The following is a 135,593-nucleotide window of genomic DNA, read 5'->3' on the forward strand; positions in this document are numbered from 1 at the left end:
GATGTTCTTGGCGTGCTCGGAGTGCGAGCCGAACTCGACGACGGACAGTCGGCCGCCATCTTTCTTCAGCACCCGCCGGACGTCGGCCAGTATGGTGTCCGGGCGAGGTGTGTCGTGCAGGACGTTGAAAGTGAACACGTAGTCGAACTTGTCGGTCCAATCCGCCGACATGCCGGTGGCGTCGCACGTCACATACTCCACGTTCTTCAGTCCCATTGCCTCGGCAGCTTCAGTGGCCTCCTTAACGTTTTCCTCTCGGATGTCTAGCCCTGTAAAGTGACTGTTGGGGAACTGCTTGGCCAGAGTGCGAGTCGCAACCCCACGTCCGCACCCCAAGTCCAGCATTTGAATTCCGCGTTCTGCACGACATTTACAGCATAATCACATTATAAAACAATATAACTATACAAAATTGCTTTTTGGAATACACGGTATATGGATACAAAAATACACAGAGGCACGACCACGTACAGACCTATCATAATTTGTATTGCCACATTCTACGTAATTTTATGGATAAAATTTGCCACTCTGCTACTTACTACCAAAGGTAAGTAGAAAGTTAAAAAGGGTAAAGAACAGTGTTAGTCGAACGAAGTCATTAAACAGGACTTAGTCAATGTAGACACAGCAGCATGAGATGGAAAGAAAGGTTTGGGTGAAAACTGATTTGAGTAACCCGATCGTAAAGGTTTAGTGATGCGTTGAAAATAATACATGTACTGGCTGTCTGCACCACACCCGTCTCTCGCCCCCCCCCCCCCCCCCCTCTCTCTCTCTCTATATATATATATATAGCTCTCTCTTTCCCTCTCTTTCTGAATGTAGTACTGTGTTATTTCCTTTATCTATAATTATGTTCCTGTAAAAACACATTTTGATACGTGTATTTGAAATGCAAATTATGGAGCAGTGGATAATACGACAAGTCTCGGGTAAAGCTTCTGGATTGCCAGGAGCTGCTTTTGACATTAAAGGACAAGTTCACCTTCATAAACATAAGGATTGAGAGAATGTAGCAATATTAGTAGAACACATCATTGAAATTTTGAGGAAAATCAAACAATCCGTTCAAAAGTTATGAATTTTTGAAGTTTTTGTGCAGTACCCGCTGGATGAGAAGACTACTGCAGTGTATGAATAACTTAGATGTCACATGCGTACAACAATATAAGGAAAATATAAAGAGAATTTCACGAAATTCCATCTTTTGAAAAAAGTACACATTCCCCTGCCTCGTTACCGACAAATGTTATGGGTAATATTATTCCCCCTGCCTTTAGAAAGAGGCAAGTCAAGTGCTCTTTTATTATGCGAAAAAAAGTGAAAATATGTTGAATTTTCTTTTACATTTTCTTTATACTGTTGTACGCATATGACTCACAAGCTGTAGTAGTCTCCTCATCCAGCGGTTCCAACACAAAAATTTAAAAAATTCATAACTTTTGCATCGATTGTCCAATTTTCCTCAAACTTTCACTGATGTGCTCTACTAATATTGTTGCATTTTCTCAATCCTTATGTTTATGAAGGTGAACTTGTCCTTTAAAAAAATACATAATACATACACATGGAAAATAATGGAACAGTTTATCAAATGATGAGGCTGTCCTTACCTAACATCCCCTGGATCTCTGGGTAGGAGGGGATGAACTGTTGGCAGAGGCAGTCCTGGTACCACTTCACCGAAAATTTTTCGTCGACTTCGTTGAACGATTTGGAGGCTTCGAACGTCAAACCTGTCACAAGCGTGCGTTTTGAGCAGGGACACACACATCAGTTCCAGTTTTTAGTCTTAGTTTGTTATCACAGGTTATACAGTATTTGTTAATGAAATTATTATGTCAAATTGAAAAATTTTCGCATCAAAATTACAAACAAGTGTACTCGATAAAAAGAAATAGACAATTTACTCCACGTGCAACGATGACGTGCATAACATCAAATTCATTGTATCTTATTATACAAACAATGACAAAGGTGGAGGATATCGTGATCGACATCGTGAAGAAAAATCTTCCTCATCTTTCACCAGCTCTATACTCACTTTGTCTTCTTGTCCTTTCATCGATGAGTTTGTCTGGCAGACAATGTTTGTTTCCCTCTGTCATGGGGTGTTTTATGCGCATCAGTTTGCTAGTCTCTCCGAAGAGGTATGTACCCCCTTAGTCTCTCACTGTGCAAGTCTCGTCGTGTGTCTTTCTACTAACTCCATGGTTTGCCCGTCAAAATGAATGTTTGTTTGCTTGTTTGTTTGTGTGTGTGTGTGTGTGTGTGTGTGTTTCATTTCCATCTGAAAAGATGGCTGGATAGCCCATATTCAGGTGCAATAGCTGGTCTTCCATGGGGTCCAGTTGGATGTAAGGCGGGACCACTCCACCTGGTCAAACGCCCTGCTCTTTGCGATGATAATGTGCATTAGTTGTGACTCTCTCACACAAGGCGTGGGGGAGGGGCTCCATTTTATGTCCTATCAGAGGGACAGAATGTTTTGCATTTTACTAGAGGGGACAGTCAAATTATACACAACACTGCTCAGTGGGACTCGGGAATAGAACCGGGGTCCTTTTGGATCGTGAGGCAGACGCGCTATGTATACCGACTGATCAAACTCACCGCCATCATGTATGACAGTATGGCAGGTTGTGGCCTGTCTGTCAAACTGTTCCTACTTAAGTCAGTCTTCGATGAATCTATCTGAAGTTTGCTTCTGTCAGCAAGTTTATATTTCAAACACTTCCCAGGTAAACCCTTCTTTCTTTCTTTCTGTCTGTCTGTCTGTCTGTCTGCCTATCTGCCTGACTCTCAGTCAGTCTGTATGTTTGTCGATCAGTCTGTCTGTCAAGTCTGTCTGAACACTACTCCGGAAGTTTGCCTGTCAATCAGTATATCAATCTATGTCACGTCTGCCTGTCTGTCTGTCTGTCTTTCAGTATAGTCCGCCTGTTTGCTTGTCAGTCAGTAAGTCTGTCTATATCAGTCTGTCTGTCCCATTAGCCATCTCACCTCGTGGGCCGTCAGCCTTGATTGATTCAGACATGTTGTTGAAGACCTCGCTCAAGATCGGGACGCTCAGGGAGAACTGAGTGGTGCCGTAAGCTGGGTTCCCATCCTCGAAACATCCGGCTCGACGGGCCGGCAGGTGGTAACGTCGCCCCGTCGCGTCCAGATCGACGATGTGGGAACACGTCATGGCGCCTAACCACTCGCGGACGTACCTTAGCAGAATCACGACATCAACGACCAGGGAAGGAAGATGATTGTGGAACGACAAAGTTAGATTTTTCACCTCGACTCACTGTATTATGCACAATTCAAAGTTTGTTTACTACAAAGGAGCCAGATTTCCATAGTGCAATATCTCGTGGAAGGATTATAGCGTGTCCTGTATTATCACGTCATTGTGAATGACATATAATTTCTTGAACTATGATAATGATATGAAAATGGGTCTTATATGTTAGAGACAATCATAATCAGGTCAGTATCACCAAGTAACACCAGAAACGTATTTTAACAAAGACCTGGAAAGATGATTTTATTATATGGCTTTTTTGTATCCAACAGTGAGCGACACCCAGACTCCCCCCCCCCCCCGGGGGGGGGGGGGACATCAAAGTCAATCTGATACCGTAACAAAAATGGAATATTCAAACAGAAACTTTGATAATATAAATTCAACAATTCTAAAGCAGAAGCATGAAGCGAATCAAATGAATCCCTTCGTATCTTAACGTTGAGAAAAGCAGGCACTGTGGTAGTGAGGTATATCCGCCGATCCACAGTCTGTAAAGAATTTCTTCTGCTTTTCGTCTCCTACATTTTCATCTTCACGATTTGGATTCGATGTACATCGACGTAAATAAGCACTGAATTGATCAGTGTTTTAGTAGTAGCCATGATAAAAAAAAAATCATGGGCGTACATACGCGAGCAGGATTCGAACCTACGACCTCCTGATCTCCGGTGACCAGGAGGTGATCAGAAGGTCGTAGGTTCGAATCCTGCTTGAGTATGTACGCCCATGATTATTTTATCATGGCTACTACTAAAACACTGATCAATTCAGTGCTTATTTACGTCGATGTAGGGAAATTTGTCAATCAGTTGCAATGAAAACATCTCGACGGAAGAATTTCATGAATTTGAATAACAAAGCAGTACCCGCTGCATGCTATAGGGATTTGAACCAACACTTGCTGTCGGGCGAAAGCTCGGTGGTCTAGTGGAGATGACGCCTGTCCGGTGATCAGGAGGTCGTAGGTTCGAATCCGGCTTGAGTATAGTACGCCCATGACTTTTTATCATGGCTACTACTAAAACACTGATCAATTCAGTGCTTATTTACGTCGATGTATAGGGCAATTTGTCAATCAGAAATCCCCAGGGAGGTGAGAACCCTGACATTTCGCAGTATGATATAGGCCTACCTCTCTTTCAAGCCTGCGGCCTTGGCCAATTCTTCCGAAGTCATGGGGTTTCCCTGATGTTTGACCAACACGTCGAAGAGACCACTCCTCACGCCGAGTGCTATGCACAGAGACAGGTGACCGTCGGAGATAATACCTCCCAAGCGGCCGCAGAACTCCTCGAAAGTTTCGTTGGCGTACTTTCCAGACATTTTCCTTTGCTTGGTAGGTCAGAGCGCCTAGTAACGCAAGCCCACGTGAATGAAAAAAAAATAGTATATGATTATGCACCATCACACTATCTTATCGTGATGAAAATTCAAGCACGCATGGGCAGTGCATTCGCTCACATAATAATAATTATAAATAACGCTTATACATAGCTCTACAAAGGATAGTATAGTTTTGATTGAGATGAGGCTTCAGATTTCCAACTTTTTTAGACATTGAGATACCTCTGACAAAACATGAACAAGCGTACAGTTCTAGGAGAAATTCAAGTTTATTTGATGAAAGTCTGTTTTAAAATGACTTAAATATCAAGAAACAAACAGGTCTTTCATAAAAAGTTCGACCATGTTTTTTTGGAACCACTTTGTGTAACTTGTTTGTTTGTTTGTTTGTTTGTTTGTTTGTTTGTTTGTTTTGATATCTCCACGATCTCAGCCATTTCAAGACCGATTTCGAAATGTACGTGTTCAAATTATTCCATAAGTATTTATCTCGCAGAATTAAAATCAGCTGAATACCCCATCTCAAAGAATATCTATGTACCATCCCTTCAAAGGAGCAATGTGGATTGAGTGATATCAGCAACATTAGTAGAACACATCAGTGAAAGTTTAAGAGGAAGATCGGTGCAAAAGTTAGTGAATTTGTAAAGGTTTGGTGTTGTAATGGCTGGATAAGGAGACTACTAGAGTTTATGAAGTAATATGTGGACAACAATACAAAGAAAATTAAAGAAGAATTCCACACACACACACACGCACACACACAGAAAATCATTTTCTCGACAAAGGTTGAGGGTAATATCATTCCTCCTGCTTTCTGGAAAGGGTTAGTCAAGTGCTCTTTCATTTAGCTAAAAAAAGCGAAAATATGTTGAATTTCTTTTCTTTATATTGTTGTCAGGACTCACATGATGTCATACTAGTTAGTAAACTGAAGTAAGTCTCCTTATCCAGTCATTACAACACAAAAACTAAAAAAAAAATTCATACCTTTCACAAACATATTATGTTTCCTTAAATAGGTTAGTTACCGGAGGGTAAGCAATGCTTTAAACTTGTCTGCACTTTCAGCGTTTTCAAGGCCTACATACATACTCATTATCAGAATACCGTCATATCAGGATAATGTATGGATGCTTTCATTCATGTCTCTATATCTACTCGTTACCTTGTATAATATTTTCATAATTATCCATGAATTAGGCACACACACAAACACTTACCAAATCATTGTTATATATATATATCTATATATATATATATATATATATATATATATATATATATATACCTGTGTTTTGGTGCCTTATCTGCTACCGGCGGTTTCACGCTGTCGCGATCTTCAGGCAGACTGACAAAGTGGTGTGTTTCTGTGCCAAAACACAGGTACGCCTAATATGCTCTGCTTTACAGCATTGAGCACATTTCAATTCTCAACAAACTATTTTCTCGACGGATATAACTGTCCCAATGGATATACAAATTTGAACATTGATTATGCTAATTCTCAGAATAAAATCGGTTAGCTCTTCAGACTGGACGTTACTTTCCTCTGGTCTAAGCAAGCTTCCATCAGGTAAATTACACGTCTTGTAAGGCTTGTAAGGCTCATTCTGTTACATTTTGTGACTTTTGATTCAATGACCAAGATGCTGTGCAAGTCATTTTTTCTTTGTAATAAAGATAATCACTTGCTATTGGGTGTGTGATTACTAATGGATATTGCAGCATACATGTAAAAAAAATGTTTATTTTTAGGTGGTGAATTTTTGTGTGCAGCCTTTGACAGAAGTGGGTACTTTCTTTTGCTGTCCAGTGTATGTATGTATATATGAATATACAAATAAATTAATACATACATATAAAGAGATAGAGAGAGAGTTAGAGATAGATTATGATATAAAATACATACTGTACAACGAACCTATAATGTCTATAACAAGAGAAGCACTCCGAGAGCGGAGACCTCCGCCAAGCAATTAATTTCCATCCATACATGCTGAAAATCGTCCATTTTCCCAACACTAGTACATACATAGAAACCTTTTCGTTTCGTCGTCATCTTCCCAGCACTGCAGCTGCGCGCCGTCTCGCCCGAGCAGAGCATGCGCTTTCTTATAGAGTATAAACTTATGCAAACCTCAAATACGCGCAGCTTGAACTCCCAAGTTTATTGACCGCATCTGTAAAACAAATAAATAAATAAATAAATAATCAAATAAATAAATACATTAATAAGAAATAAATAAATACAAAATAAATGATAATGACAATTATAATAACATCAATAAATATTTTTGTAATCCTTCAAAATTCCATAAATATTCCCGAATTACTACCAAAATATGTAATTCTGTTCCTCTTGTCATTATCAACTTTTCATGCAAATCCGTCCACAACTTTTTGAGTTATTTACACAAACAAACAACACAGACGCCAGTGAAATGATAACCTCCTTCCTCTCCGGACGTAATAAAAATGTCTCACAGAGCTAAGAAATATATATATATATATATATATATATATATATACATATATATATATATATTATATATATATATATATATAATTATTATTCAGGAGAAACCAAAAAGCTATAGGAGTGCTATACTTACATTAGAATTTCAATAATTCAGCACAAGAACTGATCACCAGTCGCTCGCAAGTCGTTCGTAACGTTACGAACAGCTTTATGAAACACCCCCAGCCTGATGAAGGGCGAGGAGCCCGATAATTTGTGTGTCAAAAATAAACTGCTGGTATTGACAAGAACGTACTATAGACGAGCTTGCCTATAAAGTACCTGCCTTGGTGTTGACAGCATGCATGACCTTGAGTTATGTTATAATATATAGGCCCTAATTATATACATACATAACGTATGGGCCTTTAAATATATATATATATATATATATATATATGCCTATATATATTGTGCGATGATGCTGATACTCGTACCGTACGCCTCTGTCATCTTAGGAAGATAGTCGAGACAATGTAATGATGACAAAAACAATAGATGTCGCATGAAGCCGGCTGTTACGAAGCTTTTGACCTTGGCTTCCTCATATTATCTGCTAAGCAGACGTGTGAGTTACTTGGGTGTCTTGTGGCTGTCTTGTGGCGGGAAATCATTGTCTCGACTATGTATATATATATATATATATATATATATATATATATATATATACATACATATATATATACATGTATATAAAACATATCTATATGTATGTGTGTGTGTGTGTGTTTGTATAGTCTATTCATATTCATATTACTTAGTATTCATTATATATAGAGAGAGGACACAGTGGAAGGAGAGGGAGAGAGGAGAAAATCTATAGACTATAGTCGATTTAACAAGTGGGAAGGATACAGTTTCGTACACGATACATTTAGCATGTAATTACACCTGGCGCTGTAATTATTTTGTCTCGCGCAGTCTTCTGGGCTGCTCTGTTAAAGCTGCAAAAATAATGTCTCGATCAATCTATACTGTCGCTATGATAGCTGTGGCGAGTCACAGTGGGAGTGTCCTCGTAGAACATTGCTGTCATCTTGCCTCGTTGTCATCTCCATACAAAAAGAGTGCTCGTATATTAAGGACACATAACAAAGAGCTATTACGTAACTAGTGTACATTGACTGTCTTGCACGGAGCAAAACAAAAAACTCCCGAAAGTGTGTTCATGAACACGGGTTGAAGAGAAATACAGGCCTAATACAATATTGTACATGGAGTTGTAACTGCGTACAGAACAGTTGGACAATCGCGGCCCAAATAAAAAAAGCGCAAGTACCGATTTCTACTTCCACGCAGCTATTTATAACGAAATGCTGTTATACTATAGTTGTTGTGACGACGTATTTGTGGCCTTTCATTCTGGCTGCAAACAAGGCCAATTTTCCTAGTGCAGACTAGGGAAGTAGAGATTTTTATACTTCCATACCAGACAATGGACATTCCCAGGGCAATGATAGAACTACTGACCTGAAAAGCTGGAAAAAAAAATCAGAGCGACGCGTGGTAGTGTGTGCGGTACATAAAATACAGAAATCACACGTTTTGAAAGTGCTCACAAAAGCAGGAAAAATCTTAATTCTCTTCAGAACTCTGTTTCTTTCATTCAAACGAAGGTGCTAGTGTGTATGTTTGTGTGTGCGTGCGTGTGTGTGTATGTTATTGTTAAAAGAATAATAGGGAGAAGAATAAAGCTCCTTAATTTTGTTCATATTAATTACATCGTAAACATGGACCTTATAATCGATGAAATTCAAATAAAGAATATCATAAAACCAAAAAATGTGTGTGTGTACAGGTTTGTTGTGTAAGGGTGGTGTTTTGTGGTATGTTCGCGGGTGTGTGGAGTGTGTGTTTGTGGTTGAGGAACAAGAATAGGACCAGACTATTATAGTTCAAAGGAGTAATATTGTAGGAGGTAAACGGATGGAGGAAAAAGGGGTGCACGGGGGTTCGGGAGGAGGGCCAATTATTATAGTGGGTAAAAAAAAAAGCAATTATACATAAAGGGAATTAATATAGGGAAAGATTATTGTTTGTTTCATACCATTGATTCTTATTCAATGTGCGTAATGCATATCGATTGAGTATATATAGGAATGTTTCATTCATATCCTTATTAGTATCGACGCAATCACACATTATCGTTAATTGGAAAATGATCTAAAAGCATTTGAATAATAACTAGGCCTATACCTAAAGTTGGGCGGGGCAGGGTGGCAGTTTCATTTTTTTTTAAATATCTTCATTTTGATGATAGCACTCTTTGATACAATGTCATGAAGTGTCACGTTTCGTATAGTATTTGTTTTGTAAACAATTAACACATTCAGGTAGAATGCATATCAATAATGAATACCGAGGGGAAAAAAAAGGACATGGCTGCAAATGGAGCCTCTGTCAAAAGATGCATAATGGTCATACCATGGAGCTAACTAACAGAGAATATTAGTAGCTCCATGGTCATATTGTACGCTGCCTCAACATTGGGCACAATGTAACAGGGGACTTGGCCTTCCACCTCCTTGATGTAACCGTTCCTACATCTAGTATGTACAATGTATCGCTATCTATGTGTTTACAATGTTTGTCTCTGTCTTCAGCAACAGAACAATGGGCTGCCAAAGTACCATTCTTCAATTCGTTCTCCATTAACATAGATCTTTAGAATCAATTAACTATGTTGTCGCTGTTGATTAGACAGACAAGCAAGACACTTGGGATAACCCATAGTCTATACTGTACCTAGATATACGCTTGTTGTATCTTCGGTGGGTTTGATATAAATTCATCATTATTTCAATTTCTTAAAAATTACCTTTGGAACTGTGTGTCGAATTTTTTTAAGTAAAAAAGGAATAATGGTATATAAAAGACAGAACGCTACTTCCTTAACAGTTCCTGCCAGCGGGTGATACAGTCAAGGTGCTCTACTAAAAATAGAGAAAGATTTGGAGATATCCGCTGTTCGAAAGGGGAAGGGAAGTACCAACCTAACACTGAACAGACTGCGTTTGGAAGAATGTTTTTAGAACTAAATTATAATGTAATGCAAATGCCCATTGATTTGTATTGACTCATAGTACCCTGATCATTACTCATGATGTGACCCCCCAAAAAATATCTCAATATTACATGCCATTATAATTCTACGATATTTTTTTCTAATACTTGGATACACAGAAAACCTTCCAGACCAACATTCTGTCGACGACATCATACTCTGCTCTGTCTACTGGCAAAGTACCTAAAGATATATAATTATGACTGAAAAAATGAACAGGAATGCACCTTCCCCTAGCAGTGCCTATATCTATTGAACATGCAACTTGCACGTTTTCTTGTAATGTCCTTTGTTAATCATAACAACATGGAAGCGTGAAAGTTTTCATCAGTCTAAGGGGAAGGTGCCTTTGTTAATCGTAAATCAGTATACTTCAGTAATGATTGACCGAGTACGTCATTTACTGAATCTTGATCAGAATGTTTTTGTGGGTGTCTTCAAGTAATCTGAAGAGAAATACATTAGACAAATTATTATAAACTTTATATATGACACCCGTATTCAAGATTGTCATGCGGCCACGCATAGCGATGTTGAGAATGCCATGAATGAACAAAATGTATTAAAGCGTGCCTTTGCACTGCACAGTTCAAATAAAAACTTTGCCCTTTGTATACGTACTATGAGGCACATGGAACATACTACAATACAGGATGCCTATTATGTATATGACATGCACACATACTCGCACCACTGCCATAATCAGCGCGGGCACTCACATGTATTACACACGCATATATACACACGCGGAGAAAAGTGAAAAGAATGAAACATTGATTTGATAATTACTTTGATTCAAATCAAATACATGTAGGAAAAAGACAGGTTAAACGAATAGCGATAGCCTGCATGCATTTATAGCGAAGTGCGACACAGTATGGGAAAAGTAGTAACGGTGGATATTTACTACGCCGGGAAGAAAAGATAATTATAAATCTATGGGACAGATCAAGTATACTGCACATGAATTTTACTATCTACAAATTGGTGTAGTCTTGAAATTCGCCACTTGGAGAAATTAGAAATTTAGTATAATGGTGGGGCTGAGGGGATATTGATATCATCATTAATTTTGATTGGACATCGGACAATAAGACTATACAGACTAATTATTCCATCATCAATGTGTCATTGCCGTCCAAACATGTTTACATTAATTTTTATGTGTTTCTCTCTGTTCACTTTTTTTTTCGCAAAGTTCATTGGGCTATCCATGACTCGTGGTGACGGAGAGACTGCAAACAGTATCTCCATGCATGGTAAGGCCCTATGCCACTGTTTCTTAGTGGGCTGCTAAACTTTTTATGCCAAACTTTTCGTGCTGCTTTGTTGCTATATTCAGTCAAATTTTGCATCGAGTTTTTAATACAAGAGGGGCCCACAATCTACAAGCATTAATTGTCTTTTTAGTGAGTGTCTCCGTTTTTTCACACAGTGCATATTGACAATTCTTTCACTTTCGTTATACCTCGGCAACAATTGCAATGTATTGATACTGTTAGTTTTTCCTATTATTGTTGTTTTCTTTGTGCAAATTAACATGCATCATTTCTGTCACTCAAGAAAGTGAGATTTATGTTTATATTACTTTATAGTGGAAAAAACGAAAAATTCGAACTTAAACTTGAACTTGAACTATTAATGATAATCGATATCTCTCGCTTCGTGTGGCGACAGTCCCAGTGTTCAATAAAACGCCACGATGCTTTCTCTCTGGAAATAAAAGTCAAATTAACAGCTAAACTATACCAAAAAAAAAAAAAAAAAACAGGAGACAGATTGAGAGAAAAGGGGATCAAAGGAACAGGGTGTATGGCGTATCGTTTATACATTCCCGTTATTTATACAATGTATCAGTTGTGTCAGGTGGACAAAATAAATTTTCGGCATCGTTCGTAAGAAAGTTACAAAATCTCACAATTTCGAGGCTTTTCATGAAAGAGACACTTTGGATGTAAAAACTTGGTTAGCTTAATGCTAATATCTCTATACTGTAGGGCCCCCTTCCTTTGCGTTTGAAAAAAAAAGCACTATATACACACATTAGCTCCACGGTATACAATTTTTTTGTGTGTATTTAAATTGTCGTCAGGAGTGAGTCTCACCTCCCGATCAACGCTTCAAGCTACCTCTCTGCTCCCAGGGACCAACCTTAGCGTAAAAATGATCAAGCACCACATGTGATAAAAGCATAATGTACTGTTCGCCGCGCCGCGAGCTGTTGCGGCCGACGCGACGGCGATAGCAACTTGTCAAAATAATGAAATGCGATTCATTCAACGCAGTTTTGTCGTGGAGGCTCACAATCGTCTCAGCGAAAAGAACTACCTTGCATTTAATGATATGTTTTATCAGAACGAGTAGTAGAAGGGCAAATACAAGTCGAGGGCTCGAAGCTTACCTCTCACCTTTGTTCTGCAGCGGAATTATTGGAACTATGCCTTGGATCTGTCGGAAGGTGCACGTGAGAGCAGGAGACTGCAAATTCTGCAAGCGGGAACTATCGGGAGTCTGCTCTGCATCGCATAACAGCAGGGAGGTGGTCAAACCAGGTGGTCAAACACACAGCACAGCTGCACATCTTCCTGCTATCATGGCCCTTTCTTGAATCGTCGTTGAAAATACCTTGCTGTCTACCTGGCCTGGTTTCCAGTCTTATCTCGTCGTTCTTCCAATAACTATATGACATCACAACGAATATTCGCACACGAAAGAGGGAGCTGTTTTGATTTTCGTATCCCGTCTCGGACAAAAATTAGGTGTGAACAGTTCAACAAGGCGAGGCCGATGGGACTAAGTGAGTGCCTAGATTTTATGCCATATGGAAATGGTTAGAGTAGGAAGATATACTGCTCCCTTGCACTTCCCTCGTCCGAGGTCAAGGATGCACGGCGAACCCCATAGCATGCGACACTCTTGTAAGTAGTATTCTTCATCAATGAGATTTGTGTACCACCAATGATGCTTCGGAATAATAATTGTCTTCACAAAGTACAAAAGACAAAGTACAGTTGTTGTACTGCTGGCCATAAGTTTAGAAGGTTAAAATACCAGACTCAAGCCCTATCGATCGTTGATATTTATTATGCAGGCCCTTGTATATCGACTGAAAAGTTTGGTGGACTTTGGTACGTGAGAAAGCAAACAATGATAACAGAATGTAAACTACAACCTGGTCCAAATTACACAAGCTCCAAAAGAAGTCAAGCAACCGCTTAAAATGACAGTCATTTTGTCATGTTCGTATATATATATATATATATATATATTTTTTTTTTTTTTGGGGGGGGGGGTGAATTTTAAATTGCTTTTTTTTTTTTTTGTTAGAACAATATTCATTTAATTCGTAAATGACGTTATACGTATGTATTTTCTTTTTCGATTCATGTACACGTTATACATTGTAATCCAGATGTTGTTACGGAGTTTAAATTGGACTATAGATTTAAGACCGTGCACCACCAATTACCCAGATTCTTAATAGGGTGTATGATCGGTTCAAAATTGAATCGATTTTGTTGAACTTCCCTTTATTTCAATCTTCCATGAAGTGCCAATACAATATACATAACAATATATTCTTTGATGTTATTGAAAAGATGTTTTGTGCAAGAAAATATGAATTTTGTGTCATTAATTGTTTATAATGTTGAACCATTGATCACTGCTATTGATGCGGACCATGTGAAGACATTGTGAACACACTATTGTTGTTGTTGTTGTTGTTGTTGTTGTTGTTGTCGCTGTTGTTGTTGTTATTTTTCTTCCAGCAGAGTTTGATCATCGATATAGGACCTTATTTTTCTGATCTGCAAACAAACCCCCTTTGGTATTCTCTATGCAACTATACTTCAAAGAGATAAAACGTTGATCATCGTATTTAACTTTTTCGGGTTGCTATCTTCCAAAATGAAGTAAACAGGCAAACTTCTCAATAGGTTAGCCGAATGAATTATTTTGGTCTGAAAAGTCTAATGATCACAGGTTACATTCTTGAATCCTACAATATTTCGACATGATACTTGAAGGGGAAACTGCGGCATATAACGATCGTCTTCAAGTTGATACTTGAGGATGATTGTATATTCATAGATTTCACGTCAACAATATCATAATCTTATACAAATTTTTTACATATAGGTCACCTGTGTAATAACCTTTATCTAGGAACGAACTATATACGATTGTCAAGTTGCCTATATGAAATAAGTTTGTTATCCTCCCCCCCCCCCCAAAAAAAAAAAACAGAGTGCAGTGCTACTTAATAATATTCTTTGAATCAAATGGTGAGAACAAGTTACACGCGTTTTCTCAGTTAAGAGGTGAATATGTACATATTTGTCAGTCTGGGCGTAATAAAATGATGATGTTCATTGAATACCCCGATTATCTCACTGCGCGGGAATTTTGTGAACGTAGGATATTCTGGGTTTCTCCGGGGTTTGTAACAGTTGCAAAGTAATTTAATTTGAACACTTGAAAAAAAAAATGTTAACGACAACGAAAACTGTTTGCGAACTTGATTGCAACTATTTACGAATGTTACAAACCGCCCCGACGAAACCACTTCGTTTGCACACATTTTTGCTGCTTAGTGAGATGACAAGTTTTCGATTCGATTGTAAGAAATTTTGACAATTTTTTGTATTTTAAATCCTTCCTTTTGTCGAAGTTGGTATACCTCCATTCCACACAAGACAAAAACATGTGACACGAGCAAAAAAAAAAAAAAAAAAATATCCGTATGATAATATTATTGTGAAAAGCATGGCCAACAATAAGTATTTGTGATAGCATCCCCGCATCCATGCCATATAAACAAATAGGCAAAAACTACATTTTGAAACTGCCTGTGTCACTGAGTTGCACGGGAGTTATCCCTCCCTTGCTCTCTCTCTCTCTCTCTCTCACATATCATCTCTCACTCCATCCCCTCCCCCTCCCCCCCCCCCCCTCAAGTATCCGGTTTATTTTATCTTTGTGATCTACTTATGTTATATTTGCACTATAATGTTTGATTTGCAGAAGATAATCGCGTTATTTGAAGTCTAGCTGATTAACTTTGTGCAGAAAATTATGTAATCGATTTTTTCCACATTTCGATTACCGTGCATAGCACGTGTGTATAGGCCTCATATTATGATAGTGAATAGCTTGCTTCCAAAAGGTGCACAATTCATCATTTTCGATGGATTTAGCGTCTTTTTGTTAAAAGCTTCATATCATATGATTCTTTCACAGAGCCAGACACGACAGTGATTTAGGGACATAAGAGAGAGCGATAAAGATTTTTTTCCTTTGGTTTTGTTGTGTATGTTTCTGTTTGTGTGTTTTAGTTTTAGTTTTTATTTTGTTTTATTTTGTAAGATACCTGTAACACCTGTATATGTAATGGAGTAACCGTGCACCGCTTCACAAAGTCGTACTAAAGTTGCTAAATTATATATGAAGAAAAAATAGTTAAAAATCAGATATGCGTTTGGGGTAATACTGAATAGCTGCAGATATTAAGTTTGAATTCCTTTATAGACTGCAGTTTGGTTGGAAGATAGAAGCTTTCCTCACTGAATTAAGGAACAGTTACTATATCATTTTGTTTGGGTTCCGGATGTACAGAAAATAAATGTGATTTTTTTTTTTTTTTTTCAGTCAAAAGAACCCGTAGTCTGGCTTTGCGAACCTTAGACAGAGTTTGAGCAGAGCAACCCCCTCGAAAATTTGATGAATGAAAGGGTAGACCTATATCTCATTTTTTTTTTTCCAGGTTACCGAAGATGAAACACCTCATTTCTCCCAGTTTATGATACTACTAACTACCCGTATGAGCTCAGCAGCAGCTGCCCACCGGCGTGAGCCCACAGAACTCTTTGAGTTCTGTGCGTGAGCCCTGCATACACACAATCGCCAATTGAGACTGTTGTGGACGTGGAGTCCCGGTAAATAAACCGCACATCCACAATGAGTAGTTACCTCTTTCCGTGGTATTGTCCTTCCTCTGTCTTGTATAAAGTTGAGTTGGCACTGGTTATAATCTTATCCGTATCAATGTATATCACTAGTCTTTCTGAAATCCTGAGCACCAACTGGCGATGCTAGAAAATGTGCCCCCTTATATATGGGTAGGCTCCCATAAGGGGTATATGGGAAGCCATAGCGGGTTTGCGATGTGCCCCCGCTAGCGTTTTTTTTTAAGACGGCACAGATTGGGGCATGGCGCGTGTTAAACCTATGGGAAAAACGTTGGGTTAGGGTTTTTGGTTATGGTTATGGTTAGGGTTAGGGTTAGGGTTAGGGTTGGGGTTAGGGTTAGGGTTAGGGTTAGGGTTTGATGGTTAGGGTTAGGATTAGGATTAGGGTTAGGTTTAGGGATAGGGTCCCCGATAGATTTTTAGTTTCCCCAATCTGTGCCGTCTAAAAAAACACGCGCCCCTCCCCGCTATAGCCATAGCCACAGAACTCTTTCTGTGGCCATAGCGGGTGTATGGTACGCCCCGCTATTCCCCACAGGGGTGCTCCTACTATAAGACAAAGAGGGCGTAAGACCTATTTGCTGCACGGCCGTTCCACCTTGGCACTGGTAAAAGTCAAAGATATTTCTACTCTCTTTACTAATTTATGTTATAAAATGATCTTTAGATGTCCATCATTAGTAAAGGCAATGAATGCGTTGCGGCATTATGTCTAGACTATTTAGTTTGTATTTCAGACAGTTGTTTTCTTTTCGTTAGGGAATTTCGATCAAAGGACGAGTGGATCCTCAGTCCCACATGTAGTCTTTCGTGCACAGTTGTACTAAATTTCGTGGAGTTGTGTCAGGGCCATGCAAGCAAAAAGTATTGATTGCCAGGCATGGGCACAGTTGATCATAGCTGAGTAGGGTATTCCTATTCTTCGAATAGTTTGCGAATTGAGATCCGTCAAGATTTCAACCTTCTAATCCAACTTCTAAGTAAGAACTCTTCAACAAACACCTTCCTGTCCGGTTGGCCCCCACGGTGTTGGACAGTAATTTAATAGTACATACGAAGAAGAAGAAGTTCAACCTCTTTCTTTCAGAGGCGCTCTCAAAAAGAATTGTCGAATGTATCATTCATACTCTTAACATCCTAAACTCATATACATTTATAATGGTATTGATCCAAATTACGTTGTATGTTCAATAGCAGTCAGGAAAAAAAAAGTGCAGTTTCATCTGTGTCAAATTTCGAGACTTTTCGTTTTTGGATTGATTTTAGTGTTGTGTAGCGGATGTTTAGCTACTTGGGATCGGTTGATAATTTTGAGAGGTACACACAGTAGAAATGAGTGGCGACACAGTTCAGTTAAGTTTCCATGTGCACTTTATTTGAGAGGCGTTTCAGAGCGATCCTCTCTCTTAGAGCGTCAGAATCCAAGTCCTCTTCTCTGCTTGTTATTCAACTTGTAATTCACTTCATACATTCAGTCACGAGGATTACACATTGGTCACTGGTTACACTGTTGTAACCATTAGAGCTGTGGGTTGTAACACACTATGAATGGGTGAATGGGGGTGGAGTCTTAATGTTAAAGAGGGGTTTTAATTGGGCAAAACTTTGGTTGTTATAGGAACAAAGGCGGGACTAGTTTTATAAAGGAGGTAGTATTCTTGGATTTGGATTTAACAACAATTCTAAGTAATCAATGGGGAACGGCAGGATGTTTAGGTTTGGCGTAGCCTGGTCGTAAATTAGATGGGGCTAGAAGTACTCAAGGGATGATAAATGTCGATGACTCACTGGATGAGGTGGAGAGTATTGGTAGGGGTCATTGACTGGCGGAGGTGAACTGGTAGTGTATATCCAGTCATCAATGTAGAATGGGAGGGGGTAGTGATTACTTTGTGTATCATTACACAACATTAGGCTTAAATAACGCTTCAAACATCTTTTGAAATCATAATCAGTTAAAACAAACCTCGTTCATCTTACAAGTCCATTCTTCATCCTGTGCAGCCATCCTTGAATAAGGCTCGGGGGGGGGGGGGGGAATAATGTTATTATACTGTACAGTTGTTGTAAGGATGTGAGATAGTAAACATAGGTAAACAGAAAAACTAGCCAGAAATGAATATTATTTACAGTGTATTATTAGCACTTGGAAAATTGAGCAAAGAAAATGGTATTCCATCGGGATAGTAGTAACTTGTGATGATTATGACTTCATCGGAGTGTATATGATGATATTGCTATTCCCGGCTTTCTTTTCTTTTAATGATCATTCTCTTCAGCTGCAGGAATAAGTCACTAGAAAAAAAAAAAAGAATAAAATCAAGATGGCATTTGCCCAGCTAGTAATAGGTCCACCTGGCTCGGGCAAGACCACTTACTGCACGGGGATGAAGGAGTTTCTGTCGCAGACGGGACGGAAGGTGGCAATAGTGAACCTGGACCCGGCCAACGACTTCCTCCCGTACCAGGCCAGTGTCGATATCTCGGACCTCGTCACTCTAGCGGACGTCATGGAGAAGCTGAGACTGGGACCAAACGGGGGCCTGGTCTACTGCATGGAGTACCTGGAGAAGAACCTGGACTGGCTCAAGAGCCAGCTGGATGCCCTCAAAGACCACTACCTCCTGTTTGACTGCCCAGGCCAGGTGGAGCTGTATACGCACCACAACTCAGTCAGGAACATTGTAACACAACTCCAGAAGTGGCAATTCAAGGTAAAGGGCGCTCTTGTTATAACAAACACAGTTATAATGAAATTTTGTGAGTACAATTTCGCATCCCCAAATTATCTTTATACCTTTATATACATTTAACAGTTAGATGTTAGCCCATAACAAAATTTTGTCATATATAACAAAAGAAAACTGCTGGTCCTGAGGACTTCGACTTATTATAAGTATATAACAGGAGTCGCCTGTGACTATGATATCAATTTCATCTTTCTTCATTGATTTTTGTCTAATGGCGTGTTGGTAATGAACATTTAAAAAAAACAGAACAGAACAGAGTGTGTAATTGGACATATCCTCTTTTTTGTTTGAACTTTTTCTCACTCAGCTGGTCTCAGTCCATCTCGTGGACTCACACTACTGCAGCGACCCAGCCAAGTTCATCAGTGTCCTCTTCACCTCCCTCTCAACCATGCTGCAGTTGGAGCTTCCTCACGTCAACGTCCTGTCCAAGATAGACCTGGTCGAGCAATATGGCAGACTAGGTGAGACACATGTTGGAATGCATTGTTGTTGGGTCCTTCACTGCTGCCACATAAGAAAATATCCTGTTCCTATCTGTCAATTCCACATGAGAAATACAAAATTAATTTATTGATTTGATTATAAATATGAATGAATAAGTCATGAATGAATTTCAGTTGATCTCGCATTTAATATCTGAGACCAGAATTCATCTGGCAAATTATCTCTACTCTACCACTTGCAGGTTGCCGATCCATTGTTAGTGATATCTATCGTTTGTTTTGCTTCATTTCATTCCTGTTGTGGCAGCTTTCAACTTGGACTTTTACACAGAGGTCCTGGACCTGGGCTACCTGCTGTCCCACCTGGAGGCGGACCCGTTCCTGAAGCGGTTCAAGAAACTGAATGAAGCCCTCATAGGTGTGGTGGAGGACTACAGTCTGGTCTCCTTCCTAACTCTCAACATACAGGTTGGTTTTACAGAGGGACATGCTGTCTTGGTTAGCTTGGTGTGTGTGTGTTGGAAGTGTAGATGGAAGGATGGGTAGATTGTTGCCAAGGTGAGTGCATTTTTTTAAGTATTTGAGGATGATGATGATTATTATTATTAATATCAATATCATTATAATCATCATTGTATTGTTATTATTATTGTTATCATTATTATTATCTTTATTATTATTATTATTATTATTATAACTGCTACTACTACTACTACTACTACTACTATTACTATTATTATTATTATTATCATAATCATTAGTTTTCGTAATTGTAACATAGCAGATAGCTTCAACTTTGTGTAGTTTACCAATTAGATTCCATTACAGCTGTATGCCAAATCATAAGAAAGGAACTCATCTTGCTATTGGGTGTGCATGAATGATGAAAGTGTACTGTACACCATTCCATCAATGTGTTATGATAGTGGAGATACGCACGATTGCAATTTCCAGCTCAGTTAATCCTGCTGTTTCTTCATAATTTTGTTTTTACGTTTGTACACGTGTATTTGTTATTTTTGTCTCCCAAACAGGACAAGGAGAGTGTCCTGCACGTTGTGAAGACCATCGACAAGGCCAATGGGTATGTCTTTGGGGATCTGGAGGAGCGTAACTTGCAGACGCTGATGTCGTGTGCAGTGGGAGCCGACTTTGAGTTCTTCAAGTATCCTTTGTATGAAGCGGCTTGTTGCATGTGTGTTGCTGTAGATATCTGGAATCTCTCCTCTTTTCCTCATCTCCAGAGTAATGAATTCTGTTTCCAGTGGTCACGAAAACCAGAACCAAAACGGGCCAGGTATCCAGGAGAGCTTAGAACCCTTGCACCCCCTTTTGTGATATTCATTAAAGGTCAGACTCAGTGCAAGATTTTCTGCAGAACAAAATTTTGGAAAACCTGGAGACTCGGAGCGGATAGGTATTAATTCTGCTATTTTATTATATTTTTAGAGCTGTTATTGGTAGTGATACTGAAAGTTTCATTGTCTGTTACCAGATTTGGCATTTATTATTCTAGTTCATTTTACGGCCACCTCACACAGCACAACTTTTCCATGATATATGCAGGTTGTAAGACTTAGGAACCAGAAGTGTGATGTCACCAGCCTTGCCATTTTCCAGTCCTGCTGCTGGGTTGCAATGCCAGTCTTGAAGATTTCAAATTTCAAATTTTCAAGATCGGTGTGGGAACTTTCAGCCAATCACACACAAGAGGAAAAGTACTGACATCTTGCTATGATACAAGTAAAGTGTGCATGTTATGTGGTCTGATCACATAGTGTGTGGTGTTGTTGAGTCGCGCAACTGGTGGTGCAGGTGGTCAGATTGTGTAGTGTGTGTTGGACTTTAGTCACTGGTATTCCAGTCACGTACAACAGTTTAGGTATAATAGCTATAATCTGGGGGAGGGAAGATGTATTGTGTACACCTACACATAAGTTGCAGGGGTTTTCAGCATTTTCAATTACAGTCAACCTTGCTTAAGTTGACCTCGCATAAGTCGAAGGTCTTTTCAAGTCCCCAAGCTTTTTATGCTATTGAATTTAATCCCTCATAAGTCAAATTTTCTCTAAGTCAAAGCTATTTCTTCAGTCCAAATAGATTCGACTTATGTGAGGTTGACTGTATTTTCATATTGTATCATTACCAGATTACTCAAATTTCACCTTTCAAACAGTGTGGAGAAGGGTGTCAAAAGGTGACATTATGATGCATTGACCCATTTTTAAAGTCAATGTTGTGATTTTTACAGAAACATAAATCTATCAAATTGAGAGAAAAAAAAAAAAATTGGCATGTACCAGACTTGATAAGTGACATGATCTTGAGACAACAAATATTAAATCTCTTTTTGCTGTGTCAATTTGTATTTCTTGTTCAATTGTGTATGCAAGTTTGTAGTACATTTAATCTGAATCCCAGAGTGAAGAGAATTTTCCTTAACAGGTATGATACAACAGGACTGCCAGTGTTCAGGAGAAGTACATGGAGAAACCTGCAGCAAGCGCAGCCCCAAGAACAAGTCAAGATCAGATGGATACGTGACAGCATATTGAGCGGATGTACTTGTTCAGAATTGTGCATGCGCTTGTTTGGAACTGTGCTGCAATCGAGAGCAACTTGACTGAAATGCAAAGAACCATAATGTGACGTCGGCAGTAATGTCTCAACGGAATTAAAATGTCCATTGATACTTTATACTGTGCATCGAACTGCAGCAAGTGGCAAATATTCTGAGCATATTTGCTTTCTTGTGCTCCAAGGGCATTCCAGGAATGCTTGAGAGGATTGCATTGTGATGGATTCTTCATGATGATGACAGAGAGGGTGGACAGGAGTATTCCTTCCAATATTTGAATCCAAACGATGTCTGGTATTAGTAGATCTTAATGCATTTGTGCCTGGAGATTTTTTTCCATGTCAACCTCTCCTCACAGAAAGGAAGCCATCAGTTTCACACAATTTTTATGGAGATAAGACTTGCAGAGAAGGGTGTTAGCCCGTTGAGGATGAGTCCCGAGTGTACTCGCTAAGTGTCTATGGGAAATGTGTTTTATAGCAAAATCAGTCAGTCCTCAATGGGTTAATAGGATGATTCACGCCAGGTGTAGAAACGCATTCTTATCTTGACACTCCTATCAAGAGGAACAGTGCGCACAATGCATACGTACATCAACTCATTATAAATACACACATGATATCCACACCTCTGTGTACCTACACCCTTTAGTGGAGAAATATCTGTAGAATTTAATACATTGGTAAGCCAGTGTATTGTGGCAGTAAGGCAGACCGGCTCCTTAGGGAAGCTCAACAGGGAAAGCCCGACACTTTGTTTTCTTGTGTTATGTTTGTTTATTTTGTTTCTCTGTTATCACTTGTATTGTTTTGCAAATGCCGAATAAATAATAATAATAATAATAATAATGATAATAAGCATCTGTCTGATGGTAGGCCTTATTGATGTTCATGACAGGTGAATGATGAGAGCAATGCAAACTTAGGAGCCAACTAGCAAACCACAGGAAAGTATAGGTGCCTGTTCATAATTGTCTGTTGTGCATCAGTGAATGTGTCATTCTACAATCTTGCCAAGTTTTTCCATAGATGTGTATATTGAAAGACTGCAGATTTGATGCCGTCATTTGTTTTTCTGTTGCACTTCTTCGCTTTGATCCCATTGCCAATGTAAAAAAACAGAACAAAAACAAAAACAAAACCAAAACCAAAGCAAAAAAGAATAATTTTTCGTCTCTTTATTATTGTTTGGCAGACACTTCACAGGAATTATGACCTCAATCATCTTCAAAAGAGAAAGAAGACTTAGATTGAATTTGCACAAAGTGCAAATTATCAGTGTTTGCAGCTGGTATTGGGGAGAAGGAGAGTAAAGGATTTTCTTGTGCCTGCAAATATCTTGATAATCCTTGTGTTTCATGCATTCTTAGGAAAAGATACATGGGTCTACTTTGAGGTTTCAGTAGTTCAGCAGAAGCACATTTTCATTGTTGCTCTTGATGTGTTCTAGCTTTGTTCACACACATGCATAATCATCACTTTCTTTAAAGGAGACATCCGGATGATTTTCAGATTTTTACATTTGAACAACAATGAATTAGATATACTTGGTACAGAGTTTCAGATTTTATAGTGATTAGGATAAGGAATAAAAGTGTTTTCAAAATTTATAACAAATTGCAATGAACAAGGATGATGACATGGCAGCCTCATCATAAGAATGCATGACTTGCGGCTCAAGGAAGCAGAACAAAAGAAGGCATGCATACAGATTCTACACAGGTGAACCTAGCAAGCAGTATTGTAATGGAATTACACTACTACATTTCTGAAATATGTGACGCTCCTATGTCATCAACACTGATCAGTGTAATTTGTTTTAGATCTTTAGAGTATTGGTTTCTCTGCTCAAGGACCACAATAAATTCCACAAATCTATACATGGAGCTGGCGATTTATGTACTACATGATGTGAAATTATGAAAATCGTGTGGAATGCCCCTTTTAGAGTGTGGCTGGACCTGGAGGATAACCATAAGTTTATAATACCTCTTTTTACCTGTATGATTCAGGTGAAATGTGGATTGGACTACTGAGTATGTGTAAAAGGATTTGAAAAAATAAAAACAGTGAAATATGTTATGAAAAGTGCATGGAAGAATTGTACTTTGTGTAAGTGTCTGTGTGAAAAGTTGTCTATTGAACTTGATGTCACATGTAGTGTACCTAGCAAGCATACCAATTAGAAGAATTTTTGATTTTTAAATGGATGACATGGATATGAATCAACATACACATACACTCTGATTAATCCAATTGGACAGATTGAACTCAAAACACAAATGTATTACAATGTATGTACAAATCACAACTGTTGATATCAGTACAAGAAACTGAATACAATGTACCGGTAGCCCATACCTAGCTGATAGACCACATACCAATGCACATCATAGCTCAACATCTGCTTCAATACATTTACATATGCAATGATTCCATTTGGGCAGGGCAATCGATAATTATGTCAAACATACACCGGTACCTGTGTCTGATTGTGCAGTCTTTGTCTTCAATGTCTGTTTTTCCTCTGGTCTCCCTGAATCATGTTTATATAATGATTTAATTTTACTGCTTGTATGAAAATGTGTATTTACAGTATGCTGAATCTGCCTCTAGCTGTTTCTGTACACTTCCATTATTGTTCTTGTATTGTTTGTCATGCCATAAATGATACAATAATGGAAGTTATTTTTAAGACGAGAATCAGCACCCCTCATTCACACATGCAGCCAGGTGGTTAAACATTACTTGATGGGGAAAGATACATTTTCATATTTGAACATTTCAATACTCCCACTATCATGTCGTCTTACCATTTAGTCACTTGAGAGACCATGTGTAAGTGGAAATAGTTCAGCCATTACACATGACTAATATAATATATATCAGTAAGTAAGCAAAAGTTGTAATGCAAAGTACAGAAAATGTATTCTTCTGTTAGCCCTAGATATGATAGGCCTATGTATCATCCCGAAGAGAAAAAAAAGTAAAGTATATTTTTGCATTCTTACTCTGTATCTATCATTTCTTTAACCAATGCATGGCACATGGAAATACAATATGATAGACATATGAAGAGTTTGTTCGCAAAAACCGATAAGTCCATTTTTGCAGTTTTTGAAGTACAGTCTCTGTCGTAAAGTACAAAATAATACCTTTTAAATGACATATTTACATATAAAGGCACATTTTTTAAGTTATGGTCAAAAGAAGCGAAATTGTCTTATTATTCTCTCTATTTTTCTTGACCTTTAATCGCAAGTATCTCCATTTGGCAAATATGAACTTCATATTCTTCAAACTCTTCATACATGGGCGTAAATCCCGGGGGGGATGGGGGGGATATATCCCCCCTGAAATGGAGGAGGGGGGGATGGCCTGTACAATCATCCCCCCTGAATTTTGAGGAAAAAAATTGAGGAAGCAGAAATGTGATTGTATCAATTTTGGCATATTGCATGACGTTTGTATGCCGGCCTTCAGACAGGTAACAGAGCTGAACAGTATTCTATCTTGTAGGAAAATGTATAATTTTCTCAAGCGCTCGCTCGCTTCGCTCGCTCGCGAAGAAAGTAAAATCGACATACACTGTAAGGTATGGCTCAGACGTTGACAACGTCAAATAGTATAGGCCTACATGTAAACATGCTATGACGCGAGTAACTGGGGACCATCTGCAAAATATGTACGAAAAGAAACAAAAAAAAAAAAACAATAACAAAAACTATATCGCCATAATTGAACCCCCTCCATTTCGTGAATCATTCCTGAGAAACGACAGTGACTGATGACTCAGTCAGGATACATCTATGGGCATACCCAGGAAAGATCATTGGCGTCGAATCTATGGGGGGGGGGGGGGGGGGCAAAGGGGCATTTGCCCCACCCCTACGGAAGTGTTTAGGCAGACAAATCATTTATCCCCCAAGCAATTCCCGAGATGAGGACAAATCTCGAACTTTCTAAATGGAAAATTGTCCAAGTATCGCCAGAACTATGCACCAGATCGTTGCATTGCAATCATAAACATGCAAAAGCTCCGCTATACAGGATCCCTTTCGATAAACTTTGCACACTTTTGACATTGACGTATATTTCCCTAATTTATCAAAGGGTGTGTAGCAGATCTTTCGCTTAACAAAAGCACCCTCATATGCAGAGGCGTCGATGGGGGGGAGGGGGGATGGTTCCCCCATAAAAGTGGGACAAACGAAAGCGAAAAATATAGCTACAAACGGCAGTTTTTTGAGTGTAAAATGTCAAAATTTTAAAGCTCGCTCGCTCCGCTTGCTCGCATTTAACCGCTATGCCGTTCTCCTAATGTTGCTGCCACTGACTGACAGCAGGTGCGCCCGGTGCGCCCCCTTAATTTCCAAAGCGAAAAAAAAAAAAAAAACAGCCACAAACGACAGTTTTGGGACTGTAAAATGTCAAAATTTTTAAGCTCACTCGCTTCGCTCCCTCGCATTTAATCATTATGCCATTCTCCTGATGTTGCTGCCAGTAATTGCCAGCAGTTTTCGCCCGATGCGCCCCCCTTAATTTCCAAAGCAAATATATATATATATATATATATATACAGCCACAAAGGACAGTTTTTGGGACTGTAAAATATCAAAATTTTCAAGCTCACTCGCTTCGCTCGCTCGCATTTAATCATTATGCCATTCTCCTGATGTTGCTGCCAGTAATTGCCGGCAGTTGCGCCCGGTGTGCCCCCCTTAATTTCCAAAGCGAAAAAAAAAATACAGCGACAAACGGCAGTCTTTGGACTGTAAAATGTCAAAATTTTGAAGCTCGCTCGCTTCGCTCGCTCGCATTTGATCATTATTCCATTCTATTGATTTTGCTGCCAGTAATTGCCAGCAGTTTTCACCCGGTGCGCCCCCCTTAATTTCCAAAGCGAAAATATGCCTACAAACGGCAGTTTTTGGGACTGTAAAATGTCAACATTTTGAAGCTCGCTCGCTTCGCTCGCTTGCAATTAATCATTATTCCATTCTCCTGATCTTGTTGCCAGTAATTGCCAGCAGTTTTCGCCCGGTGCGTCCCCCTTAGTTTCCAAAGCGAAAAATATAGCTACAAACGGCAGTTTTTGGACTGTAAAATGTCAAAATTTTGAAGCTCGCTCGCTTCGCTCGCTCGCATTCAATTATTATGCCATCTCCTGATGCTGCTGCCAGTAATTGCCACCAGTTTGCGCCCGGTGCGTCCCCCTTAATTTCCAAGGCGAAAAAAAAAAAAAAATACAGCGACAAACGGCAGTCTTTGGACTGTAAAATGTCAAAATTTTGAAGCTCGCTCGCTTCGCTCGCTCGCATTCATTTATTATGCCATCTCCTGATGCTGCTGCGAGTAATTGCCAGTAGTTTTCGCCCTGTGCGCCCCCTTAATTTCCAAAGCAAAAAAAAAAAAAACAGCCACAAACGACAGTTTGAGGGACTGTAAAATGTCAAAAATTTTAAGCTCACTCGCTTCGCTCGCTCGCATTTACTCATTATGCCATTCTCCTGATGTTGCTGCCAGTAATTGCCAGTAATTTTCGCCCCTTGCGCCCTCCTTAATTTCCAAAGCGAAAAAATACAGCCACAAAGGACAGTTTTGGGGACTGTAAAATATCAAAATTTTCAAGCTCACTCGCTTCGCTCGCTCGCATTTAATCATTATGCCATTCTCCTGATGTTGCTGCCAGTAATTGCCGGCAGTTGCGCCCGGTGTGCCCCCCTTAATTTCCAAAGCGAAAAAAAAAAAATACAGCGACAAACGGCAGTCTTTGGACTGTAAAATGTCAAAATTTTGAAGCTCGCTCGCTTCGCTCGCTCGCATTTGATCATTATTCCATTCTATTGATTTTGCTGCCAGTAATTGCCAGCAGTTTTCACCCGGTGCGCCCCCCTTAATTTCCAAAGCGAAAATATGCCTACAAACGGCAGTTTTGGGACTGTAAAATGTCAACATTTTGAAGCTCGCTCGCTTCGCTCGCTTGCAATTAATCATTATTCCATTCTCCTGATCTTGTTGCCAGTAATTGCCAGCAGTTTTCGCCCGGTGCGTCCCCCTTAGTTTCCAAAGCGAAAAATATAGCTACAAACGGCAGTTTTTGGACTGTAAAATGTCAAAATTTTGAAGCTCGCTCGCTTCGCTCGCTCGCATTCAATTATTATGCCATCTCCTGATGCTGCTGCCAGTAATTGCCACCAGTTTGCGCCCGGTGCGTCCCCCTTAATTTCCAAGGCGAAAAAAAAAAAAATACAGCGACAAACGGCAGTCTTTGGACTGTAAAATGTCAAAATTTTGAAGCTCGCTCGCTTCGCTCGCTCGCATTCATTTATTATGCCATCTCCTGATGCTGCTGCGAGTAATTGCCAGTAGTTTTCGCCCTGTGCGCCCCCTTAATTTCCAAAGCAAAAAAAAAAAAAAAAAAAACAGCCACAAACGACAGTTTGAGGGACTGTAAAATGTCAAAAATTTTAAGCTCACTCGCTTCGCTCGCTCGCATTTACTCATTATGCCATTCTCCTGATGTTGCTGCCAGTAATTGCCAGTAATTTTCGCCCCTTGCGCCCTCCTTAATTTCCAAAGCGAAAAAATACAGCCACAAAGGACAGTTTTGGGGACTGTAAAATATCAAAATTTTCAAGCTCACTCGCTTCGCTCGCTCGCATTTAATCGTTATGCCATTCTCCTGATGTTGCTGCCAGAAATTGCCGGCAGCTGCGCCCGGTGTGTCCCCCTTAATTACCAAAGCGAAAAAAATACAGCGACAAACGGCAGTCTTTGGACTGTAAAATGTCAAAATTTCACAGTGATGTCGCACATGCGGAGCAAGAGCTGAAATACCACGATTTAGTCATTCAATAATATATTGTGAATATTTCATTTTCTTATTGTTTTTTTAAAGAAAAGAAAACAAAATTTTCACCAAAAGTGTGCACCAGATCGCTGAATTTCAGGGCTGAAAATGCAAAATCTTCCTCGTGTAGGAGAAGGCTACCACCCCCATACACACCCTCTCCCCGTTCGGTCGTTCCGCTCCCTCTCACATATATTTAAAAAAAAAAATGTTTTCATACTTTTAAGGTCTGATTTTCCACCGAAAGTCATCTGATAAGCAAAAAAAAAAAAAAAAAGGCAACAAGAACAAAAAGTCTTCATATTTTTGCTGCCACTTTCCTCCCACATTATATTTCATGTAAAAGAGTGGGACATCCGATCCCTGTATAAAGTGTGTGTGTGTGGGGGGGGGGGGGGGGGGCACCAAGCTTCTCCCCCCCCCCCCCCCCCCCCCCCCCCCCCCCCCCAAGGCTGCGCCGGTCCAGTGGGCTTGTAATCGTGGTGATGGTTACCATCCCCCCCACTCCTCAGGACGGATTTACGCCGTTGTCTTCATATATTCATTGAAATCTACATTGAATCATAACTTCGTGACAGACACACGCAACACCAAAAAACATAACAAAATTGAAAACAAGAACTAAACTCAATTACTCAGAAGTAGAATCTTCCTTGTGACGAGGACAATGTATCATTATGAGCTATCCATAGACGTAGAGCATTCAGCCACAAGAAATTTGTGAGCCCGGGGTTGTTGTTGTTGTTGTTGTTGTTGAGTTTATTGGCGTTTTTCAGTCAGACTTGACTATTTACGCCACTCTGTACGGTGCGTTTGCAGCTGTACTTGTACAGTGGCTAACTGACTGGGCTGAGGCTGGGGGTGGTGGGTGTATGGGTTGGCTTGTCGAGTCCTGGTTCGTGTGTGTCACGTCGTCACTGCTGGTTGAAGTCGTTTGATGGCGCTCTTTATTCTGTGTCCTTGCTGCGCAACAGCTCCCGGCAAATATTTTATTTCTTTGTATTAGCATAAATAACTTTATTTTTGTGGTTAATTAAAACAAATTGCTGTCAACCTGAAACAGATTTTGGTTTTGAGGCATACACACCGGGCACTTTTATCATTATGTATGCTATTCCATAATCAACTAGTGTTAACATATCAATACAAACTATAATATCCAATATTTACCAGTGCATCTAACAAAACATATGATATATTTTTGTTGAGGATGATTCAATATATTACCTATAGTAAGATTACTTACTCCTAGATAACTTTGCAACTGATTTCTGTATTCTTTATAACCCGGACATTCTAAGAGGAAATGTTGCACCGTTTCTAATGTACCGCACTGAGAACATTTACCATCAATATGTTTTCCTAATTTAAACAATGTTTCATTCAGTAAACAGCTTCCTACTCTTAATCTGTGAAGAATGTTCTCATCACGTCTGCAGTACAGATTGCTTTTACATGTTTGCGTTATGCAAACGCCCGGGGGGGCGCAGGGAATGTTTATAATGGTGGGCGAGGTTTCTTATGCCGAGATTACTCCGTCTTTACACCTTGTTTACGTACAGCGACGGACGCGTAGCGCGTGTGTCGCGTGTTGTTGTAATTGTTGCGCTATTTCGTAAATATCTTTTGCCATGCGCGCGCCATCATTGCATGTCGCGTGCGAAAGGCATCAAAGACGAATGTATGTCTTCTGAATTTACCAGAAATTAGTAATAGCCATGTCATCTTACCGGAAAGCACAAAAATCGGCTCAGAAGAGCCATCGGGAGAGATCGCAGGTGAGTTACGTTATTTTGTTTGAGCAGCAAGCAAATGCAGACGTTTTATTCGTGATTGGAAAACTATTCTGCTAATCGTAGTCCCACACGTTTAATTTACCGTTTTGTACCAACCTTGCACTGGTACAGTGGTGCATGATGGTGGTCATATCAGGTCACATACATGTATGGTGTAGACTAACCGCAGCAGCGACCCCATACTATGTTACATACAGCGCCCCGCGCCGGGGTTAGTAGTTCTAGGGGTAGATCTAGTAGAAATTTACTTCTTCCTCCTCAGCTTGCCATAATCATAATGTCAACATGGTCAATGTAATTTACCGGTACGTAGCCGGTATATTCTTGATAATAAATACTTCAACTCGAGTAACGTTAAACCTGTGCACGTGGGCAGCGTGGCTGTGCTTTTTTTATGATTAACCGTTACAATGATGATAAGACCATTCATTTATTGAAATTTTCATTTTTGAAATATTATGTCAAGCTGCGAAGAGAGTTTGATAGTTTAATTTAAATGATCAGTGCTGATACTGAGAGCCTAAATCTAGTAGAAGGTCTAGAAATCTACTAATTATTATGATATGTTGGTATAGCATTTAATCATCTCATCTGGAATTGAGAGGTCTAGCTACACTGCCAATGATGGCACCACCACACCACCTGTTCTGTGCTGTAGCCTGTACCTTCCTCATTGAATTATATATTTTGTGTCACTTGTGTCACGTTGTGAAGTTGTGTAAGAAACATGTGAAAGTATGGGAATTAGTTTTATCTGTGCTTTAATTATGCATCACTGGGTATCAAACCACACTGCACATGTGCATAGTGGTTGGTCTTTCTGCTTTTGTTGTTGAAAAATGCCTTACGAATGAGTTAAAGTCTTCAACTGGCATAAAAAGTCAAAAGATGACATAAAACTCCTCTGGACAGATGGATTTTTCAGTTTATGTTCAGACTTGATGCTGCATGTGGTAGGATAGGCTCATCATGACAGAAATATTCATGGCATGAAATTTTGGCAAATTTGCCACTGGCATTATTTAATGCATGAATTCTAGAGTAAACAACCCAGCCCTGATATGTTGGCGGCAGGTTTGTACAGAGTGCCGATTTGTGGCAGGGCCCATTTTATTCATTGATGAAAAGGCCTAATCAGATGTCACTTCACATAACAGGATTAACTCCTGCTTGTGTTCTAAAGTGGGACTAATAAACACACATGATATACATTAGTTGTTTTATTGCTAAAATGAAAGTGCCCCTGCCAGAAATAGGCACCCTGCTGCAAACAGGGTTAGTTCCTCTATATTGTAAAATGTAAAATGTTCATGTACATTTTAATTCTGCAAGAGCCAAGATTAGCATAATTAAAATGCACACAAAAGTTCTTGTCTACACTACATACGTTGAGTGCCAAGTGACATTTTGCGAAAATTTCATGCCACTAAACAGGCCATTGGCTCCTATTCACAAAAATTCCATGTCAGGAAAATATCTTACTTTAACAGTAGTGTACAAGAACTTCCACATGCATTTTGATTTTGCAAATCTTGGCTCCTTCAATATTCGCAAAATTGAAATGTTCATGAAAATTTTTTGTTTTCCAGTACTCCGTTTCACAGTTAAATTAGCCATAAATCCATTCTTTTAATTTAACCTTGTTTTTGCAATGTCCCTGTCAGTCAAATGCAGCCTTCACTAAATTATGTTCTCTCCTTGTAGCCAGCAAGTCGTGCAAGACTTGGATTGCTTGAGAAGAGGAAGGACTACAGACTTCGTGCAAAGTAAGATGGGATATGATTGATATGTTTGCTTTTTGTTTGGTGCTAATATTGCTTGTTTTGTCGAGACCCTTATTTTTTTTTTTTCATTAGTTGTTAATACTTCTACCATTATGTTGTTTTGAAGAAATTAAATGTTGTTTACAAATGATTCTGTGTACTGGTAACAAGTATTTTCTGCCATCATCACTCATATGGCAGTGGAGAAACAAAAATGACTGATAATCTCAGTTACCCCTGTACACGTTTTCATGGAGTTCTTTATGGATGCAATCATGCAAAGAGTTGATTTTGGTATATAGTGCTACATTGTGTGTCTGTCAATTTTTCATACTAGTTCTATGTGTGCCAAACAATTACTAGTACCATGTGCAGTTATAGTGCAGTGAAGTTAAGCAACAAAAGCAATGTTGTTTCATGTCACGTAGGTATGCCTGTGCCTCAAGATAAAATTTCACATTGGAAGTCCTGCCATGTAAGATGATTCAAGATTTTTCCTGGCATTATAACATACCTTGGATAACATACCTTGGATGTGGGCGTTAAGTTATACTGAACTTATTTGCCCCTCGGTGTCGTCATTACATGACATTAATAACTTTTGGTTAGGCGCTGTGCAGTGTAACATGGACAAAAAAATATCCCATCGGGGTTGTATTTGTTCTTGTCTTGACTCCAAAACCTCTCTAGGTTAGACTTGAAACTATTCACGGATGGGCTGTCGATTACAAATGATGGCAACTTATTCCACTCACTAATAACTCTTTGAGAAAAGAGCACTGTCTCACTTTGGACTTTACATGTTTCTTCATCATCTTAAACTTATGACCACGCGTCCTTCCTCCAACTGAAAACTCAAAAAAATCTGAGGACTTCATATCATCAATCCCATTCACAATCTTAAAAATCTGTATCATATCGACTCTATGCCGTCTGTATGCCAATGAAGGCAATTTCAAATGTTCAAGTCTTGCTTCATAACTCAAAGGTCTAATTGACCACCACACGTTGTGATCTTTCACTTAAAAAAGACTTAATCCACTTCAAGAGATTCCCAGTGATCCCATACGTTTCTACTTTCCTAATCAGTCGTTCGTGAGGTACACTGTCAAACGCCTTACTATAATCTAAATATATGCAATCAACGTTTCCACCATTGTCTAATACTTTAGTCCATGTTTCTGATACAGATAATAACTGTGCACCACAGCTTCTTCCTTTCCTAAAACCATATTGCTCCTCTGTAAATAACAGATTTGAGTCCATGTGTTGTACAATCTTATCTCTGACAATGGTTTCCATTAACTTACAAATATTACTAGTCAAACTCACCGGCCGATAATTATTTGGTTTCTTCTTATCTCCTTGCTTGTAAATTGGAGAAACATTAGCATTCTTCCATGCCTTTGGAAGTTCACCTTTTGACATTGACATAGTAAATAAGTCTGCAAGTGGTTTCGAGACGCAATCTACAATTTCTTTCAATATACGATTCTGCACATTATCTGGACCGGGGGATTTAGTTTGATCCAGTTTCAATATAACATCTTTCACAACTTGTTCTGTAAAAATGACTGTATCTAACTGTACATCATGAATTCTAGTATCCAGAACTGGAACATTTGATAAGTCTTCATGTGTAAAAACAGAGGCAAAAAAGTTGTTCAGTGTTTCTGCCTTTTCTGCATCACTTACTGCTATACCTCCATCTGGTTTCTCCAGAGAACTTAAACAGGGCTTGAATTTGGTTTTGCTTTGCACATACCTCCAAAAACTTTTGGGGTTACAACTCAATTCAGATATCAGTTTGCATTCAAAATCCCTTTTTGCTCCAGATACCACTCTAGTTACTTCATTTCTAGCTTTTCTGTAGCAATCTCTGTCTTTCTGACTTCTTGTCTTTTGATAACGATTCCAAGCTTTATGTTTTTTAACAATTGCTTGCTTAACAGAACTATTCAACCATAGAGGTTTCTCCTTCACTCTTGGTTTGACTTTCGGTACGAACTTATCAGTAAGCATTCCAAGTACATTCACAAAAACATCATTTGCAGAGTTAATATCTCCTTCTGTATCCAACACATCAAAAGGTTCATTGACACACACATATTTCCTCATACCATCATAATTTCCTCTGAAAAATGCATAACGTTCAGGTTTCTCAGTAGATAAGTAGCAACCTGGCAAATAGAGTTCAAATTCAAGAACTAAATGATCGCTCTTGCCCACTGGGGAAGATGTGTGTAAAGATTCCACCATATCTTCTTGGTTAGTAAAAACAAGATCCAAGATGTTTGACCTCTGCCCATCTCTTAATCGAGTAGGCTCATTTACTAACTGCAACAGAAATAGATCCTGAATAACTTGAACAAATGCATTTGCAAAGTCATTAGCACCTGTTCCCTGTACAGCAGGGATCTCCCAATCGATATTTGGCAGGTTAAAATCACCCACGATAAGCAAATTCTTGTACTGAGAATTCTCAACTTCTCGAAAGAGTTGTAACAACGCTATATTATTCGTTTCAAGGCTATTTGGACTTCTGTAAATGCAACCAAACAATAACTCTTCATTGTTGTCCTTCACGGAGCACCAGACACTTTCTTCAAAATCAGTTGCTGTGTTGCTGTTTAATATGAACATGTGCTATGACTTCATTCATACAATTCATCTCTCCAACTGTGAACTACTGATTGTACCAAGTCAAAAGACAAAAACAAAGAAAAGGATTCCTCCAAAGTATAAAGTAAACTGTACTGAATTTCTCGGAATTAAAATGGCTGTAATAGTTTACAGTTAAAAAGCAAACTCCGCTCATATTCCAGGGACTATCACCGCAAGCAGGATGCTCTGAAAGTGCTGAAACGGAAGGCTCTGAACAAAAATCCAGATGAATTCTACTACAAGATGATCAGCTCACAAATGGTGGTAGGTACACTTGTATCTAAGACAGTAGTTTATTATTTTTTTCATCTCTTAAACATTAATTGTATTGATCTGTTCATGAATGGATGTACAATGTGTATTTTGTGCACATATATCATAAAAGAAATAACCGAAACAAGTATCGAACCAATTTATACAGGGATGCTAGTGTTTAGGCGAAAGCCTGAATTCGAGTCCTGACAGTCTCAAAGTTCAGGCTTTTTCATGTACAAAGTATTTTTATGTCGTGGTATTTCAGGCCCTCTCTTTAATTCTAACTGGCATCTCTGAATTTAGAGTCATACCGTGAAGTTTTGTCTGTTGTGTTTGGCAACCTGCATTAGCATGCTGCTTTGACATTTGTGTAGGAGTAAGGCACAATTTGTTGATCCAGCAACCAGCAATGTGTAAAGGTGTAATTGTAATCAGTGTAATTGATCACTTGCCACCGTTAAGTTTCAATATCATGATGTACAGGGCATAATTTCTTTGGTCACAAAAGTTTGTGGGAAAGGGAATTATTGTATTGGCAATACTACAATTTTCTTTTTGGGTCATTACATTTGTGTGCTTGTCATCCCTCTGTCTTTGTTGGATGACAGAGGCATAAAATTTATACTTTCTGAATTTTTATTCCCCTTAACCCTAAAAAGGCCGGGGGGGGGGGGGGGGGGGGGGGGGTTGAATCACCCCCCCCTCGACATTTTTCGCGACTACGGCACCGCGCGAAATTTTTTGACCGCGCCGTTCACTGACTTTTTACTTTCAAGTCTCGCGCATCTTTTGACACCATTTTCGCCAAAATCGCGCATACCGTTACGACGCTGCATTACCTTTTATACATGCCTGTCAGACCGAAAATGGCTCAAAAACGTGATTTTGTGTATAAAGTCTATGCAAATGGAGTTTTCTCTTCTTATTCATAAAGATATGATTATTTTCACTTTCATAGGCTGAAACTAATTGATTTTAGCATAATTATGCTTGAAATAGGTTTTGTCATAAGTTTTGCGAAAAAAAATGATAAAACAAAAGTCGAAAAACAATGAAATACATAAGAAATTAATAAAACAATGAAATATATAAGAAATTGATTTTGATACCAGATTTTTTTTCAAGCACATTGTTAGGAATGCTACAAAGAATGTTATCACCAAAAATTAGGATTCTAGGAGCTTTAATTTCTGATTTAGAGCAAAAAGTATGATTTTACGCATATTAGCATAATTAATCATTATGACAAAAATTTCCATTTCTTTTTGTATAGTTTGGTAGATTACGCCACAGGTAATGTATGTGCCAATTTTCATGGTGATTGCGCTAGTGACGGCCGAGATCTCGGGGGGGGGGGGGGGGGGGGGGGGGGTTGAATCAACCCCTCTGCGGCCACAGAACACCCAAAAAAGCTCGGCCTGGTTAGGGTTAAGCCATAGATGTCACCAAACAGTTATCACTGCAAATGATTCATTGAACTAAATCATTATTTTTGTCAATCACAATACATTACATGTCATAGAGATGCCAACTGCTACTTTTGCTGACTACTGCAGTAATTGATCTGTCCCCCCCCCCCCAAAAAAAAAAAGCAAAACAAAACAAAACAAAACAAAAAACGAACTTTGCTGGTTTCACAGAAAATACCATACTCTGTCTCTTTCCAAAATTGTATTACAACACAGGAAAGGTATATACACAATGTTTTTTCACCAAAAATATGCCTTTTCAGCCCTTAGAATGCTGCAATGCTTTTTATAAGGTTGACATCACTGATGCAGGTATGAAAAGCAGTTCAAACTAGGTTGCATTTATAAACTAACTCTGTGCATGTGTTCCCTCTGAAAGATGTGTTTGATATTTCTGTAAGTGTGACATGAAGGTGACTGAACTTTACTCTCCTTGTGTGTTTCCAAGGATGGTGTTCACACAAAGCGGAGGAAAGCATCAGCAGTGACAGAGGAGCAGATGAAGATGATGGAAACGCAAGACCTGAGATATGTCAACCATAAGCTTAACATCGAGTCAAAGGTAAGAAGGCAGTACTTTGTGATGCGGGAAGGTTCACTCACTTCTTACTATGGTGTCACAGACTTAGCTCATTTATAAGTTTGAATATGAGCACCTTCTATTGTAGTATATGTTTGTTGAATTTGAACTTAAATGTAATTATGTCAGATGTATTGGCAACTCTGACCCTTTATGTACGTGAAGAAATTGTTATTTTAGAGTAGGGCCTAATATATTGTATTTGGTAAATTGTAATTTTTGTTATGTTTTGTATTATGGTATGATTTGTTTGTAAAGCACACTGAAATTCTTTTCAAGTCTGAAATGTGCTATATATGAGAATTTGCTATTATTATTATTATTATTATTATTATTATTATTATTATTGTTATTATTATCATCATCATTAGATGCCTTCTTGGTGAAAATATGATTTCTGATGATCCTGATCTCCTTGTATGTCAAGTTGTTACAGATATTTGAAAGTGGATGACAACCTTCATTTCTTTCTTATTCTGTGAGTTGACTATCAAACACGTTGTCTTCATTAGCAGAGAAGGACCAAACAGATGTGAAAGTTGCTCTGTATCATAAATTGAATGAGGATCATCCAATGCTTCTGCTGTGCCCAACAACCTATTTTCCTCCTGACAGTACGTCTGTTTGATATTTTTAATCTCATTCTTATTTTTTCCTCAGAAAATCGAGAAGTTGAAATCCGGTCTACATATGTTGGGAGGAGAAGCTGAAGCCAAGCCACGCAACAAGCACATATTTTTTCTGGACTCTGGAAAAGAAGGTAGGCAGTTTAGCCAATATATGTGAACATTTCCTCCTTTTCGGATTTTCATACCAAGACGTACAGTTTGGACACTCATCATTCAATCAATCTTTTAGTGGAAGAGAAAAATGCATGCAATGACTTTGAATGTCAACTCTGGTCAATCATAATTGTTTAAAGCTATTGAGATGTTTAAGGTAATTTCATTATCCATGATGCTGAAGTTCCTTTTTTAGACGCAAGCCTCTTTCAGAATAGAGTCAATGTTTTTGTTATTGGTTTTTTATTTATTTTATTGGGAGGGGGGATGGGGATAGCCCTTTGAAAGATTGAAAGCAATTCTTTCTCATTCCTCCCATCCAAGTTGTTATTATATTCCCTTCATAATGTCATATTAAAAGCATGTTCAAGGAAAAGGCTGAATTTTGTACTACAATCTTTGTTTTTCTCTCTCTGTTTACTCGTGATAGCATCTCAGCCATTTCATAGTCATTTATGAATGTACATGTATGTCATCTCCTTTGCCTCCAACTGGCAGCTACAGACATCGACCTCGCCAAACGCCTGGACACCCATCCAGCCCTCCTGCACCGCACCCACAATCGCCCCACCACCAGCATGCTGTCCGACCCTGCCATGATAGCGGCCATGGCGGGCAGCACGGGGGAGGGGCCGAGCTCATCAGGCAGTTTCCAGGTAATTTTCTGGCCAGAAGATGCCCTAGTGCCAGCAGTAAAGAGCGTTGCAGCACCTCATCTTTTTCATGAGGATATGTGTAGGAATACTTACAGCAATTATGATTGCCTATTCACATAGGGCCTTTGGTTTTGTCAGAGAAATAAAAAAAAAATAACCAAGATTGGTAGTGTTCCTTTGTGTAGTAGTAAAATTTACAGATGGTTACAAGAAACCTCTCTAGTTTTCTATATGATATCTGAAAATAGAATATTTGGTTATGTGATTTTTTATAAAAATGCAAACGATATCTCAGTTGTAAAAGACAAAGAAAGAGAAGAAGCTATTGAATGGAAATTCTAAATGGGGAATCTTTTTGTCTCAGTGCATTAGAGTCTTCTTTACATCAATGATGGGATGGGATATGGTGCAATGAGGAGGACTGTACAAGTAAAACCACAAACTTTTTGCAAATTGTCTGGCATTGAATTAACTTTTTATGTGCAATTTACGTGGGTGATTCTTGGCTCCCAGCAAAATTCACGAAAATTTCATGCACACAAAGATTTGTGGTTTTACAGTACCAGGTATATACTGTCTGATAGATGGGTGTGTGGAGGTCAGTATTTAATCTGTTCATAGAAGCATTGCCTATTGCCTGTCTGTATACCATGCTCACTGTCGACTTGATCTGGCTTTGTTGTTTCAGGTCCTTGGCCGAGAGAAGAGTAAGCAGTACCAGGAGTTGGGCCAGAGGATCGAGAGGGAGAAGCAACTCAGAATCATCGCCGACAAGATGGCTGCCAAGAAACACAGCAAGGTGAGCTAGTTTTGTATGATTGTCCTTAAAACTGGAGCTGCACTTACTGGGAAACCTAGTATCGGTAATGGCAAAATTCTGCATAAGGTAGTTTCTTTACTTATTTTTTTGAGTCAGGAGATTAGTGTTTCACTGTGGATTATATAATATCTGGTGCTGAGTGGTCAATTGCGTGTTGTCTATGACAACGTCATGCAAGGAGGAGGGAAAAACACAAACAAATTGAATATGAAGAAATATAACCAAGAGATCAGGAGAATCAGAAATATGAGTAATGATGACTGTGTTTATCGAGTAGCATCCTTTGAATGTTGCAGCTCATTGTTTAAATTTTTACATGGAATAAAGTCTACTGCACATATGGCGGTGTGATTGATGCAATGTTCAGTTAACCTCCTTACTTCACACACTATGAAAATTGTTCATACTTTACTTTTGCAGGAGCTTGTTCAAAATCATACTGTAAATGTTCAGAGAAGTGTAGAGCGTTATAAGCCACATAAACCTGATATTAAATGTCAGAACAGAGTGAAAATTCTGTCTACTTATCACAAAGTAGAAATTCTCTCTACTTATCACTCTCACGCAGCTGTGTTAAGTTTGCATGTTGTGTATAACCATTATTGATTTCTTTTTAAAAGCCATTCGGAGAGTATATGGTATTCGATATTGATTTTTTTGTTTTCCTTCGCAGGAAAAAGCTCGCAAGGAACTTATCAAAGAGGAGACACCAGAATCAGCACCTGTCTACAAATTCCACTCCCAGCGGAAGAGATGACACAGCTCAGAGGGATTTTTTGTTTTTCCTTTTGATGAACATTTAGACATCATAGTCATATGGACACTTGCTTGAATTCAGCAGGAAGGACTTGTTGACAGCATTGCTAGGATGACTACTTATATGCTGTGGGAAAATGTTTTACAGTATGAAAGCTTGGAGATACAAATATCAGTAAAGATTTCAGGAATATGTCATGCAGCATTATTCCCTAATGCAAATTCAAGGCAAATCATTTCTGAAAATCTTTTGTTCCACATGCTACTGTTAAAGTATATTGCACAAGTGTGACCAGGATGGCTACTTCAAGCCCACCCCCATGTCCCATAAGATCCTCTTTTTTCTCTTTCCTTTCAAATGTCTTCACTTTCTATACACTAAAACTTCGCAGCGGTTATATTTCAAGAATTTCACAAGTCCAGCTGATAGTTACAACATTAAAAACATAGTAATATACTGTATACTGCAAATATTTTGTGAGGTTTTTATTTTCTCATATTTCATGAGTCAGATGCTTTTCACAAATTTAAAGTCATGCGAAAATATTGACTCTGATCCAGACATGAATGCGATGTGTTTGCATGCATGCATTCATTACCTCCGCCAAGGGAGGAGGTTATGTTTTCGTTACCGTTGGTTTGTTCGTTCGTTCGTTCGTTGTTTGTCCGTGTGCAAAGTGACTCAAAAAGTATTTAACAGATTGGGATGAAAATTGCAGGAAAGGTTGAGAATGACACAAGTAACAAACAAACAACTTTTGGTAATGATCTGAGAATTTTGGGGGAATTTATGAAGGATTTTTTATATTTTGCCAGGTGGGGTCAATAAACTTGGGAGTTCAGGCTGCGCGTATTTATATCTCTATGGAAGAACAAGATCAGTGGCGGAAATAAGCTGCATGCTTGGCGGAGGTCTGCACTCTCAGAGTGCTTTTCTAGTTTAGTACTGTACTCCATGATCGCGAATTAACCATGCACCAAATCGTCGGAAAGTCCCAATTTGTGAAAAATCAGACTCACAATAAATACATGGTATATGCAGTAATCATTGCCTCCCATATCACAGGTGTATTGTGTTATTCTCTCAAAGTAGGCGATTGCTTACCTTATTCTTGAAATGATAGAATACTAACTTCTCATTCTGTCTGTGTATCGTGGACACAGTTCCTTTTGGAAAGTTTGCTTGTGCTTGCTAGTTATCTGTGCTTGATACAATTATCCCTATTCCTTATTAAAATGTAATCCCCATACTGTCATACATGTAATCCTTCTCGTATCTCCGTTGGTTTCTTACAATAGAAATTTCAATTTTCCAACAGAACGGAGTGAATGTTGTGCTCTTCCTTGCTCTTTTGGTTTTGGTATAGAGAAAAAAAAATTGTGTGTTTATGGAGATTAAATTGGTGGGGAAGGGGAAGGGAAGCAAGGATGATATCATACATCCCATTCATATTAAAAAAAAAAATACACAATGCACCTCACACTGGTCTTAAACACACACACTCACACACACACACACCCACACATATAGAAACAAAGGTAGTTGCATTCAGTTTGGTGGTTTTGTAGAGAGGTCGTTGCAGATGATTTGGGCTGCAGGGTTGAAGGTGGTTGTATTAATTGACAGAGAGAGATAGAATGACATTCTTAGTTGGTGGTGTGTGTTGAAGGTGACTTTGTCCTCTCCTATGGTTTGCTGTGAAGTGTTAAGGGCCGTTCACACTGGAGCGGTTTTGCGGCAGCGGCAGCGGCGGCGGTTTGCCGCTAAACTCTGCCGCAGCGGCACGCTGTGCACACTGGAGCGGTTTGCCGCGCGCAATATGCAAATTAGATTGTTGCCCTTGGGCACCTGCAGTTTACTAGTAATCAATTACATAATGATCATGCACATATACCGTGAATACATTCCCCATGGATCTGAGAATTTACAAAATCACTTTTCCAAAACGAAACAAACAATCAAGGAAATCAAGGATGCGTAACATGCTAGAAGACTATTGGACAATCAGTACTGGAATCTCAGCTTTTCAACTTTTTGCTTAAAAAAAAAAGAACACTTTCAACACAGACTGTTTAATGAAACTGCAAAATATTCCTTGTGTTACTGATATTGGTATGCACGCAGAAATTATTGCATCGGACCACTGCCATATATACCGAGAAGGCGGTACATAAAATGTGTACATCCAACACCTCAATATCTCAAATATGATCTGCGAATGTCACATTTTCCTTGTTCTTGTTTTATTGTTTCTTCTGTTTTGTTTTTGTTTTTTCTTTTTACAAAGTTAGTCAGCATCCAAAGTAATGATATCTTATCTTGTTTCATGTTAACGAGAAAATGACTAGTATTTCTTTTTTCTGGTGTCGGTAAAGTAGTCAACTGTATGAAAGATGAGCTCTTTAAAAAAATGAAAAACCAGCAACATACTTCTTTACTTGTCATTCCAATCTTTTACCATAGAATAGTATGCCGGTATTATGATATATATATATATATATATATATATATATATATATATATATATATATTAGATCATCATGGTTGTCATTCATTTTCATGTGCATGTGTAATGATTTTTGTACTTCATAACTCACTTTTCCTACTGCGCCTTGAGCACGTTAGTCCTGTGGAATTGGCACATTAAATGTATACTGCATTATTATTATCATTATTACCGATGAACTCTATATGGATGAAATGTTAAAGGACAAGTTCACCTTCATAAACATAAGGACTGAGAAAATGCAACAATATTAGTAGAACACATCAGTGGAAGTTTGAGGAAAATTGGACAATCGATGCAAAAGTTATGAATTTTTTAAATTTTTGTGTTGGAACCGCTGGATGAGGAGACTACTACAGCTTGTGAGTCATATGCGTACAACAGTATAAAGAAAATATAAAAGAAAATTCAACATATTTTCACTTTTTTTCGCATAATAAAAGAGCAATTGACTTGCCTCTGTCTAAGGGCAGGGGGAATAATATTACCCATAACATGTAGCGGTAACGAGTCAGGGGAATGTGTACTTTTTTCAAAAGATGGAATTTTGTGAAATTCTCTTTATATTTTCCTTATATTGTTGTACGCATGTGACATCTAAGTTATTCATACACTGCAGTAGTCTTCTCATCCAGCGGGTACTGCACAAAAACTTCAAAAAATCATAACTTTTGAACGGATTGTCTGATTTTCCTCAAACTTTCAATGATGTGTTCTACTAATATTGCTACATTCTCTCAATCCTTATGTTTATGAAGGTGAACTTGTCCTTTAATGTTTGATTTGATTTATGTCAGTTCATGCTCTTTTTGGAAGTGTAGTTACAAAGGTGAGGGGATGTTTTAGAGAATATGCCTACCATTCACTCTCCTACTCAAACCTACTAGATCTATAGGTATGTAGAGTATAATGTAATCCACAAACGGCCCATAATAAACTCACCCACATACTGTACTCCCAGCTATGGAAAAACAAGAGTAGCATTTTCACTCTCCACAACATGTGTTTTATATCATGCATGGGGAAGAAATTAATGGCAGTTTTGCATCCTCTTAGAAAAAACAAACAAACAAACAAAAACAAAAACTACACACACACACACACACACACACACGATGTCAGTTTGGATGTCAAATTCATACATCTGCATTACACCATCAAATCTACGCTTTCGGAAATCTGGATAGCATTTAAACAGACAGTCGATTTCCAAGTGAACCACACAACTGTTGGGTAAAGTGATTACCAAAAGCCAACTGAGGTCGGTTTTATCTTTTCAAAAGCAAGTTTGGTGGAATTGCACTAAATCTTTTCTTCGAAATTTAACCACCGAATGAAAACATTAGTTAACAGGAATTTTAACCAATTTATGTCGGTAAATTACAAACATCACTCGAAATACACATCAAACAATGTACATACACTAATACAAACCACACATGTCAAATTTAGCACTTGAGACACTAATTCAGGACAATTGTTGCAACATACAATCTCATTTGATGTGATCTAATATGGCAGTCTGTTGCAGAAATAAAGTACAGTGTATACATATACTGTTAACATTTGCGAAGGGAAGTAATATAACACATTCACATGTAAAATGAAAATTTTACAAGATCTGACACTGTATGAGCAACTTAGTAAATCTGAATGGACAGACATGAGTTGTCAAAACAATACAGTAATGGTAGTATGGTACTGGATTTTATGAATGATTGAAGTACATGTATGATAATCAACACCAATGTCATTTGTATCTTGGACCAATTTTCTATAAGCATATTATTCTCATCTCCTACATCTGAAAAAAAGAAGAATTAATTCAGTGCAAATTCCTAGCAGAAATGCATACTTCACAACATAAAACAAATCAGTTGTTTACATTTCACTTTCAAACCTCATAAGGACCAATCTTTCTAAGTAATAAGAAACAAAAAGTACTTGTATTACATGTACATGGGTCTAGGGCAATTACCCCCTGGGCAATTACCCCGGACCCTTCCCCTGGTTCTAATCCTAATCCTGAACCTAATCCTAACCCTAACCCAAACTCCTAACCCTTGACCTAATCCTAACCCTAATCTTTACTCTAACCTTACCACTAACCAGTATTTAGCCAGGGGGTAATTGCCCTCTGGGGCAATTGCTCGGATACGCATGTACATACATGTAGGACAGGAAAAATATAGGAGAGAATAGGATTGAGAGAAAAGAGCAGTACTGTGTACAGAGTTCATCAAATGAAGTGAGCAAGAAAGAGCGGATACATAGGGGTGGATGAGGCTTGAGATTTACAATGATATGGACATGTATCGAAGTTACAAACACAAACACAAGAAAATCAGGATAAGCAAAGGAATACAACAAAAATGGGCACCTAGGTGCTTACATGGTTCAATTTAGCTAGTCAGATAACAAAATCAAGTAGCAAACAGAATAGCAACATATTACGCATATCCAATGCAATGACCTGTTATGAGTTGTCTGACATCAAATACTAATTTAATGCAAGGAAGGTACAAACTGAGTATTCAAGATTATACATGTAATGAAAATAATATTCGATGCCATGTCAACATTCATAGATTTGGGTTTCAAGATAAACTTGAAGCTTTCAAAAATCTGTAGTAACATGCTTCAGGTACACTATAAAGTGCTTGGTCTACTGCTAATCATTTTACTCATTGCCATGCAGCATAATACAATATTGCATCCATACTCCAAAGTCAAATACACACATGTGACAGGTACTATGTAGGTACATAGTGAAAAGGTGGAATTTCATCACATTTTTGAATAGTATGTTGGCTACTGACCTACCTGGGAGCAATGCAAAGAATTCTTGTGTTGTGGACCTGTACATGTATTATGCTATCACATTTCTCCTGAGTCGAGTTCTAACTGCGAAGTAATACACAATAGCCTACCTTGCATGATAATCATGAAGAATAGTAATCAATAATATAGTATAATTAGTAATAATAGTACCAATATAAAGGTACCTTATCATTCATTCATGGTACAGGTGTATAGTCAAAATACAGCAATATCCAAATGGCAAATGGCTTAATTGTGAAATAACATGGTCACTGTTATGAGGAGATCACAATTAATGGGTCAGTGCCTATTTCCCTATAACATTGTATGTACTTCTCAAGCAAATGCTGTTTTGTTATGCAGACTTGATACGGGAAGGATGGAGATGATAAATAAATGGTTGCATTATGGTTGACTCGGCAAATTTAGAAAATAAGGGATGGATGCCAAAGTTTCAAATCCTCCTTGTTTGTACAGGAGTCCCTTTTAAAATGGTCTCACCGCCATGCAATGTGGCCAGTAGTTGCGATTTAGAACGAAGATCAACTTGAAGACAAGATCAGCTGCACCCACAATGCCTTGAGGACTGTGCCCTGTGCTCCACAACTGCAGATACATGTACCTGAAGAGGGTATAATTTGCTTTCTCCAATAAGAAGGATGAAGGGCTGTGACTGTGGATGTTCTGTGTCGACCACATATGAGTAGTTAAAACAGTCCTTCCTGGAAGAACGAAAAAGGCAGGCATATATGGAAACAGTGTAAAAAATTTTAAGACATATTGATGTGCACTATTTTCTTATGCCTTTATACACATGATATTTCCAGTAATTTTGTATCATATATTTACTAGCAACTCCAGCAAACTAGGAGCAAGAGTGACCAAGATCAGAAGGTCATTCTTTAAAACTGAAGATCTATGCACATGCAGGAGTGAGTCAAACATGATATCTGGAAACAGGGGACAAAATTGTTTCAGAAGGGAATGGGGAGGTAGTACAGGCCTGTAAGAAAGCTACAGATCACAACAGAACAATTCACACAATTCTGGCCTTCATGGTGCTATTTGTTTGTTTGTTTGTTTGTTTTTTCCCATGTCTAGCTTAATTACAAACCAGAACTGTCTTTGCAAAGAAGTGTCACTTTGTCTTAAGTCAATTTTTTTTTTGGCCAACCCCCCCCCCCCCCCCCCAAAAAAAAATAAAAAATAAATAAATAAAATAAGATAAAATAAAAGTGACAGACAATTTTACATTCAAAGTTATATTTGACATGCATTTTCATGTCCTCCGAAACTGATTAAATTGGTATGGGCCAATTACTAGACCTAGGCACCTATGGTACACTATAACATACACTATTAAAATGATTGATTGGTCCATGCTGCATATTGTCATACCTGTCAAATGTATGGGATGTTGCCATATACATTGTAAAGAAAGAGAAGAATCTACATACATGTACATTTCCTTGAATGAAGGGGCAGGGTAAAGATTAAAAGATGTGCCTTCACAGAAATTTCACTCTTTATTTAAGTTCACTCTTTAGTTCTAGGTGACATACAAAATAATGTACCTGTGTTGTCATTAGAATTATCAGGTACGGTACAATACATGTACCATCACTTCCAAAATAAAGTTGTTGTTTTTTCCTCCCACAGGAGTAAGGTCAAGTTCTGAACAATGGTTATGGTATAAATGTACCTAGAATGTCAATCTTTTGAATAATGCACTTTCAGTAAATCCTGAAAGCTGAAACTCACAGCTTTCCAGTCAATGAGTGAGCTTGCATCAAAGCCTGGTCAGGGATGCAGCCTCCTTTGCATGGTCTTTCTGCATTCGCTGAATAGGAGGGAAGCAGATTCAATCACTGTTTACCTGAGGGTAAATAATATTCATACAAGTGAGGTGTTATACAAATGACATGTACAATGCATTACAACGTTATTTCCTTACATGAATGGGGGAATTTTTACTCAGCACAAAGAAAATGTAATATAAACAGGTCTCTTTTAAAAAGCACCTTAGCCCTTCACTCCCATAACCAACACCACATGCAGGAATTGATTGCCTGAACTTTTGATATCTGTTTTTTGCTCTTAAATTGCTCATTTTGCAGTACAGTGTAAGTGCTACTAAAATGCCAAGTGCTTCATGAAACTATTCATGAAAATATACATTTGGTATTGCTACCAACATGAATTAACGCACTGAATTACCTGCAGAACACAATACAGAGGGTCATCTTTCCTACCGAGGAACACAAAGGACTGGCACAGCCTCCCAGAATAAGTAATGGCTGCTTCAACCCTTGATACAATATGTCAAGGGTCAGCAATTAACCAACCACTGCATCACTGGCATTTAAATTGTATGAATGAGGGTACCACCTATCGGCACCCTATGAATTTGCAGCTCATTTATTCCAAAAGTATAACACAAATTCACCAAAGTTTTTCCTCAAATAAGCTGTAAATACTGCAGTTTCAAATCTTGTGACCGCTCTGTTGATTCCAAATCTGTGTTGTAAAATTATGCAATTTTAGTACGTGCGATGCATTTTCTTCGCGTGGCTGAAAAAGGGTACCTCACGATCTGCACACCTTCCCTCCATAGGTAATACATGTGAATTTCATAGTCATGCGTTGTTACTGTGTGGATGTGTAATTGAAACGTGTTTAGTTTGTTTTGTTGGCTTGATTTTCGTTTCTTTGTTACTGTTTTCATAGCTATAAAATGGCACTTAATCCCACGCATACCTTTTTGTTCTATACGCAAACAGCCATGATACGCAGGGTGTCGATGTACCCTGCCGATAGCTGGTACCCTTACCATACATTGAAGAAAGTCTATTGATTGTGGGAAATGTGGGCATCTTTGGAAAGGCAAGACAAGATAATGCACACGTATGCTTACCAGCTACAGTACAGTTACAGTTAAAGTGATTTTAAAACATTACCCTTAACTTGGTCAGACTCAGCCTGAAACTCATGAGAGGATTTGATTCACTTTCTAACAAGACAAATCAGTCCTACTTCACTGCCTGTCTGATGATGCGAGACTGAACGCAAGTAAATTCAAGTAGATTGTCTTTGTCATGCCAATTGCCAATGGACAAAGTTGTGGTTATGTGTATGCATTTATACCAGTGCGGTTGCAGTATGGCAGCACAAAAACACCTACGTAGTACATGACCTAGATCTAGGCCTGTATAGAGGCAGAGTCAATACCCAGAACATACCTAAAGGGCCTAATGCACATTAGGTCTAGAAACTTTAGACTAAAGTCTAGAAGTATGTCTAATGTTAACAATAACAGTATCAGGCCTAAAGGCTAGGTGTTTCTGTTGTTGTTTTTATTTGAATTTATTTGCTGTTTATTGACCATTTTTCCCCCGTATTAGCGCTAATTAACGCCAAATTTTTATTTATGAATTACATGTACTTTCTAATTCAAAAAAATTTTCCCTCTAGCCTAGGCAGGGCCTACATCATTTTAATTTCATTAGAAATAATTCAAAAATACTCTATGATATCAAATATATCTCACGTTAGAGTGTCTAGTCTACTAAGAAGCATATTGTAACGTTGAATATGTTGTATACGCCTGCCTACGTAACTTTTTTTTTTTAATGAGGATGTTAGGGCCAGGCCCTACCGCCTGCCTACCGGTATACAATTACAATCGACCATATTGTGGTCCATTTATCATATGAGAAGCCCTTCCCATCTATGGACCCCATACATTACTGGTCATTAGTAGGTGTGGGACTAGTCGGATAGTAGGAGTGCTCCTATTGGACCTAGTAGTTCTAGATCTACTCTAGACTTCAAGGCTTCAGTACCACGTTGGCAGAATACTCTAGACATAGATACGCGTATATGGGACTGTGATATTGATAGACTGCTTTCTTTCGCTGGCGAGTCTGCGTCTATGGCAAAATACGTGGAAAGTTACAATCTGCAATGTAGCCTCTGCAAGAGAGTGACCGCTGTCAAGGGTCGAAACAAATGGCAAAACCTTGAGAAAACCAAATGAGCAACTTACCATTTAGCCCGATTTCATCACCAATGGTCTCCAATTCGATATTCTCCTTGGGAGTGTTTTTGTGAACATAATTGAGTTTATTGTACAAAAGTTGTCTTTTCTGGACGTCTTCGTTCCGCTCTTCGACCGACGTGCTGCACCTTCGCGAGACTCTTTTTCAAGCTAAAGTTTATGACCCCACCCACATTATAACGTCACAAACTATAATCTAGTGTGATTGGTCAACAGCAACCTCGCCGCAGCGGCAGACTAGAAAAATCGCTCAGCAGAGCGATTCGAGAAAACCGCTTGCGGTTGCCGCTCTGAAAAGTCGCCGCTACCGCTCCAGTGTGAACGGTTGTACATGAACAACACGCGAGGGATTTTTGCGGCACGCCGCTGCCGCTGCCGCTGCCGCAAAACCGCTCCAGTGTGAACGGCCCTTTAGGCTGTGACACCAAAGAGTGAAGATCTGTGCAAATTTTTCAAGTACCCATCATGTCAAGCACACCAAGAGCACATGTTAAATACAATGTATGTGTGTGTGTGTGCTTGCATGCGTGCGTGTGTGTGTGCGTGCGTGCGTGCGTGTGTGTGTGCATGCATGTGTATGTGTGCATGTTTGATTCAGATTTCGTAGCTTGGGTTTATTAATCCTTTATGTGCTCAAGCTCTTACAAGACAGTTTAATTGTCACACTCTTTTATCAGCATTAAGCAATAAAGTGTGTGTACTTTGAACCTGACCTAATTTTCACTTCTCCAGGGTGAATATTTTCAGCCCTGGTTTATAAACCATGCTTTCACAAATATTGATAGTTGCAATAACACCTTACGGCCACTTGTGCATTTTGTTCATAGTGGCTTGAAGTTCTGGCGAACAGGTTAAATCCGAGTTCCACAATTTACCAATGTACAGCCAACCTTGCTTAGGTCGCCTCACATAAGTCCAATAATCGAAGGTCTTTTACACAACAAGTCCTCTCTTCTTTATATTCTATTGAGTTTAATCCCTCATAAGTTGAATTTTCTCTAAGTCAATCTACTTCATCAGTCTTAATAGATTTGACAGGTAAGGTTGACTGTATTGATAGTTGGATGTAGAGTACCAGTAAATGTACAGTACTGTAACTCTTTAGCTCTTTGAAAGATTTTTTCTTTGATTCACAGAAGAACAGAAGGTAAAACATATATCTACAATTGTAGCTCTTTGTATGGAGAGGAAGCATATCCCATACAAAGTGGAAGTTCCCCAGGCACACTCGGATTCCTTAAATGCACAAAGATAACTCAAACATTAAGGCCCGAATTCACATTTCGTCCACGAAATGATAATTTCATTAACGAAACGGTCATTTTGTCGACGAAATGACCAATTTCGTAACGGTTTTTGTCCATGGTTTAAACCATGATTTCATTTGTACCACCTTCGTGAATTCGGGCCTAAGTGGGAATTTGTGGACAATTGGCTCAATCTTCAAGTAATCAATTTCAAAAGTCTTTGGGTAATTCTGTGTGCTGCCTTTCCTGCATAGAAAGGGCATGAAGATTATTATATGCTGTAACAGAATTTTTATTGGGTAGAGGCTGTATACTTTTCATAAGAATACATGTACACTGTATAAGACTTGTGTGAAATGTGCAGGGAAACTTCCCCTACACTCTGTGATTCCCTCATAAATATATTTGCTATCATTCAACTTTACATAAAGTCTCATTCCCTATAGGACTGGACAAAAAGGCTTAAATTGTGGCAAAATTCATCTTGAAACTACTTCCACTTCACCTCCCACACACACACAATGTGTACTTGCTATACATACAGTACATCTTGCTCTCCATAATACATGTAATGCCTGTTCCACAGAATATAAGAAACAATTATGCATTGTATTGTATACTCTTCTGATATTCTTTTCTTTTTTTATTTACACATGCAAAATGATGAAAACAACTTCAAAACCTCTAGATCTGTGTATCCTGGGATACAACAAAAGGCAAATTCACAGTACAATTACACATTTGCTTTAAGAAATTTACATGAAAACTCAAACCAAGCCATTAATATTGTCCATCTCGCACATTGAGAACAATCCATGTGAACCAGGTTAGTCATGAATACATGCCCAGAAATGTGCAATAAATAGGAAATTTTACAACCTTAGACAAGAACCCTATTGCATATTGTATGTAGATAAAAGAACCTTTATTCTTCTTGTTGGTTAATGAATGGGTTGGAAGTTTGTATATGTTTCCATTCCTATGTTATTTTTTTTTTGGTAAACATTTCACTTGCTTTTTTTTTCTTTTGGTATGTTTATCACTCCATGCAAATCAAAACTTCACAGTGAGAAAGAATCACTGCAACAACAAATAAGGCTGATACCGGTACACATTTCATTACAGCAGCCACTAAAACAAATTGTTCACATGCTACAGTAGCTTCAGTCACGATACAAAAAAAAACAAAAACAAAGAAAGAGATGAAATATTTCACATAACATACTTGCTATAATCCTTTTCACCTGTTACACGTTTTGTGCGTTCGACCTCCATCAGTATACAATACCTAATAATATCTATACAGTTGTTTGACCAAAAGATCGGTCTGTATCTGGTCTTCGGGGATATGTTCCGCGGAGACTGTGTCTTGCTTCACGGATCCCCTCCTATACAGTGTCTCCAGAGGAGAGCGATAATGTCAACAAAAAAAAATACAAGAGTCCTCCAGACAGACAGATCTTTCTGTCTATACAGTTGTCTTACGAAAAAACGTTAGTGTAGAATTTTGGGAAGTATCCATTAACAGAAGTTTGGTAACCTTGGTTACAGACACTTCTCCCACTCCACCTGTGATACAGAATGCTCTGAAAACAGAACTCCACAACTGTATGATTGGATACAACTTGAAGGAAAAAAAAATTCTTGTTAACCAGACAAGAATGGTTTCCCATTAATACATACACATATATCCATACTCCTTAGTGTTTTGTTTGTTTGTTTGTTTGTGTTTTTTTTTTTTTTGTTTTTTTTTTTTTTTGGGGGGGGGGAAGGGGTTGGGGTGGGGAGGGAAAGCATTCCTAGGATAAGTTGGCCAATGTGGATTACTGGATATCATGGCATGTCAGCACTGTTATGCTCACCACCCCCAGTCCTTGGGCAGCTATCCCTGCACTCTCCCTGTCCCTTGGGCTGGGTTAAGATTGGCAAAGGCCCTGCCTTTCAACTCAATAGCCCACTGAGACCCTTCCACTTTCAGCATACTCTATGGTCCACCCCATCACAACCTTGTTAACTATCCCCCCACTAAACAGTTCAGAGGAAAGCAGCTTACATGTAAGATGTTGCTACATTATAAGATATGCTCGATAATGACACAATAATTCTACAAGTGTATATACATGTATATGATCTGTGAATTAAATATCAGTTTCAACTTTTTTTACCTTCAAATTTTCATCCTTGAAACTAGGAGGGTAGTTTTATTCTTGATATGCCCAAAAATGATGCACCTGAAAGTGTGTCTTTTGCTTAAAACCCAAGTCACACATGAACTCAAATCAATTCCTGTTCATCAGCTGACATCATATACCTCAATCATGGCTTACCTGATGATTTACAGTGGACTCTTATTACAAACAATACTGGTATCATGAACCCCCGATAATAACAAATGAATATTCCTTGACAAACTGAAGTTTCTTTGTATTTGATTCTTCAACTATAATACAACAGTTTGATGTGACGAGGCGATTTCAAAGACCTCAAAGAAATAACAAGAGTCCACTGTGCTTATCAACCAATATCATTCTATGCTGGAGTATCTGCTATCGTTGATGATATCTGAATCAATCAAGTGAAAGCAGACACGCCAACATTTTCTATCCAATAGTTTGTCCTACATTTTGTCCTTCATGCATAACGTACAGCACTTGCATTCATTTAAAACTTAATTTTCTTACCATTGTGAAGCTTACATGAGGTTTGCATTGCTTGTTATGCATTACAAGGTGTTATACTACATGACAGCAGACCAGGGAAGAATCACATGATATGGCATACTGACAATGATGTACCAGCTACTGTTGCAATGCACTTGCCCATCAAACTTTCATCACCTTCAGTCACATTAAGTCACATGTGACAACGCCCAAGGACATTAACCATATTCAAAATCTGTATACTTGCAGTTACAATGCATCCCTCTATATGGATGTTACACTAAATGCTTTCAGGCAAAGAAAAAAAAAAGAGATGACCCTGTTTTCTTGCAGTATTAAAATGCAAGGCTTGATTATTGAAACATCGACATCAATTGGTACGCATTCCTCTACTGGACCAATTAACTGCCATTATTGCTCATCAAAGATGGGATAAATAATATGAAAAGTTTAAACTGGCTACCTGTCTGTCCACATCAAGGATGCAGCAAAAAGAAGTGAAATAAGTAGCTTAAAACCAAAAGAACGAAACAAAATCAGGGAACAGCTTGAGTAAAAGTAATCAATGCTGCATGCAAAACAGAAGAATGAAATGTGAATCAAATGAATCACAAAACATGTAAATGCGGGTATAGCCAGCAAAGTTGGATGAGCCCTGCGTGAGATCACACTGCGACAAGCATGAATTGTAAATTGATATTAAATAGAGATACAGTCCAGGGCTCCAAAAGTTCAATGTGTATATGTCTACGGTAGTTTATATCCCCTGCAAAAGCCACGATTACTGTCCACTCTTTTCTCCAGCACTTTTCTAGCTTGACCTTCTCCGTCACACCATGGTGGAGGCAAGCGTTTGATGACTAGAAGCAAAAAAACAAAACAGTCTTGCACATTGTGTATATAAATAAGAAGGCTGCCTTGTACTGTGAAACAATTAGAGCAACGGTCTCTTGAATTGGCAGACTCGAGGGGCAGGGGTGTGGCGCTATGGAAGCCTAGTTGTTGGCAGCCGCCTCGGTTTCCTGCGATTCTTGCTTCACCCTGTAGTCCTGGAGCGCGGCCCTGATTGCATCCTCGGCCAACACTAGATGGAGACAGACAAGGAAACAAAAGAGATATGACATTAGCAAGAGTTACTCGCATATGTTCCATTCCCTAATATGTTTATTGACCACTAAGCCTTTCTTCAAGAGGCCCAAGTTCACAAAGAGCAAATCGTTGCTGAAGTGACAAGACCTAGTATCTGAAATTTTGGTGAAAATGACTTTTTTGGGATTAATGGTCAAACAATGGGTTAAGTGATGTCCTGTCCAAATCCCAACTGTCTTACTCCAAAAATGAAGCCACCACGACATGTCAAAGGAAAGGCTATCCCATTCACTATAGTGCTTTGGCCACCATGTTTTTTGGCTCTCCTGAACATTCTGACATTTCGTAGTGTATACGAGGTCTTGTCGCCCCAGCAACGAAATACAACTGCACCTCACAGAAATATTACAGGATTTTACAGGGTTATGAGTGCAGTGGACAGTATGATGCTAGCTCAAATTGCTTTATTTTATATCATGAGCAAGCAGTGCAACAAATACACATATGCACACATGCATGTACAAATGTGTACACACACACAATGGAGGTGGAATGCATGCATACTTTCACATGAACACAAAATCCAACACACAAACTTGAGATATCCCAGCCCATGACTTTGGTACCTGCGTTCTTTCAATACCGTACCAAGGACTTAAAAGGGGATGGCTACAATAGTAACTGATCAGTGGGAATGCTGGGGGATGATTGTTCCGATCCTTGTGGGATTCATTTAAGAGTACATTATACATTGTATATCTATTGTTGTGTGAAAATTATTTGCTTCAAAATGGTCTCATATTCAAGTAATGTGCAGTTTAATGTTTCCAGGTTAGCATGCCTGTACAGTGACGGGGCAATCAGATTAAACTGCACATTACTTGAATATGAGACCATTCTGAAGCAAATAATTTTCACACAACAATAGATATTATGTACTCTTAAATGAATCTCACAAGGAATGGAACAATCCTCCCCCAGCAATCCCACTGATTCCCACTGATCAGTTACTAGCCATCCCCTTAACAACTATAGTCAAAGAAAAAAACATAATGAGGAAGTGGAAAAACATATTGTGCTATTGAGGATTTGTTGCTCCAAATGAAGCTGGTGACTGGTTATAGTACGGCTGTACTTGCGGTTTACTGAAGTGAGACATAATGCACATTAGTGAATAGAAACTGAAAGCTGCAGAGGAAATTTCCCAGGGCCAAGCCCCAGACCATGTGACTAGTGCTTGCCTTCACATGATTAATCATGCAACAATCCTCAGGAAACCGTCTTTTGTGACTTTCTCACTGTATTCTTGGTAACAATCAGGCTTTACAGGGATGGTATAGTATAGCTTGAGATGGGAGTTACTAAGGTTTTAATTTTGTGTCAGATAATAAACCATTCACATCAAATATTAATGAGCATACAATCTTAAAAGGAATCATAAGTTTAATTGATGAAAATTGGCTTTGAAATGGCTGAAATATACCTAAGCAAGAAGTGGTCCTAATAAAACCTTTACACCTTTTATTAGGACAATTTTGTTTTGTTACTTTGGAATATCTCAGCCATTTCAAAACTAATTTTCATCAAATAAACTTTTCATTCCTCTAGAACTGCATGGCTCTTTAAGATGCCGTATCCGTGGTTTCTAATTACAGTGTATCTCGCAAAAAAGTTAAAATCTGAACCCTTTTCTCTATCAAAACTTTGACATCTTCTGAAATGTTACCCCCACATTCTTTTGTATTATCAGTAAGATTCCTACAAAGGTGCCCTAATTCCAAAGAAAGCGGAGACCTAAAGGTAAGAAAAAATTAGGGATGGTGCTGGTGCTCTGGTAGCCAGTGAACTTCAAATTGTCTTCAACATTCGTAACACGAAGTGGGTCTTGTGCTTTGTAGGTCGTGAATAGCTGAGGAGGGTGTACCCTAGGTTACATAAGGCTAGTTAACAGACCGATGTGCACACAGAGTTTGTGATCACGTTTGACCACCGAGAGCTGTGGTCACTGCATGCTGCACACTAGGCGTCCAGATTAATAAGGTGCAGCTTCTTCATAACTACGTATGAGTCGTATCATTGATAATACACCCTTTGTGAATGTAGGTCCGTATTAAAAAGAGCAGAAATTTTCACAGAGTGGTAATATTCATGCAAAGCCCATAGCAGCTGTGGCAGTGGCGCCCACTCAATTGTCGCGAATGTCCACAAAATCAGAACCAAGCGAAATTCCCCTTAACCCTGCCAAATGGGAAAAAAAAAATTCCTGCAAAGAAAATTTCAACTTTTCCAGAAAGTTCTAAGCAATTTTCACCTGTAATCCCTGACATAACTACACAGTATCATCCATGATGAGGTGACAGTGTAAACATAGCCAATGGAAATATATACAGTATTTCCTGGAAGCAAGCCGTTACCTGAGGAAAAAAAAAACAAATTCCACTTACTTGAGCAGTGTAGCTTGACAGGTGGCAGAGACAGCTCCTTAGCGATGTCCGTGTTCCTGATGTTCTTTGCTTCCTCAAGCTGGAAGGGAGAATGAGGAACAGAGTACTAGTCAGTATCTTATGCATGATGAAACATTGAAAGAGATGCATCTCAGGAAAATACTCTATTATACATATTTTCACGTACAGATATATTTGCGAAAGAGGAGGTCATAATTTCACAAATTTACACCAACGCCAATGTAAAAGAATATGCATTATTATCAAGGCGCATGGAGACATTTTCGAGCGCATTCGCAAAAATTAAAGCCTCACGGAAATAACAACTTCCCTACAGTAACAGCAAGCAGATTGATAAAGTCTGCAAGACGCGGATGAGACTAATTTTTATAGATTCAAAGGCTCTCTTTTGCAATGTTTATAGTTCCAGGAAAAAGAAAAAAACTGTGAGCTGCATGGTTCCACATGCCATCATTGTCACTGACAATGATAGAGTGCAAAAATGAACGTATTAGAACAAAAGTTAGGAATGATAATCAAAATGCTAAATGTATACTGTACAATTATATGAAAGAGGGAAATCTCTGACAGCCCACATCTATCACTTTAACGTGCTGTATATGCCATACATATGCGAGGATATATTTTGCGAGTCTAATTTTCGCGCATCGGGAATTCCCCATGATTTCGCGAGTGGTTAAATTCGCGATCATGCAGTCCTGTACTGAACAAAGAAATATAATACACATGTACATCACATTCACATCAGGATCAGGGTCAATATTTACAAGTGTCTTTAATTTCGGGAATAGCAACCGAGTCGCGAAATTCGCAAAAATAAAAACCTCGCAAAATATTCGGCGTATAAAGTACTCAATAACCCAGTATTCACATAAACAGTAGTTGAAGAATAACCTGTGAGTGTGAAGTATTAAAGGGATCACATAGTTTTGGTTGAGACCTAATTTCAGGTTTATAACATTTTTTGGTGAGATAATGAGAAACCTCTCCTGAAATATGAAAGAGCATGTAAATCTATGAGGAATTCAACGTTTATTTGATGAAAATTGGTTTTGAAATGGCTGAGATATCCAATAAAGAGCGATTCTATTTAAGTGTGGGACCCATACTTTATTACGATTGCTTTGTTTTACTTTGTTTTTGGATGTTTCAGTCATTCCAAACCCGATTTTCATCAAATGAACTTTGAATTCCTCCTAAAATGGTATGCTCTGTACTATACACATAAGAGTTTTCTTGGTTGTACATGTGTATCTTGCAAAAAGTTAAAAGCCTAATTCTCATCTCCACCAATAATGTACCATCCCTTTAAGCTTACAATCACACCAAAACAAAAAAAAAATAGTATCTATGATAAAATATTTACATTAAAAAGTATTGACCAGTAGACCACATCATAACAGAAATCCTTCTTGGATGTGTTGTCCATCAAAGAACATGTCATATCAAATACAGGAAATGAAAGCCTCCAGGAAAACTCTACAAATGAAAGAATAGTTCCGGTTACAAAATACAAATCACAAACAATGTTGTATCAACAGCACAGAGCTCTTTTTTTCCCCCTACATGGTATGAAACACTAGCTCTACAGATAACATAAAAAAATACAGCATTTATATAACCACAGGAATGTGGTTTCTGGGACATGACAGTTTCAAAGCAGCTTTTCTCTCCCAACATGTAAATAGACTTTTGATCAGATTTAGACCCTGACTGGCCTTGCAGCATGACTGCCACTGTACAAGGAGATTACTGAAGCCAGACACAAATTTATGGGAGGATTGATATGCGTCTCGGTAGTGGCATTGACATACATGTATTACGTACTATGTACTGCGGTAGTGCCAATCAAGTCTTGTGCAACACTTTACTGCACTACCAGCAAAACAATACTTGGTACTAAAGTAGCATGGTACACCTTTGTGAAATCTACAGCATTTAATGAACTTTCATAATGAAAAACAATCATTCTCCTCAATCTCAAGCACTGAATGTGTATCTTCGCACACACATGACGCATACATGTACATTGTACTCATACATGTTGTATCACTAACAGAGGAAAGTGAACACCGGGCAGCACAACCCACAACCCAATGATGCATGTGACGGTGGGATTAACTACATCGTAAATACTGCCATCACTTACAAAATGATGATACGGAGAGAGAAAGAGAGTGAAGCAAGAGAAGCTACAGAGCCAGCTGTAACCTATGCAACTGCCAGCACATTGTACAAGTAGGTACAATGTAGCTGGAATGGTCAATATGATGAAAATAATATTTTACACATGTATGTGATAAAATGCTATAGATGCTTCAACTTTGAACAATTCTCTCTTCTATTTGTCAAGGGGCCTATCAGACATCAACCAAACAAGCATTCTATTTACACATTTCGGAGACTGTAGAGAGCATGATGCAGGCCAGTACACATGTTCTTATGTGGCCCCCGGACTACGCGGTGTGTGTTGGAAAATACCAGGGATAACTACATGTTGTCCTGCTGATAGGCAAGTACGTGTGTACAAAAATTATGAAAAACAAAACAATCAAGCTGTCTCTATTCTGACCACTGGCACTATACTGTACATTGTACACTTGTTCTTCTCAACTTGTGCTCATGTATTGTGCACACTAACAGATCCCCACAGAAAAACAGTCAACATCAAAACACACATGACACAGGACTTCCTGAGAATCTTGAGCCTGTTGATGCTGCATAAAGATACAGTACCAAACTTCTATTCTTACATGCAACTTTACTTCGAAAAGAAAACCAGTATTTTCTAAGAACACATGATTTGATCAACTATCTGTCTTTTCCCTCCCCCCTCCCCCCCCCCACCCCACACACACACACACACACACACACACACACACACACACACACACACACACATAATGCTGGCTGCTGGAGCACTGTATTTACGCAAGATGAAAGTCCAGTGTTACACTGATTGCTTTAAGCCTCTTCTTTTTCTCTGCTGATTTATAAACAAACAGACATGGTGCCCATATCTACAAGTATTTCATCACCCTAGTGAGATAGTACACGTACTTGCAAAATTTTGATGGCATATTTGACCAAACACTTTAAAGAAGATGAAAACAAGTAAACTAGCGATAATACCTGCCAAGATTCACAAAAATTTCACTATGTGTTTTCTCGAAGCAGATGAAAATGAGAAAATTGGCCCGAGGGCTGCATGGTAATCATTTGAACAATGGAGATCCTATCACCCTACCGACATCAGCTGCCCCATTTAGCGAAAATCCATCATGGGGTTTAAAGAAGAAGCTGAAAACATCCATAACTTTCAATGCACAACACAGGCTGGATGAAGCATGACTGTCAATTTGCATGAGGAATGATGAATGACAAATGATCACAATGTCATCTCACTTGAGCTTTTGGCTCAGGTGAGCTTTTTATTGTAAAAAAAAAAAAAAAAAATGGGACTGTATGAAGGATCGCATATAAACACATGAACACATCTATTGCTCATTGGAGAATAAAGCAGCCAATTAAGACAACATAAAATCTTGGGTGCTCTTGAGATGGCTTTCACGGAAGTGTAACTGTTATCATATAATGGAAAACAGGAATAAACAGAGCACACTTCTGGCTTGATGTTACATTAAGTGCAAAAAGGTCACTTCTGAGATAAAGCCAGTAAACAGAACTACAGCAAGAAACAATAATATGCCGCAGACCTCTGACACTTGCTATCAATGAACACGGGGGCAAGGACTTGAGTATCAACCAATTTGTTTTAAGTTGCCGTTTGGAAATAATGCATACAGGTGTAGAACAAACAATGTATCACAACTTGACCTTTGTGAGTAAACTGTCTGCAGGATGAAAATTTGATGTCATTAAACTTTATGGCTGCTGTACATTGTACACATCCTGTGAAAAAAACACAGTCATGGCCAATGAACTGCCTGAAAAGCACATTCACGTCTGAAACGTGCACATGACTGGAAATATACCACACATACATGTGTACAAATCATGAGAATTGAACCACTTCAGGCTATCACATTCTGGAGGAAATTTATGGCAGAAAATCTTGAATCACCGAATTTTTACCACTTATGTACTTGGCATCTCTGAATTTTGCTTGACATCTTACAATTAAAAAAAAGAAAGATTCAAAGGAAGAACTACATGGTGTAGTTGATTCTATCAAGTCTGCAGGAGTTCAGTTGAAAATTCCCTCCCTGTCCCCCCCCCCCCCAAAAAAAAATGCAAATGTAATGGAGAAACATGAACTTTGGTGTTCTGAACAGTATCACTCATTTCAATGTGACAAAGTCTACTAATATAGTGAAGAGATTTTGAAAATTCTGTTAGTGAAAAAATACACTAATTATGTTCACCACAAAAGGCAGCAAAGGCAGATTTGTTTTTTCCACCCCACGAAACACAGACAATGATCAGCAAAACTGCAGAAAAGTCATTTTGCAGGCTTGAAGAGTTTAGTAGGCTTCTTTTTGTTTGTTTTTTGAAGTGGCCTGGGACACAAATGTTTCACTATGAACTGGCTCCAAATGGGGAAAAATGCAAGCATAGACTGCCACACTGAAAAGGTAGCCAACAGATTTCACCCAATATAGAAAGTCTAAATTGACATAGTATATTTGACACTAGGCAAGTTGATATACCAGGTAGTATCACTAGAAACTTTAATATCATGCAACTACTACGTGTCCTCTGTATGCCATGGAACTAATCACACCAATCTCTCCAGTTTAAAATTGACATTCCATGAGCTGACATAATTTACAAAAAAAGTCGATCAAAGAGAGTACAGGACCACTCGAATTCTGCACAAAACATACAGACTAAAGTCTGTGTATCTAAAACCCACACCATATGGCTAGAATGGTCTGATGGAAATAAGTGTAGTTTGCTTTCCTGAGACAAAAGAAAAAGGACTAAATTGTTCATTTTATTTTTATAAAATCTTTTTTCTTCTTTCTCTTTTCTTCCTTCTCTTTGTTCTGGGCCAGGAGCTGGACAAAAAAAAGAAAGAAAAAAGGACTTGATGAGATAGGCAGCTATTAGCTAATAAAATTGGTAGTGTTGTGCTGTGTTGTTGTTGTTTTGTTTTTTTTTCAAACTTTGAGAAGTTTTTGATCCACAGTATTAATTCTCTAAATTTGATATCATGGACACATTTTTAAGCTCAATGTAACTTCAGCCTGAAGACTGTAAAACTAAAAATTACTGAGTGCAAAAAAAGTTTTGTGAATTTTGCAAGGAGCAAGATTCGCGATAGTTCAACCATGTTCTGTATTATTGAAAGTACTATGCTTCTAGAGACTTCTTTAATCGTCAATGCCCTCGGCTCCACTTCACACAAGTTTCATGCCTCCGATGTTTCTGGAATTACAGCAACAGCCAAGAACCATTTACAGGCTCTGAAGGCGCCTGCCCTTTAACTACTTGTACTGCATTTTAAGCTGTTGTTTTTGCAAGCACACTCTCACAAAAATAACCTTATATTTTCATCATGCACCACAAAAGATTAACAAGGGAACTGTGTAATTCCTTCATCTAGTGACAAGATACTCCAACGGGAAATTCATAAGGCATTTCTGGAGTCTATACAGAAATACATGCACCAACTTTATACTCCATACAGTAAGAGCAACTCAAACTCTTGTTCACTTGAAAATGTAATTCATTTCAGTCATTACAAGTGTATAAATACTAACCGATCTGCCCTTGATCCATTCAGTGGCCAGTGAACTTGACGCGATGGCTGATCCACATCCGAAGGTCTTGAACTTGGCATCGACTATCTTTCCACTCTCATCCACTTTGATCTGTGATGAAGAAATATAAACCCTCAGAAGGTTGAGATAGAGAAAGATACAATGCTATAATAATTCCAGGCAAACCCAGGTCTGCCAACATTCCCAAATCCAAATCGGGGAGATTCCACACTGCAGAGAGGGAGATATCTGTGTGTTACATGCATTTCAATGGGTGAAAATATTTCCCAAATTAGGGAGATCTTAATATTCACTTATATTGAGATATGAACAGATTTTGACATTTTCAGGGAGACTCCTGCAGAATCAGGGAGACTTGGCAGCTCTGCAAACCCTGTCACCAAGCAGAGGTTTTTACTAGCTGACTCGAGTGTACAGCACTGAATCAGAGAATGAGATTGACACGTTATGAAATGACAGTTCATTGAATGCATGGTTACAAGACAGTTAGTAAGTACATGTAGTATTGGCAACAAAAAGGAACAGATCAATATAAACTACATACAGTACTGTATGATACATTGTATATTTTATGGACAGAGCCATATTGCCATTTCCACTGCAAGCCTCATAAATGAAATTTACAAATGTATTGTACGGGTAGGTAAAAGGGCCATTCTCAGATTAAGTGTTCAATTCCATGTGAGTAAAACCGAAAAATCAACCACAAAGTAATACATTCAAAGATGTGTTTTCGGAAACTTCAAAACCGGTCAAATACGAAACAAAAAGTGGAACATTCTAAATGATGGCCATTCATTGAGTAAAAATGAATTGAAATAGAGCATCATATATGATTTTTTATCACCAATCAGATACGTTACCGCAAATTTACATGTTGTAATGGACTCCTAACTCTTAATTAGATCTATTGTTTTGATCCAATTTCTGTTCAGGAAAAGACATCTGTCCCCCCTAAAGATATTGGGGTTTTTCAAGAGGTAAAGATGTTGTCATCCCTTGCTAATTGGTAGACATTATTTCTGTGAGGTAGGTTGAAATATGCTTTTTGCTGAAATGAAATATAACCTTAAGATTCACTTTGTATTTTTAGCAAATTTCGCTTACAAATAAAGTTTCGAATCCCACAAATCATGCAAAGGGAACGATTCGATCTGGAATTCCCACAGGGAACAAATATGAATTGCTTTCCTGGGGAAATAACTATTGAAAAACATCGAATCGCCTTTGGTAACGTATCTGGTAAAATATAAGTAATAATTTTAGTTGTGTATGAATTAATAAATATCACCTGTTTAATTATTTACCTCATGAATTGATGTAAAAATGAACGATGTAAGCCCAAATTAACCATTTTAAACATTATACGTAATATTTAAACTATGAAATGTAGTGGAAAAGAGCCCTAAATGTGAAAGCTAAGTTCTTCATTCACAGAATATTCTCATCTTACGTCTGAATGTATTTATCCATCTGACTATAAATATTCATTAAGTTTTGATGGATAATGCAAACAAAGTTTAAAAAATTTATTTTTACAGGCACTTAGAAGGAAGTAGGTACAGTTTCTATGAACTCGATAAGCTAAACAGTTGTTTTATCTATGGTAACGTATTTGGCTCACCCCTTTTAATGAAAATGAATAAATAATTGTTCAACTTATCAATGAATCTTGAGTAGTTCTTCATATGTTGAAAAACACTAGAATAAATATGCAACAGAACACTGAAACTTTTCTGAGAAGCGTTTCATAAACTACTTTTTACTCTTTCAAAGTTTGGTAACGTATCTGGCGTACCGTAAATGAATCTGTCGGTGAAGTTACAGAGCAATTTCTACTGAATATTCTTCATTTGAACATAACTTTAATTTTTTATGGAAGCGTCATTCTATGCAGAATTGTTTTATGAACACTTTGTTTTACATAACATTATTTGTCACCGTGGGTGCCCTGAATTATACGTAACGTATCTGCTAAATCTGAAAAGCAAAAAACTGATATGCTGAATCTTAGCTTCGTCTTGTAAAATAAACGTTCAAAGTTGTTGCATAGAATATGAAAGTGGCTGGGTTTTATAGAATAGAACTTTGGAGTTTATAAGCACACAACGATTTGTTTGTAAAAACATTTACAATTTCTTTTCAGTATTTTGATTATGTGGTAACGTATCTGTCGGAAAACTTGGTATTAAGTTGTGAGACACTGACGCAGAAAGAAAAACCATGTTGAAGTGTTGCTCTTTTTCACCTCTCTGTCCTTTTGGTGTAAGAATATAATCCTGAGGTCCAACAAAACGAAGCATGTAATTTGTAGGGATGAATTTTGACCAGATTTGATCCCCAGAAAGCACAAGACCAATGCGCAAAATTCGGTCACGTATCTGGGGTAACGTATCTGTGGTAACGTATATGGTCGATCATATTATTATGAGAGCGATATCTACCAAATATTTCTCACTTGTACTAAACTTTAATGTTGAATCGATGCGTCATTCCGAGGAGTAATGTATAATATACAATTTGTCTGACATTGCAATATCAGTCGCAGTGGGTGGCGTGAAAAGTATGTAACGTATCTGTCCAAATAAATGTGTAGAAAACTGATATTTCAAACATTGTACCGTATTCTCAATAAAGAGCTGTTGCACAAAAAATCTAAGTACTTGCAATGTATGAAGTATATCCTCAGGGTTTCATATACACAGGGTCATTGGATAGTCTTGTTATTTTCGCAATGCTGTAACACTAAAGAAACTGGTAACGTATCTGGCGGTGAACTTGGCGACAGGTTTCAAAAGGCTATAAAAAAAGAAGTCAATAAAAATTTTGGAACTTTTTGAGTATTGTGATTAGCACATATGATATGCTCATCGTCCATGAAAATGATATTTGGAAAGTGTGTTTGTGGACGGAGAGAAGCAATAAAACATAATTCTGAAATAGCCGGCGACACTGCGTTTTGGGGGTCTTAACGAAGTTTAACAGCAAAATTTTATAAAAAAAGGCAGACAACCGCATTTGATCGTGTTTATTTTTAACAAATAAAGTCCTCGTGATATATTATAAACATTTAAATAGTATCTAATAGGTTTCAGGGAACCGTAAACTCTCATGGAATGTCGGCGACACCAAAATTCCGTATTTGAACGCTTTTACTGAGAATGGGCCAAAAGAATCCTAATCTAACTACACTGACACAAGGATGCTAACCAATTTTTTTTTTTTTTTTTTTTTTGAGGGGGGGGGGGAGAGGGAGGGGGGTAAGGAGTCAAATAGATTAGTAGTCCACATTGTCAAGGTTTCAAGATTCATTGGAGTACGTACAAGTACACTATGCATACGTCCATGGTATTTCCATCTACACAGTCGCTCTTTTGAATGTTTACACTGTCACCCTGCTGCCTACATATATGCACAAAGAACAATCCACTATAACATGCACACTTTTCTTGAGCAATGTCCTTTACTTCGCAATGAGTACCGTAACTACACTAACAGCTGTACCTAGTTTGTGAGGCGGCAAATGGAGTCAGAATAATCCACTTTCTAAACAAATCCTTCACAATTTCTAACACATGACATGAGAACTCATGTACACTGGAACATTGATCGCATGAAAGCAATTCAATGCTACATGTATCAGTGAGACCCCTAACAAGAAAACATCTGTTTTGTGGTGTTGTTGTTGTTTTAGCCATTACAATGGTCCCTCATCACATGCTACAAATAAATCTATGCTAATCATAGCAGTTTAACACTCTGTCAAACACTAGAACAGTGAAAAAAAAAAAAAAATAGAAAAACACTCAAAGAGTGAAGACGTCCGCCAAGTACTGTAAAAGTGGATATTTTCGCACGACTTAGTTTTTTGCGCTTGGCCGGGTAAGAAGAGTTTCGCATGTTTTTAATTCCGCGGAATCAAGACATCAGCTACTGGAACATATGATAATTATGGCATGCAAAAATTTCAACACCGCGAAAATTTTCACTTTTACAGTAACTCATTTCCACCCATACACACATGCTGAAAATTGCCCATTTTCCTCATGATAAAGCTAAAGAAGCCTTGTGTTTACCTCATCAGCTTCCAGCTGCCCTGCACCTCCAGCAGTGCACGCGCTGTAGTGCACGCATGCAAACCTCAAATACGCGCAGTTTGAACTTGTAAATTTATTGACCCTATTTGCCAATAGATAGAAACATCCTTCAAAATTCATATAAATTCCTGGCTCACCACAAAATTTGATAATCTACCTCTGTGTCATTATCAACTTTTCCCTCCATTTGCAACTTTGTGAGTTATTTTGCAAACAGACCAACAAACAAACCAATGCAGACAAAACAATAACTTCCTTGGCAGAGGTAATATTAGGGAGCTTTAGATTTTGACGCCCGGACGTTTGAGACGAGGAGTGCGCTGGACGTTCTCCTCTACCCTGCTTCATGCTGAAAAGTAGCTTTAGATTACGCTGGGACGCAACATATAAAAAATAAAATCGCACCCCCATATAATCAGTGCATCAAGTAGCTCTCTACGTCGCAAACTGTGCAGACGTAAAAATAGCCCAGTACGCGTAGTGAAAAACTCAGGCGATGCAAGCTAAAAATAGATCGACTTGACGCGTGCTACTGTGCACGCTTATTGTAGAACATGTTTTTTTCCTCTGAACGTCCGCGCGTCTAAAATCTAAAGCTCCCTAATAGGGTGCTACAAGCCAACTGGCACTGGCCTGTTTTTACAATGAAAATAAATGCTCCTTGCCTGACTGCCTCTTCGGGTGTTTTTCCTCTTGATGATTACAATTATAAGTTCTATAACAATGATAACGTTATTGTGAATTATGAAAACAATCATCATAATCATACTGATAGTAAGAAGAAGCAGAAGATCAGATAACTTCATCACTTCTCAGAATTCTTCTATGCTTCACATTTAATATAACCAAGGTATTCTGCCAACCATCACAGAGGCCTGTGCCCCATTTCATAAAACTTGTTATCAATAACAAGTTATGATAGTTGTTACAGTTGTTATAAGCTACTGAAGTCCCTGCACCAGGGCCCCATTTCATAAAGAGTTGATATGATAGCAACTCTTGCTGGAATGACAATTGTCATGGTAAAGACAAGAATCCAGCTTCCTGATTGGCTGTTGCTGTTGGAAGTTGCCATTCCAGCAAGAGTTGCTATCATAATATCTTTTATGAAATGGGGCCCTGATTGGCTGAGAGCAAATTTGTCATCTATAGAAATGTGGCAGTTGTTCCTGATAACAAGCCTTGTGAAAAGGGACCCTGTTCTAGCTTGTGAATTGTTGTGGGTTACAAGGTACAGAGTAAGTAAGACTGACTAATAAACAAACCTGGAGCTTCATCACGTCACCACACGCTGGGGCTCCAACCAGGCCTGTGCCAACGCTCTTGTCGTTCTTGTCCATCGCACCAACATTCCTTGGGTTCTCATAATGGTCGATCACCTGCAATCAGCAGACAAAAAAAAAAAAAAAAACAAGACAAAAAAAAATCTGTTATTAAGATAAACTATTATTTGGTATCAAGCCCTCAAAAGGGTTTAATGTCTATCTATTAACAAATCTATTTTCTACTTTATCTACTTAATATACTCTTTTTAAACATCTGACATGCATAATTGCCATACTTTAAACCCAGAACAAGAGCATGTGAATACAGGGATTAATTTTCTAACTCAAATTTGATCAACCCTACTGTTAGCTGTTTCAGCTGATGAACAATATTTCAAATGTTTGAATGGTATCCTGTACACTTTTAGGGGAGAGAACAACCCCGGGGTATTGGTGCTGTAACCAGTATACAGCTGCTAACGACTAGCGTGCAGTTTGAACACATGCTATCAAACCTGTGGCTGTACCACGGAGGTGATAGGTACTCAAAAGGCACTGCTCAAACCTGTACATCATAGTTTGGTAATTTCTTGGACTGATAACATAGCCAATAGTAATGCCCTATGACCATGAGTAATAATGAGTCCCTACAAATACAAACAATGTATCACATGTTATAGCGATCGTATAGTTTTGGTTGAGACTTAATTTCAAGTTTCTTACATTTTATGGCGATATCATGAGAAACCTCTTATGAAATATGAAAGAGTTGCTCATGTAAATTCTACGAGGAATTCAATGTTTATTTGGTGAAAATTTGTTTTGAAATGGCTGAGATAGGCCTATCCAAAAAAAGAGCGATTCCAATAAAGTGTGGGACCCACACTTTATCAAATGTTTATTACGATTGCTTTGTTTTACTTTGTTTTTGGATGTTTCAGTCATTCCAAACCCTATTTTCATCAAAGAAACTTTGAATTCCTCTTAAAATGGTATGTTCTGTAGGCCTACTAGGCCTATATCATAAGTGTTTTCTTGGTATCTCGCAAAAAGATTAAAGCCCAATTCTCATCTCCACCAATAAATTTTACTGTATGACCAAACGTTGTGGGACCGAACGCGTACATGGAGTCGCTTTGAAGGGGAAATCCAACGATTTAACAGGTTAATTCTCACGCCGTTTTCAGAGTATGTTGTCTAGTATATGAGGAGTCTACAGTATATCAAGTAAAGGGTGCATATTCTATGTAAGGTAAGTTTTCATGCGCGAACTTAAGTGTCCGGAAACCCAACCCCCCCATCATACCATCCCCAGGTAAATGTTGCTCCTGAACTGTAAGCTGATGCAGATGCAGAAGTTCTAAATTTACAGCCTTTTTATTCATCTTTATTAGGCAGATGCCAACTTAGTTCAAACTAAGTAATATTAAGATACACACTGTCACGGCTATAAACTGTGAGTGACTAGCCCAAACGTAAACCACAGATTCCATAAGTTAATTTACTGACTGGGTTAAGTGATGTCTGACACTGATGCAGATGGTGATGAAGAAGGAGCACGTACGACGTAGTACAGTAGCACGTAGCACTGCACCCCGGGGTTTGTCACTGCCAGTTTCATTTCTGTGTAAAATTACACTTAGGGCCTACTACAACTTAGTTAGATTTAACGATACTAGAAATCTTAAATTATCTACTTGACTGGGCGCCAGTACTGTAGTGTAGGCATAGACATGATAGAACCCTAACGTTAGTGGAAAAATTGAAGTGCCAGTATTAGTAAATCAATGCCGTGTTTCCATTCGATTAACGTTATTATACAGGCCTACAGCATAGCCCGACAGTCACAGCGTTTGTAAATAGTGACTACACAGCTCAGTTACATTGTAACGCTAGCTACGTATCTACTCACATTTTTGTGGTATGAGGACGATGTTAACACTTGAGTTGTTCTCGACGCCAGAAGAGGCCGAAGAGATTGTCCTAACTGCCGAGCAACCGACATTTTCACGGTAAAGAGAAAGTCCGGACGAATTGTTCGTAGATTCTAGAAGTTGTGTTGGCTTCAATTCTCTGACGAGTTCTTCAGCTTGTGATGTAATAGTCACGTTGTGCAATGTAGCTAACACCGTACACATTCGTACACATGACATACCACCCACGGCTGGCCCTGTTGTGATGCACGGTCCTTCGGTCGATCATGGTGCAGAGCCTTGTCAGGTCGACATCTAAAAACTCGTCCTGACACATCTCGACACCGTGTTTGCCAAATCTGTAACCATCTTCGAACTGTCCGTTCAAAGCACGGCACTGAAAAGTAAATGAGCATCAAAGAGGTTCACAACCTCTTTGATGAGCCCCACTGGTTTGCAGACTGTACGTGACGCAGAAATTTGTCCCCCTTGCAAAAATATTTTCTCTGAAAAGTCTGTACACCCACACAGAACAGAGAAAAAATAGCAATTATCTTGACACGATAAAATGCCAACAGAACACAAGATTTCTAGAAGATTACTGCGCACATTATCCCCCTGCATTTTGGCTGGTCAGCTTCATCCGAGGGAACATTCATTCAATTCATTTAATATGTTATTTTGAAAAAAAGAAAAAATGACTCCAGTCCTCCCTCGACTCTTCTCATTAGTCGAACAACGTAAGATGTAAATAACTTGAGACATACATGTTTGTTGCCATGTTCGTTTGTTTTCATTTTCGGTTTAGATAGACCGAGAATAGATACCGAAATCTACGCATTTCCATGACTCTCCCTTCGTTCCTTAATTTCACTCAGTTTGAACAGTTATTATGACCATTACATCAGGCAAATTTTAGACACATCATCTACAATACCAGTATATATATATATATATATACACTCAGCAAAAAAAGTAAGTTCCCCCCTAACATTTTTGGATATATCTCAAAAAGTATTTTACGGATGTTCATAATTCGAACGGGAATGGATAGGGAATTTCATTACTCATAACATGAATGGCATATCATTGCCACCAGATATCATTATTGGTGTAAAAAATCGCATTTTATGTCAAAATGCATGGGAAAAAAAGTTGCACTTTAGGCCATAGGAAGCATATTGTATATATACATTTCCTATGTAAGTTATCAAATGATCTTTTTAGATTGTGTAATTCTCAGGAATTTCTTCATTATACAATGTGCTTCCCTATTAAACAGATGTTATGCATACTTTTTTAAACAATAGGCCTTCTCAATATGAAAATATTGGTAGAAGCCATGTGATTTGTAATTCCAATTTAGGTTGATCACATTAATGTGCCTGTGGGCATTTTGCATCATGCCCTAAAGTTGTAGATCAGTTTGCTGAGGGAAATGACATCGAACGTATGGAGTGGCCTGCAAGATCCCCTGACTGTAATCCAGTAGAGAATCTTTGGGATATCATTAAGTGGAAAGCGAGCAAGAAGTTGAAAGATGACACTTCACTGCAAGAATTTCAGCGCATCTTGCAGAGAGCATGGGCCAACATTGAGCAGCGCCAAGTACAAACTTTAGTTAACAGTATGAGAAGGAGATGGCGGTTGGTCATTGCGGGTGGTGGACATATCAATTATCAAATACTTCACTATATGCTCATGAAAAGAAAGAGATAGAGAAATATGCAATAACCCATGTTTAAATGTTCAGAATCATGAGTGATTGTTTGATTAATGTGTGTAAAAGTCATTGCAAATCACTAAAGTGCAACTTTTGTTTCCATGCATTTTGACATAAAATGCATTTTTCACACCAATAATGATATCTGGTGGCAATGATTTGCCACTCATGTTATGAGTAATAAAATTCTTTATCCATTTCCGTTTGAATTATGAAAATCGGTTGAATACTTTTTGAGATATATCCACAAATGCTAGGGGGGAACTTACTTTTTTTGCTGAGTATATATATATATATATATATATATATATATATATATATATGTGTGTGTGTGTGTGTGTGTGTGTGTAATATATATTCAGGCTATCGGGCTGTAACCGCTGAAATTGAACCAGGGCTCTAAGGCTACATACCGCAACAATTTATTTGTCACAGAGACATTTATTTTTTGTCTAACATTATATTATGCTCGTGGAATAAGGGTTAGGGAGGGAGGGGGATAACACCTCCGATACTATACTTGCATGCTGCACATGGCCATTTTCTTACTTTAGGAAAGGTAGACACCTATTCTGCGCTGGTAGCTTTCAAATTTTTTAGAGTCCATCTGGTCCTTATCCAGGCTGGCAGTCGGTGGTGATGATGAGATCAAAGTATACAAAAGCACGTCAAAAGTGTTATTGTAACTTTATTTCGGACAGAAACAGGTGCATGAATTAGGAGTGATGTCTACATCCCTAATCAAAATTAATCAATAAGAGATACATTTCAGACAACAAAAGAAAAATACACTGAGAATATACATTGTATTTTGCAACAATCTTCGAGAATAAGGGAAGGATATGGATCCGAAGATGACGAAAGCAGCATACTAATGAAGAAACTCCATCGTCAAGCTCAGATATTTGCCATCAAAGCTGCTAAAGACAAAGATAATAATCATAACTTCAAGAACGTACCTTGTTTTATTACAACTGAGGTATCACTGGATAGGGTTTATTTTGCTCTATCTGATGATGGACTTATACACTTCAGGAAGAGTGGCTCTTAGCCCATTTTCCGATATGACCCCCTGCTCTTCATAGTTATCATATAGATTTAAAAACAGCGACAGAGCAGCATATACGGTATTATCATCTACACGACGTTTTAGCGGCGCATTAAAAACGCGTATTGTAGTGCGCTCAATTTTTACCGTTCAATATCAGAGCATATTGAACGAAACGCATAGGCCAACGTATTAATTCCCCATAGGCTACCGTGGTTACTTGCCGTTCAAGATCACACTTTATAAAATGGGTTCAAGAATGTAGCCAATTGGAAGCGCTGAAATGAGTCACGTGTGCCTGCATTAATTTCTCACTAACATCCACGGCCTGACGTCACAATGTTTACACTAGAAGTGCGCACTCAATCAGTTGTTACAAGTGCGTCGCGCGCTACTATACGCGCTGTCAATCCTGTAAGCAACTTCTAGTTCGGGCTGCCGGCGGCCTTTCTTGTGTGCATAACATGTGTGGCGTATACGTATACTCTTATACGTACGTACAGTACTTATATGTGCGGGATTTCCGAGTGCGACGTGCGTAAATGTTTGGGACGAACATCTTCGGACATCTTACAAAGGTACGTGAAAAATGCTGTTAGTTTTCGACCCATTTTATAAAACAAATGATGCACAGGATTATTTCGTGGCGTTATGTTTCGCAATTGTAAATACCCTCGAGTGTGCTACATCTCCACTAACGCACTCTATCCTGTGCATCATTTGTATCAATTCTGTCTCGTGTACAGTGCGCGAGCGCGAGCGCTTCTTGAATGGGCAAACGCTTGCTTCTAGTGCGTGTCATTTTTTTACAATTCACAAGCGCGCAAACATCTTGCTAGTTGTTTGTTCCCATACGCAGTTTTAGGGGCTTCCCCTTTTCAGCGCTGGGACGTGACTGCCGCTAGTCAACTTCAAAGACGAGAAGAAGCCCGGTAATTTTGAGCAGTTTATGCTTGCTCTACTTGATAGTATAGATGATAATGATTACATTGGATGGCCTTGATTCATGGGATACCAGGGGATATTGCACTCGTTAGGGTCAATATTGCACTCATCTTCGATTCGTGCAATATTCCCTGGTATCCCATTCATAGCCATCCAATATAATATAACTATCAATAATAATAATAATAATAATAATAATGATAATAATGATAATAATAATAACAATAATAATGATAATAATAATAATACAATACATTTATAAGGCGCTTAATGCGGATGTTTCTAAGCGCACAGTTTACCGGAAAAAAATGAATATTTAGTCCAAAATAATACAAAATATTAAGTTAAATATTAAGTTTACAGTATAACAATTGAGAAAAAACACAATTTTTTGGTGGTGTCTGTGAGTTATTGTTGGTGATAACGGTGGTGTTGGTGTTGTCGTTTTTGTTGTTAGGCGGTAGAGTGTGAACTCCTGGCCACACAATGAACACTTCTCCTGATGGGCCCCATTTCCTAGGAAAGGTTAAAGAAGAGTTATGATTGATAGTTGATTTCAATCATAAGTGTGTTGAGAAAATATTCTCAGTGTATTTTTCTTTTGATGTCTTAAATCTATCAAAACTCTTACTGATTTGATTAGGGATGTAGACATCGCTCCTAATTCATGCACCTGTTTCTGTCCTATATGAATTAAGTTACAATACATTTTTGACGTGCTTTTATGCTTTAATCTCATCATCACCAATGGATTATATCTTTTGATAACTAAACAGGGCACTGGAATAGCAATTGTCATAGTAACGACAAGAATGACTTCCTGGATTGGCTGACATTGTTATTGGAAGTTGTCATTCATGCAAGAGTTGCTATCCTAACATCTTTTATGAAATGTGACCCTGTTTATGTTTCGTCAATACCATAAGGGCCCCTGAGCCCCATTTCATAAAAGTTGAAATGATACAACTCTTGCTGGAATGCCAACTTGTAGAAATGTCAGCTAATCCAGGAAGCGTTATTCTTGTCGTTACCATGACATTTGCCATTCCAGCAAAGAGTTGCTATCTACATTGTATCAACTTTTTAAAAGAAATGGGACCCAGACCCCCATTTCATTTAAGAAAAAAATTGAAAAAAAAAATGAAGGGATAGCAACGTCTGCTGGAATGGCAGCTTAAATATTCCTACTAGCAACAGCCAATCAGGAAGCGGGATTCTTGTCGTTACCATGACATTTGTCATCACTGATGCTATCATGCGCGCTCTGGGGCACATGTCCCATGTTCTTCAAGCCAAATTACATGATTACCCTCGATGTCAGTACACTCTCACCGTTGGGAGTGCACTTCATTGCCGTAACGCTGTATTCGGCACTGCCGTGACGCAGTGCCGAAAAACGGCATTGTTGTCATTGGTTGTGATGGAAGCAGTTATCTGGAGTTGGCGATCGTCTCAGACTGGAGATTGAAGTTCTACCCAAATTATGATTTTAATAACATTTGTGTGTGTGTGTGTGTGTGTGTGTGTGTGTGTGTGTGTGTGTGTGTATGTGTGTGTGTGTGGGTGTGTGTGCTTGTGTGTGTAAACGCCAAAAAGAGAGTCGTGAGGTGACGCAACAATGACGTCCGTGTAATCGCCTCTTCCAATTTATAAACAGTGAAAAAAAGTTTAATTAAAAAGAAAAAAGAAAATATCGGTAACTTCTTTATTTCGTGTCGGATTTACTACTTACCGCCTAATATTCTGCTCGTCCGTTCTATCCTTTACAGCCGACTTGAATAGGCCGATAGTGTGCAGAATTAATTCTCTGTAAGTTGCCAACTGCGAAAAAAAATTTTGATCTTCGAGTCCTCTCCACGATGTCGATCCTCATATTGCGGCCACATGTCGGAGACTAATTTTGTCTGCGATCTTGGGAAAATCCCCATAGCGACCGTATGTCACCACCGATGCAGAGAGGTCGTGGAGACGTCCCTTTAACAAATAAGACGTCTCGGCGGCGACGTCCCTCGACTTCCGGGCGATATTACGTTGTAACCTTGAAGACGTAACGGACGTCGCCCTGAAGTCGCCTTCTTGGTGAGCGCGCAAGCCATTTTTGGTCCTTCAAGTTGCTCGAGTCGCGGCGACGTCCCACACTTCCCCAGAGTTGAGACAAAGATGGACACAAGATAAAGGAAATGTTCATTTTATTTCAGCTCCGGTCGTTTAAAGGGAAAGCAAACCCAAATAGCAATTTGGATTGAGTGAAAGCAGCAACACTAGTAGAACACACCAGTGAAAGTTTGAGGAAAATCGGACAATCCATGCAAAAATTTTGGGGTTTTTAAAATCTTGTTGTTGGAATCGCTGAATGAGGAGACTACTAGAAGTTATGACGTATGAGTAGACAACAGTATACAAAGAAAATTCAACAAAAATTCACTTTTCTGGCATTATGAAAGAGCACTTGACTAACCGCTTTCAGAAAACGGGAATAATTGCTACCCTGAACATGTGTCAGGTTGATGAAATTTGTAATTTTCATGAAATTTTTTTTTTTTTTGTGGAATCTTTTATATTGTTGTCCACTCATACGTCATAGCCTTTAGTAGTCTCCTCATCCAGCGATTCCAACAACAAGATTTTAAAAACTCATAACTTTTGCATCGATTGTCCGAATTTCCTCAAACTTCCATTGATATGTTCTACTTATGTTGCTGCTTTCACTCACTTCACATTGCTCTTTGGGTTTGCGTTCCCTTAAACGTCGGGCCATTCGCGAGGACACTGGCAAGCCACGGCGTGACTGCCTGTCATGCCTGCAGGGTTTCTCAGGCTCCAACATTAACTTCGCGGCCGTATAATCTTTTGCAAGCCAAAAACTTGCCCGAAGACCTTCCGATGGTTCATATTCGAATAATCATTATTACCATCTAGCATCTAGTGTCATTTCTATACTGTCGCGACAGGCTTAGCAGTTGCTAAAGCTCTTGTTTGTATAGTGAGGCAGATGTTCATTTGCACGCATCAAATCTAGAAAAATGCAAGCGCAAACAACAAAGAAGGTTCAAGAGATGGAGTCATAACTATAGTATTCCTTTTGAACTCACGCTTGATGCAGCCACTCAAAAATATCTGAAGTATATGGGCCAACTGGATCTGTCCCACAGATAAGAAGACAACGGATCGATTCATGTGTCTCTGTATATAATGACCAGCACTCTCTGAGGAAGATAAATGTCTTTATGACAGAGACTCCAACTCTCCCGTTTTCGACGGGAGATCTCCCGCCGAAAACCCATTTTTGCGAAATCTCCCGTTCTCCCACTTGAGATTAATTTCTCCCGCCCTGGCTCTTTGTCTCCCGTTGGAAAGGATTTCTTACTTATTTATATCTAGAACCCTAGGAACTTCGCGCTTTGACATCAAGTTGGAGTCTCCCGTTTGCTAGGGTTTTCAGGCGGGAGAATCTCCAAAATCAGAAGGTGCTTTGGGTTGGAGTCTTTGTTATGATGTCCAATTCTATTTCGTCATTCCTTGTTATATTGATAAGAAGAGAGATACATAATTGCAAACACATGGAGATGCACGAAGAGAAATTGAACAAAGTTTGATAAAGCAAATCTCAAAATTACCTGACTGGTCATGTCCGGGTAATAATCTGACTTATGAATTTGTTATGAGCTGTACTCGGAGATTATACTATATCAAAGTGATAAAGTCGGCTTTCCAGGAGAGTATGGTTTCAATCATCTTCACAACTCAACTCTCTTATTTACTTTTTAACAATGTCTGAAAAGGAATGATTTCAGTCTTACTGGGTTTTTTTTAATAATCAGGTGAAATTTTATTTCATTTCATCAATATGTGGGGGCGCTGTGGCATAGTGGATAACAGTGCCGTAAACGGCACTGGTGGATAAGACTCTCGACTCCCAATCGGAGGACCCGAGTTCGAGTCCCGCCCAGTGCTTACGTCCTTGGACAAGATGTTTTCCCCACCACGTCCCTCTCGACCCAGGCGTATAAATGGGTACCTGGCAAATGGGGTAATAATAATGACAGGGCCCTCTGGTAGAGCAGTGGCAACACAGAAGAGGCTACCCTGGGTAAATAAGACCTTATTATCATCATTATTAATAATCATAAAATTCCCGATATTATGTTAGGCTTCAAAACGAATAATGCTGAGACATAGTAGTCTGGCTTCCAGACCCTTTGCTCGTATTATTTTGCTATCTAAAAATGATTGACCCCCGCAACGTCGCAAGCTGTAGCAGGTTTAGGTGGTTTTTGTCCTCCTTCGCCGCAGAGAGCGCGTTTTGTAAAAAGGAATCCAGTTGGCAAAGGGTCTGGAAACCAGACTAGAGAGATGGCGGCATCGAAATTCAACAACAGCAACAACAGTCGAACCCTGGAGATCATCAAAGGCGCCTGAGGAATTCTTTCGTGCATTCATATTAAAGGCCATTAACAGCTCGTATTCATAATCACAGCCAGTTGGAACTCCAGCTCTTGAACTCCCCTGTGTGGCTCAAGCAATTGCTACTTTTTAGCCACATAGGGCGTTTGCTAAACAATTAAACTCATGAAATCAACGATCTATCACTTTATTGATTGATCAATCAATTCACAGGGTTTACGGTTTGAACGACAAATCCTTGCTCCCATTTCCTTTTCATATACCGATTATAGTACCGAATGATACAGGAGGTTACCGTACATTCATTTCATGAAAGAAACAAAAATTGCCGAAAATTTCTGCCAGCGAGCTGCTCCCCACAGCGACTGCGCCCGACTGTTTAGCAAAAACCTTCTTTTGGTATTTCCAACTCGTCAGCCACTGAGGTGGGAAGCCACCTCCTCGAATTCTCGGTGACACTAAGCATCCTTGCGATGAGAAATAAATCATGGTGGCTGCTCGACTTTCCCCAACAAAACAAAAATATATGCCTTTTCACAAAATGCATTCTGACCCGTCTGACACAATAAGAGCTCAGCTAGCAGCAGACATTGTCACCGGCCCTACGACGATTCAACTATGGAGCTACTACACTTCTTCATGGTTCAACGGCCATTGTCAAAGTTGTCAACGCTGACTATGTCTTGAGCAAATTAAAGCTATAAAGACTCAAGGGCATCAGTCGATGGGGCTCAATCTCATGGTGGTTTGACTATCTTTGCGTGACGAACCTATGTTTCATAGCTCCTTTTCTAGTTTGTCGACAGCAAAATCTGAGGGACTCTGAACCAGGAGGGAAAAAATTAAAAACTTCGACTTGTCGACTTGCATGACAATATAGGCCTACCCTGCGTGACTAGACACCGAGCTGAAAGTGCCTTCAGACGAAACGGACAGGTTGTCTAACGAGCCGAACTTTCAGAACGTGTTGATAATTAGCTATACAATAAATGAGACGCAATTAGTAATCGTGTTTAAATGATTAGTAAAAGGTTATCCGAGATATGACAAAAGCGACGCTTCACGAGAACGCATAGGTGGAAACAGGCGCAAGGTTATATCAAGCTCGCTATACACCTGAAAGGACGAGATATTTTGATCCGTGGCTGAGTGCTGGATGGTCTCGTTTATCCATGTCTAGAAAATTGATAGAATAAACTGTTTTACAAGAGGGTTCCTCGTTGGCAGCGGAATCGGTTAGCTTGAGTCGGATATCGAAAGACGATCGAGGATACGGATCGAGAAGAAGACACCTGTAAGGTAATAAAAAAATCGGATTCATTGACTCTCACATTATATCTAATTGAGTGTACTTGGTACAATTTGACCAATATAATATATCTGTATCATAATGTGTATCAAAGTATAATGTATGGCAATGTATGCACGTGAAATGAGAAGTATGGGGGAATCTCCTGTGTATATGGGACAGACGAGTATGTACTAGTTATAGGAAGACAAGTTATAATGTCTATTAAGTGCAGTTCTCAAGTGAGAATGATGTCTGATTCGAGACGCACACGATTAGCCACAATGGTTAATTAAGTGGAAGGAATCCAAAGAAGTGGAACTCTGTTTCATTTTCTCCTTTGACTATATAGATACGGATTTACATTAGTTGATGTCGAAAGCCTTGCCGTGTCTGCACTGAGGCCTCCAAAAAGCTCTGTTGTTCGTGTATAGGCAGGATGTTTTCCCTAAGAGTTGGCAGTGAAGTTGCAATTCATAAGGTTTACTCTCAGAGAGTCTATACGTACCCCTTGAGGAGGCCTTCCCTGACCGCGATGTCCCTGTTTCAACTATGTATACTATAGTTATTATCATTATTATTGACATTATTATTATCATTATTATTATTAGTAGTAGTAGTAGTAGTAGTAGTAGTAGTGGAAGTATATGTATATATATATATATATATATATATATATATATATATAATTAAACAATAATAATGCATATGTCATGTAATATGTTTATGTAGGCTTATAAGGTATACTACTCATAAACATTCACATACTTTCCAACTCTCTTTATACATCCGATAATAATTTATTGACATTTATTAGTTAAATGTCTAGATGTATAATAGTTTCGATTACAACACAATGCCCCTTCTCTTGTCCCTTTCTGTCTCTGTGTCCTTATCCTCCTATCTATCATTAGGCTGTGAAAGCTCTGGTTTTGTAGGTCTATATACGTGGTTGCCATGGATATCTTGGGGTTTGCCAAGCAGTCCACGGTGGTACACGTGTGGCTGTGGTGCATCTTTCTGCTTAGTGCCATCGTGGTTGTCACGCTCCAATTTCTCTCTCTCCCGCTGTGGCCGCTGACCAAACGATGGTATCGCAATGTCAACAGCTTTCTCATCCATTTCTTTTGGATGCGTGAGTATAGTGATGGCCTATATACAGTTACCAAGGTGTGATTGGTCGCCAGGGAGTTATATTTTCCCTCGTGATCATATCATATTTTCCCTTTGGAAAACATAACTCCCTGGCAGTCCAAAGGATGTTATATTCCACCCCGTGCAGTCAATATCTCTAAACTATAGCATACACGTTTATGTGAGATGAGCGATCATGAGACGTGCATGCATACACATCACAATCTCATACACCCCACTCTTTTATATCACATCGATGTGATCTCAAGTTGAAATCATAATCAATTCTAAGATATAAATGATTTTAGTTGCTAGAATATATAGTATAAATATGAAGAGTTTGTTCGCAAAAACCGATAAGTCCATATTTGCCAAATGGAGATATTTGCGATTTAAGGTCAAGAAAAATAAAGAGAATAATAAGAAATGTTTTGCTTCTTTTGACCATAACTTCAAAAATGTACCTTTATGTAGTGACCAATATATCATTTAAAAGTTATTATTTTGTACTTTATGACAGAGACCGTACTTTAAAATCTTCAAAAATGGACTTATCGTTTTTGCGAACAAACTCTTCATATATAATTATATTATAATATTATAATGTATTATGTACAAAATATGTATAATTTTATATATGATTCATCGTATTGTTTTACTCTTTAGGTTTACGTTAATTATATTGCTTTATCAAAGCCACCGTGCGCATGGTATAGAGTTGCAATCTAAAGTAAAATCTATCATATCTATCTATCTATAGGGGTGCTGAGGAGCGATCCACTCACCTCATTTATTGAGCTTGATTCTGCTTTGTTTCCTTTTTTCTAATTTTATGTGGCTTGTTTATAGAGTACACGTGGTTAGCTGAATTTTGGTCGGGATCTACCTTCACCATATACGCCAGAACGGAGGACCTGCGGTTCGCCGGCAAGGAGAACGTGGTACTCGTGTGCAACCACCGTTCCGACGTCGACTGGATAGTCACTTGGCAGCTAGCAGCAAGATTCGGCCTCATGTCAGTGAGTATAGGCCTATGAATACGTCGCACACTACGGCTTTCTTATACCCATTATTCATATGATAATACAGCTTTGCACGCTATTTGTATCAACACCAACATAAAAGTATAACATTAGCGTAACCAAGAAGGGTTTTTAATGAAAATTTCATAAGATTTGTTTTTACAAAGATATGGAATATGTTCGTATTTTGGGAATATATACATAATATGAATGTGTTATAAATATGAGAGTATTATTATAAACAGAAAACCAAGGTATAGAGTGCTACTTTGAATGACCCCTTTTTTCTTGATGAAATTCATTTCGTCTTTGTCCTTTATTCTTTAGTTTGTTTTTTTTTACTTATTATTTCACTCTTTCTAGCTCACTTTGGATATGCTCTTGATCTACTTTATACTTCTTTTATATAGGGTGGCAAAGCAGTGATGAAGGATGAACTGAAGTACGTTCCTCTCATGGGTTGGTCCTTCTACCTGGCCGAGCAGATCTTTGTCAAGCGGAACTTCGCCAGGGATCGCGAGCTGCTTCTAAAGCAGCTGAGGAACGTGGCCAGTTTCCACTTCAATACCACGGTAAGAGAAACGCTGGCCGTATTCCCACAAGATAGTAATGATAATAGTACAAACAATTTCTATAGCGCCATTCTCCACTCCTGACTAAAATGCTCAAGATAAGTAACAAACAACTGAGATTAGAAACGTGTTTTGAGCCTTCCATACCATTGAGTTATGTTGCGCAGAGCGAGGTGGTATCAGGGGCGGATTCAGGAATTCTGTAAAGGGGGGGGGGGGTGCAACTAATATTTCTCGCGCCACTTCCGGGTTTAATTTCATCGTTTTCTTTCTTTTGTTTTTAACGAAAAATAACGGGGGGAGAAGGGCGTGCGCCGGTTGCACCCCCTGTGGATCCCCCCCCCCCACTGGATATAGCTTCCCCTGAGCGGAAGGAGTTATCACATAGTCCCAGGTCCTGAACAAGAAAAGGAAATTAACTGATGGGATGACTGGACTCATTGTCAGTTATGTGTTGATGATTAACACATCTGTTTGGGTCATGTCACGTTGAGAAATATCTGATAACTATACAATAGTTAGTGCATATACTTAGGCCCTATACATAGTGACCACGTACAAAGTACTGGAGTGGACGTCATGAGTCCGGCACCTATACGAGTTACACGGTCCCACAAGTTACCCGCGAGTCATACAGCCCATGAGCTCGACACTAGTCAAATAAGGTCCATAATTCCGAAACTATATTGGCAAACAAGGCCCACGAGTCCGACACAGGGCAAAAGGGGCTATGGGGTTATCGAAATCATCTGTATACTAAACATTGTTATGTCAGGGAATTTCCCTTTGAACCAACTATTATTTCAATCAATATGAGAGATAGGCCTAAGCAATAACAACAGCAAATTATTAACATCCAATTCCACTATGTGGACCTATTATTTTTGCCCAAACAAAAAGTGCATCTACAGATCATATTAAACGGTACAATTATTTTGTCACGCACGCATACTGAAACGAATTTTGAAAAGTAGGCCCTATAGAGATACATGCTTCCATAACGTGACAAGAACACCGCTTTGACTGTTTCTATGCCAGATGTTCAGCCCTGTTAAATTCTCAACTACCTTGCTCAGTAATCTCACCTATATAGGCCTATATATTACATAGAAAAGTATTGTCGCATCATATAACGTCTTAAAGGGCGTGTACAGTTCTGGTCGATGTGAGGATTTAGCTTTTAACGTTTTGCGGGATAATCATTCAGAAACCACTGTATGAGATGTCAAAGAGCATGCAATTCTAAGGGGTATCAAAAGTTTATTTGATGAAAATCGGTGTTGAAATGGCTGAGATATCCAAAAACAAGGTGAAACAAAGAGATCCTAATAAAAGGCGTGGCCTGTAGTCTTTTATTATCATCACTTTTTTTCATATCTCAGCCATTTGAAAACCAATTAATTTTCATCAAATAAACGTTGAATCCTTCTTAAAATATTACATGCTCTTTCATAATATTTCATTAGAAGTTTCTCAGTATCTCACTTAGGAATGTTCAAAAAAAGAATCTCCACCTAAACCAGTACTGTACTACAGTCCCTTTAAACCTCTGTCGTTTGCTTATTGTTCTTGTTCCGATCAAGAAAGTCTGACCGTGATCTAGTAATACTAGTACTTCGCGCACTCACTCCAATGGCTTCCTGTTAATGCTGTTGCTAATATTTTCTTGGTGTTGCATAAGATCCCCTATCTGATTTCGGCTCAGACGCCAATTCTATTCAAATTCTATGACAATAGGCCCAACGCGACATCTTCGCTCACGATAATTGCAGCAACATGCTCTCTAAAAAAATCGAGTGAAAATATTCACACCTAATAGAGTGAATACAAACAAGAGTGAATTTAGAGTGAAATTGAGCGAATTTTGGGTGAAAATGTTCATTTTCACTCGTTTTAGAGTGACCTCAGGGATCACTCCAAAATCTTCGAGTGATCCCTTTGAGGTCACTCCAAAATGAGTGAAAATGAACATTTTCACTCAAAATTCACTCCAATTTCACTCTAAATTCACTCTTTTTTTGTATTCACTCTTTTAAGAGTGAATATTTTCACTCGATTTTTTTAGAGAGTGAATGAAACTATTAACGCGTGACACTCATTTTGCTCATGGAGCATTCATGGGCCGCTCACTCTGCAGAACAATCTCACGTCACCCCTATACCCCACGCGAGATCGAGCATCTTCATAGGAAGCATGTACATCCTCCCTTTAAAACACTGAGGTGTTCTAGATGCATTTAATACCTCCAAGTATTTTCTGTTCTATATATTTTTGTGTCCTCACCCTCTCTATACGTGTGTGCGTGTGTGGATGGGTGTGTGTGCTTTTTCGGATTTTGTTCAGTTTTGCATGCTCTCTCTGCATATGTCTATAAATCAAAGCATGCTTGAGCGCTTACATGTAAACTGGAATTATGATCATTTTCATTGTGGTTTTATTATTCAAGGTCTGACAATATATTTGCCTGTGTTTGGGACGTGACGAGTTTCCCATCAAATACGTGCCCGTCGGCGAGATCATGACCTTTGAATGGCAAGATAGTGTGATAAAGACGAACTTTTTAATGGGAAGAAGAATATGTATCAGGATATCATCTTGGTATCATAATAATTGCCAGATTGTATTCAACGGCGCTTGATTTGGCAGAGAGGGAATGGCCTTGTTTTCTTGTTATCACAGTATTGATGAAGAAATGGGCCAGCCTGTTTCTCTCTGAATTGTGATGAGGATAAAAGCAAATCTAAAAAAGGGGATGGTTTGTGTGTGTGTGTGTGTGTGCGTGTGTGTGTGTGTGTATGTGTGTGTGTGTGTGTGTGTTTGTGTGTGTGTGTGTGTGTGTGTGTTTGTGTGTGTGTGAGTGTCGGATGTGTTGCTCTGTTTTTTGTCTCGTTTTGTGTGTGTTTTTTTTTTATTGAATCATATCAGGCAAAGCGCTGAAAAGGGAGAAGTTTTTTTTTTTTTTTTTTATTTGTTGCTGTGTACTTCTTCCCGTAGGCCACATCATTCTGTGTCGCGTATAACATAATAGGGCTACACTGCATAAAGAAATACTGTACTGCGCCTGGCGGCCTTATAGATACCAAGTATATTTTACAGGAGCTTTGGGTACATTATGAAGCTATACCGCTGTATGATAAATAGATCCATGGGCATATCATGTTCTGTATGATATGCCCCCATTGTCCATTTCCGGAATAGAAACAACATTTACAACAACAACAACAACAACAACAACAACAACAACAACAACAACAACAACAACAACAACAACAACAACAACAACAACTATAACTACAACTATATACATTGACAACGACGACAACGCAGGAACCTCAAAACCATGACAACCGGTCAGCTTGTGTACATATTATATACGATTGTATCTTTCCCTCCCTCTCTTGTTGTTCTCTGTATACTCCACTTACTCTATCCCCCTCTGTTTGTCTGAAGTATGTCAGTCTGGTTGTGTGTCTGTCTACAGAAAAAAGAAAAGAGGAGTGCAGAGAGTGGCTAGAGTCGTTCATGCCTGTAAACATGAGCGTCTATGATTTCCATGTGAGTATAGGCTTTTTCCTCAGTGTTTGCACTATGCAACAATAAATTTACATGATGCCACCAGGCCACGATAGGACAAAATGAAATAGGACTTGGATACTGATAACACATTGAATACATTATTCTCAACTGGTCATACCCCGGTCTATCACAAGAAGCAATTGCAAGTGCTGTTTAGATGCTTCTGATGACAATATATAGTAAAATTCTCGATATAGATAAATTTTATAGATTTTTAATATTCTTGTTCCTGGTGGAGATCACATCTATACCTTATAAAGGGCGGCAATATGCAATGAAACAAAACTCAAAAGAGCAGTATAAAGATAACAATGACGATTAAAGTAATAACAATGATAATAATAATAATAATAATAATAATAAAATAATAATAATAATAATAATAATAATAATAGCATATGAACAGAATTGTTTCATTTCCTGGTCAGGTTCTCCTCACACATTCTCGCTATGTGCCTGACTAATTTATATACATTCACATGTTATGTTTGTAGATGATCTGTGTTTCAGAATGAGACACATTTTGTCGAGGAAACCGCCTTCCTCAAAGCCAGTTAGGTAAGTTCATCAAGTCTCTTTGGTAGATTTATACTACTATATAAGTAAATTGTTTATCTTGTTTGTACAAGATGTTTCTTAGGGAAATCCACACACATTGGCAGATCACACTCGTCCTAAAAACCGGAAAGAAATAGACGGTGACATTCAAATAAGTTCGAGGTACCAATCAGGAAAACCAATTTAGTACAATAACTCTTTCTTCCCACGAACCACAAGGACGTGGAACAGGTAGTGGAAAATGAGTCCAACCTCTGCCGCTACCTACTTTGCACATCGGGCAGCTCTAAAAAAAAAAAGAGGAATTATGTTTTTCTTCTCTAGAATTAATAATAATCTTTTTTTTTTTCTGGTCAAAATTTTTTCAGGAGAGTAATCGTACAATACCTCCAACATAATTATAGCTATAGAAATGGTTTTTGAAAATGATTGAGGTCCCAAACCATGTACTTGGTATATACACCTTTAAACTTCGTTTGTGGTCTTTTGGAGGATCACTATACAAGTACCATGCATGCATGGTCCTCTCAAGTACCTCGAGGAGGCTTGGCGGAGTCCCCATGGGTTGATCCATCCTTGCGGGGGCGGGGGGGGGGGGGGGGGGGGGGGGGGGGGGGGGTGGGGGGTGGGAGGGAGTGATCAGCGTTGCCAGGTCCAAACAGAACAAAATCACCAAAAGGCATGAGAAAAATCACCAAAAGCCATAAAAAATCACCCAATTAAGAAAAGCATATTTAAGACTTCGATTTCAAGACTAAATGATGTCAATAAATCTTTATCAAACACTCTGCGCGAGTCTTGGTGTATTACGTTTAGTCACACACACAATGCGAAATGTGTACAATGTGTATGGATACTGAGTATACGAGTGTTTGTGTGTGTGATTCAGTTCTCGAATATGGTACCTGATAGGAGTGTGGTTGCGAGGCTCTCGTCAACTGAGTAGCCTGTATGATAATACAGTCCTGTGCTGAAAGAGGAGTAAGATTAGGCCTATTGTGTATTTTGTACATCATAATCAGCCTGTCATTTTCTTTGCGCTGTTCCAGAGTGGTCCAATCAAGTTCTTGTAGCATGTTGGTGACACTCGAGATGTTATGGTAGCGATTTAAAGTGAACCGTGCAGGTCTTCTCTGGACCATTTCCACTTGGTGGATTAGGTTCTTGGAAGATGGGTCCCAAACTGTGGAAGCATACTCAACAATTGGTCGATCCAACGTTTTGTAATCTGTGGCTTTAACATCTGAAGATTTTATGCGAAGATTGCGTCTTAGAAATGCAAGAACGTTATTGGCTTTATTGACAGTATTGTTGATGTGTTGGGTCCACTTCAAATCAGAAGTGATGGTTACACCCAAGTACTTCACGGATTCAACAGATTCAAGAGGGGCGTTATTCAGATGATATACGTGTTGCACCGTTCTTCTTTTCCTGGATATTGTCAAAACCCTACACTTATCTGTGTTCAAATCCATCATCCATTTTTTCGGTCCTCTTGAAGATTTTGCGTATGATGTTGATTGTCAATGGTCATGTAGGAAATTGCATCATCGGCAAAAGGCGAACCTTTGACGCTAGACCATCAGGCAAGTCATTAATGTAAAGCAGAAAGAGGCAAGGCCCAAGAACAGATCCTTGGGGCACTCCAGATCCTCCCGCTATTGGAGAAGATTAAATACCATCCAAAACGAGCCTCTGACTTCTTCCATTGAGAAAACTTTGAATCCATTTCAGATTTTTCCCCCTGATACCGTAGTAGTCCAGTTTACGTAAAAGCCGCTCATGTCCAACGTTGTCAAAAGCTTTTGAAAAATCCATGATTATATAACATCCGTTTGACCCCCTTCATCCAAGTTCCTGTGTAGATCGCTTGTGAAACCAAGTAATTGTTGTTCACATGACATGTTCTTACGGAAGCCATATTGCAGGGGGAAAATCATGTTATTTTCGTCCCCGTGCTTCATAATTTTGCTGGCTAAAACATGTTCCATTAGTCTGCAGCAAATACATGTCAGCGAAATGGGGCGGTAGTTTACAGGAGTACCTTTCTTGTAGACTGGCACAACAGTTGCTTCAATCCAATCATTTGGTATTTCATTTAATTCATATGACAACAGGAATATTATTGCAAAGACTTGGAGCCAGAATTTTGCCAGCTGCTCCAAGATTCGTGGAGTTATACCATCCGGTCCAGGGGCCTTGTATATCTTCAAACCACAAAGCAACTTCTCTATACACCCTTTCATGTAAACACAATATCCTCCATTTCTTCAAAGCCTGAGGTTTCCGGTAGTAAGTCATTCGTTATGGGAGTTTCCTTGGTGAACACACTTTTTAACTGTTGGTTCAATGCCCCAGCTTTTGCAATCGGATCAATGATCATAATACCATCACTTTTCAGTTCTCTTATTCCTGTATTATCAGTCCTGTTGTGTTTGTTGAAACCCCAAAATCTCTTCATACTCTCAAATTCTGTGGTATCTTCATCGATGGAAAAATGAGATTCCACATAATTCCAATAAATCCTCCTTAGCTCTTGTTGCAGTGATTTCTTAATTGCTTTCAACTCTTCCTCCAATTGAAAAGGGACTACCCCGTGGTTTCTCAATGTCATGTTCCGACTTTTTTTTTTTGTTGTTCAACTTATCTCTCCTTTTGATCAACCTTTTAATCTTCTTTGTAATCCAAGGTATGTCATTCTTTTTGGATGTCATCTTATGTGGAACAAACTCTGTCATTCCCTTCTCTATTCCATTCTTGAATATAACCCAAGCCTCATTCACTGAGCAGAAGTCAAGCTTATCTTCAATTTTCTTGCCTACACCTTGCATGAAATCAGCAAATTTCTCCCAATCCGCTTTGCTGTAGATGTTGATTTTCCTTCTTACTAGCTTCTGGCGAGTTGGACAACCAGCAATGGTGAGAAGTGGGCAATCATGATCTGAAATGCCTGGTTAAACTGAGACATCAATGACTAACGTTGAATTATTTACTAGGAACAGATCAAGGACGTTTTCTTTCCTGGTTGTTTCCGTAACTACCTGTATGTACCTGCGTTAACCCATGGTCATCAAGCATAGAACCAAAAGCATGATGAAGCGCTGGGTGATGAAAATGCTTTCACCTGTTCGTTCGTTTGTCCGTGTGCAAAATGACTCAAAAAATAGTTAACGGATTGGGATGAAACTTGCAGGAAAGGTTGAAAATGACACAAGTAACAAACGATTACCTTTTGGTAGTGATCCGATAATTTTGGGGGAATTTATGAAGGATTTTTGACATTTGCTTCGCGAACACGAGCCGCGAACACGAGCCGGACGCGATTTTTTTTTCCCGAATCGCTGGCAAATTGCATCGCATAGTGTATTGCCATAAATTGCGCATTAATGGCTCAAACTATAGGATCGTACCAGGTGGGAATAAAATACAAAAAGAAATTCTTCATAGGAATTATGTAGACTTTAGAGATATAGCATGTCATGGGAACTTACATTCTTAGATTATTCCTTGAGACTATGTAATATTGGCTCGCCAAGTATATGATATCGCACCTCTTTTCCGTGTTTTGTATTTCAGACTGTCATATTTTGTGAGGGGACACGATACACCAAGGAGAAATATGAGAAGAGTCAAGCGTTTGCCAAAGAGAGAGGAATTCCTGGATTGAGGCATCACCTCCTACCAAGGACTAGGGGGTTCGCAACATGTATTGAAGCGTACAGGAACAAAGGTGGGAGTGTGAGACCCTGCATGCGTGCGACCCAAAAACTATAACTTGTATTGCATGATATCAAAGCAATAGCAATTACACATTGCGAGAGCGACTGTACCAGCAACCAATCAGCTTTTGCTATTTTTGCTTGTTGCCATGGAAACCGAACTCATTGCATGGGTTTACTGTAGAATCCAGACTACTAGTAGTTCCTCCTCATCGTGTCTCTCAATACAAATGATGCATATAATTATACATCAATGTAACATAATAATTTTTCCGCTTACCACACCCCCACACAGAGTTTTTGTTTGGTTATATGCATGTATATATATATCAGGGCTCCACACTAACTTTTATTTTTGGTGGCCCAAAGGCAAACATCCGTTCTTTTTTGGTGGCCCGATCAGGCCACCAAAGTCTCCATTTCTGAAATTTTGGTGGCCCGATGTGCGTTGTTGGTGGCCCCGGGCCACCGGGCCACCGTTAGTGTCGAGCCCTGTATATATATATATATATATATATATATATATATATATATGATTTTTATTATATATTATATGTACATAATAATCTGTATGTGTGCATTATGTGTGCGTTTTTAACATATGCATATACTAGTACAGATATGTATAATATGCATAGGCCTATATGGTAATTGTTTGAGGGTTTCTGTATTGGCGCTTAATAACTATTTATCTTATTCTTACAATATCAAATGAAAATACCTTAATTATAAGTCTTCTATTTTTCTAATTTTATGTGATGACACCTCTATCTACCGTTTTGTTTATCCCATTTTACTCTTGTTTCTTAGAGTCAATTTGAATGCAGGGTTGCCTTGCTGATTTTATAGAGCAATTTTCTGCAATTTCAACAGACTGTCATCTCTTATATCATTATCTGTTATCTATTATACGTATATCAGCCTGTTGTGATCTCTCTCTCTCCCTCTCTCTACCCCTTTCTCTCAACAGGCTGGCAAATATATGACATGACCATAGCCTACGAAGGGGGGCAGGCTCCATCACTGTCTGATTTAATGCGTGGCAAAAAATATCACTGCCAGGCATGTATAAGGTAATCTGTACAGTTGATTCCTAAATGATTTCTTTCCATAATGTGCATGCACTGGTCTCTTTTGTGTCCATCTTTGTGTATGGATGGAAGATAATTGCATCGAAATATGTTCACCTGTCTAATAATTTTTAGCCTTATTTACTTCTCATGCATCAGTTTTATCCACCTATTTGAATAGTCGTTCATGAATTTATTCAAATATTGATTCATTTCTTATGCTTTTTAATTCCATGACCTCAATCACTCACATATTTTGTTTTTGTTTTTGTTAATCATTCAGGTCATTTTTTGCTCATAATTGACGATTTATTTTGTTTGTTTGTTTGTTTATTTGTTTGTTGTTTATATGCATGTTCCTTGGCTTGTTTCTTTACAGGCGTTTTCCATTAGACAGTGTACCTTTTGACTCTGAAAAGGCTACTGACGATTTCTGCTATCAGCTCTTCCGAGAAAAGGTAAACTAATGTCCCCGGCTGACATGTGATGGTAGGCATGATGAAACGGGGTGATTCCACGAACCCGACCCATGAGTCATATTGCCCATGAGCGCGATATCAAAAAAAAAAAAAAAAAAAAAATCCATGAGTCATAAAGCCCATGAGCTCGACATTACGCAGGCAAACAAGACCCACGAGTCCGACATTTTTATGATCCAAAAAGAAAAAAAAGGCCCATGAGCCCGACATTGACCGTCATAGGCAGTCGAGTCCCACGAATCCGCCGCCAGGCATAAAGGCCCACGTTCTCATTCCACACACAAAAAAAAAGGTTTGAATGAGTTGACATGATTCTTTTGTTTTTATGGATCTATTAGTATAATGACCCCATGTCTTTTAAGAGCAATTTCAGCCCTTCTCTTAGATTTAAAAGGTGTGTACAGTTCTGGTCGAGGTGAAGATTTAGCTTTTAACATTTTTGCGAGATATTCAGAAACCACTCTATGAGATGTCAAAGAGCATGTAGTTCTAAGGGGTATCAAAAGTTTTTTCGATGAAAATCGGTTTTGAAATGGCTGAGATATCCAAAAATAAGGTGAAACAAAGAGACCCTAATAAAGTTGTGGCATGTCGCCTTTTATCATAAGCACTTTTTTGGATATCTTAGCCATTTGAAAACCAATTTTCATCAAATAAACGTTGAATCCTTCTTAAAACTACATGCTTTTTCATATTTCATAAGAGGCTTTTCATTATCTCACTTAGGAATGCTCAAAACATCAATCCCTACCTCGACCAGTACTGTACAGTCCCTTTAAATACCATTGACGTTTCACTGGTGAGATGTATATAAACGACTGTGATCAACAGTTTTTGAATGTCAGGAAAAACTATTTGTTATTGTTATTAAATTGTCGTGATGAAATCCTACTGGTTTCACTTTTCGGACATGTTTGACAAAATTAAAGATCAGTAGTTCACCTCTTGATTATAATCATAGTCCATTTCAAGACAGGTATTGATATAGTCATGATTGAATAAAGCCAAAATTCTGATTTGGACCCATCTTTCGTTAAAAGGATGAAGCCTACAGTTACTTCCTGCAACACGGGACCTTCGAAGGTTACGACCCCGAGCGACCCCTGCAGAATGTTCCCAGACCTCTGTACCTTCTCTTCATCATGATATTCTGGAACGTTGTCATCGGACTGCCAATTCTGTATTATACCTACCAGGCCCTCACTGCGGGCTCATTGCTTACCAAGCTTGTTACTGTGGTCCTGTTCTTTGGTGGTAAGAGGTCGAATCTCATGTTGTTGTTTTATTATTATACTCTCATAGATATATTGATGTTAATGTGCGTTATAGTGATATATATATATATCAAGGCTCCACACTCACTTTTATTTTCGGTGGCCCAAGGCAAACATCCGACCTTTTTTGGTGGCCCGATCAGGCCACCTAATATTTCATTTCTGAAATTTTGGTGACCCAACGTGCGTTTTTGGTGGCCCCGGGCCACCGGGCCACCGTTAGTTTCGAGCCCTGTATATATATATATATATATATATATATATATATATATATATAATATATATATATATTATATATATATATTATATATATATTACATTTTATATATACATAGCCTACTTTTTTTGGAGGGGGAAATGGCAGTTGTGTGTTGGAGTCGTTGATGTGTTGGAAGGGTTGTGTGGGTGGACTCTACAAAGAAGAAGAATGAAATTGTCAACAATCGCTTAATGTATACCCCATTAAATCGCAAGTAAGATAAAATACCGGTATAGGCCCTGTATTTCAGTATATGTTTGTCTTTAAGGCCTACACATTCATAGATCCATTGTATATACCTTGTGATTTCAATTGTGTATTGTAAAATGATGTGTTGATGGGTTCATTCCCCCCCCCCCCCCCCAGCCACACTGTCCTTTATACATGTTATAGGTGACTGTGGCAAAATAGAAGGTCCTATAACTCTATCAAATTTTCTCCACGATGATTATATATAGGCTCGTACTACATGATCTATTTTCGTCAGTTTTAACCTCAGTTAAAGTTTGAAATGTGAAGTAGATTTTATTTTTGTTCATTTTGTTAAAGATGAAGAAATTAGATGTTTTGCTGCCTTCGATGTACAGTTCTGATAGGCTGTTCTGCCCCTCAGGTCGTCGACAAATTATCCTCAGCCACTTGCCTTATACAGAGTATACAAGCTTCCTCAAGACCACATTCTCTGATGAAAGCAGTAGACATATCATTATTGTTATTTCAATGATAAATGATTATTGTTATCGTTATATCATCATTTTCATTTTCAGAAGCTATGCTTTAGAGTCTTGTAAGCTATCTCCCAAGAGAGAGATTGTCCAGGCCCTCACGTAATAATTATGAACATTCATTATGTGAAACTCCCAAATAAGGCAAATAGAAACTAAACTTTTCCCCCTTTCTCTTTCGATCTTTCTCACATCACCAGTGGTGCAAATTGCTAAGTACATATTTCTGCAGTCAAACCCCAAAACATCCTACGGACTGAAATAGCACAGGCAAGGGAAAATGCATCCATGGACGACTTTAGAATAAGAAAGAAATTATCAACCTCCCAAGTTTTTCTCCACGAATGGTTCCGTATTCATGATATCCGTCGTGTCTTTTTAATTACTTTATTTTTCAATTATATTCTTATAGGTTTGTGTTTCTTCAGTTTGTCTCCCTCTAACCCTGAGCCTTCACCCCTCTGAATAATATCTTTCTTTCATATATTCTTATAGTTGGACTAGGTATATTGATACAAACAGGTTTTGGTATACTGTTATTATATCTGATTGTATATTGGGTCGTGGCAAACGTTATCATAACAGGAATTTATCGCATTAGTAGTCAGTATTTTGTGAATATGCGGGTATCGTATGGTTGGTATTATAGATGGACTGATTTATTGGGAATTCTTAGAGTTCATTCTATGAAATTATATTTGATGTATGATAAAGAGTAAATTATGTCTTTCATGCCAGTATACAATGACATACGTAATTATTTTAGGGATTTGCTTATAGCACAATGTATATCAATTGTGTTGAGGTTTATTTTGTAGTGGTGCTGTTTGCTTTGCATACTAATTATACATTTTACTTGTAAGAAGTTAACTTTGCTCAACATTTTCCACTTTCTGTCTTCAGGGCAACACATTTACCATTGAGGAATAATAATTTTACACTCTTAATCTTGATCTGTAAAGCAGATCCCATAGATAGTTAAATTTTTTATTGTAATATCTGATGTATAATATAGCAACGAGAAACCCTGGTTCAGAAGAAAGGTATCTACCCAGGGGCGGATCCAGGTATTCCGCAAAGAGGGACGCGTTTAAAAAGAATCAAAGGGGGGCGCACGCACCCCTCCCCATTTTTTCCTTTTTATTTCTTTTGTTTCAACAAAAAATAAAAGGGGGGCGTGCGCCAGGTGCTGTCCTCCTGGACAAGGATCATCTGTCTACTTATACGTATGAAATTGACCCCTAATGTGTCCACTGTCTCAAGATGCCATCTCTAGAGCCAGATTTTTTTTCCATGAGATGATATCAGTATGTAACATTAATTTGTCAATGCAGCAAAAGGACTATACAATCCACAAACGTGATTTTGATTTCCTTGAACCTATGCAGTTGATAAGGAATTCGCATTCACATGGATGTGTAAATTTAGCTGCCGTCCATGTAATGATTATGAGCAAAGCTTTTTGTGTTTTTTGTGCTAAATCATTATTTGTGGTCTTATGTGAAACTAGATAAATGCACATCTTAATCTCTGTGCGTTAATACTCTAATGCCTTCATTCAATGTTAAACTGGTATGATTATTATAAAGTCATGTAAATAAGTGTGTAACTTTTGGGATAGCTCTTTTTAACCTCAGCCCCTGGCTCGTCACTTTTGTTTAGCCTATAAAATACAGTCTGATTAAATATGGCTTTGACATTTGCCTTTGGTTCTCTCCAGGGATGATGTTCGTTATTTTAAAGGTTCGATAATGATCCGAAAATGACATAAAGTTCGTTTTTCCGAAGGTCTGTCATTCCGGAACACACAAATGCTATATTATGTTGTACACAGCTGATACTAATCTTAAATGAAATAGGGTTCGTTAACCCAAACATTTGTGGCGTTATTCCGAAATCACAAACTTTAACCTATATAGAGTAGCGCGTTATTCCGAAGGTATATCATTCAAAAATGAAATGATATTTGTTATTTCGAAGATTCGTTCGTCCGAAAAATTCCTTTCATTTTTATTTTCATATTTCTCAATGAATAATAAAAAATACATCAAATGTAACAAAATGAGATGGAGGGAGAGAGAGAGAGAGGGAGGGAGAGGGAGAGAGACGAGGGGTCGGTGAAGGGGGAGAGGAGGTTTGTGATAGTGAAAGTTTATTTCTATGCAAATTTTTTTTTTTCCTTTTCGAAACCTCTGGAATGACGCCACAAGATGTTTGAATTAACGAACATGGCTGTATGTATATTAGGGACTTTGTGTATTGCGGAATAACGAACTTTAGGAATAACTAACATATCACCAGTTAAATTGTCAACATCCATAATCTCACGCCACAATGCAAGCCTGAGCCACCTCTGCACCAAAAACCTGTGGCACCATCTGCTGCCACTGCCTCTTTTTCCTAATCTTGTTCTCCTTCTCCTTCTTCTTCTTCTTCTTCTTCTTCTTCTTCTTCTCCTTCTCTTTCTCCTTCTCCTTCTCCTCTATACTTCTTCTTCTTCTTCTTCTTATTCTTCTTCTCCTTCTCCTAATTCTCCTCCTACTTCATCTTCTTCTCCTTTTCCTTTTCTTCTTCTTCTTCTTCTCCTTCTTCTTCTTGATGAGAGAATGATGACGACATTTGTAATAAGACATTCCAATGCCATGCATGATGTGTGCCTTGCATTTCCAACACTGTTTATTTTTTCGTTATTTGTCTTGAAATTTACGAAAATAATTGTATCATTATCATAGTCTGTTTTTCATTGCACTTCATGTTATATCATTAGTATGTGTGTCCAAATGTTATAATCATGATATGTGTTGGAAATGAAATAAAACGAAGCTATTAAGATTTGATTCGATATGATATGATTTATTCTCTGTATGTTTTTTTTTACTAGTACATCAATTTTCTGCACTTTCATTATAACATTGTGCAAAATAAGAGTAAATGACTATTTTTAACAATGTATCATTTTCATCAATATGAAATACATCTGTGATACAATTACATGAAGATTATAGTATCGGAACTTTTTTTTTTCAAAAAAATCATCCCCTCCCCTCCTCTCTCCCCCTACCTCCCCCCCCCCCCCTCTCTCTCTCTCTTTCTCTCTCTCTCTCTCTCTCACTCTCTCTCTCACTCTCTCTCTATCTTTCAGTAGCATTTATTCCACTAGCATCATGTTGGACCCCTTTGTTTTTCTTCAATCTGTATTCATGTGCTTCTTCTTGGCAATTAAGTGTTCTGTATGGAAAGTAAGATGTAAATTTATGTAATTATTATCTTCTGAGCATGTAGTTTTCAGATTAACTCAGAGCGCCATACGTCTTGTCCTTATCCAGGCCGGCTGTTGGCGGTGATGATGAGATCAAAGCAGTATCTCGAGCATTTTAAATGTTTTTTTTATTTTGTGACACATTAGACAGAAACAGGTGCATGAGTTAGGAGCGATGAAGGTCTATATCCCAATCAAATCAATAAAAGTATTCTCTTTGTTGATAAAATTAATAAGTCAAAAGAAAATCCACTGAGAATCATTTTCAGTAATCGTCGATGATTTATTTTATAGGGGAGATTGATCCGAAGAAGACGAGGGCAGCATACCAATGAAGAGTTTACTTGCAAAACGAGTGAACTTCATTAACTCTTCAAGTTGAGATGATTATTTGCGATCAATTATATCAATTTGCATGATTCCAGTCAATATCAGTGCGCGCCCATCCACCGTTGGGGGTGCACTTCAATGCTGTGATGCGATGCTGCAGTGCCGTGATGGATTAGCTGATCGAGTTGGCAGAAGGTTGCACTAAAAATATGATTTTGATATCATGTGTGTGTTTTGTGTGTGTGTGTGAGTGTGTGTGTGTGTGTGTGTGTGTGTGTGTGTGTGTGTGTGTGTGTTTGTGAGTGTGGGTGGGTAGGTGTGTTTGTTTGTGTGTGTGTGGGTGTGCGTGCGTGTGTGAACACCAAAAAGAGAGTTGTGAGGTGACGCAACAGCGATGTCGTCATCCTCGCCTACTCCGCTTTACGTACGAGTGCGAAAAGATGTGAAATTAAAAAAAAAATCGATAAATTCTTTATTTTGTGTCCGACAGTGTCCGATTTATTACGAACCGCCTGCCGTTCGTCTGATTTGCTTTTTCTATTCTTTACAGCCGACTTGAATATAGTGTGCAAATGCTCTGTGAGTTGCCAACTTCGATGAAATGTTCCATTTGAATTCTAATCGAACATTTTTTTTTTTTTTTCGGAGACATTTTCCAGTCTCCAGTTGGTCTCGGAGTCGTCTCCACGACGTCTCGTCAGTTGCGGCCACATCTCAGAGACTAACCGATCCTGGGAAAATCCCCATGGCGACTGTATACCGACGACAATGCAGAGACGTCTCGGCTACCTCTCGCGACTTCCGGGCGATTTTACGTTGTCACCTTGAAGACGTAACGGACGTCGCCCCTGGGGAGGGGGGGGGGGGTAGGTCGCCTTCTTGGTGAGCGCGCAAGCCATCATTTATGGTTTTTCAAGTTGCTCGAGTCGCGGCGACGTCCAACTCCAGTAATATAGGCGTCAAACTATCCCGAAGTTGAGCAAAGATGGACACAAGATAAGGAAGTTTTCTTCATTGTTCATACTCGGTTCCGATCGTTTAAACATGCATGGAGTCATTCATGAGGGCACTTAAGCCGTCGTTTACAGTAACCGCCAGTAGAATTTCTCAGGCTGTGGTAAAATCTTTTGCACGTCAAAGACTTTGCCGGAAGACCTTACGAAGGTTCATATTCGTATACAGTCATATAATATTGCCATCTCGTGTCATTCCCCTAAGAAGTTGCTTGCTGCAGCAAAAACTCTTGCTTGCAGGCAGTTGTTCATTGAATTTGCACATACCAAATCAAGCAAAATGCAAGCGCAAGTAATGAAGGAGGTTCAAGAGGTGGAGTCATAGCAGTCGTATTCCTTCTAGAACTCACGTTTGATGCCGCCACTCAAAAATATCTGAAGTATGTGTCAAACTATGATAAATCTGTCCCTCGGATGGGAAGACCACGGACTCATGTGTCTTTGCATAATGACCATCCGCTCTCTGAGGAAGATAAATGTCTTTATGATGTCCAAATTATTCTATTTCGCCCTTCCTTGTTATATTGATAAGAAGAGCGATACATAATTGCAAACGGAGATGCACGAACAGAAATTGAACAAAGATTGATGAAGCAAAACTCAAAATACCTGACTGGACGGGTCCGGGCAATAATCTGACTTATCAATTATTTGTCATGAGCTGTACTTGAAAAATTCATACTATATCAGAGTGATAAAGTCAGCTTTCCAAGAGGGTATGATAACATAGTTTTAAACACCTTCACAACATGATAGGCAGCTCTCATATTTACTTTTCATTATGTCTGGTGGGATTGACTTCAGTTTTACATTTTTTTAAAGCAGGTGAAATATCATTTCATTTCAGCAATAAACATAAATACCCGACATTATGTTAGGCTTCAAAACGAATATTGCAGAGAGATGGGGGCATCGAATCTCGGCATCATCAAAGACACCTGAGGAATTCTTTTGTGCATTCATAAGACAATATTAACAGCTGGTATAGTACATAATCATGGCCAGTTGGAACTCCAGCTCTTGAACTCCCCTGTGTGGCTCAAGCAATAAATTGCTACTTTTTAGCCATATTACCTATAGGGCTCTTTCTAAACTATCTAACTCGTGTGAATTTTAACGCTTTATCACTTTATTGATTAATCAATCAATTCACCCGTTTTAAGGTTTCAATAACAAATCCATGCTCCCAATAAGGAGACAATGTCCTTTTTCTTTTTCTTTTCTACCGAATGATTCAGGAGGTTACCATACATCCATTTCCTGAAAGAAAAAAAAAATGCCGAAAATTTCTGCCAGCGAGCTGCGCCACACAGTGACTGCGCCCAACTGTTTAGAAAAATTCTACTTTTCGTGTTTCCAACTCGTCAACCACTGAGGTGGGAAGCCACCTCCTCGAATTTTCGGTGACACTCAGCATCCTTGCGGTGAGAAGTAAATCACGATGACAGCTCGGCTTTCCCTAACAAAACAAAACAAAACAAAAAACAAAAAATATGCCTTTTCACAAAATGCATTCTGACCCGTCTGACACAATAACAGCTCAGCAGCAGACAATGTCACGGGATTTCGGTGGCCCTAATGGCGATTCGACCATGGAGATATTACACATCTCCATGGTTCAACGGCCATTTTAAAAGACCATCCCCCTTTTGTCAGCGCTGACCCGCAATGTCTTGAGCAAATTAAAGCTATAAAGACTCAAGGGCGTCAGTCGATGGGTCTTAACTCTCATGGTGGTTTGACTATCTTTGCGTGACGAACCTATGTTTCATAGCTCCTTTTCTAGTTTGTCGACAGCAAAATCTGAGGGACTCTGAACCAGGAGGGAAAAATTTAAAAACTTCGACTTGTCGACTTCCACGACAATTGATTACAAGCCTACCCTGCGTGACTAGACACCGAGCTGAAAGTGCCTTCAGACGAAACGGACAGATTGTCGAACAAGCCGAACTTTCAGAACGTTTAATTAGTTATACAATAAATGAGACACAGTCGTGTTTAAATGATTAGTAAGAGGTTATCGGAGATGTGAAAAAAGCGACGCTACACGTGAACACGTAGGTGGAAACAGGCGCAAGGTTATCAAGCTCGCTATACACCTGAAAGGACGAGATATTTTGATCCGTGGCTGAGTGCTGGATGGTCTCGTTTATTCATGCCTAGAAAATTGATAGAATAAACTGTTTGACAGAGGGCTCCTCGTTGGCAGCGGAATCGGTAAACTTGAGTCGGATATCGAACGACAAGGATACGGATCGAGAAGAAGACACCTGTAAGGTAATAAAACTTTAAACTCGTATCCATTGGCTCTCACATTATATCGAATAGAGTGTACTTGGTACAATTTGACTAATATAATCTGTCTGTATCATAATGTATATCAAAGTATAATGTATGGCAATGTATATAAACTATACATAAAATGATAAGTATGGAATCTCCTGTCTTTATGGGACAGACTAGTATATAGGAAGACAAGTCATAATGTCTAAGTGCAGTTCTCAAGTGAGAATGAAGTCCAATTCGTGACGCACGCGATTGGCCACAATGGTTAAGTGGAAGGAATCCAAAGCAGTGGAACTCTGTTTCATTGTCTTCTTTGACTATAGATAGCAGATTTAGCTTAGCTTGTGTCAGAAGCCTTGCCGTGTGTGCACAGGGGCCTCCAAAAAGCTCTGTTGTTCGTGTATTATAGGCAGGCTGTTTTCGCAAAGAGTTGATAGTGATGTTGTAGTTCTGAAGGTTTAGCGTGTCTATGTACCTCTTGAGGAGGCCCTCCCTGACCGCGATGTCCCTGTTTCAACTGCTAGTTATTGTCATTATTATTATAAGTAGTAGTAGTAGTATGTAGCAGTGGAAGTACATATATATATGTATGTATGTATGTATATATATATATATATATATATATATATACTTATATTGAGTTGTATATATTACACATATGATATATCATGTAATAATGTTTATGTTTATGTAGGCTATAAGGTGTACTACTCATAAACATACACATACATGTACTTTCCATCTCTCGACAGTAAAGTCGATAATTTTATTGACATATTAAAATGTCTAGATGTATAGTTTTTACAACACAAAGGCCCTCTCTCTCACCTATTCTGTCTCCACCCCCCCCCTTTCTGTCCTCATCTTCCTATATATATCATTAGGCTGTGAAAGCTCTGGTTTTGTAGGCTTTTCGTGGTTGCCATGGATATCATGGGGTTTGCCAAGCAGTCCACGGTGGTACACGTGTGGCTGTGGTGCATCTTTCTGCTTAGTGCCATCGTGGTTGTCACGCTCCAATTTCTCTCTCTCCCGCTGTGGCCGCTGACCAAACGATGGTATCGCAATGTCAACTGCTTTCTGATACAATTCTTTTGGATGCGTGAGTATAGTAATGTTGATGGCCTATGACAGATGCTAAAATGTGATTGGTCGCCAAGGAGTTATAGTTTCTCTCGTGATCATAATTATTTTCCCTTTGCAGTGGAAAATATAGCTTCCTGACGATCCAAAGGATGTTACATTCCACTCCATGCAGTCAATGTCTGCATGTAAACTAGTATAATACACGCTTACAATATTGTGTAAGCGATCATGAGACCTACATGCATACACGTCACATACATGTACACACCACTCTTTTATATCACATCGAAAGTGAAATCATAATCATAACATCACGTGTGATTGCTCTCATAAAGATCCAAATTCGTATATCTATTTTTTTCCCAGTTTGCTTCTGTTGAATTCAATGCAACAGCTTAATCAATAATACGTCTAAGATGTAAATGATTCAGTTGCTAGAATATATGAGTATATATGTATATGTACGTGTATATGTATATGTTTTATATATTATCCTTATAATATAATATATAGATATTTTATAAATTATATAAATAAATGTTTTAATTGCTAGGTTTACCTTAATCGTTAATATCTTTTCTGTTTTACTAAAGCCACCGTGCACATGGTATGGAGTTGCAATCTAAACTTAAATTTATCCAGGGGTGCTCAGGAGCAATCCAGTTATCATTCATTCATCTTGATTCTGCTTTGTTTCCCTTTTATCTACTTTTAAATGGGGCTTGTTTATAGAGTACACGTGGTTAGCTGATTTTTGGTCGGGATCTACCTTCAATGTATGCGCCAGAACGGAGGACCTGCGGTTCGTCGGTAAGGAGAACGTGTTACTCGTGTGCAACCACCGTTCCGACGTCGACTGGATAGTCATTTGGCAGTTAGCAGCAAGATTCGGCCTCCTTTCAGTGAGTATTATCATATAGGCCTACTCTGTCGCACACTCTTTATGCGTGAATGTATGACAGGCCAAGACATTTTGCCCCCATCGGTATTAGAAGGGGGGGGGGGGGGGGAGGTATAGCTCCCCAGACTTGAGCCCCCCCTCTCCCCCCCCCCCCACCACCACCACCACCACCAACACACACACTGTGTGTGTCTCTCTGTGTCTCTCTCCCACCAGTTATTCCTATAGCCATCATTATGCCACCACTTCGTATATGTATATATTTCAAGGGTTTTCTATCACTGAACATTGAACACAAATGTTTACACAAAGTTAAAAGATTAAATGCGCAAGAAATGATTGTATAGTAAACCATATGATAGTACAGCTTTACACGCTATTTGTATCAACGTGCACCAACATAAAAGTATAACGTTAGCGAAGCCAAGATGGTTTTTTTTTTATTTAAAAAAATCGTAAGATTTGTTGCTTCAAAGATATGATATTTTCGTATATTGCGGATATAAACATAGTAACTGTTATACATAAGAATATATGATTATAAACAGAAAAAGCAAGGTATAGAGTGCTATGGATACTCTGGATGACCTCTTTTTAAGGAGGAAATTCATTTCTTCTTTATCCTTTATCATTGAATTTTATGTTAATTTATTCTTTCCCTCTTTCTATGAACTCACTTTGGATATGCTCTTGATCTACTTTTATACTACTTTTATAAAGGGGGGCAAAGCATTGATGAAGGATGAACTGAAGTACGTTCCTCTCATGGGCTGGTCCTTCTACCTGGCCGAGGAGATCTTCGTCAAGCGGGACTTCGCCAGGGACCGCGAGCTGCTTCTAAAGCAGCTGAGGAACGTGGCCAGTTTCCACTTCAATACCACAGTAAGAGAAACATTGGCTGCGTTCCCGCAAAACAAATATAATATTAAAATAACAATTGAAAATAGAATGCAGAAAGTTGTTTTCAGCCCTCGTTATACCTTCGAGTTGTCGGTTGCGCAGAACGAAGTGATATAGCTTCCCCCGAGCGAGCGGAAGGAGTTATCACATAGTCCCAGGTCCTGAACAAGGAAAGGAAATTAACTGATGGGATGGGTGGGCTCATCGGAAAGTTCGGTGCTCATTATCAGTTATGTGTTGATGATTAATTACACATTAGTTCGGGTCATGTCACGTTGAGAAATATCTGTTAGTTATTTCTCAACGTTAGTGAGAAATAACTAACTAATTTCTCAAAGTTAGTGCATACGTATAGGCCCTACAGTGCCCACGTGCAAAGTACAGGGGTGGACGTCATGAGTCCGACACTTATATACAAGTTACACAGCCCCACAAGTTACCTACGAGTCATACAGCCCATGAGCTCGACACTAGGCAAATATTAAGGTCCATAATTCCGAAACTGTATAGGCAAACAAGGCCCACGAGTCCGACACAAGGCAAAAGGGGCTATGCGGTTATCGAAATCGGCTATAGGCCTACTGGATATTGTTATGTCAGGGAATTTCCTTTTGAACCGACTGCCATTTGAATCAATACGAATTATTTGATAAACAATAACAGCAGCAAATTATCAAAATCCTATTCCACTATATGGACCTATTATTTTTGACAAAACAAAAATGCATCAACATGATCATAAATGGTATAATTATTTTGTCACGCACACAATATGCTGAAAAGAAATTTAAAAAAGTAGATCCTAGGATCGTGCTTCCCTAACGTGACAAGCACACGACACCGCTTTGCCTGTTTATGTATACTAGATGTTCAACCGTGTTAAATTCTCAAATACCTTGTTCAGTAATCCCATCTTTCTATACAGAAAGATAATGTCACATTATAACGTCTTTAAACCTCTGTCGTAATTGCTATACTGTCAGGCTTGCTCCGAGCAAGGAAGTCTGACCGTGATCTAATAACACTCGTACTTAGTGCACTCGCTCCAATGACTTCCTGTTAATGCTGTTGTTAATAGAGGATCCTTAAACCCTATTTCTTGGTCTTGCATAATCTAAGATCCCCCTATCTGATTTCGGCTCAGACGCCATTTCTATTCAAATTCTGTGACAATAGGCCCAACGCGACATCTTCGCCCACAATTGCAGCGACATGAATGAAACTATTAACGTGAGACACTCATGGAGCATTCATGGGCGCTCATTCTGCAGAACAATCTCACTCCCCATCCCACGCGAGATCGAGCATCTTCACAGGAAGCATGTAAATCCTCCCATTAAAACACTGAGGTGTTCTAGATGCCATTATACCTCCGAGTATTTTTCTGTTCTATAACATTTCTTGTGTCATCGCCCTTGTGTGTGCTTATGTGGGTATAGGTGCGTGTGCTTTTCGGATTTTAATCTGTTCTACATGCTCTCTCTGCATGTGTCTATACAAATCAGATCATGATGCTTGAGCGCTATGTAAATTGGAATTATGATCATATTCATTGTGGTTCATTATTCAAGGTATGATTATTTTCCTGTGTTATTAGGACGTGACGAGTTTCCCATCAAACACGTGCCTGTTGGCGATATCATGATCTTTGAACGGCAAGTGTGATAAAGATGAACTTTTTTAATGGGGAGAAGAACTCAGTAGGATACACTATGCATCAGGATAATCATAGGTATCATAACGCGCCAGATTGCATTCAATCGCGACGACGCTATTGACAGAGAGGGAATGACCTTATTTTGTTGTTATCACAATATTGATGAAGAAATTTGCCAGTCAGGTCAACATACTTCTTTTTTTTCTCTCTGAATTGTGATAAGGATAAAAGCAAATCTTTAAAAAAGGTGGTTGGTTTGTATGTGTGTGTGTGTGTGTGTGTGTGTGTGTGTGTGTGTGTGTGTGTGTGTGTGTGTGTGTGTGTGTGCACTCTAGAAAGAAAAGGGTAAATCAGCGTTTTAAAATGGGGGAGGAGTGACAGCGTTTTAAAACATATTGTATTCACCCCTTTTCTTGCTATATGAAGCACATCTATACTGTTGGATTCAGCTGGATAAAAGGGTGAATACAACATTTTAAAAACGCTGTCACTCCTCGCCCCTTTTGTTGATTTACCCTTTTTTAAAGAGTGTGTGTGTGGAGTGTTGCTCTGTTTTTGTCTCGTTTTGTGTGTGTGTGTGTGTGTGTGTGTGTGTGTGTGTGTGTGTGTGTGTGTGTGTGTTTCAGGTAGAGCGCTGAAAAGGGAGAAGGGTTTTTTCTTGTTTATTTGTTGCTGTTTACTTCTTCCCGTAAGCCACATCATTCTGTGTCGTGTATAACATAATAGGGATTCACTACATAAAGAAATACTGCGCCTGGTGGTTTTAGATACCAAGTGGGAGCTTTGGGTATACCATGAAGCCTATCCCGCTATGTAGCTCCATACGGGTGTATTATGTCCTGCCAAGGAGGTACTAGGCAAGCTTGCCTAGTACCTCCTTGGTCCTGCATAATATGCCCCGGGCGGGTGGGTGGGAGGAAGGAGATTATGTGATCTGTCTTTCGCTTTGAACGGGAGGGAAGCGGGAAGATCGCCTTTCATGAGCATCCCACTAAAGTAGGTGGGTCACTGCAAGGGCAACCTGTTCCCTCAGAGAAATTCCTCACAGACTATTTTAGCTGTGGAACCTGGAACTACCCAGGCTCGTTATTTTCCTTACTCATTAGTTTAAGGCATACTGAAGCATTGACTAGAAAATAGCCCAACTCAAAATATATCTCTTAAAGCGTTGGTTAGTAAGAAAAGCCTCCTTTCTTGTTGCTTGCAAATTAGTATATTTTAAGTTAAAAGTGAATTGGCTTTCAGTAGAGTAATTTACAAATACTTAAATTAGGACAAAAGCATTCGTAATGCAGCTAATTATCCCTTTATTATCTTTGTCGTGCATGTAAATACCTCACAAAATCAAAATGGAACGGTACCATCTGATTATTCATATTTGCATATTCATGAGCTTATTGTAGCTATGGAAAGCCAAAGTGTGTTTTTTTTTTCCGTATCGGTGTTTGTCTAGGCTTCGCGTCGGCGAACACGAGCCGTACGACAGTGTAGCAAATATTGAACAATAGCATAGTGTATTACAATAAAATGGGCATTAATGGCTCAAACTAGGTGGAAATGAAATACAAAAAGAAGTTCGTTATAGGAAATATGTAAATTACAGAGATATATCATTTTATGGGAACTTACATTCTTAGATTATCCCATAAGACTATACAGGCTTACAAAGTGATATCGCAGCTATTTTCCGTGTTTCATCTTTCAGACAACCATATTTTGTGAGGGGACACGCTACACCAAGGAGAAATATGAGAAGAGTCAAGCATTTGCCAAAGAAAGAGGAATTCCTGGACTAAAGCATCACCTTCTACCAAGGACCAAGGGATTCGCAACTTGTATTGAAGCGTACAGGAACAAAGGTGAAAGAGTGAGGCCCTGCGCGTGACACAAAAACTACATAACTTGTACTGCATAATACCACGGCAATAGCCATTACGATTGCCAGAGCGACAATACCCAGCAGCCAATCAGCTTCTGATATTCTGCTTGTTGCCATGGAAACTAAACTCATGATAGTTATTGCATGGGTTTGCTGTAGAATCCAGACTAGTTCCTCCTCATGTCTGCCAATACAAATTGATGCATATAATATTACATTAATGCAACATAATATTTTTTTTTCTGCTTACCACACCCCTACACAGATTTGTTTTACATCAATCTGTGTGTGTACACTATGTGTGTGTGTTGTGTGTATACTTACAGGTATGCATATGCATAGGCCTATAATCAAGTCACTGTGGTGATAGAGGATTTTGTATGAGTGCTGAATATCTATTTATTTTATTCATATGATATCAAGTGCAAATACCTTAACTCTTCTATATTTCACGTTTTATGTTGTTTGTTTGTTTGTTTTTATTTCCGTCTTCATATAAAAATACACACATTACAAGTTGCATATACATTGCATATACTTACAGAAGAAACGGGGGATTGCCTGTTCAGTCATATTATCAAAATATGTCTGTTCTTCCACAGGGTCCCTAATTTACAGTACAATACAAGGATGATAAACACTGTATATACAAAACATAAGAAAAAAAATAATGAAAATCATTTACCGAACTGGTACAGTGAGAGTCAGCAATAATCAGAGATAGGTAGAGAAGAGCAGAGCAAGGAAAAGAAAAAGAGGAGGAGAACAAACTTACAAAAGAAAAGGCAAGACTCATATACCTCCCTCCCCCCTAAAAAAAAAAAAAAAATGTGATGACACCTATACCATTCTGTTTATCTCATTTTACTTTTTTTCTCTTAAAATCAATTTGAATGTAGAGTGGCCTTGCATTTATAAATTTTCTGCAATTTGAACAGACTGTTATCTCTTCTATCATTATTTGTTATATGTACATATATATCAGCCTGTTGTTATATATATATATATATATATATATAATTATATATATAATCATATATATATAATTATATATATATATATAATTATATATATATATATATATATATATATATATATATATATTTCTTTCTCTCTCAACAGGCTGGCAAATATATGACATGACCATAGCCTACGAAGGGGGACATACTCCATCACTGTCTGATTTAATGCGTGGCAAAAAATATCACTGCCAGGCATATATAAGGTAATCTGTACAGTTGATTCCTTCATGATTTCTTTCCATAATGTACACTGGTCTTTTTGTGCCCAACGTTGTGTATGAATGGAATAGAATTACATTGAATTTTTTTTTCATTTATTTACTTCTCATACATCAGTTTCATCCACCTATTTGAATATTCGTTTATGTATTAATTCAAATATTCATTTATTTCTTATGTCTTGTAATTCCATGACCTTAATTACTCACTCACACAGTTTTTTTTAATTATTATTCAGGTCATTTTGTTGCTCATAATTGACGGTTTATTTTGTTTGTTTCGTGCTTATAATTATGCATGTTCCTTGGCGTATTTCTTTACAGACGTTTTCCATTAGACAGTGTACCTTCTGACTCGGAGAAGGTTACTGCCGATTTCTGCTATCAGCTCTTCCAGGAAAAGGTAATGTCTCCGAATGGCATGTGATGGTAAGCGTAATGAAACGGGTTCATTCCACGAGTCCGACCCAGGAGTCAAAATTACTGCCCACGAGCTTGACATGAAAAAAAAAGGGGGTCCATGACTCATGAGTCATACAGCCCATGAGCTCGACACTACAGGCAAACACGGCACTAGTATACTAGGCAAACAAGGCCCACGAGTCCGTCACTTTTATAGTCCAAAAAGGCCCATGAGTCCAACACTGCTTATAGGCGATCAAGTCCCATGAATCCGTCGCCATAAAAGCAGAAAGGCCCACGTTCTCATTCTACAAGAAGTTTGCATGAGTTGACATGATTCTTTTTTTTTATGGATCTATTAGTATAATGACTCCATATCTAAGAGCAATTTCAGTCCTTCTCTTAGATTACCATTGACATTTCACTGCTGTATATGTATATAAACGACTGATCAACGGTTTTAAATGTCAAAATGACAAAACATTGTTATAAAATTGTGTTGAAGTCCCACTATAGTTTCATTTTTCTGACATGTTTGTCAAAATTACAGATCAGTAGTTCACTTTTGTGAACATAGTCCCTTTCAAGACAAGTGTTGATAATAGATTACAGTTGTGAATAAAGCCAAAATTCTGATTTGGACCCATCTTTCGTTAAAAGGATGAAGCCTACAGTTACTTCCTGGAACACGGGACCTTCGAAGGGTACGACCCCGGGCGATCCCTGCAGAATGTTCCCAGACCTCTGTACGTCCTCTTCATCATGATATTCTGGATCATTGTTATCGGACTGCCAATCCTGTACTATACCTACCAGGCCCTCACTGCGGGTTCAATGCTTACCAGGCTTGTTACCGTGGTCCTCTTCTTTGGTGGTAAGAGGTCGAATCTTACGTTGATGTTGTTTTATTACTCTTTATAATGTGTTTTTGTTAATGGGCGTTATAGTGGAACTTTTTTGTGGGGGAGGGGGGATGGGAGTTGTGTGTTGGGGTCGTTGAGGTGTGGGACGGGTTGTGTGGGTGGGCTCTACAAAGAAGACGAATGATTTTGCCAACAATCACTTAATGTACCTCATCAAATCGCAAGTAGATAAAATACCGGTATACATGTATATTTCAGTAGTTTGTCTTTAGGCCTACATCCATAGGTCCACTGTACCTTGAGAAATTGTGTTTTGTTAAATTATGATGAGCTGATGGGTACATTATTTACCCCGAGCCACACGGTCCTTCATACATACAATAGTCACAGGACTGGTGACTGTGGCAAAATAGAAGGTCTTAACTCTATTATGTTTTCTCTGTGATAGAGGCCCATACTCCATATTCTTTTGGTCAGTTTTAACCTATTATATAAGAATATAAGTGTCAAATGTGAATGTGATTTAATTTTGGTTTTTTTAGAAAGATGGAGAAATAAGATGTTTTTCTACCTTAGATGTACAGTTCCATAGGCTGTTCTGCCTGTCAGGTTGTCAACAAATCATCCTCAGCCACTTGCCATACAGAGGGTTCCTCAAACCCACATTCTCTAGCAATAGACATATCATTATCATGATAATGATAATGATTATCATTATCATCTATTATCATCATTACCGTTTTCACATAGTCCTGTAAGCTATCTCCTATAGGAGAGAGATTGTCCCAGCCCTCACTAATATGAATATTCATTATAAATTTAGTATGTTAAACTCCCAAATTCGACAAATAGAAACTAAGGGCAAAGATCACTGCATTTTATAAATGACCTGGGGGCGTTTCATCAACGAGTTCGTCGGAGGTTTTCACCGACGAATTTGCTATCAGCTAATCAGACGCAAGGATTTCAGTAGCTTTTAACACTTGTCAGTGTAAATCACTGACAAAAAGTTTCATGAAACGGTCCCCTACGTGAGAACAACGTGTTTTGAATGTGGGGTGCGATGTCACAGAGATAATCTAATACTGTTGTTGTGTCTTTTCTTCCTTTCTCTTTCGATCTTTCTCATACATCACCAGTTGTGCTAATTGCGAAGTACATGTTTCTGCAGTCAAACTCCAATAGTCGCTCATCGTACGGACTGAAGTAGAACAGGCAGGGGAAAAAATGCATCCTTGGAAGGCAGAAATAGGTTATCAAGCCCCCAGTTTTTTCTCCACGAGTCGCTTCGTATTCAAGATGTCCGCCATGTCTGTAAAAATTGCTTCATTTTTCAATCTATTAATCTTATTTTTGGACTGGCTATATAGAAGCAGATATCGGTATACTCTTATTATGTTTGATTGTGCATTGGGCCATAGCAAACGTTGTTATAACAGGAATCTATCAAATCAGTTATATGAAATGATGTTTTGTGTATATGCGGGTAATGGTTTTCATTATATGGAATGATTTGCTGGGAATTCTTATCTTAGAGTTCCTTTTATGAAATTCATACTTAATATATTATACCAAAGAGTAAATTATGTCTTTTATACCAGTTAAATTACATATTTTAGGAATTTGCTTGTAGCATAGAATAGTGTATATGAATTGTGTTGAAGGTTATTTTATAATTGCTGTTTGCTTTTCATCAATATACATTTTATTTGTAAGAAATTAACTTTGTTCAACATTGCCACTTTCTGTCATCAGTGCAACACATCTGTCATTGAGGAATAAGAAAGTTTACATTCTTAATCTTGATTTGTAAAGCACATTTAAGATAGTTACCTAATTTCTTTATTGCAAAATTTGATGTAGCAATGAGAAACCCTTGTTTGGAAGAAAGTTATCCTAACGTATAAAGTTAACCCCCTGATGTGTCCACTGTCTCAAGATGCTGTTATCTCTAGAGCCGGATTCATCCATGAGATGAAATCTTATATAACATTCGTCAACTCCTGCAAAAGGACTATAAACATGCAAACGTGCAGTGACTTTGTTTTCTTGATTTTCTTGAACCAATATACAATCAATAAGGAATCTGCGTTCACATTAATGTGTAAATTTAGCTGCCGTCCATGTAATGATTATAAGCAAAAAAAAAAATTTGTGTGTGTGTGTGTGTGTGCTAAATTGTTACTTTTTGTTCATATATAAAACTAAGTAAATGCACATATTAACCGATCTGCATTAATACTCCCATGCCTTCATTCAATGTTCAACTTGTATGTTATAGAGTCGTGTAAATAAATGTGTAACTTTGAGGATATATAATAGCTCTTTCTATCCTCAACCCCTGGCTTGTTACTATGCAATCTGATTAAATATGGCTTTGATTTAGCCTTTTGTTCTCTCCAGGGATGATGTTCGTTATTCCAAAGGTTCGTTAATGATCCAAAAATGACATAAAGTTCGTTTTTCCGAAGGTCTATTATTTCGGAATACGCAAATTCCATGTGTTGTACCTAGGATATCAACATAGATGTTTGTTAATCTGAAAATGAAACAGTGTTCGTTAATCCTAACATTTTTGGCGTAATTCCGAAATCACGAACAGTAACCTAGAGTAGTTCGTTAATTCTGAAGGTTTGTTATCCGAAAATGAAATAAAATTCGTTATTTCGAAGGTTCGTTAGTCCGAAAATGAGAGAGAGAGAGAGAGAGAGAGAGAGAGAGAGAGAGGGAGGGTGGGTACTGGAAGGAGAGAGAAGGTGTGCAATACCGAAAGTTTGTTTTTATATGCATACACCTTTTTTTTTCGAAACCTCCGAAATGACGCCACAAAATATTTGGATTAACGAACATGGCTATGTATTTAGGGGATTGTTGTATTTCGGAATAACGAACATCACCAGTTTTGAACATCCATTTTACGCCCCCATGCAAACCATGACTCATCTCTTTATACACCAAACACCTGTAGCGCAAACTGCTGCCACTGCCTCTTTTTTTTTCTTCTTCTTTTTCTTCTTCTTCTTCTTCTTCTTCTTCTTCTTCTTCTTCTTCTTCTCCTTCTACTTCCTCATGATGAGAGAATGATGACGACATTCGTAACAATACATTTCAATGCCATGCATGATGTGTGCCTTGCATTTCCAGCACTTTTTTTTCGTTATTTATCTTAAAATTCATACAAACTTGTATCATTGTCATAGTCTGTTGTCATTAGTATGTGTATTCAAATGTTGTAATCATAATATGTGTTGGAAATGAAATAAAACGAAACTGTTAAGGCACAAACTATTCAAAAGATATTATAGAACATTGATGCTGTAAATAGTTCAAGATAGTGTACTCCAAATGAATTCCTTCAATCGAACAATGATTTTGTCTCTCTGTACATGCATTTTTTAATGAAATGTATTTTGTCTTTGAACACGATAGAGGTATCCATTTTATACTAATAAACGAATATATATATATATATATATATATATATATATATATAATAAAACATTACAGTATGTATATGTGTGTGTATGTGTGTGCGTGTATGTGTGTGTGTTTGTGTGTGTGTTTGACTGAGCGTGAGAACTCCCCTTTAATTATTTCAATGTTAACAATATACCCCGTACAATAAAAAAATGAAATAGAAAGTATTACACAAGTGACACAAAACATATAGGGATGACTTACGACATTAAATAACAATAGGCCTATACATGTACGTTCGTATATCATTGTGTTTGAAGGTACAACGGCTGGCAAACGATATGATAAACGTCTCTTATTGATACTATAATGAGTGTGATGCGTAACGATTTTTGAACTAGATATCTGGCGAAGCAGAGAGAGAAAGATAAAAAAACCCAACCCACACATTCGAAGACCAATCTTATGTATCTTTTGCTTATTCTTTCGTTGGTGCTTTCAAACTGAAATACAGAAATATCATCATAGCAATTAAACTGAGGCGAGCGTATTGATGTCTTTAAGTTTATGAAAATTTTCGCTATGGACACTGAGTTAACAGCTGCTTTGTAGTTGTATATTAATGCCTGAAACTCGTTTGCGCGCATTATGATATAGTTGTTGCGCCAATAGGTTGACTTATAACAATCTCTTTCCTGGCATGTCAGTAAATCAGCAAAGTACAGTTTAATGCACATATACATACATAAAAAGCATACACACGTAGGCCATTCATTCTACTATACACGTATGAATAGTATACGTAGGCCAACATTATATTTTCAGCATATTATGAAAGAGCACGTAATTTCAGTTTCTCATGTGAAATATTTTCATATTCCGTCACCTCTATACAGTTGAGTGCAAATCAATATGAGCTATTGAGAATAACAATGCAAGCGGCAGGTATAACGGCACATTAACTTTATTACGTAACATCGCGAACCGTTGTGTTATTGAACGGCATGCAGGCATGAACAGATGGCCAGAACAGCATAGAGCTTTATCATTTTCATTCTTCATTGTTCTTGTTAGTATCGATGTTCGTCTGATTCTCTCTTCCTCTTCTGTTTACTTTGCCTCTCTCGATATCATGAAGATTCTCATCGCAAGTAAATTTGTCTGGATGATATCCGTCTAGAAAAATTAACTGGGCTGTTTTGGTGCGATTCTATTCTGCGACATAATACGTGTAGTGCTTTTCGTTGTCTCTCGAGTCAAGCACACAATACTCGAGTACAGTGCAAGGTTCTGCTCGCCTCTCGACTTTTGACACTATCGGCGTTCCATACTCCTAGATCGCGATTCATTACGGCTGCATGTGCATAATATGCGCACAGTGGATGCCGGTACCGGTGACTGATTTGCCGAAAAGTGAGTACATTTCAAAGGCAATATTCACCTTTGATCATGTCGTTTCACTTCCTCTCATACGTTTAGATTAATAGATCAATATGTGATGTTGGTATGAGCATACATGTAGTTTTGAATATTTTATGGTGCTTACGTTGGTACATCAACCTTGGCAGATGTGACTGAAAATATGACATACCGGTACCAACACTGAGAAAGCAGCAGGGATATGGTGCGGAGACCTATCTCGAGCCAGGCCGCCCGTACCCGCAGATAGGTTGTTTCAGTTTACGTACACAGGAAAGGCAACCGGCAGATCAGGACATGCCGTGTATAAATATCGATCTGCACACAATAGGCCTGTCTACACACCAGAATGTGCTGAATTGTGCTCCACCTTTGGCTCTAGAATCTACATGTAGGCCTACTATCATCCGACGTCTACCCAGACCCAACCAAACGGCCCACCAAAAATGGCAAAATCATGAAATTTGCACTTGTGTTTGCTAATTTTCTTTGTGTAATTTGGTTGGTTTGATAGGAGAAATTTTAGACTTGTGACCTGGTGATTGTGAATGCCGTACGTAATGCCAATGTAATGGTTTTGGCAAAATGCCTTTATGCACGCACGTACGCGTAGGCAATACTGTAAAAGTGGATATTTTCGCTGGTGAAATAAGCACTTTTAGAGGTGCTGAAATTTATGTTTCTCAACAATGTGAATAGCCTGCTATTCATTGAGGGCACTCCCATAGTGTAGGCAGTGGAGTTAGAGTAACCGTGGCATGTGCCCCAGGGTTGCTAGCACTTTTAATAGTCTTGACAGTTGAATAATGCGGCATGGAGTACTTGCTTATCCTAAACAACACTCCTCCCATGGCCATGTTCTGCCATCTTGTGCTTCTGTGTCTGGCAAAGAAATCTTTAACCCTTTCAAAGTCCCAGAAACTACATATCTTTGCCTTGCTGCTGCATTACCCTTTGAATCTATGTTCTTTTTTTTTTTATTCAACTAAATTTAATTCAATAATTGTTTGGTGTTTCATAAATGTAACTCAACACCAAAGGTAATGAAGAAAAAAAAAATCTAGGAGATATAAATTAAGCCCTTATTACTATCAAGTGTTTCATTTGGTTGCAGAATTTAAAAAAAAAAAAAGTATTCACACATTTTAGAACATTGAACTTCTTCTTTCTGTCTGCAAATTAGAAAATCTTTGTGGATTCTTTTTTCTTATCTTTTTTTGGGGGGGGGGTGGGGGTGGGGGGGGGGATGGGGGCAGATTTAAATTTAATGAATTCATCTTTATACATAACAACTACCGAAATATTTTTCCCAAACAAAATGGCAGAGATATTCAGAGGTGTAAGGTTAATGATGACAAGATTTTAAATTCTGTACCAAAATATTCATGCTGTAATAATCCCACCTGTGCTTGACGAGAGCTGCATAAATTGATATGACTGAGTAGCAGGATGATATGACCCTTTCCTATGACTCAATGTATCTGATTGATATCGCATGTTGTAACACCCAGTTTTAAACTTTCATGCAAGTTTCAGGGGAAAGTCACAAAACTTTAGTTGTTTAAGTATACACAAGAATAGTACACAAGAAAAACTCTATTGTGAAATGAAGTGCCATCCCTTGTGCAGTTATAGTAATCATGATTGTATTAGAGTGGATCTACATTTACGTGTGCCAATTCACTATCGTCCGATTTTCAGGTGTCACACTGAAGACGGTTGTGTACGTGGAAACGACATCCCTGCGCGAATATTTACAGACAGTGCCTTTCACAGACTACAGAGAAGAGAAATTGCCACACACTCCATCACCATGGGCCTCCTCTCTGCCCTGAAGCAGTCAAGCATTGTCCATGTGTGGATCTTCTGCGTTTTCCTGATCAGCGCCCTCGTTGTCACGACATGCCAGTGTTTCACCGTGGTCGTGTGGCCGTTCAGTAAACAGTGGTACCGGTCATTGAACGGGCACATCATCAATCTACTCTGGCTCCGTGAGTATTGCAGCAATCCATTCAATCTTTCCCTTCACATTTAAAGGACAAGTTCACCTTCATAAACATAAGGATTGAGAGAATGCAACAATATTAGTAGAACACATCAGTGAAAGTTTGAGGAAAATTGGACAATCGATGCAAAAGTTATGAATTTTTAAAATGTTTGTGTTGGAACCGCTGGATGAGGAGACTACTACAGCTTGTGAGTCATATGCGTACAACAGTATAAAGAAAATGTAAAAGAAAATTCAACATATTTTCACTTTTTTCGCATAATAAAAGAGCTCTTGACTTGCCTCTTTCTAAAGGCAGGGGGAATAATATTACCCATAACATTTGTCGGTAACGAGTCAGGGGAATGTGTACTTTTTTCAAAAGATGGCATTTTGTGAAATTCTCTTTATATTTTCCTTATATTGTTGTACGCATGTGACATCTAAGTTATTCATACACTGGAGTAGTCTTCTCATCCAGCGGTTACTGCACAAAAACTTCAAAAATTCATAACTTTTGAACGGATTGTCTGATTTTCCTCAAACTTTCAATGATGTGTTCTACTAATATTGCTACATTCTCTCAATCCTTATGTTTATGAAGGTGAACTTGTCCTTTAATTCTTGAACTGCTTGACTTTGCCCTGATTGAATTTAACCTGTTCCCTACCAGCCTTTGAAACCCTCTTTAGGCCCTGTGCACACATTGTCCACCAGCTTACCTTCTAGAGGCAATGGGTTCAAAATCCTCTTACCTTGGAAATCATTCAAGGCATTGCACATCACCCACTAAAGAATCTTCCTGAAGGGCTTAAGGAAATATGAAGGCATAGATTGTGCATGCTATGGACTGTAAAAAGCTTATCTAGGTACACCATTAGGTTAAAGAAACTTATTGGTCCATACTATGCACAATGTTTGCCTTCATATTTCCCTATTCCCCCCCCCCCCCCCCCCAAAAAAAAAAAAAAAAAAAAAAAACACACACAAAAAACACACAAAAAACACAAAAAAAACACACACACACACAAAACAAAACAAAACAAAACAAAAGTAATAGAAATTGCAACATTGCTACCTTGGTGTCATGTAATAAATGACTAGTCCCACATATCCACATGCAGGGCTCGACACAAACTTTTTGGTCTTGTGGCCTGATTTGGCCACTAAAGTGTTTAAATCTTAGATTTTTGTGGTTCGGAATGTAGTGGCATGAAATAAAGGCAAAAGTTGCAATTGATTTTGAATCTTAGTTGCTTGACTAGGCCAAGAAAAGATGAAATTGGTGGCCAAGCACCAAATTTTAATGGCCCTTGGCCACCGGGGCGCCACTAATGTTGAACCCTGACACGTGTGTCTGTTGCACACAAAGGGACAGATGAGACAATCTACCATATTCAACACTGTGAAACCTTCTGGAATAGTGGACCTTGGCTTTTACCAAGTGTGAAGTCTTGTTCCATTCCACAATTAAAAACAGTCATTATCTGTTTTATACAACACCCCTCTGATATTAATGGGCAAGGTCCAAGCCATGACCCGAATATAGTGACAACCATTCTTTGGGGCAAAAGGAACAGGAAACTTTGCATTTGACGAGGATCCAGTGGAACCATGAAATCATTGTGTCCTATTTAAAAATTAGCTTGAAGGCCTTTAATAGCGTGCATGAAAACAAAAATCCTGCCAGCTGCTCTGCCATGAATCATGTGGTAATGAAGAGTCAACCACTATTGCAGCAAGAATCAGATTCGATGTATGGATTTAATGAAGCCACTCTTTTCTCCTTGTGTCACATTAATGACAGATGCTATATTAATGGCTGGTCTCTTGTAGTATTCATTGCAGATACTGGCCTCTTGTACTTTTGCTTTCACATTTGAAGTATAGCCCATAGTTTCTGTTAGCCTTCTTTCAAGCTGAAGTTATCTCGTGTCTCGTGATCTGATGTCATTTTTTACATGAAATGCTTGATATAGTATTGTGATATGAAATGTCTACATTTCAAAAGTACTGCTATTATAAAGTATAAGTTATATACAGTGTAAGCTTGCAATATACATGTACCTATATTCAACCCCATCTCCACCCACCCACCCCCCCCCCCAAAAAAAAAAAAAAAAAAAAGAGAGAGAGGAAAAAATCAATACTGTACCCACTCTGCTAAACATTTTCACAGCATTGTAACAAATGCTTCTCACATTGATATTAGGAACCTACTGAGTTTGGTTTGAGGTTAGTTAGTTTGTTTGTGTGTTGTTGTTGTTTTTTTCTCATGTTCCTGGAATGCTTCAGACATCTGTCTGTGGTTGTTTTATAGATTAGATACTCAGAGTCTCTGTAGGTCACCGTGACAGTAGGTAAATGATTAAAGGGACTGTACAGTACTGGTTGAGGTAGGGATTCATGTTTTGAACATTCCTAAGTGAGATAATGAAAAGCCTCTTATGAAATATGAAAGAGCATGTAATTTTAAGAAGGATTTAACGTTTATTTGATGAAAATTGGTTTTCAAATGGCTGAGATATCCAAAAAAGTGCTAATAATGAAAGGCGACATACCACAACTTTATTAGGATCTCTTTGTTTCACCTTGTTTTTGGATATCTCAGCCATTTAAAAACCGATTTTCATCGAATAAACTTTTGTTTGATACCCCTTAGAACTGCATGTTCTTTGACATCTCATAGAGACTCTGAGTGTTTTCTGAATATCTCGCAAAACATTAAAAGCTAAATCTACACCTCGACCAGAACTATACACACCCTTTAAATGATTGTAGTGTTTGATTGGTGTCCAACATATGCTGATTTTTTCAGACTTACAAACTATTAGTGGCCAAACAATATGTAAGTCATGAGGCCAAAAGTGGTTGAGCTTGAGACAATTAAAACACATGATTTGCCATGCGTCCTTGTTCAGAAGGACATGGTTCTCACTTATCAGTGAAGTGAACAATGCGTTCACAAAAAAAAAAAACCACAGCTGCTTATCACTGTCTGTGTTTGTCTAGTTACAAAATGTCTCATGCCTTTTTGTCAAGATACAACATGCCCTCCTGAAAAAATAAAAACTTGGTGCAGTTTTGTGTCATGTTAGGAAGTTGTTCACCATGCAATTTATTAAGGGCAGTAATGTGCACTTTCCGACAATGTTTAAACAAAGCTCTTTGTTGGCCATATGAATCTAAGGTCACATGCTATCTAATCCAATCTTTAGATTGACCAAACTTTGTCTTTAAGCTGCACATGGACAGCAAAATAATTCAAAATGTATGGCATAGACAATGTGGAAACTATTCATTTTCAGAAAATGCTGTGATGATGTATACGTGTATAAAACAAAAGCTTTAGTTCTGTGTGGTTCAGATTCCAGTGTGGACTCCATACTGTTACTCTTTAAATAGTTTTAGTTTAGTTGTTTGTTTAGCCAGATTTTGTAGTTGGCAAGACTGAAACCATTTAGATTGACTTATTTTTTTTTGCTCCTATCCACAGTCTGTAGCAGCGGTTGAAAACATAATTTCAAAGTTATGACTTGTCAGTTTTTTATGAGGCTTGTTTTGTTTATTAAGTTGTTGTTTTTTTTTTTGGGGGGGGGGTTGGTGGAGGGGCAGTGTTATTTGCAGTAGCCATCTGCTCTTTTTGTCAATTTCGTGGCACGAGATTGAAAGTATGTCTTTTTCTTCTTCGTCAATATTGTCAGAGTTGGTCTGGTTGACAGACTACTGGTCGGCGTCAAAGGTCCACTTGCATGCCGAGGATGACTTCCTGGAGAAAGTGGGAGGGAGGCACGCCCTCCTCGTCGTCAACCACAAGCAGGACGTGGACTGGCTGGTCATCTGGCAGCTGGCCGAGAGATTCAAAATGATGAGGGTGAGATACTGCTCCAAGGCGCCGCAAGAAAATTGCCCCTTTGGTTCCTTCAGATGTGACAGGCATTTGAGCATATTTAGATGGAAGACAATCAGAAGCCACAGGCATGCTGGCAAAACTTCAGCAAGTTTGACTCTGAGAACACTTCCTGCAGTTTGCTCGTCTGTTCACACTGGCGGCCAAACTTCTTGAAGTTTCAGTTCTGGATAAGTTCTCCCAGTTTGGGTCCACTTGTGCACATGCACAACACAGAAGAAAGTATGCGCCATCTAGCAGCTAATTATTGTTATGCAAACAATTCAAACATGTCACATCCAAATGACCATGTGCTTTGGAGGCACTACAGGCAGGAAGTGGACTGGTCATGTGACAATCTTCATGAAGTTTCAACTGCAAGTGTTCAGACTGCACAAACTTGGAGAAGATTTGCAGAGGTTCAGGAAATTTCCTTAGTTTAAGTGGAAAGTTTCACAAAAGATTTTGTAGGGAGTTTGCGGGCACACTGGCAACATTGAGAACTTAAATTTCAAGAATTTTTACCGGTGTGACTGCAGCTATTGGAGCATTTTTGTTAACTTAGAGTATTTGATGCAAAGGACATCCCTGGATAAATCTTAAGAATTCATGAATCTTAAACAATAATTCATTGTTGAAGTAAGTACGTTGAAGAGCAAAACAATTCTTAAAGTGTTCATATGTGTGATATATGTATTACATAGCAGTAAACAAATTGTTTGCTAAAGGTGTACATTTCATGTAGTCCAGTGTCGTGAATCAAATCGTTTGCCCAATTTGTTACTGCACTGCTTGTGTGAGATTGCTTCACACATATATTGCCTTTGAGATGCCAAGTTAAGAAAGCTGGATAGATCATAAAATTATTTTGGTTTGTGCTAATATCAGAATCTCTTTTTCTGCTTTGATTGGTTTTTACTATCGTTTGATTTTTAGATTTTTCATCCTTTTGTTTTTGTTTTCTCTCTTTTGAGCAGGGTGCTAAGTGTCTGATGAAGAATGAAATCAAATATGTGCCTTTCTTTGGCTGGTCCTTCTACCTGACGGAGCAGCTGTTTGTCAACCGCAACTATGCCAAGGACAAGACGAGCCTCATGAGGCAACTGAAGAATATGACCACGTACCACTTCCCCACCGTGGTAAGTACACAATTGCAACTTTTCGGTAGACCGAAGTTTGGAAGGAGGCTTCGAGTAGGAACATGATCAGCAGGGATAATCTGTGGTGCTATTATTTTGCGACACAGTTTATTACTCTTTCAGAAACCATTATGCAGAAGGCCCAGAAATTGTTCGTTCAAGGTGTCGTGTCTCTCCTGTGAATATTTCATTGTGATTTTCTATTTTGGCTTTTGACATTTTTGAATTGCATGTTGCAGGTGAAGAGTGTTTTCATTCAAATTGGCAATTAAACTTGGAAAAAAAAAATTATTTTGACAACATAAAAGGCTACATTTCTGTTCTAATATGAACCTAAAAGGTATCCATAATTACACGAAAGAAATTGATTGTGAGTGTGCTAAATACATGACCCTTGAGTCTGGGTGGAAGGGGCTTATCTCGGTGCATGTATTCATTTTCAGTTCATCAAAGATTCCTGTGTCATACATTGCTAACTACTTCTCTGCTTCCAAAGTGCATACAGGTTCTATGGTACCTTCAATTACGCTTTTCCTTCACTCAAGTATAGCCATTCATTTATTTATTTCCAAAAACCCACAATAATGATTTTCCGATGTAATGAGGCCACATTTAATCTTGCATCACAAGACCAGCAAAAGTTGAAGGAGAGATTTATATGGTATGGATAGGTTATAAAAGAAGAAGAATTTCCCAGCTGTAATATAATCTATAACTCATCAAATATTGTATCTTCCTAAGGAAGTGAAATAAGTCACAACATTACATAGTGGTAATTTTTTATTTATTTATTTTTTTTAAAGAATTCTCTGTAATGGACAAAAATATATCATTTGGGTTGACCAAATGAAATTTGTTAAATTTGTCTAAAGCTGGGAGAGTAACCTTATCTCTACATACTGTCCAAATTTGGCTACTTATAACTAAACCGAAATCAAGAGATATGCAGGGTTTTTTTTTATTTTTATTGTATCTTTTAAGACATATGCTGCTTTCACTGCGAAATAGAACATGATTTCATGGATACTTCAAAACAGCACACCTGAGTGACCCTAATCTGTAAACCCTTTTTTTCTTCCTTTTCTGTGAAACTGCATCTCTTAACTCTCTCGTATTTCAATCAGAGTATTGAATGGGTTAGGATGGTCCCATGTTTTGCGCTTCTTTTTGTTGGTGCTGTGATTGAAGGTCAAGCTCAGAGCTTACTCTTTTAAACTATGTATAGAAGTGGAAATTCATTTTGCCCTTCTTTTGTTGATGCAGTGATTGAAGGACATATCGTCACTGGGGCGATGAGATCTTGTGTCTACAAAATGTCAAGTGTTCAGGAGAGCAAAAAAAAAAATGAATAAATGATAATAATTTAATAATGATTATAACAGCCAAAGCACTACATCAAATAGGAGAGCCTGTCCTTTGACATGCCATGGTGGCTTCATTTTGGGGGTAAGACAGCTAGGATTCAGACAGGACATCACTGAACTGATTATCTGACCATTAATCCAAAAAAAAGTCATTTTCACAAAAATCTGAGATACAAGGTCTTGTCACCCCAGCGACGATATGTGACTTGTCATTGAACTCGCCTTCAAATGCTTCTTACAATGCTTCCTCTCTCGTGCATACCGCATAACAAAAAACCAAAACCAAAACTTATAAACCACTCAGACACTCATCTTCTGTGAAGGGACCCGCTATACCAAAGAGAAATATGAGAAGAGCCAAGAATTTGCCAAGCAGCGGGGACTTCCCGGTCTCAAGCATCACCTATTACCGAGAACTAAGGGGTTCAACCTGTGCATTGAAGCCTATAAGGGAAAAGGTACACTAACCCCAGACTTCTCTGATCTCCACCACTGGTGATGAGGTCCTCTTCCCCAACCCTATGTACCCATCGGAGGATGCTTTGAGGTTAAATTGTCTCAATGTAACGCTAAGTGCCCTCATTAACCTAACAAATCATCTTCTATTCTATATCATTTTGATGATGCAAGTAAAATATACACACAATATTATGTCTTGCATATCATTATGGGTACTTTGTTTTTATTTCACATGCAACTCGCTTCAATATGCTTGTAGTTGTGTGCAAAGAAGGTGCATGGTATTCGTTCAGTATGTGATATCTATCCGATGTGGAAATGCACCGTCGGAGTGCAGTATGACATGATATCAAATCAGACTTTAATACATTAGATGAACGGTTTTGTAGAAACTTCATCAAAATTTGACATGAAATCAGAAACTTTCAGAATTTGTAGAGAAAAAAAAAATGCATGCTTTCACTGAATAGTCATTTTGGTCCCTATGGCATATGCAGTTTAGCTAGGGTGATGATGTTGCCAATGCTCATACCCCCCCCCCCCCCCCCCAATTGGCTTGTGCTTTAGATATCAGTGTATAACAAATCATGTTTTGGGGCAATGATTTATCAGCTATAACCCTTTCCCCCCTAAAAGTCATCATTGCAGTATTATTGCAAGATGACAAAATTTTAATGCAAAGGATGAAAGTTGCTATTTTTAGTTTTTGTGAAAAACTTTTATGAAAACTTTTGGTAGGGCAGTGGTAATCTTATGCTTTGACTTCATCACCACATGTTATTTGCAAAATTGTAGCTACATAATTATACTACTAGAAAAAATTCTTGGAGAACATAGACCTCTGCCGAGCCGCTATTACAACCCATAATGTGATTGCCCCCTGAATTATAATCTGCATTCATAACATCTGCAGTATTAGATTCCTTTACCAACCCAAACCAACTCTCGCTGCCTCTGCTGTACTTTTCAGGCCTACAGCACAAAGGCTCTGAAGGTAGCAAAAGCAAGTGCGCCATCTAGTGTTCATGATTGGACCCTGCAAGAGATGGGCACCCTAAAGAAGACATCCAAAAGAAAGAAAGAAAGACCAAAAAAAAAAAAGAACAAAGATGAAATCCTGGATCCAAACAGTGATCTGGCTCACAGCCAAAATTTAATCAACTGTTCCTTGTGTCATTATCAACATCTCCTGAAAATTTCATTCAAAACTGTTCATAATTTTTTGAGTTATTTTGTAAACAGGTGAACAGACAAATCAACACCAGCAAAAAACATCTTCATAAGGTAAACTTACACTATTTCATGAAACCATGAAAATACTAAATTACTCACTTTTGTTATGCATTTTAGGTCCAAAGCTGATTAAACTTTTGCCTTTTTTCAGTTTGATCATGGTCTTTACTAAAATCCATTTGGACATCATGTGGAGATGCAGTCGAAACACAATATCCACATGAATATACCTGCACTGTATTTATCTTTCTCCCTGTTTTTCCTCTTTCTACAGTACCTGTAATCTACAATACAACTATTGCTTACCAAGATAATGTTGAACCCTCGATATACGACCTCATTTGTGGGAAACAATTTGACTTTCATGTTTTCGTGAGGTGAGTGCCGCCGTAAGAAATTCAGGGAATATATGTTGGGTGTTTGAATTTGAGATCAGATCACAGCACAATTTTGGTGACAATTCTGGATTTCTTGTTTTTTGTTGAGTGTGTAATTGCATGGATTAACTAAATGTACGCACCCGCGTTCACATTTATATGCAATGAACGTTTTGAGATTCATAAAGTTGCAGAGCTGGCAAGTCTCCCTAACCGTGCAGGACATTCCCTGGACACTTTGATATCTCTCAATGTCATGACAAAAAAAATGCAAAAGTCTCCCTGATATGAAAGTTATTTATGCCCATTGAAATTCCTGTAACACACAAGCATTTTCCTGATTGCATTGCAGGATTTTCCTAATTTTGATGTCTGAATGTTTGCAACCCTGAAAGTGATCTAGATGAAAATGTCACCAAGACTATTCCCAGTAGATTGAAAAAAAAACCCAAAAAAACATCTTCATCCACTTTTGTTTCATTCTACTACCCTGGTTTGATTTGTTTTACAATTTGTTAGAATAATTGCAATAATTCCCATTTTTCATTTTCATTGTCTTTGTATTGGTACAGGCAAGGTTTTCCTCTTTAGATGACAATAATAAAGCTTGTAGATTTTTGAAAATATTGACCATTCCTTGTGAGTGTGCAAGCAGTCTTTCAAAACTTTGTCCTATCTAATGACAGCATAAAACATACACATATCACAGCAAAACAACTTTGTTATTAAAACAGATAAATTACCCGGCCAATGAAGGAAGAGAAGCTGATACAAGCTTTGTTCTGTTTAAAGGTATCTGGGAAAACTTTTCATGAACCCTCTTCTTGAAATTACTTCCAGGATTCTGAGAGTTTTACATGTTATTTTATTGATCCAACTTTCAGAGCGTTACCGTTAGACGAGGTACCGACTGATTCAGAGGACGCAACGGCCGAATACTGTCACGAGCTCTACAGAGATAAGGTAGGACATTTAACCTGTTATTACTGTGTGGCAACCTGTTAACATATCATGCCAATGACAATTTACCTGGTATTTGTGAGTTGTTGGTCCATGGAGGGTAAAAGACCCGATAGTGTTGGGATTCCATTGAGTGGGAAGGTTGGCCAGGCTCGGATACATTCAAGAATCCCTGTAACAAGTTATGTGCAGCTTTAGATCTCTATGTGAGTACATACACAGACAAAGAGTCTTGCCTTAAGTCAACTATAGCCATGTTCAGACGTATTTCTAGTCGGAGTAAAAATTTATGGCATGGTAATTAATATTCAAATTAATGCATATCCTACCACGACCCTTGTGTCCACACAACGGTCGTGGGAAGAAACTCCGACCAATTTATGTGCAAGGGTCGGTGTCACTTCCGGAAGTAGTAGTGCCGCGCACGTTGACCATGTGATTGTTTTTTACCAGTGGCATTTATCTTCTCCATTCTTGTTGATGGAAATTTCTGCATGAGCGCTGGCTTCTTTGTCGCGATCGACTAGGTTAAAATTGCACGTGTACTCGCAAAATGTCAACATTGCGATTTGACCCAGGAAGTTTTACTTAGGTTGTAAGGTATGTAAGTTCTTAGATACTCCGAGGGCTTGTCCGCACGGGCAATTTACTCCGACTGGGTAGTCATGGTAGCGAGATACTCCTGAGAAAACTCAGGAGTATCTCGTTCGGAGGAAGAGGTCGTGGTAAGTTCCTCCGATCGGAGGAAGTTACCACGACCTTGTCCAGACGGGCACTACTCCGACCTATCCTCCGAAGTTACTCCAACCAAGCTTCCTCCGACCCTTCCTCCGAAGTTACTTCGACCATAACTGCCTCCATCTGAACACAGCTAATTACTGTAAAAGTGGGAATTTTCGCAGTGTTGAAATTTTCGTGCATTTCTCGCAACCAGAAGCTAGTGCAAAAATAAAACCACTCGAATATTTTTGCATGCCATATGTTCCAGTATTGATGTTTTGCTTCCACAGAATTATAATCATGCGAAACTCTTCTTGCCCGGCTGAGCGCGAAAAATTAGTCACGCAGAAATATGCGCTTTTACAGTACCGATCAGCATGCACATGTTCACCGTCTGGTGCTATTTGTGGTTTTCAAATATACCCCAGTGGACAGCAAATGACGCAGGCCACTCATGAGGTCATTAAATGTGGGTTACCAAATCTAATTTTGGCAGAGAGCACATCAATTTGTACTGCATTAATCAAAGCAAAAATCATTGAGAGTTCTCTATATCTAGAGACCGTGTTATCACTGGCATTCGTTGTATATTTTCAGAAGAGGAATCATTTTATGAGTTTTGCATTTTCTAAAGACCATTTATCATGGGTATGTCAGTACAGTGGACTCTCGTTATAACGAAGTCCTCGGGACCGACGGTTTTCTTTCCTTATATCGAAATTTTGTTATAACCGAACAAATAAACAATAAAAATACATAGAGTGGATAATCTTGCGGCCTGAATTTTTCTTTGCTGTAAATGGAATTTCCTTATAACCATGTTCATGATATCAGGAGTGCACTGTATTGTAATTCACAATATAGGAATTATGTAAATATTTCACAGGAAAAAAAAAGAATCAGGAAGTACTTTGCACCTCAAGTGATCATTTTATTAGTCATTAAAGGAATCTGAAAAAAAAAAATCAATAGCAGTCATTTTACTGCTCTGCTACTGTGATGTCGGGGTTTTACATGTCACAAGGTAAAGAGTTCACAAGGTCCTACATTGTACTCTATACCCTTCTGATATGGCCGATGTGATGCAATGCAATTTTAAAAGAAGTGTAAAATGTTAGAAGTCTTGTATTACCCTTTTAAATCTGGCAAGTACTTTTATGAAAAATAAGGAAAGATATAAGATATAAACGCATTTAAACCAAAGAAAACAGAACCAAAACAATGAAAAAAATACAAAACAAAACAAAACACATATGCATTGAGTCCAAGGCGGAGCTTGGCAAGACCCATGCAAGACTGACATAGACTGTGAATGCTCCAGTGAAGATATGGTTGGGTTCATTTATCACATACAGTGTACACAGTCTCCCTGTAATGATTGATACAAAAAACCTTGAGAGAAAGACTGTATGCCACAATGAAACTTTATTATCATGCATACTTTTTTTTATCTGAACATCAACAATGGCATGGAAATCAGAGGGGTAGAGCGGGACTTTTGCTTACACACCGTATCCATTGCAATCATGAAACATTCATGTCTTGCATACTGAACTCCACTTAAAATATGTCGTAAACAAGCTAAAGAATTTTGACAAAAGTTTACCCATTCCCCCCCCCCCCACACACACTTTCACAGACACTAGTATCCTAATGTGTAGATAATTTCTTGCAGAATCTAAACATACATTGTCAAAGTGTCAATGTTTTTCCCTATATGAAGTTAACTGTATATCTATAATACATCGTATGTTCCATGATCTGTATTTTTTTTTTTCGAATTGCTCAATAACATGAACTGACAAAAGCATACTTTTATGTATCTCTTTTGCTGATGGAAATGAAATTGAATGAAATTAAATTGAATTGAGTTGAGTTGAGTTGAGTTGAATTGGGTTGAGTTGAGTTGAGTTGAGTTGAGTTGAGTTGAGTTGAGTTGAGTTGAGTTGAGTTGAGTTGAGTTGAATTGGGTTGAGTTGAGTTGAGTTGAGTTGAGTTGAGTTGAGTTGAGTTGAGTTGAGTTGAGTTGAGTTGAGTTGAGTTGAGTTGAGTTGAGTTGAGTTGAGTTGAGTTGAGTTGAGTTGAGTTGAGTTGAGTTGAATTGAATTGCATTGATTTCTCCCCCCTGGTAAATATTTTCTCATTTTTCGTCTCACCCACCCTCCCTTCCACCATGGTATAGGATAGAGCATATGAGTACTTTTTGGAGCACAATACATTCGCCGGCTTCGACCCGGCGTACCCCGAGCTAGTCCCCCCGCCCACACTTCTACCCCTTTATGTCATGTCCTTCTGGATGGTGCTCATCGGTGCACCCCTGGCCTACTACGCTGTGGCGATGCTCTTCTCCGGCTCCGCCCTCCTCATTGTTGCCGTCTGTGCGGTCTGTTATGCGGGTATGCCTCAGAGACAATTTATGGTTTACGAGCCCTTCTCCAAGAATTCCACTTTTAAAATCTATCACTTGATCATTGTTTGGCTTCACCTGAAGTTAACTGCTTGTTCATGTATGTCACCAGACAAGAGGGTGCAACGTGAATGTAGCTTGAATGTACCCGAACACAATGTGGCATAGGATACTTTTTTTTTCCCCCATGCAGTGGTGGATGTGATATAATGCCCAAGTAAATGGAATGTGTCCGTAGAAGCATTGCCAAACAAGACTAAAAATGGCAAATATGATTTGTCATTTGTGTTTTCAACAACAAACTTTTTCTTTTGTACCTCATGTTTGTACTACCAGTAAGGATTCTTGCAGTTGTTTTCCTAGAAACCAGCAAGAATTAAGTTTAAAACCTTTGTACAATCAAAAAAAAATGACAAAACACCTTGGAATGTGTTTGTCTAATATTCACCCACTGTGACAATCACATATCATAGGAGACATTGAATAGTATTTGTGCAGACTTGAGGTTCTTATTCTGACATCGATGTGTGTAAAATGGAGATAGATATTCAAAATATAGTATAAGTTCCAGTCATCCATACTTGTCTTGTGCATTGTCAGTATGCATGATACTAGAAGTCTTGTGTGAGTGCTCTTCAATTTACCTCCTTTTCAAAACTCCATTTAAATTTGAATGCATGCAAGTCTGTACATAAAAAAAGAAGATAACAAAGCGTTGACATAGCCATGCCTAGAAGGACTGTATAATGTTGTTATGTTCTAAAGCTATCTTGGGATTGTGAGAGTAAAATTAGAATTGTTACTTTCCAACATTCTGTTAAAAGCATTAGCTTCATTGCTGTTGATTTATCATTATCATTTTTAAATCTTTCTAACTTTTATATCCCCTTCATTACAGTCTTATCCTTCAGTAAGTCCTTGCTCACGGTAACAGTATCATCCAAGGGCTCCACCTATGGTGGGCAAAAGGACAGACGTGCCCAGGGAGATGGCCACTATTCAGCAGCTGCCAATGGGGGCAGCATAACCTCAGAGGAGCACAAGAAAGAAACGTAGTTCCGGTACGAATGGATGCAGATGGGTGTATGCAGTTTTGCCCCATTTTTAGCTCACCTGAGCCAAAGGCTCAAGTGAGCTATTGCGATCGCCCTTCGTCCGGCGTCCGTCGTGCGTCGTGCGTCGTCCGTCGTCCGTCGTCCGTCGTCCGTCGTCCGTCGTCCGTCGTCCGTCGTGCGTCGTGCGTAAACTTTTTACATTTTCATCTTCTTCTTGAAAACCCCAAGACCGATTTTCATCAAACTTGGCAGGTAGCATCCCTAGGGGGTTAGGAACTCAATTTGTTAAAATGGGCACCATGACCCACCCAGGGGGCCCCCAGGGGGGCCCAAACCCCCCAAAATTAAGGAATCTTTAAAAATCTTCTTCTCTAGAACCAGAAGTGATAGAGCTAAGTTAATACTATGAGTTAGTTCATTGATGACTATAGTTTCAAGTTTGTTCATGGCAGAATCAGGGATGCCCCCCTTGGGACCCAGGGGAGGGGGGTGGGCAGGGGTTCTAATGGGGCCTAAATTGTACATTTTCATCTTCTTCTTGAGAACCCCATGACCCATTTTCACCAAACTTGGCAGGTAGCATCCCTAGGGGGTTAGGAACTCAATTTGTTAAAATGGGCACCATGCCCCACCCAGGGGCCCCCCAGGGGACCCCCAGGGGGCCCAAATCCTCCAAAATTAAGGAATCTTTAAAAATCTTCTTCTCTAGAACCAGAAGTGATGGAGCTAAGTTAATACTATGAGTTAGTACATTGATGACTGCAGTTTCAAGTTTGTTCATGGCAGAATCAGGGGTGCCCCCCTTGGGACCCAGGGGAGGGAGGTGAGGAGGGGTCCTAATGGGGCCTAAATTGTACATTTTTATCTTCTTTTTTAGAACCCCATGACCCATTTTCACCAAACTTGGCAGGTAGCATCCCTAAGGGGTTAGGATCTCAATTTGTTAAAATGGGCACCATGTCCCACCCAGGGGGCCCCCAGGGGGGCCCAAATCCCCCAAATGAAGGAATCGTTAAAAATTTTCTCTAGAATCAGAAGTTATACAGCTAAGATAATACTATGAGTGAGTACATTAATGACTGTAGTTTCGAGTTTGTTCATAGGAGATCCAGGGGTGCCCCTCTTGGGGGCAGGGGGGGGGGGGGGGGGGGGGTTGGTTAGGAAGGTCCAAATGGGGGCCTGAATCGTACATTGTCATCTTCTTCCTGAAAACCTCATGATAGATTTTCGTCAAACTTGGCAGGTAGCATCCTTAGGGGGTCAGGATCTCAATTTATCAAAATGGGCACCATGCCCCACCCAGAGGGCCCCAGGGGGCCCCCAATTCCCCAAATTAAGGATTCTTTAAAAATTTTGGCCCTTATTGTACATTTTCATCTTCTACTTCAGAATGCCTGGTCAAATTTTGGTAGAGCTGTGAATAATTTAGATTAGTGACTGCGTGAAAGGTGAACTTGCGATACTCAGGTGAGCGCTAGACCCGCGGGTCTCTTGTTACATCTAATGATGCCCCTAGGTACTTCCTGACTTCGTTGCTGCACCATTTAAAAGCCATTCACTACCATGTACTTTACAGCATCTATTCTTACAGTAACCTATGACCTGAAAAATCCTGAAGGAGGTTTATCAAAATTACAGACTAAACAATGGACTAGGCTATGTATTGGACTCATAGACTTGTTACTGTTTGCATAGTGATGGTATCTTCACTTACAAGATGTTTAAAGAGAGTACGTTTCAATGCAAAAAAAAATAAGAAAGATAATAATGATAACAAAAAAATAGCGTATGCTGCAAAGCCTATGTCAGTAGATTGTAGCTTGAGCTCTCAGATAGTAAATTCCAGCCTTATCTGTTGTTTTGTATTAGAGGAGGTTACATTTTGCCAAATCAAGAACTGGTCCGTTATTACCTATTAAGCTACAGAGAGGCACTCTATGATTTCAAAGTGTACTGTAATGCTAATGATGAGTGTGGTGTGTGCAGACACTGAAGACAGTTGTCATTAGCTGGATTGGGTTTTTGGGGTTGCTTTTTTTTTTCAGAATAGGAAGAGGAAAAATTTTCTATTAATATGAAAAACTAAGCATTTTTGTGAGGACTATCCATTTAAATCCGTCCTTGTATTGCAACTGATGTCATGGTTTTTAAGGCTCTCTGATTCTTCTTCTGGTTGCAGGAGGAAAAAAAGTCTTTAATTATCCATTGAATTCTAACAACCACAGAAGTGCTTGCCTTTTGATGGTGGAAATGAAGAGGAATTATATGCTGTGTATTAAAGCCATTGTCAAAAAAAAAACAAAACAAAACAAAACAACAACTATGTGCTGTTCCCTTTGACAATCATTTAGATCTGTGCCAGATTTTTTTTACATTATATTTTCTCAGCCAACCAAGCATTCAAAAAATATACTTATGACAAGTTTGATTTTATCTTGTTTTTATTTTCTCACCAGAATCAGACTGTACATTAGAGTGAAATATCATAAGGTGTAACAATTCAGATGTATTGTACTGGACATTGATGGTAATTTTGATCATTCTTTGGATAGTTATGTAAGATATCATAGGGAAATTTGCCATGTAAATTACCGTTATCTGGTATCATGCAATCAGATATGCTCAAATTCCCTGTGTTTTTTTTTTTCTCTCTCTCGCTTGCATTGCCCTGTAAGCTCCAATGTATCAATATTTTATTTCCTGTGACCAAGACACTCATTTATGAGCCCTCAATGTCTTGTTATGTTTGGTTTCATGTGCACAGGGTGTTTGCGATTCATCACAAAAGCCAGTGTATGATGTGAAGGGTATGACTCTTGTTGATGTAATTATGAAATTTGGTAGTGCAAATATGAATGTGCATAGAAAATGTCTATAGAAAGGTCACCTGTACACCATGGTAAACAATGGAAGTGCCACTAGTATTTTATGATAGGAGAAGGTTTCAGAGGTATCAAGCAAGCACACGCTTTCTCTCTTTTGATAGACCAGATTGCAGAAGTACCAGGGTATACAAAACAAGGGTATCTGCTATTTGATATTTTGTCCTCATGCTTTGAGTGCTTATGCAACTTTCTACTTGTTTTTAAAAAAGAAATGGAAGGGGAGAACAACCTGTAATGCATACAGTTACTTTTACAGTCACTGCTACCTCCATGAAATCATTTACCTGTGGTTCTTTAGTTTTCATCTGTAATCCAGGTAGCAGATAGGCCCTACTATTTGTGTGCAACAGAATAGTTTTGATTTCTTTTCCTTTCTTTATTTGATTTGGCTTTATTTTTGACACTGCTGTGTGGACAAGCAATTGAAGAATTAAAAGAGTCACCACAATTCCTAACCAGGGCAAAATCCTAAATTGCAATATGAGTGCTGTTTTGCATCCAGTCACTCCTTAGCTAGTAGGCTTTTCAATACACATACTCTTTCTGGCTGTGTTTGCGTAAACTTTCACTATATATATCACAGTGGACGTAGAGCCTCTGTTTACACTTCACTTTGCTATGCAAGTAGAAATATACAGTGACTTGACTGAGTCATGTTCATTAAATTCACAAAATACAATTGTGTTGTTAGTTAATTTTAGTTCTTTTTTTCTAACTCCATTTAGTTCACTGCCATTTATGATGGGAGGGTTTGACATTTCCGTGTCTACCATTTTTTAACTCTTTGAGTATAGGCCTATGTCATTTTGTAACTCTATGGGGTAATTTCCATCTGCCCTTGGAGGTGGGTCAAACTTGACGCCACTGTTCCTCAGCAGACAGAGACTTGTCTTACAATTTAACAGGGTAGATAGTTAGAACCGTTTGAAATACACTTTTATTTTGAAGACTAGTATGTCTAGGCATAGATATGGACATATGTACTACTGGGCAGTACACTGTATCATATATTCACCGAGTGATTGCCTTGTACGGATATCTCAAGATCACTCACTGTGTCAAGGTAATAACATCTTAGGCGGTGATATTTTTCATGTTTGGTTGTTTTTTTTTTCTTGTTCGTTTTTTTTTTTTTCATACAAGCCGGCATCAAATCACTTTGCCCTAGCATAGCAATCCATTATGTATTTACTCTAAGAAATTCTCTTGTGGTTAGTATATGAAGAGCTCGTTTGCAAAAGGGGTTAGATCCATTTTTGATGAAAGGTTATTAGCATCACTGCACAGAATTCCAGTTGAGTTAGCTACAGTGAAAATTTCAACTGCAGACAACCATTTGAATAGAAATTATTGCAAAATTAGATTTAGATTTTCCATACACTTGTGTACAAATTCTCAGGCAAATAAACCAATTTTTCTCTGAAGTACTAAAAGTGGATCTAGCCCCTTTTGCAAATAAACTCTTTATATATTCTTTAAGTTAATAAACTGCTGCTACCACCCTGTGAGATTCAGATACAAGTTTGTGAGAGCCAATTGCCAAAGAAAACATGGGAGGTTTTTCCCCATTTGTAAAGCAAAGTATATGAATCCTTTATTGCAATCGAGTACTGCAGATATCATATTAGCAGCTGACTACTGTAGTAACCAATCAGCTGTGGGCATCTCAAGCTTGCTTTCATGTACACTGTGGATGCAGTCACTGTGGCAGAGTGGGTGTCGTGTTTCTGCAGCCATAGATTCTGCAAGTAAAAAGTTGCAGGCATATTGATTTAAAAAATGATAATGATAATGCTGTCTGAACATGGCCAAGGTTCACTTACAAAGAATGAACCCACATTCTTCAGAAAAATATGTGAGGATAACAGGAGAATAATCTGGAAAAGCTGAATAGGTGCAATAAGGATGAGTGCTTTATTATTCGCAGTGTTGTAATTGTTATCATTTTGGGAAAAAAAAATAACTTGCCAGGATTTTTTTGCTTCTAACTGTAGTATTCCATGATGTGCTATATTGTTCCAAAGAAAAACAGCAGGATACCATTCTGCTCATGTGTGTCAGGTTCAATATTCAGTATCAATTCACCAGTAGTAATGGATACAATGTATATATATTTTTAGATGTTATGGAGCATAAAGCATTTGGTTGTGGTTTGTAGTTTGGAGACACTGCTCTCCTGCACAAGTCTCTACTACTGTAAAAGTGGTTTCTTTCGTGGTGGTTTTGTTTTCGCACTTTGAGGTTGAACCGCGAATTTAATATCATGCGAAAATGTTTTGAACTCGTCGCTTGTTACAACGCTATCATTATCGACCGCGAATTTAAACGCACGCGAAAAAGTCGGCACCGATGGAAACCGCGAAAGTTTCTGTACGCGAAAAAAACCACTTTTACAGTAGTTGCTTTTGCCCTGAAAATGCACTCTGTACAATAGGATTGG

The 135,593-nt window shown here is 38.5% G+C and overlaps 7 protein-coding genes and 1 non-coding gene across 8 annotated transcripts in view; 5 read left to right on the forward strand and 3 right to left on the reverse strand.

Annotated features, from left to right (window-relative positions):
- Positions 1-12,827, reverse strand: part of LOC139719636 (S-adenosylmethionine-dependent methyltransferase Rv2258c-like) — a 13,384-nt gene extending 557 nt beyond the window's left edge. Inside the window, exons 1-5 of the mRNA XM_071631042.1 lie at positions 12,636-12,827; positions 4,431-4,648; positions 3,007-3,218; positions 1,617-1,739; positions 1-359 (exon numbers count right to left, since the gene is read on the reverse strand). The exon at positions 1-359 is cut by the window's left edge and continues 557 nt beyond it. Coding sequence (XP_071487143.1) covers positions 1-359; positions 1,617-1,739; positions 3,007-3,218; positions 4,431-4,621 — 885 coding nt within the window. The 5' untranslated portion in view covers positions 4,622-4,648; positions 12,636-12,827. The remainder of the gene's footprint in view (positions 360-1,616; positions 1,740-3,006; positions 3,219-4,430; positions 4,649-12,635) is intronic.
- A 5,619-nt stretch (positions 12,828-18,446) lies between these two features.
- On the forward strand, positions 18,447-22,650 carry LOC139719637 (GPN-loop GTPase 2-like). Its single transcript, XM_071631043.1, has 5 exons — positions 18,447-18,910; positions 19,254-19,410; positions 19,700-19,860; positions 20,427-20,557; positions 21,852-22,650. The coding sequence occupies exons 1-5, from the start codon at positions 18,521-18,523 to the stop codon at positions 21,934-21,936; spliced, it is 924 nt and encodes a 307-aa protein (XP_071487144.1). The 5' UTR covers positions 18,447-18,520; the 3' UTR covers positions 21,937-22,650.
- Positions 22,651-30,540: 7,890 nt separating this feature from the next.
- Positions 30,541-40,398, forward strand: LOC139719638 (probable U3 small nucleolar RNA-associated protein 11). Its single transcript, XM_071631044.1, has 8 exons — positions 30,541-30,600; positions 32,323-32,384; positions 35,207-35,309; positions 37,218-37,331; positions 38,010-38,109; positions 38,630-38,787; positions 39,476-39,586; positions 40,281-40,398. The coding sequence occupies exons 1-8, from the start codon at positions 30,541-30,543 to the stop codon at positions 40,362-40,364; spliced, it is 792 nt and encodes a 263-aa protein (XP_071487145.1). The 3' UTR covers positions 40,365-40,398.
- A 20,695-nt stretch (positions 40,399-61,093) lies between these two features.
- LOC139719600 (iron-sulfur cluster assembly enzyme ISCU-like) lies at positions 61,094-70,392 on the reverse strand. The gene is made up of 4 exons (XM_071631009.1): positions 70,230-70,392; positions 68,318-68,431; positions 62,935-63,045; positions 61,094-61,120 (listed from the first exon to the last, which is right to left on the reverse strand). The coding sequence occupies exons 1-4, from the start codon at positions 70,320-70,322 to the stop codon at positions 61,094-61,096; spliced, it is 345 nt and encodes a 114-aa protein (XP_071487110.1). The 5' UTR covers positions 70,323-70,392.
- Positions 70,393-80,595: 10,203 nt separating this feature from the next.
- On the forward strand, positions 80,596-94,291 carry LOC139719601 (1-acyl-sn-glycerol-3-phosphate acyltransferase delta-like). Its single transcript, XM_071631010.1, has 8 exons — positions 80,596-80,773; positions 81,622-81,791; positions 82,205-82,366; positions 90,077-90,230; positions 91,190-91,292; positions 91,669-91,747; positions 92,809-93,022; positions 94,227-94,291. The coding sequence occupies exons 1-8, from the start codon at positions 80,596-80,598 to the stop codon at positions 94,289-94,291; spliced, it is 1,125 nt and encodes a 374-aa protein (XP_071487111.1).
- Positions 94,292-101,838: 7,547 nt separating this feature from the next.
- LOC139719602 (1-acyl-sn-glycerol-3-phosphate acyltransferase delta-like) lies at positions 101,839-111,052 on the forward strand. The gene is made up of 8 exons (XM_071631011.1): positions 101,839-102,016; positions 102,733-102,902; positions 103,622-103,783; positions 107,164-107,317; positions 108,460-108,562; positions 108,902-108,980; positions 109,640-109,853; positions 110,982-111,052. Exons 1-8 carry the CDS (start codon positions 101,839-101,841, stop codon positions 111,050-111,052), a joined length of 1,131 nt encoding a protein of 376 aa, XP_071487112.1.
- On the reverse strand, positions 106,421-106,574 carry LOC139719666 (U12 minor spliceosomal RNA). The gene has a single exon (XR_011710115.1). It is a non-coding gene; the product is annotated as a U12 minor spliceosomal RNA (small nuclear RNA).
- Positions 111,053-114,628: 3,576 nt separating the features above from the next.
- On the forward strand, positions 114,629-130,287 carry LOC139719639 (1-acyl-sn-glycerol-3-phosphate acyltransferase gamma-like). Its single transcript, XM_071631045.1, has 9 exons — positions 114,629-114,672; positions 116,380-116,669; positions 120,370-120,539; positions 121,532-121,693; positions 123,362-123,515; positions 125,024-125,126; positions 126,011-126,089; positions 128,989-129,202; positions 130,112-130,287. The coding sequence occupies exons 2-9, from the start codon at positions 116,492-116,494 to the stop codon at positions 130,267-130,269; spliced, it is 1,218 nt and encodes a 405-aa protein (XP_071487146.1). The 5' UTR covers positions 114,629-114,672; positions 116,380-116,491; the 3' UTR covers positions 130,270-130,287.
- The last annotated feature ends 5,306 nt before the right edge of the window (positions 130,288-135,593 follow it).

The sequence above is a fragment of the Diadema antillarum genome, unplaced genomic scaffold (assembly GCF_040938485.1).
Source record: "Diadema antillarum isolate AM-2024a unplaced genomic scaffold, OU_Dant_1.0 scf00000112, whole genome shotgun sequence".
Taxonomy (NCBI): domain Eukaryota; kingdom Metazoa; phylum Echinodermata; class Echinoidea; order Diadematoida; family Diadematidae; genus Diadema; species Diadema antillarum.

Coding starts and splice junctions, on each gene's coding strand:
- LOC139719637 (XM_071631043.1), top strand. CDS start 18,521: ATGGCATTTGCCCAGCTAGTAATAGGTCCACCTGGCTCGGGCAAGACC. Junction 19,861..20,426: donor TCCTAACTCTCAACATACAG/GTTGGTTTTACA, acceptor TCTCCCAAACAG/GACAAGGAGAGTGTCCTGCA. Junction 20,558..21,851: donor GCCGACTTTGAGTTCTTCAA/GTATCCTTTGTA, acceptor ATGATACAACAG/GACTGCCAGTGTTCAGGAGA.
- LOC139719638 (XM_071631044.1), top strand. CDS start 30,541: ATGTCATCTTACCGGAAAGCACAAAAATCGGCTCAGAAGAGCCATCGG. Junction 35,310..37,217: donor TGATCAGCTCACAAATGGTG/GTAGGTACACTT, acceptor TGTGTTTCCAAG/GATGGTGTTCACACAAAGCG. Junction 39,587..40,280: donor CTGCCAAGAAACACAGCAAG/GTGAGCTAGTTT, acceptor TTTCCTTCGCAG/GAAAAAGCTCGCAAGGAACT.
- LOC139719600 (XM_071631009.1), bottom strand. CDS start 70,322: ATGTCGGTTGCTCGGCAGTTAGGACAATCTCTTCGGCCTCTTCTGGCG. Junction 63,046..68,317: donor GTGACGTGATGAAGCTCCAG/GTTTGTTTATTA, acceptor TCTTCATCACAG/ATCAAAGTGGATGAGAGTGG. Junction 61,121..62,934: donor AATGGATCAAGGGCAGATCG/GTTAGTATTTAT, acceptor TTTTTTTCACAG/GATGTGTACAATGTACAGCA.
- LOC139719601 (XM_071631010.1), top strand. CDS start 80,596: ATGGATATCTTGGGGTTTGCCAAGCAGTCCACGGTGGTACACGTGTGG. Junction 81,792..82,204: donor CAAGATTCGGCCTCATGTCA/GTGAGTATAGGC, acceptor TCTTTTATATAG/GGTGGCAAAGCAGTGATGAA. Junction 91,293..91,668: donor CACTGCCAGGCATGTATAAG/GTAATCTGTACA, acceptor GTTTCTTTACAG/GCGTTTTCCATTAGACAGTG.
- LOC139719602 (XM_071631011.1), top strand. CDS start 101,839: ATGGATATCATGGGGTTTGCCAAGCAGTCCACGGTGGTACACGTGTGG. Junction 102,903..103,621: donor CAAGATTCGGCCTCCTTTCA/GTGAGTATTATC, acceptor ACTTTTATAAAG/GGGGGCAAAGCATTGATGAA. Junction 103,784..107,163: donor GTTTCCACTTCAATACCACA/GTAAGAGAAACA, acceptor TTCATCTTTCAG/ACAACCATATTTTGTGAGGG.
- LOC139719639 (XM_071631045.1), top strand. CDS start 116,492: ATGGGCCTCCTCTCTGCCCTGAAGCAGTCAAGCATTGTCCATGTGTGG. Junction 123,516..125,023: donor TGAAGCCTATAAGGGAAAAG/GTACACTAACCC, acceptor CTCTTTCTACAG/TACCTGTAATCTACAATACA. Junction 126,090..128,988: donor ACGAGCTCTACAGAGATAAG/GTAGGACATTTA, acceptor ACCATGGTATAG/GATAGAGCATATGAGTACTT.